The sequence below is a fragment of the Myotis yumanensis genome, unplaced genomic scaffold, assembly GCF_028538775.1.
Source record: "Myotis yumanensis isolate MYYU_CA2020_CCGP unplaced genomic scaffold, mMyoYum1.0.hap1 SCAF_12, whole genome shotgun sequence".
Classification (NCBI taxonomy): domain Eukaryota; kingdom Metazoa; phylum Chordata; class Mammalia; order Chiroptera; family Vespertilionidae; genus Myotis; species Myotis yumanensis.
In genome coordinates, this window is record NW_027223763.1 from 41370229 (window position 1) to 41506675 (window position 136447).

Here is a 136447-nt window from a genome sequence, read left to right on the forward strand (position 1 = left end):
AAAGATAAAAAACATTAAAAGCAGGTGATCTCACCTCTTAAGACTCTTCCTTAATCCCTCTCTTCCTTGCTGTTCCTTGAACATACTTGGCAAATCTTGCATTAGAGGCATTGTAGTGGCTGTTTCCTTGGCCGGAACACTATCCTCCAAAATGTCTCTCCAGACACCTTATTTAAAAACTAGAGGCTCAGTGCACAAATTCGTGTATGGGTGGGGTCCAGCCAGCCCATCCCAATGGGGGCCATCAGGCTGGGCTGGTGGGGGGAGGGGACGCGGGAGGTCAGCTGGCCCCACCCCCGATTAGGGGGAGGCAGCCAAGGGTGGGGCAAATGGGGCCCCAATAGGGCTGATTGTCTGCCTCAGTGTGCATCATAGCAACCGGTCATTCTGGTCGCTTGGCTTTTATATATATAGATTATAGCCTACTTCCCACCCACCTGTGCATCTTCCTCTCCACCCCATCCATGCCCTTAGACTTCCAATCACACCACCATGCCTTATTTTCCCTCATTGAACCTTTCACCTTCTAATATATAATTTGCTTATTATGTTTACTGCTTATTGTCTGTCTTTACCCACTGAAAGGTTATCTTTGAAAGGACAGTATCTTTGTTTTGTTGATTGTTGTACCCCAAGTATCTTTAACAATGTTTTGCACACATAGTTGCTCAAAGATTATTTGTTAACCATTATATTGTTACCATTAATCCACGCCTTCTTAGTAACCAAATAACTTGCTTGTGTCATGTCCTCCCTATAATATAGCTTTCTCTATTTACCTTTAGAAATGCTTTTGACATGTGACACAGTGGTACTATGGGGCAGTAGTTAAATAAAAAAACACAGACTCTGAAACCAGATTGTTATTAGTAGGAAAGGAGTAAACGGGAAGACTAGATATAGACAGGCCATTTATACAGTTTTGCAAAAAAAAAACTGCATTTAGCACTCTCCAAGTCTATTCTCTGCTGATCAGTAGGGGAAAGGATTGGACAAAGGCAGTTTAGATGAATGCCCAACAAGGCCTGAGTAACATGAGAAAACGCTTGCCTGTTAATCACACCTGGAAACAGGCAATTGGCCAGCATGGACATGGCCACTACATGTGCATGAAGTCTAAATATATATATTTCTAGACAAAGGCTCTAGGGCTCTGGCTCCTGGAACTCCTGCTGCAGGGGGCTGAGTCTCCTGCACCTGCATGGTGCATAGCCATGTTGGGCTCCATACATGGACGAATGAACTTTAATTAGCCTGAATACTGAACCACACCTGGCTGCAACATGGAACGGGAGCTCTGGACACTGGCCTTGTTTCTGACTTTGCTGGACTCCCAGCTACACCTTTTCCAGGACTGGCTTAAGGGGCAGGGGACTTTGGAACCCAAGAAATGTAACTCCATGCCAATAAAGCTTGTTTCCACATCCCATCCTTCTTTCAGGGGCACCCAAGAACCACGTCTGGCCCTTGAATTCCTCTGCCATCAACAGGATTCCATATGCATACATTCTGCATTCCATATACATATGTCTTCTTTCGTAGAATATAGGTAAACAACCAAATTGATGCTCATTACTAATTAATTTGTACACACACACTCATAGTAGCAATAATATCACTTGTGTAGTGGTTTTACAGGTTCTGAGTATTTTACATATTAATGCATTTAATCCTTCTAACAACCTCTTAGAAACCAAGGCACAGAAAAATTAATTTGTATCAAGTCCTATAGCTACTAAGTGACTGAGTAGCACACACACACACACACACACACACACACACACACACACACCTTTTTAGATTAGAAAGGCAATACCTAAATAAATAAAAATGAACCAAATAGCCCTGGCTGGTGTGGCTCAGTTGATTGGGTATCATCCCATGCACAGAAGGGTTGCCAGTTCAATTCCCAGTCAGGGCACAAGCTCAGGTTGTGGGGTCAATCCCTGGTAGAGGGCATTCAGGAGGCAGCCAGCCACTCTCGCATTGATGTTTATTCTCTCCCCCTTTCTTTCTCTCTAAAAATCAATAAAATTAAATTTTTAAATGATCTACATATAACAATTCAATTGAAGTCTGTTAAAAGAAAACAAAACTTTTGTTAGTACTAAAGAACAAAATGCAGATATTAGTAGATGTCACTAGGTGATGCTGTTTGTTAAATTTCCGTCCCGGTAATCTGAGGAATTATTATTTATTCAGATGGGAAAGAACTTATTCTAGGCCTAATAAAAATTTAGTTGTCTCTTTAGCCACAAAAGTTACACAGTCCAGAAAATAAATCTATATGCAAACAGGTAAGCCACACAAAGAAACTTTTAGTAAGACTGTAAGCTTAGAGTATTGAGACTTCCACATAATGAACATGGTATTTCTCTCTACTTATTTTATCTTTCTCTATTTTTGTCTCCATTTTCTTTAATGTCTTGATAAGATTTTGTCGGCAGAGTTCTTGAGTATTTTAAAAATTTATTTCTGGTTAACATGTCTTTGATGCCACTGTAATGTTATCTGTCTTTATCTTTTTATGTCAAAATTTTTTAAAACATTTTTTTTCCGATTGATTTTCAGAGAGGGAGACAGAGAAACATCGATTTGTTGTTCCACTTATTGATGCATTCATTGCTTACTTTTTGTATGTGCCCTGACCAGGGATAGAACTCACAATCTTGGTGTATCAGGACAACACTCTACCCAACTGAGCTACCCAGCCAGGGCCTATGTTGAAATATTTTAAATTGACATTACACTCTTAAAGAGGCAAAATGTATGCTGCACACATACCAAACTGACAGAAATTCAGCAATTTGATACCAAGTGTTGGAAACGAGGCAGAGCACTGGAACTCTGACACACTGCTGTGGGGAAGGGAGATGGCAGTCCTTCTGGAAAGACAGCTGGCACTGTAGTATGGTAATACTGATGCCCTCGACAACTGCTAGATTCATGTATACAAAAATGTGTACCAAGAAATAAGACGTGTACCAAAAACACATATAACAATGTTCAAAGCAGTATTCTTTGTAATAGGGAAAAATTGAGATAACTCAAATGGCTCTCATTAGAGAGTATAAAATAAATCATGGTACATAAATACAACAGAATAAAACAGAGACATCTAAATGAACTAGTAACAGCTTTTGCAACAACCTGAATCAATCTCACAAATTTCATATTAATAAAATAAAGAAGAGGTACAAAATAACGTGCATAAGTGTATTCAAAACTAATGCCTGCCACTTATTTTTAAATGGTTCAGCAAATAAAATATATATCCATATCCACCTATTCAGATATAAACAAAATGTGCAAACTGTTAACAAATATGAATCTAAGTAGGATTATACAAAGGTTCATTGCATTATTTTGCTACTTTTCTTTAGGTTTGAGATTTTTCATAATAATAATAAAAAAAAAAGGCCCTGGCCGGTTTGGCTCGGTGGATAGAGCGTCAGCCTGCGGACTGGAGGGTCCCAGGTTCGATTCCGGTCGGGGGCATGTGCCTTGGTTGCGGGCGCATCCCCAGTGGGGGGTGTGCAGGAGGCAGCTGATCTGCGTTTCTCTCTCGTGGATGTTTCTAGCTCTCTATCTCTCTCCCTTCCTCTCTGTAAAAAATCAGTGGAGTGTGTTTAAAAAAAAAAAAAGTTCGAAAATCAGATAAAGCTAATTTACATTGTTTAGGAGTAGTTCTTCATCTGTGTGATAGATGTATGAGTTTTCTTTATAAGTATTTGCTAAACTATACATACATATTTTATGCAGTTTTCTGTATGTATATTTTATAAAAGAAAAAAGGTTAAAATGTGATGATAAAAATACATTTTAAAAAGCTGCTACATACTTGTTAAACATTATTATTTAAAAAATTAACTTTCTGCTTTATAAAGCAACCAAACATTAAGTTAGGGGGCTTTTGTTTATGGGTCATTTACTTGAGATAAACTTATCAAAAGGAACATACCTGAGGACCAATTTTTGAGGCTAGCAATAATGTCATCTGATTTTTTCTATGAGATAGTTCTTACAAAACCATCAATTCTGAACCTTGTTACTTTGATATTCTTCTATATAATTCCCATGAACTGCATTATGATACCCCAAAGCTCACTGGGCAGATCTTCTAGCATATGCTACTTAGAAATTTATTGTAAGAAAAGTCTGCATAAGTTTTATAATTGTTCAAATATTATACACAATTTATATTGTCCATGTATAAATGTTATCATTTTCTATAGGTTATTCTAAATTCTTTATTAGGATTTCACAGTATTTTTCTGTAAAACCCTCAAAGTAGAAAGTTGTTCAGAATTTCATGTTTTCACACTGACTTTTAATATATTAATCTATTTGATTGTCATCTTCTTCTGAGTCATCTAAATCAATATTAAAATCTAAATCATCACTTTCTTCTTTATTTCTTCTGCAGCTTCTTCTACAATTGGAATGTGGATTATTTTCAACGTTTTCTGTCTTTTCTGGTTCTTTATTAAACCTAAAGATGGAAGGAAAAACCTCTTTATTTCCCAGGCTTTCACTACTTACTTGTATAGATTGAAAATAACATTACACTACATTTCCTGATTAACAGAAGCCTAATGAAATAAGTAAAAAGAAAAAAATCCTTGAAGACTAAGTTAAGACCCAACGCATTATATTATTATAATTCTTTAATGTCTTTTTCAATATATAGTTATTGACCTTTGTCAAGAAAGTAGACTCAAAAAAATTAATGCATGATGTCCAGTAAAGAAAAGTAGTTACATAATAAAGAACTTTTAAATAATGAGTAATGAATATGAACCTCATGGATAAATATTTTAATTTCCTAAAAATATAAAGTTTCACTTATAAAGTTTCACTTCAATCTGTAATGATAAATTACGACTTTTTTCTATTAGGTAGAAAAAGTCTACATTAGTGTGATACACTGAAACTTAAGACCTTCAAAGCTAATGAACATTTCCTTAAAGAAAATTCGCTTACTAATTCCTAAAACAGTACAACCCAAACATAAAAGAAATACTCACGGAGTAACAATGTCTTCTTTCTTTCCACATTTTGCACAAACTTCAAGTTCACAGGCACATGGTCTACATATAATGTGATAAGAATCTTTCACTGTCTTTTGTAAACATTTAACACTAAAAGTAGAAAATGAAATCAAACATTAATTTTTACTAATTACCTAAAATGTAGTTGACAAAATGAGGAAGTAAAGCTAAATGTCTAGATAAAAAGCCCCAAAATCAAAACTCCTAAATTCCAATCTCAGAAAAAGGAGAAATATGTAAAACTTTAGATAATTAAAAAAATAATTCCAATCTCATGTATTTATCTTACATAACTTTACATTAAATAAAGCATTTCTAGATAACAGGTTACAGATCAACTTGAGATTTATCTGCTTTCAAACTTCCTTAAAAAATGTCATCTGCAAACAGTGACAGTTTTACTTCCCCCTTTCCAACTTGGATGCCCTTTATTTCTTTTTCTTGCCTAATTACTCTGGCCAGAACTTACAATACTATCTACACCAATAAAAGAGAAACATGGTAATTAGCGTACGACCGCTACCCTTCCCATTGGCTAATCAGCGTATCCTTATGCAAATTAACTGTCAGCCAAGATGGCGGCCGGCAGCCAGGCAGCTGGAAGTGAACATGAGGCTTGCTTGCTCCAGTGACTGCAGACTCCAACATTCCCCGCCTGACTTGCCGGCCTCTGAGTTGCAACTCTAAGCAACTATGTACTATGTTGCAAATAAGAAGCTAAACAAAACCCCAGAAACCAGCTTTCAGCCTGCCGGGATCTCAGAGCTGAAGTTATACATTGTTTCGATTATAGAACGGCAAACAAACCAGATACGAAGCCTCAGAGCTAGAGCCAGAGTTAAAGCTGGCTCAGAATAAAATAAAAAAAGAGAAAAAAAAGGAGCGGTTGGGAGCTTCAGTCAACAACCGCCAGCCTGAGAGCAGCCCTCAGTCCCTCACCCAGACTGGCCAGGCACCCCAATGGGGACCCCCACCCTGAAGGGTGTGTGACCAGCTGCAAACAGCCATCATCCCCTCATCCAGGCTGGCCAGGCACCCCAGTGGGGACCCCCACCCTGATCCAGGACACCCTTCAGGGCAAACCAGCCAGCCCCCAGGCCTCTATCCTATATAGTAAAAGGGTAATATGCCTCCCAGCACCGGGATTAGCGTGACAGGGGGCAGCGCCCAAACCCCCTGATCGCCCTGCAGCTCTATGTGTGACAGGGGACGGGGCCACAACCTCCCTATCCGCCCTGCTCTGTTCGTGACAGGGGAAGGCGCCCCAACCCCGCCCCCCCACCCCCACGGGCCCTGCTCTGTGTGTGACGGCGTAGAGCCATAACCTCCCCATCGGCCCTGCCCTGAGTGTGACAGTGGCGGCGCCCCAAACCCCTGATCGGCCCTGCTCTGTGGGTGATAGAGGGCGGTGCCCCAAACCCCTGATCCACCCTGCTCTGTGTGTGACAGGGGGCGGTGCCCTAACTCCCCTATCGGCCCTACTCTGTGCGTGACCGGGGGGAGCTCCCCAACCCCCTGATCGGCCCTGCTCTGTGCATGACAGGGGGGGGGCTCCCCAACCCCTGATGGGCCTGCTCTGTGCGTGACAGGGGGCAGCGCCCCAACCCCCTGATTGGCCCTGCTCTGTGTGTGACAGGGGGTGGTGCCGCAACCTCCCCATCGACCCTGCCTTGAGTGTGACAGGGGGCGGTGCCCCAACCCCCCAATCAGCCCCACCCTGAGCGTGACTGAGGGTGGCATTGCAACCTCCCAATCCGCCCTGCTCTGTGCATGACAGGGGGCGGCGCCCCAACTCCCCAATCGGCCCTGCTCTGAGCCCAACCAGGGGCTGCACCTAGGGATTGGGCCTGCCCTCTGCCACCCAGGAGCAGGCCTAAGCCAGCAGGTCGTTATCTCCTGAGGGGTCACAGACTGCAAGAGGGCACAGGCCGGGCTGGGGGACCCCCTCCCCCAGCGAGTGCACAAATTTTTGTGCACTGGGCCTCTAGTCCTATATAATAAAGAGGTGATATGCAAATTGACCATCACATCCTCACACAAGATGGTCATCCCCATGTGGTCACAAGATGGCTGCCACAAGATGGCCGGCAGGGGAGGGCAGTTAGGGGCGACCAGGCCTGCAGGGGATGGCAGTTAGGGGCAACCAGGCTGGCAGGGGAGGGCAGTTAGGGGTGAGCAGGCTGGCAGAGGAGGGCAGTTAAGGATGACTGGGCTGGGAGGGGAGGGCAGTTGGAGAGGACCAGGCCTTCAGTGGAGGGCAGTTAGGGGCAACCAGGCTGGCAGGGGAGGGCAGTTGGGGGTGACCAGGCTGGCAGGGGAGGGCAGTTCGGGGCAACTGGGCCAGCAGGGGAGGGCAGTTGGGAGCAACCGGGCCAGCAGGGGAGGGCAGTTAGGGGTGACTGGGCTGGCGGGGGAGCAGTGAGGCATCGATCAGGCTGGCAGGGGAGTGGTTAGGGAGTGATCAGGCTGGCAGGCAGAGGCGGTTAGGGGCAATCAGGCAGGCAGGCAGGTGAGCGGTTGGGAGCCAGAAGTCCTGGATTGTGAGAGGGATGTCCAACTGCAGTTACAAGATGGCCACCACAAGATCGGGCCTAAACCAGCAGTTGGACATCCCCCAAGGGATCCCAGATTGGAGAGGGTGCAGGCTGAGCTGAGGTACACCCTTCCCCCCCAGTGCACGAATTTCATGCACCGGGCCTCTAGGTTGAATAAAAGTGGTAAGAGTGGGCATTTTGTCTTGTTCTGATTCTACAGGAAAAGCTTTCAGCTTTCCACTGTTGAATATGTCAGCTGTGTGCTGACATCTATTAAGATGATCATGATTTTCATCTTTCATTCTGTTATTGTGGTGTATCACATTGATTGATTTGTAGATGATAAACTATCCTTGCATTCCTGGAACAAATCCCACTTGATTACGGTATATGATCTTTTTAATGTACTGTTGAATTTGATTTGCTAATAATCGGTTGAGGATTTTTGCTTATAAGGTATATTAATCAGGAATATTGGCCTGTAATTTTCTTTTCTTGTGGTATCCTTGTCTAGTTTTATTTTTTATTTTTTTTTATTTTTTTAAAAAATATATTTTATTGATTTTTTACAGAGAGGAAGGGAGAGAGATAGAGAGTTAGAAACATCGATGAGAGAGAAACATCGATCAGCCGCCTCCTGCACATCTCCCACTGGAGATGTGCCCGCAACCCAGGCACACGCCCTTGACCGGAATCGAACCCGGGACCCTTCAGTCCGCAGGCCGATGCTCTATCCACTGAGCCAAACCGGTTTCGGCCCTTGTCTAGTTTTAGTATCAGTGATGCAGGCCTTATGAAATGGGTTTGGAAGTGTTCCCTCCTCTTCTATTTTTTGGAAGAGTTAAGAAGAGTTGGTATTAATTTTCTTAGAATGTTTGGTAGAAATCAACAGTGAAGCTGTCTGATCTTGCACTTTTGTTTGTTGGGAGTTTTTGATTATTGATTCAATCTCTTTACTAGTAATCTATTCAGATTTTCTCTTCCTTAATGATTCAGTCTTGGCGGGTTGTATGTCTAGGAATTTATCTGTTTCTTCTAGGTTGTCAAATTTGTTGGTGTACAATTGTTCATAGTCTGTTGTGAATCTTTGTATTTTTGTGGTATCAGTTATAACATCTCTTTCATTTTGGATTTTATTTATTTGAGAATCCTCTCTTTCTAGCTAAAGATTTGTCAATTTTGTTTATGTTTTTAACTAATCAACTCATTAATATTTTCTATTGTCTTTTTAGTTTCTATTTCATTTATTTCAGCTCTGATCTATGTTGCTTCCTTCTTTCTCATTGCTTTGTACTTTTTTCTTCTTTCTCTAGTTCCTTGAGGTGTAAAGTTAGATTTTGTTTCTTGATCTAAGCAGTTATTGCTGTGAACATCTCTCTTAGAACAGTTACCGTTACATCTCAATGTTTTGGTATGTTCTATTTCCATTTTCACTTATCTCAGGGTATTTTTTTTTTTTAATTTCTCTCAGATTTCTTCTTTGACCCACTGATTGTTTAATAGCATGTTGCTTATTCTCCACAAATTAGCAAATTTTCTGGTTTTCTTCTTGTAATTTGATTTCTAGTTTCATATCATTGTGGTTGCAAAAGATGCTTGACATAATTTTAATCTTAAATTTTTGCCACTTGTTTTGAGGACTAACATATGATTTATCCTCAAAAATATTCCATGTGCACTTGAGAATATGTATATTCCATTGCTTTAGGATAGAATGTTCTGCATATCTATAATAATAAAAGTATAATATGCTAATTAGACCAGACAGCCAAACGACCTTCCAGATGAAGCTGGGGCTTCGAGGGCCAAGGCAAGATGCCACAGCTGTGAGGGCTGAGCCCCTTGCACGAATTTTGTGCATCAGGCCTCTAGTATCTGTATAATATTGTTAAAATGCCCATACTACTTAAAGCAATATATAGATTCAATGCAATCCCTATCAAAATCTTGATGAGATTTTTCACGGAAATAAAACAAATAATTCTGAAATTTATATGCACAAAAGACCCCATATAGCCAAAGCAATATTGAGAAAAATGAACAAAGTTGGAGGCATCATGCTCCCTGATTTCAAACTATATTACAAACCTATAATGATCAAAACAGTATGATATTGACATAAAAGAGACATATAGATCAAAGAGAATAGAGAGCCCAGAAATAAACTCACTCAATTAGTTTGCAATAAAGAAGTCAAAAATATATTAACAAACTCTTCAATAATTGCTGGGAAAACTGGACAGCCTCATACATAGGAAAAGAAAATGGACCACAATTATACATCATATCCCAAAACTAACTAAAAATGAATTAAAGACTTAAATGTGAGAACTGAAACCATAAAAATTTTAAAAAAAACATACACACAAAAAACAGGCTGTAAACAATGATTCTTTAAATTTGACACCAAAATTAAATGGAACAAAAAAAACAAAAATAAGCAAGTGGGACTAAATCAAACTAAAAAGCTCTGTACAACAAAGGAAACTATCAACAAAATAAACAGGCAACCTACTGAATGGGGAAAATATAAGTAAAATATGTATCTGTAAGGGGTTAATATCCAAAATATATGAAGGTCTCACACAAATCAATAGCAAAAACAAACAATCTGATTAAAAATTGGGCAGAGAATCTGAATAGACATTTTCCCCAAAACAATTAACAGATGGTCAACATGTATATGAAAAGATGTTCAGCATCACTATTCTCAGGAAAATGCAAATCAAAACCACAATATCAAAAAGACTAGAAATAAGTGTTGGTGAGGATATAAAGAAAAGAGAACCCTTGTGCACTGTTGGTGGAAATGTAAATTGGTATAGCTAGTGCTATGGAAAAAGTATGGAGGTCCATCAAAAAATTAAAAAATAGAACTATCACATGACTCAGCAAACCACTTCTGGATATGTATCTGAAAAAAATGAAATCACTAACTGAAATCAATAAAAACCCATTTTAAAAAATCCACTTTAGCCGAAACCGGTTTGGCTCAGTGGATAGAGCGTCGGCCTGCGGACTGAAGGGTCCCAGGTTCGATTCCGGTCAAGGGCATGTACCTGGGTTGTGGGCACATCCCCAGTGGGAGATGTGCAGGAGGCAGCTGATCGATGTTTCTCTCTCATCGATGTTTCTAACTCTCTATCTCTCTCCCTTCCTCTCTGTAAAAAATCAATAAAATATATTTAAAAAAAAAAAAATCCACTTTAAACATGAATATACAGTTAAAAAGAAAGTATAGTGCCATGACAATGAAGGGATAAATTTTCCAAAAACACACAATATTCCTGAATGTTTATGAATCCAACAACAGGCTGTTAAAATAAATGAGCGAAAACTATGAAATAAAAAGAGGAATACACAAGTTCATAATTACAACTAGGGACTTCATCACCTCGCTCTGTAACTAACTGGACAAATAGACCAAAAAAAAATCAGTATGGATATAGAACACCTGGTTGACAGAAGACTATGAACCAAATTGACATTTATAGAACCCTCCACCCAACAAGGGCAATATGTTCTTTTCAAGTACACATGAAACATTCTCTAAGATAGATCATATCTGAGCCATAAAACCAACCTCAATAAATTAAAAAAAAACAAAAACCTGTAAACTTACACGAAATATGTTCTCTTACCACAGTGAAATTGACTGGAAATCAGTAACAGAAAAATATATGGAAAATGCCCAAATATCTATAAATTAGAACACTTCTAAAGAATCTACAGGTCAAAGAGGAAGTCACAGAAAAATTAGAAAATATTTTGACTGAAGGACAATGAAAACACATAATCAAAATTTGTAGAAAGAAGCTAAAGAAGTTCTTGGGAAATATATATAATTACATGTTTATATTAAAACAAGAAAAATGATCTAAACTTCTACCTTAAGAAAATAGAAAAAGATAAATAAATTAAACTAAAAGCAAACGAAAGGAAGAAATATTGATATAAACAGAAAACAATGAAATTGAAAACAGAAAAACAGAGAAAATTAGTAACACCAAAACCAGGCTCACTGAAAAGATTAATATAATTCATAAACACATAACCAGACTGATCAGGACAAAAAAAGGAGAAGAAACAAATCACCAATATCAGGAATTGAAGAAAGGACAGCATTATAGATGCAACAGATATTGAAAGAATAATAATAAAATTTTACTGACAACTCTATGCCCATAAATCCAACAACATCATTGAAATGCACAAATTTGGGAAAGAGACGTTATCAAAACTTGCTTAAGAAGAAATACTTAATCTAAAAATTCCTCTATCCATTAAAGAAAAATTTAATCATAGTTAAAAACTCTCCAACGAGTAAAACTCCAGGCCCAAATGGCTTCATTGATGAATTCTACCAAACATTTAAGAAATAATACTAATTTTTTCAAAAACCTTCCAAAAAACAAAATAGGAAGAAACAGTTCCCAACTTATTTGATGAGGCCCTAATAGCAAAACAAACAAAAATTACAGATTAGTATTTCTAACAAACACAGATGTAAAAATCTATGACAAAATGTGAGCAAATCAAATCTAGCAAAATATAAAAAGGATACATATAATGACTAAGTGGGGTTTACCCAAGGGCATGCAAGACCAATTCAATATTAATATCAATAAATGTAATTCACCAAATCAGTGTTCTAAGGAAGACAAACCGTATGATAATCTCAATAGATGCAGAAAAAGCATTTGACAAAATTTAATAACCATTCATAATAAAAAGCCTCAGTAAACTATGAATTGGAGGAAAATTTTTCAACCTCATAAAGAGCATTTACAAAGAATCTACAACTAATATCATACTTAATGATAAAAGACTGAATACCTTCCCTATAAAATCAGGAGCAAGGCAAGAGTATCTGCCCTCATCATTCCCAGACAGCACAAGGTCAAATGAAATAAAAGCCATACAGTTTGGAAAGCAAGAAGTAAAACTGTGTTCATATAGAAAATCCCAAAGAATCTATTTTTAAAAGTATTAGAAATAAAATGTGAGTTTATTAAAGTCACAATATATAGGGTCAGTAAAGAAAAATAAACTGTATTTCTACATTGTAGCAATGACCAATGATTTTCTGTAAAAATTGACAAGCTGATTCTAAAAGTTTTTTTTTTTAAAAAGCTAAGAAATTATAATAGTCAAAACCACTTTCAGAAAGAAAAAAAAGGCTGGAAGATTCTCCTGACTGGATTTCAAGACTTACTATAAAGCCCCAGTAATCAAGATAGTGTGGTTGGTGACAGACACACAGATCAATGAGATAGAATGAAATCCAAAAATAAACCCATACATATGTCAACTGATTTCCAACACAGGACAAAGGGAATTCAAGGAAGAAAGGGTAGCTTTTTCAACAAATGATGCTGGAATAATTGAAGAGCCATAAAATTAACAGGAAACGAGTTATAAACCCAAATATAAAAGCAGAAAATATTTGCAAAACACATATCTGATAAAAATATTTATACTCAGGATATAAAAAACTTTCAAAACTCAGTAATAATTAAACAAAACAACTCAGTAAAAACATTAGCTAATGAACAGAAAGAACTACCCCAAAGAAGAAATAGGGATGCCAAATGAGCACATGAAAAGGTGCTTAGCACCACTGGTCATCAGAGATATGCAAATTTTAATCACGACGAGATGCAGCTTATGACTAAAATATCTGGAACTCTCAAACTATTGATGGGAATGTAAATGGTACAGCCACTCTGGAAAAGTTAAACAGTTCAATATAAAAACACCCTTAACATACAATCCAGCAATTTCACTGCTACATATTTACGCCCCCAAAATGAAAACATATGTTGACACAAAACCTGTACATAAATGTTTATGGCAATGTAATTCATAACCACCAACCTAAATGTCGATCAACTGGTGAATGGATGAACAATTGGTGGTCCAATCAGTGGAAAAATAAGTTTGGAATAGGAAAATTTTCAGTGTTGTATTTTTTTTTTTTGCTTTAAATTTTTAAAGTTTTAAAATAATTTTAAAGAAAATCTATTTTGGCTAGGTTCATCTCAGGACTTAAGAAAATTACACGTTTTCATTTCTCTATCTATGTTGTTTCACACCAGGGACTTCACAGGTAAACCAATCTTTAAGTATCCAAATAACTAATTCAGGGATAAAACTATTTACAGAATTGTCAAAGTTAAAGTTTACATGTAAAATAGGCGTAAAAATGGGATCTCCTGTTTTGAAATCTGAAGTCAAAAGATCACAGATACATTCTCTAACCCAACTAATCCCCAAAACAGTGCCTCTAAACACTGGCTCAATCACCTGCAGAGCTTATTCAAATGCAGATTAATGGCTACACCCATTATTTACATAATCAGAATCTTGGGAATGGGTCCCAATCTGTCAGTTAAACTCTTTAAGACATTCTTATGCACACTGCCACTTCTAACCCCTGACTGGATCAAAGAAATACTTCCTTGATGTGGGGGCTTTCCAGTGTTCCCACTGCTGGCTGAGCCTGTAATGGCCAATTTGGAGAAGAGAAGAATTCTATTGCTGAAATAAATTATTCTATTTTCAAATTTAAATTAATTCTGAAAACCGGTTAGGTTATATTAAGCTAGTATTTCTATGACTATAAATATACCTGTTTATAAAGAGATACACACATATTTTTTAACTGACATGTTTCCTCATGTTTGTGAAAATGTAAATTATATACATTTTTAGATGTTTACCACCTTCCCAGTTTCTGTCACAGAAGTGGGGACCTTGGTGTGTCTTCTCTTTCAAAACTCTTAATCCATGCTTGACATCCTCACTGGAAGTATAGTGAGAGAAGGTCTGAAAGTAATTGAGTTTCTGGATTTTTTTTTTTTTTTTTTAACCACAATAGTATATTTGCCTTGCCATAGAATCTTGATCTTAATAATTAAATGGTTTAGATATTATTTTAATGATACATGATATAAATTCCAAATTGTCATAAAACTCATGAAACATACTGAAACATCTTCAAAATAACTGTAAATTATTTACTCCTGAGAGTGTGTTTTTCATATAAAATACATATTACAGAAAGACATTAAAATCACCTAATGTAAGTTTTACCTAATTTTCCTTAAAAAATAACTATATTTTGAAAATTTTGTGAGTACATTGCAAAGAGAACTTCAGATGTTAAAATAATGATGGTTTTGCCTTCTTTTCATTTCTCCATAGCATACAATTCCTAGGAATAATCAAACAATCTTGACCATTCATATACCACAAGTAATTATTTTAATGAAAACTGTGGTAAAATAAAAACACAGGTCATTCATATAAAACGTGTTTACTAACAAAGGAGACAGTAATATACTTTTTTAGAATGTTATTTTAAAAGTAAAAAGACATTTACCTTTTTACATGAGAAACACACAAAAAAGTAATTAAAAGTTAAAAAATGTTCATTATATATTTAAGGATGAAAATCAGAGACAAAATTTGAAGTTTTCACTTGTCTCACTAATATTTTTGTTTTAAAAGTTATTTTTCATAGAAAAGTTATTAATATTAATACTTTATGGGCATATGTTATTTATACTCATTATTTACTAAATAATTATTTTTAAATGTCTTATTCATATCTAATATAAATACCAATATACATAAAACCCATATAGGTATATAAACCAAGCTCTGGGGTCCTCAGTCATTTTTAAGAATATAAAATGGTCCTGAAACCAGTGATATCTATATATATAAAAGCCTAATATGCAAAGTGTCCCCTAGGGCAGGAGTTAGGCCAACTGGGCTCACTATGACATGCACTGACCACCAGGGGGCAGCGCGGAATGAAGGAAGGCCCCGGCCGGCCGGCAGCCAACAGCTGGGGAAGGTGAGGCCCCGGCCAGCAGCCACTAGGGACCCTACCTGTGCACAAACTTCGTGCACTGGGCCTTTAGTATACAATAAATACCGATGGGGAAAAGAACTGATCTTATATTTCTAGTACTTACTGGAAATAAAAGGCTTACTTTACTCTGTCACAACTTTTCTGGCACTGCTTCCAGTTCCTGGTTATATTATTACACTTTAACCTTTATCATAATTAAACTCCACTTATATACTCTCACATATTCGATGACTAAGTGCTTTTGTAAACAGTGAGCTGTGCTACTCCACCCTTAGTGTGCAAATAATAGAAACCTAATATTGACAGAGTTCCACAACATATTTCCTCCAAGGGCTCTAAGTAATCTGTGCTAACAGAGAAAGATTCTGAAACTATACTAAGGAATTACATCATATGCTACTTAGAAAATGTTTTTAAGAAAACAATATCCCCAAATTCCAATAACTTTGAGTAGAAGTTACAATTCACTTTCCTGTGTCCCTAACTGAGGTGTTTGAAAATAAGTAGAAAGATCAAACCAACATTCCTTCCTTTCTTTCTTTCTTTCTTTCTTTCTTTCTTTCTTTCTTTCTTTCTTTCTTTCTTTCTTTCTATCTATTTATTTTTAATTGATTTGAGAGAGAAAGGAAGAAGGAGGGAGAGGGAGACACAGAGAGAGAAATATCAATGTGAGAGGGAAACATCAATCAGTTGCCTCCTGTACACACCCGACTGGAGACCAAACCCACAACCTGGGCATGTGCCCTGACGGGGAATGGAAGCGGCGACCTTTCGGTGCACAGGCCACTCAACAACACTGGCCAGGGCCGGACCAACTTTTCTTGCTGCAGTAGTAGATTTGATTAGAGTAATTCTTAAGCGTACATAATAATTCACCTCTGACCAAGAGTAGTTTAGGAAAAAAGAGAAAATCAAAATCATTACACTTTAGATCAGGCAATTTTAAATTAAACCTTGCTGTATCAATCAATATTAATGTCAAAAAGTAGGCTTCAGCCCTGACTGGTTTGGCTCAGTGGATAGAGCATTGGCCTGCGGACTGAAGGGTCCCAGGTTTGATTCCAGTCAAGGGCATATACCTTGGTTGCAGGCAGAACCCCAGTGGGGGGTGTGCAGGAGGCAGCTGATCGATGTTTCTCTCCCATCGATGTTTCTAACTCTCTATCCCTCTTCCTTCCTCTCTGTAAAAAATCAATAAAATATATTCAAAAAGTAGGCTTCATACACAGGTGAGCGATTGATGACAATAATGAAAACAACACTTTTACCTTTAAATAATATATTCAAAACAGATAGAAAATCTTCTTTTTGACAGATAACACTGATTCATGTTCATGGATCAACATCCTATATAATAAAAGCCTAATATGCTAAGTGTCTGGTCATCTGGTCAACCGTTCAACCAATCAAAGTGTAATCTGTATATATAAAAGCCTAAGTGACCAGCCGATCATCTGACCGGTCGACTGGTAGCTATGATGTGCACTGACCACCAGGAAGCAGAAGCTCAACGCAGGAGTGCTGAGTTGCAATGACTTGGCAGCTGCAGTTCTCGGGTGAGGCACCCAGAACCAGAGAGGAGAGAGCTCAGTTCCGGAGTGCGTCACCCAAAACCACTCTCTCGCAATCCAGGATCCCTAGGGGGATGTCGGAAAGCCAGTTTCGGCCCGATCCCTGCAGGCCAGGCTGAGGGACCCCACCAGTACACAAATCTGTGCACCGGGCCTCTAGTATGCTAATAATATGCTAAGACCACTCAACCGCTTGCTATGATGTGCACTGACCACCAGGGGGCAGACAGTCAACTGGTCAACCAGTCACTATGACGTGCACTGACCACCAGGGCAAACGCTCCAATCAGTAGGGTCCAGCCGATCGAGACTGTGCGAGATAGACCAAACATAGTCCCTCCCTGGCTGGCCAACCTCCCATGTCACCCCCCCTTGGCCCCGATCATGCACCAGTGCAGTCTCTCAGCCTGGCCTGTGCCCTCTCTCAATCCAGGACCCCTCGGGGGATGTCAGAGAGCCAGTTTTGGCCCAACAGTGGAATGACTGGTTGCTATGATGCGCACTGACCACCAGGGGACAGACGCTCAATGCAGGAGCTGCCTCCTGGTGGTCAGTGCACTCCCACAGAGGGAGCGCTGCTCAGCAAGAAGCCCTGAGCTGGGCTCACGGTTGGCGAGCACAGCGGCAGTGGCAGGAGCCTCTCTTGCTTCTGCGACAGTGATAAGGATGTCTGACTGCCCGCGCGCCTACGCCGCCAGTTGGACATCCCCCAAGGGCTCCCAGACTGCAAGAGGGTGCACGCTGGGCTGAGGGACCTCCCACCCAAATGTACAAATTTCGTGCACCAGGCCTCAAGTTACATAATAAGAGGAAAGATAAATGAACAAATGACAATTTATGTGGAACCCCCATAGGGACAGCTTGAGATTAACTGCATTGTCTATTAAAGAAAACAGGGCTCTTGATTATTTTTCCCTCCATTCTCTGGTGCCTTCCTCAAACTGTTTTCTATAAACATTGTTTATAGTAAGTGCTCTTCTACTTTTAATTTATAACTTAAAAAATTGATTTTAGAAAGAGGAAGGGAGAGAGAAAGAGAGAGAAACACACAGAGAGAAACACTGATTTTTGTTGTCCCATTTATTTATGCATTTTTTGGTTGATTCTTGTATGTGCACTGACTGGGGATTGAACCCATAACCTTGGTGTATCCTGAGGCCACTCTAATCAACTCAGTTGCCCAGCCAGGGCCTAATTTATAACTTTTCTAAATCTCTCTCTCCTTTTTTCACTTCATCATTAGTCTGCAATCTTACCTTGTGCCCTATAAACAAGTAATTAATGCCAATTGATGGACAAATACTCCAGTGCCAAAGAATGAGTGTAAAGTACTGCTATGAATATAACCTCAAGCTGGTGAATTTATCTGGTGCTCTCTGTGTATTAATTTGCTTTCTTTGAAAAATGAGTGCAGTGGTCCTCTTTATTAAGCAGGATTTTAGGAGTATAAGCTTCTTTTCTTTAAAAATAAGGGGTTAACAAATGCTGGCAAGGGTGTGGAGAAATTGGAATCCTTGTGCACTGTGGGTGGGATTGTAAAATGGTGCAATCACTATGGAAAAAGTATGAAGAGTCCTCAAAAACTTAAAAATAGAACTACTGTATGATTCAGCCAGTCTTAAAGAGATATTTACACAATGTTCATAGCAATATTCACAATAGGCAACAGACGAATGATAAAGTGAAAACAAGAGAGATAGATTTTAAAAAGTTATAATTTAGGCCCTGTCCAGGCAGCTGAGTTGGTTAGAGTGTCCTCCCGAAAACAATTGTGAAAGCAACACAAATGTGCATCAAGGGGATGAATAAACAAACTGTGCTGCGCACACACACACACACACACACACACACAGAAATATTATTCATCCTTAAAAAGTAAGGGAATTCTATCACATGCTACAACCCAGACAAGCTTTTAAGACATTATGCTTAGTGAAATACACTGGTCACAGAAGGACAAATACTGTATAATTTCATTTATATGAGGTCTTTAAAGTAGTTAAATTCATAGCAATAGAAAGTAGAATGGTGGTTACCAGGAGATGGAAGGAGCAGACCAGGGAGTTGCTGTTTAATGTGAATAGTTTCAAATTTGCAAGATGAAGAAGTCCTGGAGATGTGTTGCACAGCAACGTGAATATTAACATTACTGAACTATCTACACTTAAAAAAGATGGTAAATTTTGTTGTATGTTTTTTACTATCACCACAAAAGTAGAAAAATAGTTAACTTTAAAAAGAACAGGGCTGATCTAAAAAAGATTATCTTGAAGGTCAGAGTTTGGCTAATTTGATTGAAAAACTTTTGTAGTAAAGAGGGAGCCAGCATATTGTTAGAGAGTTAAATCACGGAGTGGCATGACCTGTTAGCAATATCTCATCCCCCTCTAGCATCTCATTTTCTCCCAAATAGCATTATTTTTTGTTTTCCCAGGCTCAACTGCCCCATACACTGTAGTAGACATATAAAAGCAGGACTTCTCTGGGAACAAAGCTCCCATCCTGCTGCTAGAAACCCAACTCTTCCCCATATGAGGCCTTACATCAAACTCCAGACCAATGGAGGTATCTATAATGATAAAAGCGTAATATGCAAATCGACCAAATGGCCAAACAGCAGAACGACCGTCTGGGCGACCACGTTATGACATGCACTGGCGCCAGGCCAGCCAAGGCAGGTGCGATGTGATTGGTGGGGGGGGCCCCGCCATCACCTCACAATCGCCCTGCAGAGGGAGGCCCAGGCCACCGGGGCAATCAATCAGGGTGTGTGGGGGGGCTCTGCAATTGCCCAGTAGAGGGAAGCCCAGGCTACTCAGCCGCCAGCACTGTGGTGGGGCCTCCCTCTGCAGGGCGATCGATCGAGGGGCTTCTGGACTGTGAGAGGGTGTAGGCCGGGCTGAAGGACCCCCCCCACACCCCCAGTGCATGAATTTCATGCATGAATTTGTGCACCGGGCCTCTAGTTTGGGTATAACTGAGATAGAAGTAATTTATTTATTTAATGCAATGAAGTACGAAGAGATGAGGGCTGCCTCGGGCAGTCAATGGGAATAAAAACCAAAAGGCAATAAATTTAAAAACTACAGTAGGTCCTCGGGTTATGTCAGAGATCTATTCCTACAGCGCGATGTAACGCGATTTTCATAGTAAGTCAGAACCCACCTACATAAGCACCTACGTCACTCACATGGAGCACATACACAGCAGTAATGAAGTGAAAACAGTAAAACAAATTTAAAAGAAAGATAACAATTCCTGACCTTTACTGTGGTAAATAAATAATAAAAAACATAGAGCACATATCTACATACATCGAAATGACGGAACTTTTTCTTTTTTATAAACAATGGGAGATGGTGACGTACCCACGAAACGACGTACGTCGAGTCCGACGTAACCTGAGGACTGTCTGTATTAGTTAGAAAGGGCTAAACACCTGGATGTGAAGACCAGGTCCTCAGGAGGAGTGCCTTTGTTTGAGGAAAAGATGTAATGAAAAGCAGCGTGTTAGGCATAAAGCACCTACATTTGTGAAAATGGTAGGCTAGGCATCCCTTAGAGCAATGCTGGTTCCAAGGCATGTTCTTTCCTTCTTCACCTGACTTACTTTTAGGATGAAATCTACTTTCAACCACATTCTTCTTGTGGCATTTAAGCTCCCTTCTCCCCATTCTGGACAGTTCTGTTTTAGCCTGCTGTATTTAATGAACTCCCTGGCAAGCTTTTGTTTTATTCAAGAATTCTATAGCTGCAAAGTCTGAAAAAAACTGACCTAAGATATTGAAGGGACCAAAATTTTGCCACCCTGAAGCTGCCTTTTTGGCATTTTGATTATAAATTGTTTATTAAAAAGACAAAAGACTCAGAAAGAACCTCTGGCCCTCCCCCCTTTCCTGCCCAAGAGCTGCAGACAGAAGCCTGCTTTGGGAAGGGAGCCTTGGCTTAATGACTTTAGGAATCTCACCCTAGCATTAGTCAGGAAGACTCCAGCTTGTTAGCAAGAATATTCCTGCCACTCTTGTTCTGCACTCCCTCAACTACCTGTAAATTGCCCATTCTCACTCCTGAAATCTAAGACTCCATTCCCACCCCCAACCCCCACCCCCACCACACCTTTTCTCCTTTGTCCAAAAACATCTTATATACCCAGTGTTGCCTGTCTTTGGAATTTTCAGGACGATGTGAAATCCCCATGAACATGTATTAAAACCTTTATTTTCTCCTGTTAATTTTATTAGTCCAGCCTAGAAAAACTTAGAAGTTGAAGAGTATTAATATTCTTTTAGTCCCCACAGTATATATGACGCTTCAGTGGCTTGCCCCTGTGAGTATCCATTGATTTTGTACATAGCAGTTTCTCAACCAAGATTCTATTGACATGTTGGGTTGGATAGGTCTTTGTTGTGGGGGCTGTCCTGTGTATTGTAGGATGTTTGGCAGCATCCCCAGCCTCTACCTGCTATATGCCAGTAGCTTCCCTCCCAGATCCTATAGTCATGGCAATAAGAAATGTCTCCAGACATTCCCAAATGTCCCTGGGGTCAAAATCCCCTTTCCTGTTGAGAACCACTGATACAGAGGACTTACAGGTCCAATTCTAAACTCAGACCCCAATCTGTTTTGGGCCTGCTGCTGTGTTATTCCAGCTTCTCCTTTCTTTTCCACTACTATGGCCATGTTAAACATTAGCTAGCACTGTATTTTTCTTTTATGGGTAGGAAGAGAAAAGAAGCAGCTAGAGATTCTAACACAAGTTTGGGTATTTGCCTACCATACTTGTAAATTAATAAGGAGAAAAGGATTGCTTAATTACCTGAAATATAAGGCAGAAGACGTTTGTAGGTACCAGTATAGGCATTTCAGTACCTGAATGTAAAATTTGTTTCTCTAAATACATGTCCTGTGTATTGGTAGGATTTTTTAAAGGTAGAATTTAATAAGTATAAATCCTAACAAAAGAAAAATTTAATTTGTAAGTGATTATGCTTGACCAAAGCATTTAAAATGTCAAAACAAGTGATGCTTCAGTGGGGGTCTAAAATACATATAAATACTTTTCCTCCCACTTTCTAAATTCTTCTGGTTTGGCTAATAACCAAATTAAAAGATAGATAAAGTTTAATACATGCACATGGGGAATTCACGTAGACATGATAAATCCATAAAAATTCCAAAGACAGTGAGGCAACCTTGGGTATATAAGACATTTCTGGACAAGGAGAAAAGGGGTGGGGGTGGGGGTGAGAAAATAGATTTCAGAAGTGAGAATGGGCAATTTACAGGTAGTTGAGGATGACAAAACAGACTTGGCAGGAAAATCCCTGCTAAGTGACTCGGAAACAATGGGGCACAGGGGGTATCTAGCGAATAGGCACCTGCCTGAAGTTCTCTTGTTTACCCTACTTAATTCAAACTGGGCTAAGGGGGATTTCATAAGATCTCCTTCCAGAAGCTGGGTTCTTTGTCTGAAACTCTTGGGCAGGAAAGGGGGGAGGGTCAAAGGTTCTTTCTGGGTCTTTCGTTTCTTAGTAAACAGCTTAAAAATCAACATCCCAAAAGGCAGCTTCAGGGTAGCAGAATTTTGATCCCTTCACATCCCATCAAGCATCTTTCATCAATGGATTTAAATCCCTCACAATGTTGGTCAAGTCTTAATATGCAGAGAAAGCAAGGTGGATATAGATGAGTTATCCTTTCTATAAGACTCTCCATGCTAGATTAGCGTTTGAAACCCGGGCTTTCTAAAATGCCTAGTGTGTCACATGTTCAGTGTAATCTGAAATTCATAATGTTCTAGGCCAGACAGGTGACCTCTTAAGTAACACGTTTGGGCCATGTTTGGACTAGTAGTTTCTTAGTCTCTCATTAGCCATCATTTGTTTTGCAATACCTGAGGCTTCTTTATTTCCAGAGATCTTCCTTAATGTCATCTTATCTGTATTTTGGTATTTATACAATATATTTTATTTCCCTCATTTTACACTCGTCACCAGCTATTCTATGGCTAACCTCATCTGCCTCAGGGTGCTCATCTCCTGGACCTAACTGAGGTCTCTCAAAGGCCTCTGGGTTACACTACGCTGCCCAGGCAGTGGCAACATCACCATGAACTTCCCTGACTCCAAGTTATAGATTCACAAAATAGTTTTAACTATTGACATAGTTTTTCAATAAAAATAAACAGCAAAGGTTATATCATGTTTACTTTTTAGACTAACGTTCCAAACTTTAAGTAAAACTTCCTCCCATGAAGGAAGAGAAAATACATTTAAGCAAGTTGCCACTACTACTCAAAAACTAAAAGGAAAATAAAGCAACACTGCATAACTGTGTTCTAAATAGCTACTACATAGACTACCAAACTAAAACTCAGAATGTAAAAACACGCTCACATCATTAACGCTAACTTTTATATTTCAAATGATCATTTTTCTCTTTTAGGCAGAAATTACCCTCCAATGTGGCCCTTATTCAGCTGAGCTAAAGGATATAAGGGAACAACACTACTATGCACATAAGGCTGATAAAACAAAATCCAAGAATTAAAAAAAAAGGCTGAGGGACAGAGGAATGAGAAACGAAGTCCAGTATCTTTTCATTTAAACCCAACTATTCAAAGGAATGAAATGATCAGTTATCAATTTAGCAGTTTATTTATGATACTCCAGCTCAGCCATTTCAGTAATCTTCATAGGTTGCATTAAAAAGTCAGAGCTGTTTTAAGGCCCCCTTGGTAAAGATGATCCATAGTAAATACTGATACCTCATCAGTGAGAGGTAGACTTGCCAAACAAATATTCCCCTCTCTGCCCTAACCCACCTTTCATGCACAAGAGTCTATAAAAATGGTGCATTACTTATGGAAGAATGGGTCAGGGAATGATCAATCCAGTTTTTCAATCTATTTGCCTTCACAAAGCAGGATTCAGCATATAAGATAAAATTCTACATGGGAGAATGGATTTTTTTTTTCTATTTACCTTAATATTTATTTGAATACAATTTTGAAAATTGGGGAATGAAATAATAAACTATATGATACTGGCAAGGTAATTAATAAACTTAACTCACCATTTTTTAGGCTTTGACAATGGTTTGTATTTGCTGTATTTTACACGCCATTCAAGAACTTCTTTACAGCGCTGACATACTCCATCATGAAGTTTTGTATTAATTTTCTAAAAAAACAAAGAGAAAAGCAAATTGAGAATTTCATCTGTGCGCTAGCATTGCAAACCCCATGAAAAAGGCACACAAGAAATTTAAGTTTTTTTAAAACAGCAACCTAACAGTAATCTGTGTTGACGCCTTATATGTATTTTTATGTACATTCCTCAATTTGCTTCTTTACAAAAGCAATGATGCTTCACTGGTGTTCCTCAGAATCATCTAAGAAACTTTTTAACCTGCAGGAGTGTTTTGAAAGTCCTCACCATTGATTCTGATGTGCACATATGTTAAAACTCAAACTGTACAGTTAACGTATGTGCATTTTACTGTATGTAAGTTATATCTCAATAAAAACGTAATAATAAAGAAAACCTAATTCATATTTTAAGACTCTTTTGACAATTCACACTTTACCATTGAGAAATAAGAAATTAGATTTAGAAATGAGATAGCCCGAAATTGTCAGTCTATAGTGGAGACTATGAAACTTGAGAAAGGAGTGCCAGGGAGGAGCAGTTGCAAGCAAGAAGACATTTAATTACTCAGTTGAATCCTTTTGTATTCTCATGTAAAGAAAAATGTTTTAGAAAAGTTACCTTGCTAATCTTGTTTCTTCAAGACAGAAAATAAACACTCATGTGCAGTAAATATCAGTGGTGGGAAAAGGGCTTCACGAGGGGGAAAACCCCATTTTTATCTTATTATTATTATTTTTTAAAATATATTTTATTGATTTTTAACAGAAAAGAAGGGAGAGGGATAGAGAGTTAGAAACATCGATGGGAGAGAAACATCGATCAGCTACCTCCTGCACACCTCCTACTGGGGATGTGCCCCCAACCAAGGTACATGCCCTTGACCAGAATCGAACCTGGGACCCTTCAGTCCACAGGCCGATGCTCTATCCACTGAGCCAAACTGGTTAGGGCACCCCATTTTTATTATAATTTTCTTTTCAAAGTGTGTTGGGCATTAAGGAGTATGGACATTTTTTAAATGTGTTGTGTTCTCCATAATAGTTTTATATTTGATAATACGTTCATCTGATTCAGAACCTAGATTCTATATTTTCACTAAGTCCTCTGAGAATTCTCTAACTTACTTGTAGTGGAAGCCTGGTCTTTGCCTACTGTTGGAATAATGAGTGGAGAACATTTTACGTTTTCTTTGCTTTTATTTCCCTTTTGTGTTTCTCAAAAGGAAAAAGAAAAGCATCACAAAAAAAGCGGCTTCTTTGGACGGTTATTTTTATTTGATACTGAATTAAAAGTACAAGGTTTAATGATCATCTGAAACAAAACTTCCGAACAGGGCTTGCTATTCTTCAAAGTTCTAAACAAGAAGGCAAAATAATTTCACAAAACATTTATCCAAAGAGAAAGTATTTCATAGGATATTTTTGAACACCATAAACTGAGCTGTGAATATATTGTTTTAATTTAACCCTTAGCACTCCGCTGTCCCCTGTCAGAGGACATCGGAATTCTAGCATATCACTCGGATGTCCCCTCTCAGGGGACATTGCAGTTTATTAGTGATTACAGGTAATTGAGTTATTTCAACGCAACTTTTTGAGACATGCATGTTTCCCTGAAGTTTTATCTTGAAATGGCACAAGAAATTAAATCAAAATATCGTAAAATTACTAAGATATATACAAGAAATGTCAGCGGGTTTTGTGTCGGGTTAAACAATAAACTACATATTCCCGATGTGGGACAAAGAAAACGGGACTGCATTGTGTGTTCTAACAGGAAAACACCTGGTGGCAGGCGTCAAACCACTTATTACTGTCAAACATGCACTAATCAGCCTGCAATGCATATTGGGGAGTGTTACAAAACTTATCATACTGTACAAAATTATAAACAATAAAATATTGGTTTTTTTTTGCAAATATACATTCCTCGATGTCACCCAATTCATATAAGTCCAATATCATTATAATACGTTACTTGGTTCCAAAATTATACTAAATAATACGAGGGTCTGTAAATGCACGTTTCCGCCGCAAAGTAGCGTCGAGTAGCTGGTAGCCAATGTCCAGAATGGTTCGGAGTGCAAAGGGTTAACTCTGTAGTGAAAAACGTAATTCTGTTACTTAATGAATTGTGTGAGTATTCCTTTCTTCCTGACCTAGATGGAGAGTCCCTGAGAAATAAATTCTGCGTGCCATTATACTTCTTCTTACTGTAGTCTGCTAATTACTGCCCAAAAGAAGGAAATCTGTGCTTGATATCAAACTCCTCTTCTGAGCAACCTTGATACTTAGTTATCGCCTACAAGGCTTGCTAAGAAATTCCCAGAACCAAAGTTCACATTTCATCATTTGTTCTCCCTGCCTTCTGTTGCCTACAGTATCTCACTAAAAGCATTAGGTATATTTTCATAACTCTAGCACTGGGAACAAGATAATGACTTGACTATGATTACAATATGAATGTGGTATAAACTTTCTAATTAGAATATGCTTAGAATGCAAAGTGTTTCCTTACCTGAAATTTGATCATAATAACACTCTGCTTGTTAACTAGGAAGCATTACTTGGTTTCTTGTTTGTTTCTGTATCCAATTTCTGACCAGTTCATCTTGATTTACAAAGCTGCGCATAGTTTTGAAACTGGTTTCTTTAGGTGGATTGACAGTAGAACAAAACAGGTCTTTGTGGGAACTTGTCCTGTGAGCGATGTGTGAAGCAGTATAAATGCAGATGCTGCACAGAGCTCACATAACTAACAGGCACTACTACAAAATTAAACTTGATTTCCATGGGTTAAGAAATGAATGGAAGTAAGAATGAGAATAGTACTTTCACTTAAAAATAGCTGCAGAGAGAGAGAGAACTGAATACCTTGTTTCCTGAATTTTGGCAAACTAGAGAAAGTTAATTCCAGAGATGTGAGCAATGAAAGCTGTCTTAGCTTTAGGAATCATTCTGCCTGGGGCAAAGAACTCAGCAATCCTATGGTACTCACACCTGTGATGTTTACAGCTAACCCTGTTTGTGCGATTTATTTTAGCATATCCCTCATGGTAGAAGATTCACTGGAAAAGGATTTTCAACAGCAATTAGAATTGGAATTTTTCTTGAGAATTTCATTTTTAACTCTATATTTTTAATTAATGAAGGGAGGTATAATATGCCACTGTTTTACTTTTAGCATTCCTGAAAGAATTATGGTGTACAAAAAAAACCCAAAAAACTTAATGACCGATTCTATTAGTTACTCTTGAATGATATTCAAATTCTTTTCCCCTCACAATAGTATCATCTTTCTGTTAAAGGACACTTTATATTAAGGTTATTAAGGTTAAGATTTAAGCATATAACTATAAAATCGAAATATAAAATAAAAACTTAGTTTTCTAAGTGCAAAAGCCTTGAAAGATCATTTAATTCAACAAGGCTACTTTCAAGATCTTTAAAGAAAAGAAGATCTTCTGTGGGAGATTCCACTGAATTTAGGAATCTCAGTTAAAGAAGAAACCTTATTTATCAAGTGAATACTTTTTTTAAAAAGGTCAGAATAAAGTTAAGGTGTATCAAAAGACACTACTACTTAATATATACATAAAGTCTTAGCCATCACTAATTTATACAGCATATTTATAGTAAATGTTATCCCTGCTCTAAATATTCTGCTGTCAAGACAATGCACTTTGGTAATATAACACAGTAATCCCAAAAAGAAATTGGGTGAGGACTTCAGATCCCAAGAAGATAGCAAGAGTAAATTGTAAATATAACATCTGAATCAACATGCTGATGCTGAAAAATTTTACAAAATATAAAGTATCCTTTAACTGTTAAGGATGAAACTATTGTGTGTGGGGGGGGGGGGGTAGGAATTTGAATACCATTCAAGAATAATATAATCTTTCATTATGATTTTTTGTACATCATAATTCAGAAATGCTAAAAGTGAAACAATGGCATATTTCATGTCCTTTATTAATTAGGGAAAAATACGCTTTAAAAATGAAATTTTAAGGAAAATTTCAGTTCTAACTGCTGTTGAAAATCCATTTCCATGGAATCTCCTGCATTAAACCTCTCCACAAAATAAGACGTTTTATATCTTAATCATATTTAAGTATATATTATTTTTAAGTTTTCTGGTAACAGTCCCTTAGTCTAAATTTGATTACAGGATAAAAGATCTCTGGATTTGGGAGCAAGAACTTAACTAGTACTAGTATATGACTGTCTTTTAGGCTGTGGCTTTCATATCATAAGCTACATTTTAAATCCTTTTAATATGGCTAGCACATCGTGGGGTATCAAGTGTCTTATAAAAGAAATACAAGCAAAAAAAATAGATGAGGGAATCAGATTGGGGGGAAATGAGGGTAGGTAGGGAAAATTAGGAAGCAGTCAGGAGTGCTGCTGGGAAGTGCTCCTGCTAGAGATGAACTACAAGGGGGATTTGAACTTTCTAGCAGCCACTAAGACATAAGCTCTGCTCCTACCTACCTCAGTGTCTGTAACATGCCAAAATTCTCAGAAAAAGCACAACTGATCCTGTTATTCAAACCCAAAGTTTCATCTTTCCCAAAGAGAACACCCACCATACAATACAGTAAGCAATGGTCTCTAAAACATCCTTACAATACAAAGCATTTCACAGAGCTGCTTTCTACCCCAGTTCTCAAAGTGCACGTTTTATAATGCTAAGCACGGTATGGCAAAAAAAAGTTATTCTTGGGGGTGCAATGCAGGTACAGCTGCCTGATATTTTCGTAGGATCTATAGCAACGCACTGCATATCATAATGAAATCAGGAATAGTACTCAACTGAGTCTAAAAACATTCTTCTCTATTATGAAAATTTCCAAACATGCAGAAAAGTTAAAAAAGGAATACTTATACATAGCCATATATACACTGTATAGAGACAACTATTGGCATTTTATCTTTTTGCTTCTTATGTGTGTGTATTTAAAATAAGCTGCAGACATCAACACACTTCACCTATTAATTATATATATCCTAGAAAAATTTTCTCCTACTTAACCACAATACTGTTACCCATACTTCAGAAAAATGAAAAATAACTCCAATGTTATTGAATGTTGCCATCTACACTGACATTTCCTCAACTGCCCCGCCTTGTTTATCTCTCTTTTGATCTAGAAGGGTTTCCTCTATTACACTGTTTTTGAAAATACTAGGCAAGTTGTCTTCAAGAATATCCCACATTATGGATTTCTCTGATTGTTTTCTAATGGTGTAATTTAACTCATTGCTTTATCTCCTATATTTTTATAAAGTGGAAGTTCGGTTTAAAGTCTTGATTGGATCCAGGTTTAATACTGCTTATAATAGTTCATACAGGCTGCTGCTATGAACTTCATGTTACTCTAAGTCATGAAGCACAAAATGTCCTGTTCTTGCCTAGTCAGCAATGAAAAATCTGACGGATCACTTGGTTAAACTGGATAGCAATGACCTCTTCTAAGTATAAAGATTAGCAATAATCTATGGGGGTCATTTCAATATACTGGTCCACAATAGCATTTCACGTCATGATTTTAGCATCTATTCAATATCCTTTGCCTGAATAAATCATTTTAAATATTAACTTTATCATGCTTTCTAAATTAATTAATTTTTTAAAAGGTTCACAGCTAATGTCAGTTTTGAGGTATAATCTCTATACAGTAAAACTATGGTTCTATGAATCTGACAACCAAAATGTAGAACACTTCCATCACACTAAAAAGTTCCCTAATGCACCTCCATGGTCAATGCCCACTAACACTCCCCAGGCAACACTGATTTTTAAAAAAATATTTTTATTGATTTCAGAGAGGAAGGAAGAGGGAGAGATAGAAACCTCAATGATGAGAGAGAATCATGGATTGGCTGCCTCCTACATGCCCCCATTGGGGATCGAGCACACAACCTGGGCATGTGCCCCTGACCAGAATTGAACCCAGGACCCTTCAGTCTGCAGGCCAACACTCTATCCACTGAGTCAAACCAGCCAGGGCAACACTGATTTTTTAATATGTGCCTATAGTTTTTTTTTGCCTTTCTCAAATGTCATAAAAAATGGAATGATAAAGCATATTAACTATCTGAGGAGCTCATTCCATATATATAGATATATTAACTGATTACAGAGAGAAAGGGAGAGGGAGAGAGAGATAGAAACATCAGTGATGAGAGAGACTCATTGATCGGGAGCTCACTACTTTTTATTGGTGAATGGTATTCAACTGTATGGATGTGCTATAATGTTTATTCATTCACCATCTGAAGGACATTCTGAGCTGTTTCTAGTTTGAAATGCTAATAAATATTTGCATACAAGAACCGATATCCTAACAATATTATATGCAAAGATGTTTATTTCTCTTGAGCTAATATCTAAAAAAAAATGGTATTTTGGGTTATATGACTATATTATGCTTAATTTTATAAGAAACTAATAGATTTTCAACATGGCTGTACCATTTTGTTTTCCCACTAACAATGTATGAGGATCATTTTTCTGCATCCTTTCCAATGCTTGAAATTGTAAAAAAATTTATTTTAGTCATTCAAATATGTGTGTAGTTTTTTTTTTTAATATATTTTATTGATTTTTTACAGAGAGGAAGGGAGAGAGATAGAGAGTTAGAAACATCGATGAGAGAGAAACCTCGACCAGCTGCCTCCTGCACACCTCCTACTGGGGATGTGCCCGCAACCCAGGTACATGCCCTTGACCGGAATCGAACCTGGTACCTTTCAGTCCGCAGGCCGACGCTCTATCCACTGAGCCAAACCAGTTCCAGCATGTGTGTAGTTTTAATTTGAGTCTCCCTGATACTATATAATAAAGATGTAATATGCAAATTGACCGTCACATCCTCACACAAGATGGCCATCCCCATGTGGTCAAAAGATGGTTGCCACAAGATAGCAAATTTTCATCATATTATGTTTGCACATATAAAGTTCTGATCCTACTTCAACAAGATATTAAAAATAATAGGAATTTATCAGGGGCAAAGAATAATTGTCCCATTCTTTTTTAAAAATACATCTTTATTGATTTCAGAGAGAAAGGGAGAGGGATAGAAACATCAATGATGAGAAAGAATCATTAATTGGCTGCCTCCTGCACACCCTCTACTGGGGATTGAGCCCACAACCCAGGCATGTGCCCTTGACCAGAATCGAACCCAGGACCCTTCAGTCGGCAGGCCCACACTCTATCCACTGAGACAAACCAGCTAGGGCTAATTGTCCCATTCTTGAATAAATTATTTGGATATTGAAAAAGCACTTGTTTCCTAATATTGTTTATAAACATTTGCTTTGCTTTTTTTGTCCAGGCAGTTAAAATATTAAAAATAGAAGACATTGCCATTTCCCTTAAAAATGGAATTTAAAAAATTATTGCTATAATCAACTTAATATCACATTTACTACTGAAAGAATACCACTATTACATAATCCAGAATATCAATACTGAGATCTATTCATTTAAAATTTTCAAACCTACAAACTCTTTTTTTTTTTTTTGCTATGATAAAAAGTAATAGCTTGAATATCTACTAGTTACTCATATAAGAAATACCTTATTTGGATAAGTTATTGAGTCTTACTATTTTTATGTATTTTATTATTTCACAAAAAGAGCTAGTAATATAAATAGCTCAGAAATACTCCTGAAGTGAGTTCTAGCAGTAAAGTTGGTTTATTGTCATTTAAGGGAAAATACAAACCTAAAGTTAATATAGGCTTATTTCTTTTTAGGAAAGTATAAATGTTCAGTGTAGCTAATTAGAGATTATAAGATTTTTTTTTTTTTTTTTTTTTTTTACAAAAGATTTCAGTCCATTCTCCTTTAAGCAAAATATTATCCTAGTTTTCTAAAATGCTTGATATATATACATATACATATATCTAATACATACATTTTGAGTTATCAATATTTGATTTTTACTATGTAAAAGTTTAATTAAAAAATACCTAAGGCATTAAGAATGGGATATATTTCCACTATAAGCTAAAATCATTAACTTCTTTGAAGTCTAGTCTCTCTTGCTCCCATTCACTCTATATTTATAAGCCCATAAAACACCAATATCAAACTGAGAGAAGGGAAAAAATATACTAGAAATACTCAAAATGTTCTTGTTCAGTATACTTACAACGTAAGCTTTTTCTAGCCAAGAAATAATATTTGGTTCCCTCTCCCACTTTTTTTGTTATTGCTGGAATCTTTAACAAGCAACATCTGCAAAAATAAACAATTGCATTTTTATCTAAAGACTGAATATAAAATGAGTTCTGATCATCCCAAACAGAGGACTATTCTTTCAATAAGGGGGTAGTACTATTGTAGTTGCAATTATACAGAGAGGGTTTATGTAGAATCTACCCAAAGTACCTACTGATTTATTTCAGCAGCCAAGCAAACTACCCAGATTTTCACTGGCAAACAATGCAAAACGAACAATGCTGCAATATCTTCTTCTGGCAGTAGGGAAACCTATTAAGAAAGCAAATTTTTTTTCTAACATTCTATTTCACTCATTTATTTTTAAGGAAAAGTTAAAATAAGTCGGTGCTGGGTTAACAAGCAAATATTCTGTAGTATTCTAATAACTGAAACAATGCTTTGATAGACTAATCATAACTTTAAAAGGTATGGACAGCCCTGGACGGTGTGGTTCAATTGGTTGGAGCATCATCCACTGCACTAGAAGGTCGCAGGTTCGATTTCCAGTCAGGGCACATACTTCGGTTGCAGGTTCAACTAGGGCAGTGGTCAGCAAACTCATTAGTCAACAGAGCCAAATATCAACAGTACAAGGATTGAAATTTCTTTTGAGAGCCAAATTTTTTAAACTTAAACTATATAGTTAGGTACATTGTTATTAACTTAATTAGCGTACTCCTAAGGCTTAGGAAGAGCCACACTCAAGGGGTCAAAAAGCCACATGTGGCTCACGAGCCACAGTTTGCCGACCACGGGACTAGAGCATTCACACATTGATGTTTCTCTCTCAATGAATGAATGAACAAATGAATGAATCCTATATAATAAAACCCTAATGTGCAAATTGACCAAATAGCAGAACAACCATTGGAATGACTGGTCGCTATGACTCGCACTGACTGCCAGGGGGCAGACGCGCAACGCAGGAGCTGCCCCCTGGTGGTCAGTGTGCTCCCACAGGGGGAGCGCCACGCAGCAGCAGTGGCAGGAGCCTCTCCTGCCTCTGCTGCAGGCGGGAGGTAAGGAGCGAGGAATCCCAGACTGCTAGAGCCCAGGACTGCGAGAGGGATGTCCGCCAAGGGGTCCTGGACTACGAGAGGGCGCAGGCCAGGCTGAGGGACCCTCCCCTCCACCCCATAGTGCATGAATATTGTGCACCAGGCTTCTAGTACATACATAAAAACTGTGGACAGTTGAAACAAAGAGTACTCTGGTATAAAGGTTTTTAATTCTCCTTATTTTGTTCTACAAGGTACAATTCAAAAGCCATAATATGAATGTTAAAGAATATTTTTATGGAAGGACCCACAATGAAATGCTAAAAACATATTAAAAGCAGAAATTGAAATAATCTCCTGACAAGGGAAATTTTGCCTTTCAACAATTAAAATATGGTACTTAGTATTTTAAGATAATGTGCCTTCAATTACTTTAGAACCATCTTCATTATTAACTATAGGACATATTTATTTATTTATTTAAAAAATATTTTCATTGATTTTAGAGAGGAAGGGAGAGGGAGAGAAACACTAATTTGTTGCCTCCTGCATGCCCCCTGCTGGGGATCAAGCCCACAACCCAATCATGTGCCCATGACAGGGAATCCAACTGAAGACCTCTCTGTGCATGAAAGAATGCTCAAGCAACTTAGCCACACCAGCCAGGCACTATATTTTTAGTAAATGAATAACTCAAGAACAACTTCCCTAAATGGACATAAACAGCTTTATCATCAGAGCAGTTCTATGGGAAATAAGCCTTTTCTTCCCCAGAATTCTGCTGTAAATGACCAAAATGTTAATGGTTTTATTAAGGAATATTTTTTCTTTCCTCAAAAAAAGACTAACCTTACAAAGTAGGATTGTAACCCCAACTCCATTTGATCCTTCTCAAGAGCTTTTGCTAATACTTCTTCCTCTGTTTACCCCTTAAAGATATCCATTTCCCAATATTTTTATGTTTTGTAAATGATTTTGGAAGGTGAGGGGGCTGGGAAGAAGGAAGAAGGATAGAGATATAAAAACATTGATGAGAGAGAAATATCATCAATCAGCTGCCTCCAGCATATCCCCTACTGGGGATGGAGCCCGCAAACTGGGCATATGCCAACCAGGAATAGAACTGGTGACCTCCTGGTTCCTGGATCAGTGCTCAACCCCTGAGCCTCACCAGCTAGGCCATTTCCTAATATTTAATCATCAATTCACTTCAGTTTGTCTCAGTACTCCTTTCTATTTAGACTACTTTTACTCTTGGTCAACTGAACCTGTAACTATAGCCTCAGTAATGAGCTCAATGAGGATTACATCCAAAACTATGTCCCCAGTCCTAATGTCTCTCTGGAAAGCCTGTGGGATACCCATTTCCCCCCTAAAGAAAATCCTTGAAACATGCTCTAGGAACTTAGTGAGAACTTCAACAGCATAAAAAAAATGACACAGAAACCACAACAAATAACCAGTCAGAAGTGAAGAATGCAATAACTGAAATGAAGAATACACTAGAAGAAACCAACAGCAGATTACATGAAGCCGAGGATCAAATCAATGATTTGGAAAACATGGTAGCAGAAAATACCCAATCAGAGCAGCATAAAAAAAAAGAATTAAAAAAAATGAGGAAAGTTTAAGGAACTTTTGGGACAACATCAAGCATAACAGCATCGGCATCATAGGGGTACCAGAAGAAGACAGAGAGTAAGGGTTTGTACATCAACTGTAATTATAAAATAAAAATTAGTTTTAAAAAATATTTACGTAATAGGCAACTACGAAGATGTTTATAGAGTACCACATGGTGGTTAACAGTGAGAATTTGGGCACCAGTGTCAAGCCACACTTCAATGTTGGTTAACTTCTCTGTGCCTGTTGCCTCATACATAAAGTAAGAATATCTATCTTACAATGTATGTTTTCCTTAGCAAATTATATGTATCCAATAAATGTTGACTATTATTTTAAAAAATTTTGTATAGTATCTTCTGTTTAAAAATTAATATTCACAGTTAATTATCAGTTCCTCACAACTACCTGGGGAGATAATATTATTCCTTTTTCACAGATGAAAAAACAAATCCAGACAGGTTTAATAATCTCCCTATGATTACACACTTACAAAGAAATACAACCAAGGCTCAAGACCATGCCCTCTGACTCCAAATTCCACTATTCTGCTCCACTATTCCATATTGCCTCAATTTTAGAAGCGAATCTCAGTCTGATTTCTAGTTTCACCATTGAGAGCATCATTTCTTCAGGAAAATTAGAGAGCATCATTTCTTCAGGAAAATTAGACTATCTGCATGCTAATTTAAGCTTTTCCAAATTTTTATATCAAGAGACATCACTCCAAAATGTAACTTCCCTTAATTTCTTACTCTGTACTTCCAAAGTCCCTTAATGCAGACATGGTAGACACAGTATAGAAACCATCTGCTTTCTACTCTCACTTCCTCATGGTCAGTTTCTGGTCTTTATTCCTTTTCCTGGAATTTAAGCCAAATCTAAACACATGGGAAAGCTGAAAAGTTATTTCTTCGTTGCTCTTTCCTATGTTTTAAACCTGCCTTAGTTATAAGATCAAATGTCAGACCAAATCTCAATTACCTAGGCAACCTAAAATTAGAAACATGCTCAGAAATCTGGGTAGTTTCTACATCAGTAATTTCCAACCTTTGTTATTGCTTCCACTGTTCACATTCCCATGTTACTCTTATCAAATATAGAAAATAGTATATCTTAATTAACAGGAGAGTAATAAGTATTTTGGGGAAGGACAGGGAAGAGAGATCCTAATACATTCTCTCCCAACAGAGAATGCCTCTATCAAAACTAAGGGAGATAGAGGTAAATAATGTACTTCTATCTTCTCAAGAGATCTTCTACTATCCTTATCATTTAACTACCTGCTTGGTTGTTTATAGTTTCTGGTCAATGTTCTTTTGCTTACTCATGTCCTTGAGTGATTTCACATACATGGGACATGTCTGTACTTTGGCCAGGTGTCTAGACAAAAGCATGCAGAGGAAAGACTTGTTTAAATGGTTTATTAAAAAACAGGTCTTTTTGGTTTTAATTATAAAACTAAAACAAACCAAATAATTTTTACACAAAATACTACTATCATAAATCTATAAACCACATGGCTAATCCTTTATAAAAATTCTCTCTGCTGCTATTCTTAGAACATTCCTGTGGCTAGGGGCAGGCATAATTATCTTCATTTTCCAGATGAGAAACCTGGGGCTCAGAGAATTAAGAGATTTGCTTGAGGTCACACAATTAATCAGAAACAGCAGAGGCAGGACCCATAAAAAGATGCCTTTTAGTTTAGGGCATTCTATTAAAGTGACAAGTAGAAAGTGTTTCCCCACAGCTTTCAAGGTTTTCTAAATAGTAAAAGAAAACACAGCTCAAAATTTTGCAGAGTACACATTTCAATTTGTACTGTGTTTTTAACTTAAATTCTGACACTGGTATATTGTTTTGCACAGAGGGCCAACGCTGCTAGTTTGTTCCTAAGGAAACGTTGCAGTATTATCCATTATGTGTTTTAAAAGTATAAGACAAAATTCCAAAGTTAGAAAAATTCACTTAGCAAAGAAAAATTATGTTTGCTAAGCAATGTTCTAAAAGAGGAGGATTTACTTTTTTATCATGTTCCTCACAGATTTTTTAATACACAGAGACCTAAACAATAAAGGGTAACTAACTGGTAAGCAACCTATGCTAACTATGTACAAGTCAACTGGAATGCAAAAAGCTCAAGAAGCAACTGTGTAGTGTCATGAGGCAACACACATGTTTTTATTAGCACTCATTAAGTTAGTCACATTTTGAGATCTTGTCCAACCAGAATGGTATGCCCCAAGTTATTGATCTTAAAAGAGACAAAATACTGACTGGCCATTGTTTCACAATGTTAAACAAAAAAGAATAATATTCATTTCCTGCTAATAGCATATGTAGGAATTTATGGATTTAACTCTTTCAAGCAGAATAACTGGTAATTGGTAATGTCCACAAACCAAATGATTTTACCCTTTATTTTTTATTGAATTTATTGGGGTGATTTTACCTTTTAAAATAAATCTATATTGTAAGTCATTTGCTTGGGGCAGGCATACTGAAGCTAGTTAACTTCTTCAAAGATAGTTGCCTCGTCGGCGTTGGTGGTATAGTGGTGAGCATAGCTGCCTTCCAAAGATAGTTGCCTTGTTTTGGTCATATTAATATGTCATACGAATAGCCTATGTATGCTGACAACTGATTCAGGAGTCCAGTCACATCAGGAAAAAATTAGGCTGTGCCATGCATGATTCATTTAGTCTAGAGCTCAGTATTCACATGTGACTTCCTTAACTTCAGTTGACAGCATTTCCTCATTCTTAAAAGGAAAACAAAGATTTTTTGATGACAAGAATACAAAAAGCTAAGGGATAAAATTAAGGTATATTTTGAATGACAAATGCAAGTCACCTATAACAAAATATTACTACATTTTATTTTTACAGATTTTTAAAAAATATTTGATTTTGTCCTATAATGCTTCTCACTTTATTCTTACATCATCCCTGTGTGGAAGAAAGAAAGTGTTGTTATTTATTTTTATTCTAACTTGTAGAGTTGTTATAACTTACCCATGGTTATAGAGAGAGTGAGTCAGTAGCCACACCAGGAGTCTGAAGAGTCTACTCCTGATGCTGCCCTGACTCCAAGCTTAGGGCACCTTCCAACATGTCAAATTATACAATGTGTCATAGGTTAGACTTAAATACAGCACATATCATGGCTGTCTATAGGAACAATTTGAAAAAGTATGAGTTAGCATGTACTTAGCACTATCCTAGACATCTCAAGAATTCAAAAGATTTATGTGCTTTAGTTGGAGAGATGAAAGTAATGGTCATGAAGCAAAATTGGAGAGCAAGCAATATTTGCTGGAATTTAAATGATGTTTAAAATAAGAGATTAACTGGCTGGCTCTTTCAAACTGGGCTTTCAGAAGTATTTGGATTGAGAGGGAGTCACCAGAAATCCAGGGCTGATTGGCAGCCTTACAGATTTCAAAACTGTCTTTTCATTCAGCCCCAATCCAATGGGACAAAGTGAGGGAGTCACGTATCTCTACTACTTATGGCAAATTTGCAAAGGTGTCTCAGAATGGGAAAGGCATTTTATGTTTTCAAAGACCATTGCTAAATCTTAAGCAAGCAGGTCCTCAAAAGGTCAAAGCCTAAAGTGATACACAAGTTTAATTTAGAACATCAGCAACTCATCTTCCTTCATACATTCCTTGTACCTCTTCCGGTCACACATTGAAACTAGAAACAGGGTTCACCCACAAACAGAAGCAGGAGAGATTATGTTCGCTATTCACACAGGCCACTGTGTTTCAGCCCTTCTTGAAATGTCTACAACTTGATAATGAACAGAGAACAAGATGACTTAGATAACTATTTCTACAGAGAGGAGAAATTCCATGTTTTTAATGCTAGATTATATGAGTAGTATTGTATGTAGTTCAACTTTTAACTTTACTAACTGAACTAAAACTACATTTCAAAGCTTTCATTCAGCTATTTTAAATCAAAAGCCTTTTTATGTTATAAGGTCTTGATAAAATTACTAATTTGCTCACTGTTGCTGCTTGTACCCTGGCCTTATCTCCCCAGCTAGACTATCAACAGCATGGAGGCTAGAACAAGGCCTTATTTTCATCTCAGTATTGCCTACCACAGATACCGGGCAAACACTAGGCACTCAAAGACTTTAAAACTGACAAGGATACTGATTTTTCTTCTCTATGGCTTTTCCAGCACTCAAACAAGACAGGATCTTTAGCTTGCTTTTAGGTGTGTGTGTGTGTGTGTGTGTGTGTGTGTGTGTGTGTGTTTATGGCCCAGCTTCACTTTTATTGTCTCACCTGATAACAACAACAACAACAAAAGCTTGCTTTTAGTTTTAATTCCCAGGTTTGGCTGAAATCTGGAACTGTGGGTATAGATTTTATCTTCCCAAAAGTTTACCTCTTCTATTTTGCTAATTTGCATATAACAACAGCATTATCTTTTACCACCATATTATCAAAGTTTATTTAAAGTTAACTCAGATTAACTAGGTTCTTCGTTCACCACTGTTTCTTCTACCACTTATCTTCTTATATTCAGGAGCACATGCCTAAATACAGGGATGGGCAAAAATAGGTTTACAGTTGTGAGCATGTGAAAGAAAGTTAATAGTTATTGCAATAATCAAAACCTGCATGTCTTTTTCCCTATCTTTGATCACCCCTGTATTTTTTTAATTTACTTTTAGTAAGAATGATTCTTTTGCCCTGATATCCAAGCCATAGCTTAGCTCTATCGAGAACTCTAAATTAAAAGTACTTCCCTCACAGCACATTAAAGAACTTGCTCTATTTTTTACAAGTAGCAGATGAGAAGTCAGATGTCTACAGCATTATAGTTGCCTTATAGCTAACCTCTTTGTTCCCTTTCTCTGAAAGCTGGTAGGAATTTCTATCATTGGAGTTAAAAAATATCACCATATGTCTAATATCCTTCTATCTGAAGGCCTAAGATTTTCTTAAACTTTGTGAAATTGGGCTTTTTTCTTCTTTACTTTTCATCATTTCTTCTGAACTCTCCTAGCCTTCTGGAATTTCCCAGTTCAATCTTCCATATCTCAAATTTCACTTCATCATTTTTATCACTTTGGCCTTTTAGACTAGCTTTTAGGCTAATCTACTGGCTTGATCTTCCAAATTACTAATTCAGCCTATTCTTTTCCATCCTGCTATTCATTCTACCAACATGTTTACATTTCTACAACCACAGTTGCAGTTTTTAAGAAATGTCATAGCTTTCTTTTTTTTTTAAACCGCAGCCTATCCTTGTTTTATGGATATTGAAAGTTTCTTTGAATCACGGATGGATACCAATTATCTCTTTTAAAAGTTCTTTTCTTCTGCCAAAACCGGTTTGGCTCAGTGGATAGAGCGTCGGCCTGTGGACTAAAGGGTCCCAGGTTCGATTCCGGTCAAGGGCATGTACCTGGGTTGCGGGCACATTCCCAGTAGGGGATGTGCAGGAGGCGGCTGATCGATGTTTCTAACTCTCTATCTCTCTCCCTTCCTCTCTGTAAAAAGTCAATAAAATATATTTAAAAAAAAAAAAAAGTTCTTTTCTTCATCTTATATTACCTCTGATAAATGGGCGTAGGAGGTAGGGTTTCCAGTCAGTCACACATCTCAAGGTTTTGGTTTTTCTAAAAAGTGTAGTGCTTCTTAGTCTGCTAATATTTATAAATGAGAGCCTAGGTCTCATGGTAGCCACACGTGCTTATTTAAATTGAAATAAATTAAAATTCTGTTTTTTAGTTCCATAGGCACATTTCAAATACTCAGCTGGTACATGTGGCTAGTGGCTACCATACTGGATAGAAATGGTATGACATATTTCCAACATCATAGAAAATTCCTCTGGATAGTACTGGTATAGAATAAGCCATATTCAATATAGAATGAATTACTAAAGCAGAATTGAGAATCACTACTGCTTTGGAAGTGAATTCAGATACTAATTATATAATCCTTGTCTCTGGTTGAAAGGATAAAAAATAACAGTTTGATAGCTTTTGCTTTAGCAGGCATATGAAACATGTTGCTTCCATGTATAAAAGGTTCCTTGTTGAACTCTGAGACCAACAATGATCAGGAATATTGCTCTGCATTTGCCGTTCATGGCATGTCCCCACTTTAGAGAGCTGTTCTTCTGACTTTATCTTGAGGGCAACTGTTAGATAACCATTGGAGTGATACAGATCTCATTAATTCTAATATTGGCATTATTTTAGAGTTTTACTAAAAAAAATCTTAACTTCCAACAATCTATATAATAAAAGCCTAAGCAACTATTATGGCAGAACGACCAGAACGACCAGTCACTATAATGTGCACTGACTACCAGCGGGCAGATGCTCAACGCAGGAGTTGGCCACTGGCGGTCAGTGCGCTCCCTCGGGGAGCTCCGCTCAGCCAGAAGCTGGGCTCATGGCTGGCGAGCGCAGTGGCAGTGGTGGGAGACTCTCCCACCACCTCCGTGGCAGCACTAAGGAGCAGCGAGCAGGCAGGCAGTAAGGAGCAAGGGGTCCCGGACTGCGAGAGGGCACAGGCCGGGCTGAGCCCTCCTCCCCCACAAATTTCGTGCACCGAGCCTCTAGTATTGTATAACAGATTCTTAAGCTGTTTAGCTGCATCCTATTTTATATCTTAAATTTACTTAATGTTCTTTTCTGCTTTTTTTAGTTCTCTAATATTGCAGTTTTATTTTTTTTCTGTCATTTCATTGAAATTTGGGGAAAACTGAAAGGTAAGTACATGTTTTTAGTCAGCTGTTTTGAATTAGAAGCCTTAGTAACATTGGACTTATTTTTCTTACTAGGTAGCTCAAAGAAGGCCTTAATAAAGGTGTCCCTAGAGAAGCCTTAAGATCAGAGTTAATTGCCACTGTAAACCAGGGAGTTTTCAATTTAAATTTACTAGGGAATAGCTGACCTTGCAGTCATCATATGAGGGTCAAAGAACTGTCCATGGTTCAATAATAAAGAGTTTAAATTAAAGCAACAGTATCACATGTGTAAAAGCAACAATAATATTTTAATATAGATGATAATAACTTATCCCACATGACCATTTTAACTTTATTAAAAACTAGATCTAAACCCACCAATGTGGCTCAGTGGTTGAGCATCAACCCATGAACCAGAAGATCACAATTGGATACTGGTCAGAACACATGCCCGAATTTCGGGCTTGATCCCCAGTAGGAGGCAGTAGATTGATGACTGTCTCATTGATGTTTCTATTTCTCCCTTTCCCTTCTTCTCTGAAATCAATAAAAACATATATTTTTTAAAAAACTAGATCTAGCATCATGTCCTATAAGCTTTCAAGTTTACAGGAAACACAAGAATCAAACTACTACCAGTATAATGTCTTATGATAAAGGCTAATGATGTAATATAGAACATTCACATATACAAAGTATATACTATGATGTCAAATATATTACTCAAATTGATGACTTCAGTGACATGAGTAATTTCAAAACAAACAAGTCAGCCACCTGGTAATAGAACGCTGAGATTTAGTAACATATAAATCTTCACAGAACAAAAAAGCATTTAAAATAATCTCTAGCTTAGTTTGGCATTTCATATCCATGATGTAAATGTCCTACATCATCAAATGACCTTCAGAATTCTACTACTAACAGTATAAATTTACTGGAAATTATTATACATATATAGCTCCATCACCTACAAGAATACTTCCTTGTTAATGGTATATGTTTGGTTTTGAATCTGCCAAAGCAAAAACAAACTAAAAGGAAAACAAAACAAAAACCAAAATATATATATATTAGTTCCAAAAAAATACAACTTGAATAATTATATTAACTTTAGAATGTAAAGCCAACTATTCCAACTAGAAATAAACTTGATAAGATATCCAAGAAAATGTCTACCATAAAGTTCTAAAAAAATGTCACTCAACCTTATGAATAAGCAGATAAGGTGGAAAACAATTAAGACCGGGGTTGAAATAGTCAGCTCCAAAGCTATGGGGAAATTCAAATTTACTCTTGATACTTTTAGAAGCCAAAAATCCTACAGATACCAAGTTAATCACTGTTGGGGAATCAAAGCATAACCATTTCTTTCAGCCAAAGAAGTATTACATGAAGCATTAGGATGCTTATCTACAGCCACTAATACCATTTCTGACCAGAGAAACAACAGGTCACCCAGGTACCTGTACTTCTCTCGTCTTTGCCCTGGAAAGCTGTGACTTTAAGGTTATTTTGAAATACTTCATATTCATCAAGACGATGGTTACATATGAGGAGGAGAGCGGTAGTGACTAGGAGAGGCCAGTGACAGTCTCTTGATCTAGGTATTGGTTCCATGACTGTGTCCACTTTGTGAAAATTCACTGAACTCTTATTATGATTTTGGCACTTTCCTATATGTTTGTTACACCTCAACAAAAGTTTATTAAATGAAAACATTTCATATTTATCTCTTTTCCACTTTTTGAAGTAGTTATTAGTCTAAGATTCCTGAATAAAGGATTCATATCATTTCAGTGCTTGGGACCCAATAAAGACAGGAGAGTTAACACAGATCAGTAATCTATTGTACAATGGCAATAAGAACTATTTGATTTCCATTTCTTCATCCCACAGGACAGAACTGCTGCTTCAGGTGCATATTATACTCCATGAGTAGTTCAGAATTGCTTGAGTCCCTGTCCTCTAAGAGATAGATGATATTTGTGTATGTATATGTGAGAGAGAAAAAGCCAAAACGTATAGACTACTAACTAATACGAATGTGCCATACGTGCGGGGAGGGCAGTAAGTACCACAGGGAAGGAGGGACATTCCAAGAGGATTCATCAGGTAATCACTAACTGAGGGAGTAGCATGTGAGCATGATGAACATCTTAGGATGAAGGAATGGGCTAGCATTTACAGAATACTTAGTATCAGGTACCGTGTAAGCATTTTCATAAACCTTATTAAACTCTCACAATACAGCTAAACCCACTGAGACCCTGACAAGTTAAGAAACTTGTTGATGATCATAGAGCCAATACATAACAGAGAATCTGACCTAAATCTTTTGATTCCAAGATCAGTGTCTTTGTACCACGCCATGCCGCCACTGTCTTAAACAAGAGCTTGTTACCTTCAGCCAAAAATCCAAAAACATCTGAAATATGACAACTTACAAGGAATTTTCCTAACCAATGTATACACTTAAAAATATTTTTACTCTTCAAAGTAACCTGACCAAAACCAAAATAAAACACACTACATCTACTTAGAGAAAAGACTGATGTGAGAGAGAAACATCGATCAGTAGCCTGGTAACCTCCTGCATGCACCCCAACTAAGGATTGAACTTGCAACTTGGGTATGTGCCCTGCCTGGGAACTGAACCACCACCTTCTGGTGTACCGGATGACGCTCCAACCAAGTGAGCCACACTAGCCAGGGCTTTCAGTAACGGAATTTTAATTCACAGCTTAAGATCAATCCATTTGGCAAAAAGATCTTAGTCAACTATACTCTTCTAACCAGTACATAAGAGAGGCTTTCAGTCTATGCTTTTGTAATCATATAATGCAATATGTTCATTTTGGAAATAAGCATAAATACCTATTTATAATCCTGTTTTGGAAAAGAGCCTTCACTGACTCTTAGCCTTTTTGGCCTCCTTTTTTAATTTAAGGTGATCTTTATTCATTCTTTAAACATTATTGAGGAGACGTTAGTGTGTTACAATATCTTCCCTCAAAAATGAATAAACAAAAAGCCTTGTTTTCAAATGATTCCCCAGTGCAACAATTTTACCTGATCCTTTTCATTTTGTTTTGTTTTCAGATTAAACTCCTTTAACTTCCTGACCCACACCTACAAACTCACCAGCACTCATTCTTCTTTCTGCCTTATTCATCTGATTCCATTCAACTTCTCCTTGACCCTTTCATCCCCAAGATGTACTACCTCTTTAAGGATAATACTATATTAATTATTCCCTCTCTCCCTTTATTCCTGAATTATTGTAGTACTCCCCTGTACTACCTTCATCACAGCATTTAACACACTGTTATATAATTATTTATTTACTTTATTCAATCACCAACCCCTGACCTAGGTTTTGAGAATGTAAAGAAAATCTTCACAAAAGTCATATTCTACAGGTGGCCTATAAATAAGACAAACAATATGCCAAAAAGTAATGAGGTTATGAAAATAAAAATAAAGTAAAAACTCATAGTTTTGATAAATTGAAACAAGATGTGAGAAAAGGCCAAGAATCAAGGGCGATTCCTAAATTTTTGATTTGAGAAACTGAGTAAATGATGGAATTGTTTACAGAGTTGGAGAACAGTAGAGGAAGAAAGGTTTGAGAGAGAGAAAAATGAAGAGTTCTTTCTTTTCCATGTTAAGAAGCCTTTTTGATATTCAAGAATAGAGGTCAAGTAGGCAGTTCAACAACCCTGCAGTTCAGGACCAAGGTTAGCCTCAAAGGTATTTAAAACCATGAATGAAGAAATTATTTCAGGAGACTAAGAGGCAAATGCTACTGAGCAACTGAGTGAGATGAGGACTGAGCATTACTAACCAGGGATCTGGAAACAGATAAATAACCTTGACAAGAGTGAAATGGTGGGCACAAAACTATTTGAATAGGGACAAAAACAATGAGAAGTAAAGAAATAGAGAACCAGGAGCTTTTCTATAAAAAAAAAAAGGAAATAGGGTGGAGCTTCAAAAGAACATGGATTCCATCTGAAATAAGCCATTACTGATGGAAAGATTGATGATGCAAGAGAACATGGACAACAAAAAAGAAGCCTTAAGCCTTTAAGTCATTTAGGGAAACAGGGCAAGGTTCAAGTGGAAAAACAGGCCTTTCACCCTCTGTAATAGAAAGGCAACGCATATGGGTAGTTTGGTAGATGTGATGATGGAATAGCAGAAAGCCGGATCTAAGGTTAGGATTCTGTCAGGCAAGTACCACAGAGGGAAAGAAGATAAGGGAGCTGAGATGTATGCAAAAAAGCAATTGTATTCATGAAGCATGGACTCCAAGCTAGAAAATGAAGGTGGGAAAGGACATAAGTGAGTACAGTGAAAAGTGGAAGGATTAATAGAGAGAAGGAGCCAATGGAGTAAAAAAAAATTATTTTGAGGAATAAGGAAACCAGGTAAGTAGATAGTAGCCAGTATTTACCAAAAAAAAAGTAAGTGGAGCAATTATATGCATAAGAGAGTTTAAGGTTTGACCATGGGAGGAGATTCCCAACGTTGAGTGGGAGGGTGGGTCTAAAAGCTGAAGGATCAAATGTTGTATTATCCATGCGAATATCCTAAACATGATGACAGGAATTATGGGAAGCAGTGAGTCAGGTACAAATAAGGAGGTATAACTAGAAGGTAAGGACAGATTGGGAGGAGATAACAATCTGATGATACGTATTTCAGAAGACCTGGGGTTTTGAGCAAGGAAGAAATGGACTGAAGGAGCAAATGGGAGAATAGGGTCCTAACTGGGGGGTTGAACAAACATTACTGAAGGATTATAAGGAATAGTCAGGTAGGGCAAGAAAGTGAACGGCCCTAACCGGTTTGGCTCAGTGGATAGAGTGTCGGCCTGCGGACTCAAGGGTCCCAGGTTCGATTCCGGTCAAGGGCATATACCTTGGTTGCGGGCACATACCCAGTAGGTAGTGTGCAGGAGGCAGCTGATAGATGTTTCTCTCTCATTGATGTTTCTAACTCTCTATCGCTCTCCCGTCCTCTCTGTAAAAAATCAATAAAATATATTTTAAAAAAAAGAAAGTGAACGAAATTTTATTTTCAACACTCTGCTCTATTTGATGCTAATAAACTATCAACGCCAGAAGGCAAATTGGAAGGGTTAGAGCAGGTGGCATTGAAAGGTTGGAACATTGCATGAAGTTGGATATACACAAAGCCAAATGAGAATAAAATTTCCCAGTAGTAATGCCAACCTGGCAATTTTGAATACAAATAAGCAAACACCTTGCATAAGTTCATGAGATCAGCTCAGTATCTTTCCAATAATTTCCCTTTCTGCTTAAGTTAGCAACTAAGAAATTCTAATGATAATTACCTTCAGGTAGAAAACCTTGAATAACTAAATAAAAAGTGTACCTGAAGAGGAATAGGGCTGGGAAAGGGTACTTTCACTTTCATACTTTATTCATTTCTCTATTATTTCAAATAATCTTCAACAAGTATGCATTTCTTTTTTTATATATTTTTATTGATTTCAGAGAGGAAGGGAGAAGGAGAGAGAGATAGAAACATCAATGATGAGAGAGAATCACTGACTGGCTGCCTCCTGCATGCCCCCTACTGGGGAACAAGCCGGCAACCTGGGCATGTGGCCTTGATCAGAATCGAATCCAGGACCCTTCAGCCCACAGACCGACACTCTATCCATTGAGCCAAACCAACTAAGGCTCACAAGGCTGTCTTGGTGATATATATATACATATATATATATATATATATATATATATATATATATATTTCAGTACCAAATGACTAGAAGAGATTTAATCCTATTTCCACCTCCACCCCACCTCTTTAAGTCCCAAGACAGCACTACTGGCCAAGGGCGACAGAGACTTCTTTTAAATAATCCCAGTCAAGGGGAAATTTAAAAATCCTATGCATGCTCCTCACTATTAGACATCTCCCTTATATTAAGCTAAAACCTACCTCTGTTAGTTTGACCCGTTGGTCTAAGTTTGGCTACAAAGAATGCCACAGAACAAGCTTCTCTACTCTTCTAGAAAATATTCAAGTATATGAAGACAGCTATCCGTCTGTCCTTTGGGGAATGGGAGCTTTACCTATATAAATTTCCCAATAAAACATCTGTCATTATCCATCTTCTAATTTCAGTGAAGTCCTGACAAACTGCTTGGCAGAGAAGGAGAAGGGGAACTAATGCAGATCTCCTACAAAACAATGAGGTACAAGTAATCAATTGTAACTAAAATCCTTTAAGGAGAGTTACAGAAGATCATGCAGCTAGTACTCTTTCTTTGTTAGATGTCACTGAATCCAATAGCTTTCTGAAATAAAGCATACGAATGAAGACAGGGTCAGATGCTTCCGACAAAATTTTGGCTTTAGATAGCGGCATCTAACTGACTCAAGAATTTGCTATAAATGCAGCCAATTATTAGTCCTCCATTAGACAGATGAACAATCAACCTAATGATCTTGCCTCAGTAAAATATTTCTTGCTGTTTTTGCCAGTATCTCCAATAACAAAACACCTGGTGTTTCTACCAATGATGGACAAATGAGGCTTTCTCACAATTTTTAAAAAATATTTTTTAATAAATATTTTCATTGATTTTTAGAGAGGGAGTGAGAGGGAGAGAAACATCGACAGATTGCCTCCTGAACACCCCCTACTGGGATAGAGCCCGAAACCTGGGCATGTGCCCTAACCAGGAATCAAACCAGAAACCTTTTGGTGCACAGGTAGACGCCCAATAAACTGAGCCACACAAGCCAGGGCACTTTCTCACAATTTAAAAGAAGCAAAGGAATGAATAATAAAAGTGATAAACAAAATAAAACTTAGTGATTAAACTTGAGACTCATGAAAAGGTTTAGGACCATAATGCCACAGCTGTTAGGTAACACCAAGAAACAGACAATGAGAAGTATAAGAAGTCTACAATGAACTGATAGCATAAGAAGTACAAGTTCAAGAAGCCTTGTACTTATAAGCACAAGAAGCACAGTAGGGTACATAGTGGCTAAATACTTATTAAAACTGCCTTATCATTCGATGAAAAACAATCAGAATTGCTTATGCCAAAACTTACAGTAAGAATACAGGACCAGACAGTCATTTATTAGGAATAACACAGCCTTTTATTTAGATTTACCTAATGTTAACACACAAACTTGAGAAAATTTTCCCAAATGTTGCTTCAGCTTTTTTTTTTCTCCCCTGAATCTGAACCTAAGGAAAAGAAGGGGTCCTTTGAACACCTAATTGAAAATATCCCTCTTTATTCTTCTTTACTGAACTGTCTTCCCCCCTCATCAGAATGTATTATAATTCATAACTATACATCTTTGTGCTTGCTTATTGTCCAATGACCCAGTAAACTATAAGCAAAATCAACTATAAGCAAAATCAACTCTTTTTAACATTGTATGCACTGAAGCACAGGGCCTTGTACATGGAATGTACTCATTAAATTAAATATCTGTAGTTAGTGAAGACAGAAAGAGAAAAGGAAAAGGGGACCCCCAGTTTGCTTCCAACATTAATTTCAATGTTGAGAAACTAATCACTTGTTGGACACTTATTATGATCTAGACCTTTTATATACATCATTTAATTTAGCCTCACAACAATCCTGCCAGGTTTCTCATTTGAAACTAAAGTAAGGCTCAGGAAAACTAAATATTAAAATAATTTACTTAAGCTTCACATCTAGTAAATTTGAACTCCAGATTATGTGAATATCAGGTTCATCTGATGTGAAGGTGGCCCCCAAGATGCCCTTGTCTCCAATGATCTCTCCATACAGCTCTGGAGAAGTTGGAGGGGGAGACACCTACAGCAAATTAGGAGCTTTATAAAACCCAAGACTTGTGGCTATGGAGACAGTCTTAATTTTCTTTCAGGTTGCAGAAATCCCGCTAAAGAAGTAAATGAGTTATGAAAAGCAAAACAAGCATTTTTACACAACTCAATTCGATCCTCAAACTACCTTTACAAGAGACGTATCCCCATTATGTTAGTGAAAGCCCTGGGGCTGAGAACGTTTCCTTCCCATTCCCCCTACAAACATACGGCCGTGGGGTTTTCCAAAAACAAACAATTGCTGCATAGACATTTTAGGAGACGCTCGTGCCACAATCCTCATTTTCCTACTGTAAATATGTGATCCAGATGGGAGCTCAATTTACCCATTTGCATTTAAAGGTTTGATGAGGGACCCATTCACTCTTTGTGCAATCAGTGAAGTGCTGACTGCCAAACACATTCATGAGGAGACAACACATCCAGGTCAAAGAAAGGGTGTGGGAACATCATTTCAGAAAGGGCTGCACTGCAGCCAAAACTAACTCTGGGCTGCGGTCCACGCTCGCCCTCGCCAGCTCCTCTCACTTCCTCTTTCCCCTCCACTGAACCATTCCTTCCTGAAGTCGGATCTAATGCGACAGGCAGGGTCCTACCTTGGTCTGAACAGTCTTATCAAACTTGTCATTTTTGAAGCTAAACGTATTTTGATGTCTCTGAGGCCTGGAACGGGCCACGTTCCCTCTCTGGGAGCTCATCGCCGAAATCACAATCACCAAACGCTGGGAGTACGAAGATTCAAGAAACCACGAACTACCTCGTGGAGAAGACGCCTGTCACTGACCCGGAAGGAACTGATCTAGCTTTCTCGCCCCGCCCCCGTCAGTCCACGTGACGCCGCGCGGAGGTCAAAGGACATCCTCGGGCCCTCGGAAACTTGAAGGCTCTTCCTCGAGGCCAAGACTCGATCCCTCCGCTCACCCTCTCTCTCCAACTCCGCAGATAAATCCCGCTTTCTTCGAAGCGACAATTCCCCCATTGGTCCGAACGTGGATGTCCATCAAGGCGGAGGGGCGGGGAACTTTTGCTTCCATTGGCCCTTCTTTTCCGCAATCCCCGCCTCCTGCCGACTCAGCTCAGCCTCTCCTGGCGCCCGACTCCGCTGGGCGGCTTGTGATTGGTGAAAATCGGGTTAAACTGGACGGCGTCCCTCCCCCTGCCTGCTCGGAGGCTGGAGCCCGGGTCAGTTTTGGCATCTTCATCCCGTCAGTGACCAAGTCCTGGCTTAGCGAGTCTTTTGCTGGTGCCCCTCGGTTCCCTTCCCGCCTCCCTCCCGCCACGAGGGCGAGCCCAGCGGCTGGCAGGCTGAACAGGAGCAAGAAGGGAGGATTAAGGAGAAGAAACACCTGGCTGGGTCTGGGTGGCGTCTGCAGTGCCAGAAAGGGCGGCGGTGGTGGTGGCGGCGGCGGCGGCGGCGGCGGCGGCAGCTGCGACCACGGCCGCTCGGGACCTGAGGGCCGACCGAGAGCAACCGGCGGCGGCGGCAGCTCCAGCGCCTCGCCCCGGGGCCGTTAGTCAGCAGAACGCGAGCCCGCGTGGAGGAGCAGGGCCGGCGCGAGGAGACGAGGAGGGAGCGCGAGCGGGCCCTCTCGGGCGCTGCCGCCTTTCTCGGTCCCGTCGCCGGCACCGCAGCCCTCGTCCCTTCTGCTCGGCCGGTCCCGCCTGCAGGCCGGGAGAGTCCGGCGGCGGCGGCGGCATCGCGGAGCGCGCCCCGTGGAGGACAGCGCGTCGGCAGAGGTTCTCTCCCGGCCCTTTCAGCCCGACACCTTGACTGCGGCCCCTCCGGTGCAGGTGCGTGAGTCGGCGGGGGGGCTGGGCCGCTGCGGCCGGGCGTGGGGAGGGGGCGCTGGGCCCGGAGCCGCAGCGCGGGCGGGTCGAGGCGAGCCGTGGCCCGGCAGGGGGAGGAGAGCGAGATGCGTCTTTGTTGTTGGAGACCGGGATCCCACTCGGCGCGGGGAAAGGCGGGGGAGCCCCTCCCGATTTGGGGGAGGGTTCTCCAGGGGGCTCGGGGAAGGGAGAGGGAGAGGAGGGTCCGCGTGGAGGGCGAGGCGGCGGGAATCGGGGGGCCTGGGCGAGACCGACCCGGGGGTGGGAAAGGTCTGAGGTCCCCCTGGCCGAGGAGGTCTCCTTTCCCCGCCTTTGCGTTTCTAGCCGTGGACGGAGAGATGAGGCCAGGTTCGCGGTGAGATTCGCGGAGCCCGAAGGCTTTCTCCCGAGTGTCCTCGCGTGTCAGCCTCGGTGTGAGATCGAACCTGCCGGGGGGTTGCGAATTGCGGCCGGGCCGCGGGGTTCCTGTTCTCGAGGCGGGTGACCCGGAGTCTTGCCTGTTTGCGAACTTTGGGGTGGAGTGGGGAGGAATTTTGCATCGGAAAATTGGAGTTGATGTTTGGGTGTTGTGTTTTTTAATCCTGAAACGAAAGTTCTTTCAAGTTAGATTGTATTGTTGTGAGGGGCTTTTTTGTAAAGAGAATTGAACCCAGCTTCTTGTTTAAAACAAAAATGTTCTTGATGGTCTACTAGGGTGAAATTTCTGGCAATGCCAGAGCATAGTTTGTAGACGATGCTTTGTTGTAAGTCAGGCAAAGGGGTGAATAACGGGATACAGGGAGGATGGTCTTTATATTTTGGATGTGTATGAAAAGATGTTACTGTTTAATACTTGATCCACAAGATGAGTCATTGATTTTTAAGGCTCCGATTAATAAAATGAATTTTGGATATCTTCTGCCAGCATTTGAAGCCTACTGGATCTGAGTAAAAGTCAGGTACCTGTTGTAATAGTATTCATCTGTTTAACAGGAAGACTTAAAAGAAAATGAACTCTTCTCCATAAAGAGTTTGTCTCTTTATATATTTATAGCATAAATGGGTGATATGTCTAATATCTAATAATTACCAGTGTTTTGATAGTTATCATAATTGCAGTGTTCTAGTTGGGTGCTGCCAACTCTTTGCTTGTTGGTAAATTTCTATTTTTGGAGTAGGGGTAGTGGGTTACTTGAACAGTGGAGATAGCCACGTTTCCACTAATAAAAAATATAAAAGCCCTGTTGTGTAATAATTGCTATGTTTTTTTGAGATCCAGGAGGAAATGAATAGCACCCTCATCCATATGTTGACCTCTCTTTTCTCTTACTGTAGTATTAATAAGGTTAATTGGCAAGGATGGGATTAGATTTTTACCAGGCAAGGCAGTTCTAATTTTGTCCCTCACTGTATGGTACTGTAGGTAAGTGGCTTGTTTTCTTGAGTATTTTTGCCCATTTTGAAATGTGCATGAAATAACATCTGACAAAGAATTTTCTGTATCCCTGTGACAAAATGTTTTGGTTGCCTAATGGACACAGAAGAACTAGGCAATTAGTGTCTGTTCCAAGTTCTGTCGCTGAATTGGTCTACAGGCCAGCTATCCCACATCTCAGTCAGTTTCTTCATTTGTAATATAGGGCTAATAAAACATGCCACCTGCTCACTTTATAGTAAGGGCAATAAGAATCAACAGTTACTCTGGTATGTGACAGATTGTTTCATTTAAATAGTACTTTTTAGTGCAGTTCTCTTATTTTGTTTTGATGCTATGAATTTCAATTTCTTGGTGAAGAATTGGCATAAAGTAGTTATATTAGGGGGAATGCCTATCTATATGCATTTAGGAATTTATACTAGTAGACAAAGTTTCTTCCATGTTAAGATTGGTTATATCTTTAGAATCAGTGATGACAAGAAAAGAGAGTGACAAATTAACTTGGTTGGTTTATTTACTGATAGATTTTATTTGTAATATATCCAAAGATTTGCTCTTAATGCTCAAAAATTATGCCTGCCTTTCCTACCCTGTTAAAAATTTTTCACATACATTGCTCTATATGCCTTTCAACCAGCTTTGTGAGTTAGAGGGGAAAAGCGATGTCATATACAGGTGGAATAAAGCCCAGAATACTTAATTATTCAAATTGCCTAAAGCTACACAATTTGTAAGATGCAGAATTGAGACCTGAAGCTGAGTTTTCTGACATCTATTCCTAAATCCTTTCCTCGGGAGCAGTGTTTTTCAAACACTTGGCTGGCCCAACAGTTTTTGCCAATTCAGGTGAAATGACAAATAATATAGCAATATAAGTATTGGCAACACACAATATAATGAATATCCATGCATCCATTACCAATTTGAAGAAATAAAACTGCAAAACAAAATGAAGCTTTCTCATAGTACTTTATATACCTCCTACACCCTTTTCCTCATTCCTCATCACTGACCCAAATTGAAACACATCCATCCTATCCATGTTTATACTTTACTTCCTACCTTTACATCCGTGAACATTATATAGTTTTTCTTTGTTTTAAGACTATTTAAATATGATGATTGTATCTCTAGCTTTCTTCACTCAATTTGCTAAAATTTATTTGTGTTTATTCAGGTAGTTCTGGTTTCTTTATTTGTACTGCAATATGGTATGTGTTCCATTATGTGATTATATCAAGTTTTTGTTGGTTATTTTAGTTTTTGCATTTGTTTGCTTATTAAACAGTCTTGTGGGGAATATTCTTTTATATATTTACTTAGGGCAGTGGTTCTTGACCCTATATCTCATTTTTATAGACATGTTTTGTAACTTCCCCAATACCAGGTGTACGGGTAATAATTCGGATTTTGTAATCAAAGAAAACACGATAATTTTAAGAGAAACATCAAAAGTGCTTTATTCAAAGTAATGTCCATCACTAGCTACACATTTCCCCCATCTTTCAGGTAATTTGTGGAAACTGTCCCAATAGACTTTTCTTGTTTTTATGTAAACTATTCAGAGACCCAATTTTCCACTTCTTCGTACGTTTTGAAGTGCTCCTCAGAAAGTGCGTGTGCCATCTATCGGAACAAGTGGTAATCTGAAGGAGCAATATCTGGAGAATACAGCGGGTGGGTTAATACTTCCCAGGCAAGATCTTTTAATGTGTCTTTAACTGATTTTGAAGTGTGTGATGGTGCATTATCATGAAGCAAAATTACTTTGCCATGTCTTCTGGCCCATTCTGGTCGTTTCACGATCAAAGCGTGGTTCAAATTGATTATTTGTTGTCGGTAGCGATCAGTATTAACGGTTTCACCTGGTTTTAGAAGCTCATAATACACCACACCTTCCTGATCCCACCAAACGCAGAGCATTGTCTTCTTTCCCAAGTGATTTGGCCTTGCAGTCGATGTTGATGGTTGACCTGGATCAACCCATGATTTTGTGCATTTGGGGTTCTCAAAATAAATCCACTTTTCATCACCAGTCACAGTTCGATGCAAAAAAGACTTTCGTGACGTTGAAGCAACATGTTACTGATGACTTTACAATTTTCCATTTGTCTTTCGATCAGTTCATGTGGCACCCGTTTTCCTTCCTTTAAAATCTTTCCCATTGCTTGTAAACGATTAGAAATTGTTTGCTGAGCAATGTTTAATCTTTCTGCAAGTTGTTTTTGAGTGTGACTTGCATCTTCATTCAATAATGCTTGTAATTGTTGGTCTTCAAACTTTTTCAGTTGACCTGGACGTTTTTTGTCTTTCACATCGAAATCATCACTTTTAAAGCGTTTAAACCAGCGTTCACACGTATCTTGAGATGGAGCATGTTCACCATAAGCTTCCCAAAGTATACAATAACTTTCAGCAGCACTTTTCTTCAAAATAAAGTAACGAATTAAAACTTCCCGCAAATGCTCTTTTTTTTGGCACAAAATTCGACATTTTTAAGCATAAAAATATCTATGATGTTAACACCTTCAGAAAAATTGACACATGAAGTTTTGAAGCCTGTCAATACAACAAAATAGCATACATATCAAATCGCATATATATCAACATATGTGTAACTCCATAAAAAATCAGCATTAATAACCAGTACACCTGGTACTGTGCTAAAAAGAAATTCATAACAACAACCTTACTTCATATTTTAAGGAAAGTAATACCCTTACTAAAATTTAAAAAGTAATTTATGACAAAGTAATACATTTTGCTCTGTAAATGCTGGGGCTCAACCACACTCAATCTTTCTACCAAGTGTGATAGTAGACCAGTAACATCAGAATTCTGGGAGCTTGTTAGAAATCAGAAGTTCAGGCCCTACTCTACTAACTCAGATGCTGAATTTGAACATGATTCCCAGGTGATTTGTGTGCACATTAAAGTATAAGAAGCACTGCTAGAAGAAATGTAGTTGTCAGCTGCTTTGCACCAATGGGTAGTATCACCATGAATAAATAGGACAGCTACTAGTGCAGATTAAAACAGGTGTTGAATTAGCCACTGATGATGAAAAATAAGTTTCTGAAATAACAAACTATTTTCAGTAAAGTTTGAACAAAAATAGAAGTGCAGTCTTAGCTCTTTAAATAGTGGTTGCATTCTATAAAATCTACATCTGTATTAAAACAAAACTATATTTTGTGTTAAGTCCTGTTTATAAATATCTGACCTTAGTGTCCAGCAGAACATTCCAGAGATATGGGACATGAGGCAGCATTCTTTCTACACACCAAGAGTGCTTGGCATCTCGGCATCTGTTCAGTAGTGCCCACCATTCATTATAACAGCTAAAAGCCAACATTGAGTAAGATTGCCCTGGGATACAAATCTAGTAGTAGATTGCTAGAACAGTGTAGATTCTACTTTAAACTACCAGTTTTCTCTCCAGTGTTTGTTTCCATAATGGATGAGAAAGTCTATTTTCCCACCTTCCAAATACTTTAGACTTCTTAAGTTTCTGCACTCTGAGTATGAAATAGTACCTCATTGTAGTTTTCATTTGCATCTCCTCAATTAGATGACCTGTAATTGAGAACTCTTTTATTAGCCATTCGCATTCCTTTTTCTATACATTACTTACTTGTTTTTTTTATGGGATTGTTCATTTTATTGATTTGTAAATGCTTTTTATATACTCTGGTAAAAATACTTAGTAGGCTTTACAAATATCTGTCTAGTTTTTAGCATGCCTTTTCACTTTAAATATATTGTTAATTTTAATGTCAAATTTATTCTTTTATGATTGTGCTTTTTCTCTTTAAAGGTTTTCTTTATCCTGAGATTATGAGTTCTGTTATAGCTTATTTTAAAAGTTTTACTTTTTCACATTTAGATCTTAAATTTACATAGAACTATTTTTATGTAATAATGTATTTATGAATCTAAATTTGCTTAATAAAAATGACTAACCTTTAGCCCAGAAGGTGTGGCTCAGTGGTTGAACATTGACCTCTGAACAGGAGGTCATGATTAGATTCCCGGTCAGGGCACATGCCTCCTTTAGGGCTCGATTCCTGGTAAGGGATGTGCAGGAGGCAGCCAATTGATGATGTTTCTCTCTCATCGATGTTTCTATCTCTGTCATTGCAACTTTTCTTTTTAATTTGAAATCTGTAAGGTTTGAGAACCACTGCTTCAAAATACTCTGATTTCTGTGTTTCATCTGTGACTCACATTTAGTCTCTAAAACATCATAGAAAGTGAGCAGGCACTCTTAAGTACTGATCTATCATTTGTATCCTCCACATTCCACACTCCACAGTTGATTTTACATGTCTTTTCATCACTTTTTTATTCTGGCTAGAATTTTTAAAAATGATTCTTATGACCCTACTTTTTAAAATACAATTTCAGAGTAAATGTAAATAATATCTTAATGTTAATTTGGTTCAGATATAGGCCCTGATTTTTTCCCCAAGAATTAAAAGCAAGGATGGTTAACAAGTTCTTGCATACAGGTAAAGATGAAAAGTGGAAAGGAAATAATGGGCCAGTCTACTGTGGATTGATAACTATTCTAGGTTTGGGGAGATAGATATATAAACAAAGGAAGCAAAGGTCCCTAACTTTCTAGAGCTTACTACCTAGCAGAGGGCCATAGGCAATGTGCACAATAAATAAAATTACATATATATACACACACACACACACACACACACATATGAAAGTGATAAACACTTCTAAAGAAAAAGGAGAGAAGGGTACAGGGAATTATTAAATAGAATGATTAGGGTAGGTCTCATTGAGAAAGGGAGAATGAGCTGAGATGTGCATTGAGGCCATTAGCTATACATGAAGAAGACAGCTAAAACTTGGAAGAGTGGAGAGAGTGTAGTCTTTAAGTTAAACCTGTGTTCCTGGCTCTCCCACTTAAGTTGTGTGAACATAGACAAATTAATTGACTTAACAACCTAAAGCCTTGATTTCCTCATGTGTAAAAGGATGATAAGCTGAGAAAAGTATTATTAAGATAAAGGAGATGATAAGTGAAAGCATCTACCTCCCACCCCCACCTAGTTCTCATGTAGCACTCTATATTTTCATAGCATTTATTGGCCTGTATAATAACCTGTGTCTAGTTGTAATTTTATCCTACCCATTCACAAATATTAATGAGAAGAACCAGTCAGTGTGGTAATATATTTCATTAACACAGTAATTTATAAATTACCTTTACACCTGTTTTTATTTGAGAATCATCTCATGCAGATCTGTTGAGAAAAAGTTTTTTATTTATAGAGTCTTTATGCTAGAGCTCCATATTGTATGATTATAGGTATTAACTCATTAATCACCACACATCATTTTTGTGATGGAGACAGTGGATATGTATCATCTTGCACTTGAAGAAATTGAAGCTAAAAAGTAGTATAAAGGTGACACAGGAAGTCAGGTAGAATTTGGATCAAATCTGATTACATTTGGCTATATTTTTATTCTGTTCCCCTTTTTTTTCTTTCTGCAGTATTGCTAAAATTGACTAAATTATAAAAGCAAAACTATGTGGCTTATGTTATATTTTTAGATCATAGCCTTTGGAAAATCATTAAGACACAAAACATTATTTATGACTTTCTTTTCAGTTTTCCCTCATTAAGTTTCTCACATTGTCTAAGGAGGTGACATTAGGATTGGCAATAGTTAGAGGTCTTTACCCTTAAAAATACATATTGCTAAACAAATTCTTTTCATTATGACTGTCTTGGAGTATTTAAGATTTATTTTTAGGATGTAGTCACATAGGGTTAAGAAAATAAATATATGCTTAATGTAGGTCAGGATGAATAAGAAAGGGGTTGAAATAATCTCATTAGCTTGGTGTAGGCAATTCTCCATTCCAATCCCAACAAACCTGAAGTAAAGCCAGTGTCTCCAAGAATAAAAATAGAAGAGATCATCAGTTTATCAATTTCAGTAAACTTGCCCTAGCCGGTTTGGCTTAGTGGATAGAGCATCCACCTGCAGACTGAAGGGTCTCATTCTATTCCAGTCAAGGACACATGGCAGGGTTGTGAGCTCCATCCCAAGTGGGGAGCATGCAGGAGGCAGCTGATCAATGTTTCTCTCTTGTCATTGATGTTTCTATGTCTTTCTCCCTCTCCCTCTCTGAAATCAATAAAAATATATTTTAACAAATTTCAATAAACTTGTTTGATTTCTGAATTTAGAAGATTGATCTTAAATGCATTTTAAAAGTTAAAATCAATTGAAATAATTCCTATACTACTTTTCCCAGAAATGTCATCCATAGACCTGTGACCTAGATACTTTGTTTCTGATTAGTGTCCTGCTTGATGTACTGATAATTTTTTACTCTCTAGCTTGACCATTCCAACCCCCAAATGTAAAAATTATTCTCTGCACATCAATTATCAGCAGGAAAAGAATGCTGATCAGTAACTTGATTTGGCAAGCTAATATCTGAAACACAACAGTTACATTTTGTTCATTTTTTTTTAACAGACGTCATTGTTCCTTTTATTAATAAAGATTTAGGGCAGTAAAGTTAATAGGAGTGAGGACTTTTTAAAATTATACAAGGATAAATGGCTTTCAATTTTTTGGTTAGAATCCATAAGAAAACATTTTGGTTTATGAGCTAATACATGCATACGAAAACAGAAGAGATTATCTATATGGTCAGTGTAAGCATGGTTCAGGAGATTTTTTTGCCCCTGTAGAAATAAATAAAACTTAAACAGAATCTTTTATAAAAAAAAAACAACAACAACACAACACCAACAACAAAAAACAACAACAGCAGCAAAAGTTGTTTCATTTATTTGTAGAAAGGATTGTAAGTTGGGGAGAATTTTACATTGGAAGGATTTTACCTACAGAGATGGGAACAGTGTACAAAAGCGTAGAAGCAAGAAATAATTTTTCTTAATGAGGAACAGCATGTTTAGTAGAATGAATGAATGGGGAAGTGCCCAAAAAGCATAGAGTCCAGGAAGCAGAGAGGGTGAGGAAATCATGTATGGCAGGGGTCCTCAAACTTTTTAAACAGGGGGCCAGTTCACTGTCCCTCAGACCGTTGGAGGGCTGGACTATAGTTTAAAAAAAAATATGAACAAATTCCTATGCACACTGCACATATCTTATTTTGAAGTAAAAAAACAAAACGGGAACAAATACAATATTTAAAATGAAGAACAAGTAAAGTTAAATCAACAGACTTACCAGTATTTCAATGGGAACTATGGGCCTGCTTTTGGCTAATGAGATGGTCAGTGTCCGGTTCCCTATTTGTCACTGCTAGTCGTAACAAGTGATGCAAGTGTGCATCAGTTAGTCTAGATCTGGTTGGAGATTTCAGATGTTTCATTCTGGAAAAAGGCTCTCCTAACTACAAAAAAAAAGGCCCTACGAACTGCAAAATAAAAAAAAAATAGACCCTAACATGTTCTTACCTCGGTCCTCAGGCAGCAGCAGGCTCTGCACAGGCAAGCTCGTGACTGGAGACTGAGAGGAGGAGTAAAGAGACAGAGAGAAGGAGGGGAGTTGGAGAGTGCTGCGCATATTCCACACATGCGCACTGAGGGCAGGGACGAGTTGGCTGCTAAGCAACAGGTAGCGGAGGCAAAAAACACCCAGCGGGGATAAATGTTTTCGTCGGGCTGCAGTTTGAGGACCCCTGATTAGAGGGATATGAGATATTAGTGATTTTATAACAATGAATGAAAAGTGGCTGAGCTAATAAGATGTGACTGGGAGGAACTGACGGATACATAGGATTAAATAAGAGGGAGAAGGAGGGAAATGCTGAGATTTTCAGGGTCTATAACCTAAAGGTCTGTGCTAGAGATTTATGTTTTTAGATTTAGTCATCATTATTGCATAATGATAAGTAGTAGTTAAAGCCATAGGGGTGGTTGAGATAAAAAGATAGGAAAACAAAAGATGACCAAAGTAGTAGTTAAAGTCTTGAGCTAGACAAAAGATAAGAAGACAAAAGATGGCCAGTCTTTGTGTGTGTGTGTTTTAATTAATTAAATAAGCAAATAAAACCTTTGAAGGAGGTAACCAGAAAATAAAGGATTTCCTTCATTACAAAAAGGAAGGAAAGGCCCTAATCAGTTTGGCTCAGTGGATAGAGCACTGGTCTGTGGACTGAAAGGTCCCAGGTTCGATTCCTGTCAAGGGCATGTACCTTGGTTGCGGGCACATCCCCAGTAGAGGCAGCTGATCCATGTTGCTCTCTCATCAATGTTTCTAACTATCCCTCTCCTATCCTCTCTGTAAAAAATCAATAAAATATATTTTTAAAAAAGAAGGAAAGAAAGGATGAGTAGTGTTTAATACCACAAAACAATCTTGTAAATTGAGACTGAGAAATACCCAGTGCACTTTGAAATTATAAGAAGTCATTCATCAGTGATCCTAAATGGGTTAACAATTTGATGATAGATGTAAATCACAATTCATTTGGGGCCCATTGGGGAATAGTGGGAAGTTTGATTCTGGAGAACACTCAGAGATAGTGATTCGAGTATAAGTACACACACTTTTTATAAATTTTTAATTTTTGAGTCTTGAATAAACAGAAGCGATGAACCAGTAGAGCAGGAGAGGCTAAAAATGCATGAAACCTACAGAGAGACGGTAACTGATTAGGTATGGTCTTGGAAGATGCTAGATAGAGGCATTGGAAACCTCCAGAATATGTGTGAAGGGAGGGACACTTCTCAGGAAGTAATGGTAATCAAGATTTAATTAATACTAATTGATTTATAGGGTCCCCAAAGAGATTATCAAATGTATGTCTGACTGTTCCAAGTAAAAGAACAAACTAATATAATATCATACATCAACTGTAATTTATTACCCTACTCACACATTTTGAATTGTTCCTTCTGTTGTCTTATTCACATAACCCTTTTATTTGTAAAAGCTGGGAACTACTATAAAATGGTAGAAAAAGTAACCATAGTAAATCAAGAGAATTATATGTGTTCATTTACAATTAAAGATGACAGAAATTGAATGATTTCCCAATTGAAATCTTTTTTTTTTTTGTATTTAGACTTTAAGAAGTTGAGGTCAATGAAAACTATTTGATACTATTTTGACTTGTTCTTAGTAATGCTCCCACAGGTTTTACTTTTTTTCTTTAGAAATATCTCTTTTAGATTATTTTTTTAATAGAATATACAATAAGATTTCTCTTTCTGCAGAGGCAAGGAGAGAAAGAGAACCATTTCTAGTTGTTTAAATAAAGATAATGTATGAATAGAGGATATAAGAGGTCAAAAAAATCCAGGCAAATTAGAGAGGAGAGGGAGGATTTAGTATCTATAATAATAAAAGTGTAATATGCTAATTAGACTGGACAAAGCTGGGCTGCGAGGGAAGCCTGGGTCCCAGGTGCCTGCCGGTCCCGGGTGCCAGAGGGAAGCTGGTGCCGGCAGGAGGGGAAGGAAGGCCTACTCTTGCACGAATTTTGTGCATCGGGCTTCTAGTAATAAAATAATCTTGCTGGAGAAAGCTCTAGATGCTATAGTTCAGTCATCTCACATTATAATGGAGGCAGTTAAGGTCTTAAGAACACTTTAAATAAAATTATAACCAGAACTTGTTTCCTAGGCTGGTGTTGTTTCTACTACTCCTTTATTTCATTAAAATGAGATATGTATAATGTGAAATAGGGCTTCAAAAGTTGAAAATTGTATGCAATACCAAAAACATTTGATGAGTTTAATATTTCATGATATGTAGCATACTATTTAGTAGCCGAGTTGATGACATTTGGAAGGATGATCTTTAATGCTTGCTTTCTTCCTCATCCCAAACAAATATTTACCCCAGAGATACACTAGACATGTAGGCTACCAAAAACTAGCTGTTAACATTCTACTCAAATCAGGTATTAAGGATTTGCCTCAACCGTTTTTTGTTGTTTTTTTTTTGCAACCTCTGTTTGCCTTCCTTCCATCCTTCTCCCAGTGCATTACTTGGCAAATAGTATCAGTATATTATTCTGTCAGTTTCACCTAAAATACTTCCTTCTCAGACGTACTCTAGAAATTGTCTCTAAAAGAGAACAAAAGTCTACCAAAAAAATAAGAGTCTACAATATTTACTTTTTGCTACTTGTGACTTTAAACTATAAGACAACATTTTTATTAACTGAAATATCCAGTAAATCAATAATAACTTTATTTTGCATAGTAGAAAGTTAAACATGTTACCAAATTGAAGAAAATTACTTTTAAGTGTAGTTAAGTATTGATATTTAACTAAAGGATGTGGTTTACACATTTTGCAATATAAACCATCATTATTCATTTCTTAATTATTTCCTCTCCACCATGTACTCTTTGTTTTGTTTTTTTCTCACTGTCATACTTTTTTTTTTTTAAACTGTAATTTTGTTGCTTTCAGAGAGGAAGGGAGAGAGAGATAGAAACATCAATGATGAGAGAGAATCATTGATCAGCTGCCTCCTGCACACCCTCTAATGGGGTTCAAGCCTGCAACCCAGCATGTGACTGACTGGGAATCAAACCGTGTCCTCCTGGCTCATAGGCCGGTATAGCTCAAACCCTGAGCTCCACTGGCCAGACTACAAGTGATTTACCCCAAGTCTTAAAGAATTAAAACTGACTCAACTCTGTTAAATATGTTGTTTTTATTTTCTTAGGTACTTACACCTTCTTTGAAATAATTATTCTATTCTTATACACCATGCAAAAGGTAAAATTTCAGTGTTCTAAGAAACCTTGGCAAATGTTGGTTTGTTGAGTCCAGGAAAGGAATTAAGCACAACTTAGAATAACTAGTGTTTATTACACATTTTTTAAGAGTGCATAGTGGTATTTCTTCAAACCTTGACTTGCAGATGAGTATAAATAACTAAAGGGAGGCAACTGGCAACCAGAGGAAAAGGAAGTGGTAGAGATGGCAGTTTATGTAGATAGTTATACAGTTGATAGATAAACTAGTCATATTACAATCTGTGTAAAGAAAGGTAATGATCCTTGTTATACTGATGTTACATAAATGTCACAACTCCTTCTGTATCCCAACTAAAATGGTTTTATATATATGGAGAAGGGATTGATAGGTACGAGAAATATACTTATATGCTGCTTATCATGCAATTCTGTGGTTTTGTTGTCCCCGTGGTTGATAAAATTTCTCTTTCAAAATGATATCTAGGAGCAGTTGAAATTGTATTCTGGTCCATTCCGAAGACATTTGACTTTGTTTTTCTTGTATATTTAAACAGATTTATATCTGCTCTTCTCTGTACTGCTTTATTAATAAACTAGAGGCCCAGTGCACGAAATCGTGCACAGTTAGAATCCCTAGGCCTAGCCTGCGATCAGGGCTATCTTCCACCAGCTTGCCAGTCCCCAGTCCCACCCTGCTGCCACCCACCCTGGTTCCCTGTGGTTCCCGTTCATCATCCTTTGATTGGAGGCTATGGGCCATTCTGCCTGCTTGCCAGTCCCCAGTCCCGCCCCACCGCCACCAACCGTTTGCTCATTCACCATCCGGTGATCGGAGCCTGCAGGCCTGGGGGGGAGGGACCAAGAGGTGGTCAGTGCACCTCATAGTGACTGGTCGAGCGGTCATTCTGGTCGTTACGCCGTTTTGGTCACTGGGCTTTTATTATATAGGATAAGCTATAGGATAAAACTGGCTTAATTTAAATAACCTAAATTGTATTCCTTCACCATATAAACATGTTTAAGGGGTTACAGCTCAGAACTGGTCTAGTGGAAGATCCTATTGAGAATGTTTAATATTTGTATACAAATTTGGTCCACTTCCATTTATTTGTCTCTTCTATAATCTGGTGGAATGTCATCATAACAAAGAAGGCAGTTGGAATTTCTTTTCTTTCAAAAAGGAGTCTCTGGACAAAAGCCCAAAGTAGAAGGTAACATTTAAAGGAACCAAGGAAAATGGTAACTTGCAGAGAAAAGAAAGATTAGTGCCCGGATGCATTCAGTGAGAGTGAGACAGGTCAGTAAGCCAAGACAAGCGGAATAGGGAAACTTGAGACAGATAGTTAAACAGAAGTTTGCAGCCATCTAGTAAATCCTATCTTCCCTAAACCTGAGACACTTGAGAGTAAATGGTTTGTACCTCTCTCCAACCAGAGGGTAAATAGCTTACATCACCCTACTCAGAGAGACGGCAGAAATCTAATTAGTGCCATTTGCCAACCATACCCAAGGACAGATGAAGTTGAGAATAATCCTCATTTTAGTACATCATCATAAAGCGGAAAAATATTCTATTGAGATCTTCCCCTAAACGCCCAGCCTTTAAAACCCCTCAAAACGAAGGTCCAGTGTGCCCTCTCCCTCCCAGGAGCACACCTGAACCTTTCGCCCCACTTCTTTCCCCCTCAGGCATGCATCTCCTAAACTCTAAGGGACCCCACGGGGCTTGCAACCAGGGCAGCTGCAGTTCATCTGGAGCAAACCCCCTGAACCTGTCTCCAAGGCCCCCTTTTCTCTGACTTCTTAGCCAAAGCAGCAAGCCTAGGCTCATTTCCCAGCCCTTCCAGACCCTTTCAGGGCCAGGTCCCCTTTCTGATAACAAGAAAAGAAAGCCTAAGAATCCAAAGAACAGACACTCTTAGTTATTTGCTACTTTATACTTATATTCAAAATTAAGACGCCTATATGCTAGAGTGTAATTTAAGTGCTGTTGAACTCAAACCTTTACATAAGAAGTAAAGAAACAGGTTCAAGGAAGTAAGTAAAGTGACTTCCCTAATGCCTTAGAGCTAGTTAGTGTTAGAGTGGGGACTGGAATCCAGCCTTCCTGATTCATGGACTGGGATTCTTCATACTGTACTACAGGCTAGTTATTGAAAATTGGGGGAGGGGGTAGTAGGGAGGAACAGACCTTATACATTGCTAAATTTAGACAGTAGTTCTTCTGATTTTTAAAATAAATGATAGTTAACATTTCTTCCTCACTTGTGACAAGGGGCACCTGGTTTTCTCCAGCCCTTGATATTGTTACAGCCTTGGTTTTATAGCTTAGGAAATAATTTATTCCTTGCTGGGTGACTTCATATCTCATGTATAACAGGATTGTAAGAAGATAATAAAATAGAGTGGTTGAAGCCCCTCTAAACCAACTATTATTAATTTACTAGAGGCCCGTGCATGAAATTCGTTCATGGGTGCAGTCCGTAGGCCTGGCCAGCGATCGAAGCGTGAGCATCTGGTGTGGAAGGGCAGGTCCCAGCTGACCTCTGGGACCCTGCGCACCCCGCTCTGCCTGAGTCATGGCGCCTGAGTCCCCACGCAGTGAGCATGGCAGGACGCTGCAGGCCGGGGCGCAGCATGGGCCTCTGGACCTCCCAGCAGTGCTGCACGGGTGCCAGGTGGGCAGCGCGCTTGCTCCTGGCCGGCCTCACATACCGGCTCCTGCAGAAACCACAGGGAGCCCGACCGGCCCCTGCATTCCCAGCGGCTGCGGGGCAGGCTCCTCACAGGCACTGGTACCTGAGTGTGGGGTCTTCCCCAGTGCGTGAGCCCTGGCGTCCTGGGGGAGGGTAGCAGGGGGAGTGAGAGTGAACTCGGCAGACACCCCGCATTCTCACCACACCTCTGTCCCCGTCACTCCCCCCCCCCCCCCCCCCCCCCCCCCCCAGGTAGCCAGTGAGAGGTCTCAGCCCCCAGCCCAGGTGCCTCAGGAGGTTGGTCGCCGTCACCCACCCCCAGTTCCCCATCCCAGCCTGGGGCCCGGCCCTGTTCAGACAATCAGGGCCTGCTAGCTGCTGGTCACCATCTGCAGGGCGATCATTCAGGGCTGGGCCCCTTGCCCGCTCCCTCAGTGCCTGGGAGCCGGATGGAGGCCTCTCCCTCCGCCACCACCACTAGTTGCCATCTTCGGGGCAATCTATCTGGGCCAGGCCCCCCGCCACTGCCGCTGGTTGCCATCTGCAGGACGATTGGTGGGGCGATCAGGCCCCCACTCACACCTGCCTTGTCCGGGCATCACCCGCTCACCTGCTCCACCATCCTGCCGTGGTCTCACTTTCACTGGGGTCCATTGGGACCAGCAGCACCTCCACTGCCACCCACTGCTAGCACCGTGTCGCTGACACCATGTTCTACGCTTCCCCTTAGTGGTCAATGCATGTCATAGTGAGCTGTGGAACTCCTGGTCAAATGACCGCCTGAGTGGACAGTTTGCGTATCAGGCTTTTATTATATAGGACTAGAGGTCCAGTGCATGAATTCGTGCACAGGTGGGGTCCCTCGCCTTGGCTGGCAATCAGGGCCGATAGGCTGGGGGGAGGGACCGTGCGAGGTTGGTCCAGCAGCAAGCTAACCAATAGCTGATTCCGCGAGGAATCGGACTCCCTCCTCTCTCCTGTCTGGGTCCGAGGTGTGGGTGAACCAGATTCAGGGCTGTCAGGGCCCCAGCAGCAAGGTCTGGGTTAGTGCGCATCATAACTACCGGCCAGTTGTCTGGTCGTTCTGGTTGTTACAGTTCTTTGGTTGCTTAACCTTTTATATATATAGATATATCGATTAATACCTTTTTCTCAGGTCTTCTACTAGGAAAAGCTGGTAGACTTACCAAATATCCAGTATCTCATTATATTCACAGATGAAAATTCCCCAGTATCTGTAAGTCTTCCTTCAATAAAGACTTAAGGTATTTTTTTAAACTTATGATGTGTCTTGACTGAGTTCTCTGAAACCTCCACTGGGTAGGTAACAAAGCTAGGAATAATGCCCAATCAAGGTATATTCCCAGGCCAGGAATAAATCTGCTACCAGAATTGTAATCTGGATTGTGCCCACAGGAAAACAAATCAATTGAAAATTGGATAACAAAGTGGAAATTCCTGTCTAGAGTCTAGAACAGTGGTCGGCAAACTGCAGCTCGTGAGCCACATGCGGCTCTTTGGTCCCTTGAGTGTGGCTCTTCCACAAAATGCCACGTGCGGGCACGCATGTACAGTGTGACTGAAACTTCGTGGCCCTTGCGCGGAAGTCGGTATTTTGTGGAAGAGCCACACTCGAGGGGCCAAAGAGTCGCATGTGGCTCACTAGCTGCAGTTTGCCGACCACGGGTCTAGAATATTAATTATATAGAACTTAGGAACAGAATGAGAATTACAGAATCAGGTGTAGATAGGTTAAGATCCAGATTGATTTCCTTTTGTGACAAAAATGCTTCAGTGCAACATTGGAGACATTCATCTTAACCACAAATGAGGTACAAAATGGGAGCATTCTTTTATCTTTCCAAATACCTCTGAAGAAATTAAGATACTGCAGCTATTCTAGATTGTGTATGTGGTAAGATTTGAGAAACATAAAATGAATATGTAACAAATCTTAAATCATAACCTCTTTTTTATATATATAAGAGAGTTTTCAGGTCATTAATATTAACTGTTTTGGATCCTTTGCATTTGGTTTCAGGGTTCATAGAACACATCCTTTTAATAGTGCTGTTGCTGTCTAAATAAGGTAATTTCCAGGTTTGACCCTAAGCTGGTAGCACATTAACTGATTTTACATGGAATTTATTAAATAGTACCTACCTCAGAACCATCCAGATAAGGGTTTGTCTGCTGTCAAGTCTGAGAGCAATAATACTGCATTGTTATTCTGATACATTATTTTGGGGAGTAAAGGATGTGAGTAAGAAACAACTCATTAAGCATTAAGGATGTTAGTAAGAAATAACTCATAAGGCTGAAGGGCGTGATACATTCTTCATATTGCTTAGACTTTACAAAGGAAGGTGATGTGATGCAGCACTTCTCTACCTCACAGATCTTTATTGGTTTATGACCTTCACCCATCCCTATGTTTAGTCAAATTTAGTATAAGAGGGCAGAAGGAACAGCAAATTCCTAATTTGTCACTGATTAAGGTTAGTGGAGCTGATTCTATCCACACTGGTATGCTACAAAAGTAAGAAGAATCTTGAGAGAAGGATATAAAAACACTAGAGGCTCAATGCATGAAAATTCGTGCACTCGGGGGGCGGGGGGTCCCTCAGCCTGGCCTGCACCCTCTTGCAGTCCAGGAGCCCTCGAGGGATGTCCACCTTCTGGCTTAGGCCTGCTCCCCAAGGAATTGGGCCTAAGCTGGCAGTCAGACATCCCTCTGGCAGACTGAGAGCCCCCGAGAGCCCTGTGGGGAGCGGGCCTAAGCTGTTAGTCGGACATCCTTAGCACTGCCACAGAGGCGGGAGAGGTTCCCACCACCGCTGCTGCGCTGGTCACCCATGAGCTGGCTTCTGGCTGAGTGGCGCTCCCCCTGTGGAAGTGCACTGACCACTAAGGGGCAGCTCCTGCATTGGGCATCTGGCCCCTGGTGGTCAGTGTGTGTCATAGCAACCAGTCGTTCTTGGTCATTCTGCCATTAGGGTCAATTTGCATATTACCTTTTTATTATATAGGATCATTCGACCCTGAGAGATAGTATATATACCCATTTGGCCAGGATATAGGCCTTAGACATTAAGTATTTGGTCTAGTCAGTTCTTAAGGGGTTACTTCTTGGCTTCCAGATCTAAGAACATCTCATTGATGGAAACCCCTGAAACTAATAAATAAAAATGGTGGGGAGAAGGAGGAAAGAAATTCCAATCAATGGGATTGATTATTTCTCCTGAGCCCCAGCACTAAAAGATAGTAGAGAAGTAGCATGCTGCTCAAAGTACCTCTCAGACCTCTAGGGCAGATAGTTTATGTAACAACCTTATGCACTTATCTACTGACTACCCATCAGTAATAGTAGCTTGTTGGATAGTGGTAAGTTTTAGTCTCCATTACAAGCTCTACAGAGCTTCCCAGTGCTCAGCAATTTATCATGCCTCCTAATAATTCAAAGGGAAACTTTTTAGGGATGTGAAAAGCCTAGAATGAAACAGAAAAAGAGGGATCGTCTTAGAACCAGCCATCCTGGCTTATTTCCTGGTTAGAATTGTGAGAAATGGCTCACCTGTCCGAATATCAAATGATGGACTGGGAAACAGGAACATGGTGAAAATGAGGCTTTTAATAATACTCTCCAGAGCTGGTGTCCATTGTACAGCACACACCTGGGGCAGGGAACATTGCGTATTTATTTAGTCCCTCCTCCAGTTTCTCATTGGCTGAGTACTATTTGGTCACCTGTTTCTTAATACGTTGCCTAGGTCTTGCTGTCTCCCATTGGGCCATTTAAAATATTGGGCTGAGACCTTCTGAGCTGTCTCTACCTCCCTTTGTTTAGGGGAATCCTCCTGGAAAATGTGCTATCAGCCACATGCACAGCTCTCATACCCTCTCCCCATCCCCCACATCCTGTTTGCTCTGGGGAAATTCAGTAACTGCCTGGCCACATGCTGTTTCTTTTCTATGAAGATGAATCAGAGGCATGTTTCTTACAGAATTGAGGCATTTCAGATGGCCTGTCCTCGTTTAAATGGCCTGTCTCCTTGAAGCAGAATTATGATTTTTCTTACTTCCAGTAAGTCCAATACGCATATATTTATTTGACTTCAAATCTTTTCAATTATAGGCCACCTAGGGTCCCCAATGGACCTAGTGGCTCTCAGACTAGTAACAAATTTCCCCTCTGACAAGGTACACAGTAACCAGTTTGCCTGGCTCTATTCAGTGCCCTCTTTGTATCACTCTCTTTTTTTCCTCTATCCAAGTAGAAGCTTTAGTATAGGACAATGGTTCTCAACCTTGGCTGCACATTAGAATCACCTGGGAATCTTTTTAAAATCCTGATTTCTGGGCCTCATCCTTCAGAAATTCTGTTTCTTTGTTGCTAATGTTGTGGCCCCACCCCATAACAAAGAAACAGAATTTCCGGAGGATGAGGCCCAGAAATCAGGATTTTAAAAGATTCCCAGGTAATTCTAATGTGCAGCCAAGGTTGAGAACCACTGGTATAGGAGATCAGGTGGCTGATTAAGGTTGTGTATGTGGTAAGATTTGAGCAACATAAAGCACTGGGCTGAGGGTGATTTGAAAGTGAAATAAAACTTATTAACCCAAGCCCTCAAGATTGAAGGGAGAACCTCTGTATCAGGTGGATGGACAGAAACTAAAAATTCAGATAGAAAGTAACAGAACAAGACACAGAAAAATCAGGCTTGAATAAGAGGGTTCAAAAAGAAGGGTGAAATGTAAAATCCTGAGATGCGGCCACATTAGCCATAAGTTCCTTTATGTCCCCAGGTGGGGAAGGAGCTGTTCAAGGGCTCTAAGCTGCTCATATTCCAAGTGGTTTCTGTACCACCAACACCACTCCCATCCCCATGTCCATGCTAACAGGGAGCCTGCCAAGTTTTCACAGAAACTAATTCAAGGCCAGATTTAAAGCTTGGAGGTAGAATTCTGTTACTAATAATGGCACCTCTTACTCATTTTTGCAGCAAACAACCTCTCAGTTTGAATTTTAGATTTGTGTTAGGTCTTCTTATTTCACTAATTTTTTAAAGCTGCTCTGAGAGAAGGGTAGTAGTCCAATTATACTTTATTGCAGGGATAGGCCTCTTCATTTGCCCTCTAGTAGTTGACACTGAATGTTAAATCTATAAACTCTAAAAGTCTACTGTATATCAGGCATTGTTCAGTTAAGATTCATTAGATTGCCCTTGCCAGTTTGGCTCAGGGGATAGAGCGTCTGCCTGTGGACTGACGGATCCCGGGTTCAATTCCAGTGAAGGGCACATGAGGACTCGATCCCCAGCAGGGGGTGTACAGGAGGCAGCTAATCAATGATTCTCTCTCATCATTGGTGTTTCTTTCTCTCTCCCTCTCCCTTCCTCTCTGAAATCAATAAAAATGTATTTTTTTAAAAAGATTTATTTTATTAGTTTCTGTGCAATTGACACTGTTGTTTTGTGAGATACCATTTACTCACTGGAACAGCTCTTATTAGAGAAGTTTTTAAAAAGAGTTAATTTAACACTGAGGGAAAGAATAGCAAGAAACAACAGAAGAACACAAAATCATTAGGGAAAAATGTCATAGTAAACCAATTATTGGCTAAAGAAGATGTAACTAATTTTTCTTTAGCATAGAGAGAGAACACTCCTCAACTAAATTGTATTAGGTTAGCATAACCTTAATACAAAAACCTTAGACGTATGAAAGGGGACAATTAAAGACCACTCTCACTGATGAAGATAAAATATTCTGTGCAAAATATTAACAAAGTGAATCTACCAATGTATATGAAAGTATACATTATCATCAAATTAGGATTATTCCAAGAATGCCAAGTGGTTTTTGTGAAATTTATTCCATTAAAACTGCTAAAAAAAAGGAAACTTAAAAAAAATTTTTTTTATTAATTTCAGAGAGGGAGGGAAAAGGAAAGAGAGATGGATACATCAATGATGAGATAATCATTAATTGGCTGGCTGCCTCCTACATGCCTCCTACTAGGGATCAAGCCCCACAACCTGCACATGTGCCATGTCTGGGAATCAAACCATGACCTCCTGGTTCATAAGTCGACACTCAACCACTAAGCCACATCTTCCAGGCCAAGGAAACTTTCTTAATCTCTGAAGGATAGCCATAAAAATTCTACAGGAAACGTTATACTACCATCATTGTTTCACCATTGAAGACCAGGAGCTTACTCAACAGTGTACTGGTATCCCAGCCAGTGCAGTAAAGCAAGAAACAGTAATGAGACAATAAGAATTTGCAATCTTGTTGTATATTAAGTCAGCACACAAAAATGTCTTGCATTTCTGTACATCAGCAAACAATTAGAAAATGGGATATTTTAAAAGATGTAAAAAATAGAGATATATTGTCAGGAATACTAACACTCAAATTTTAGTTCTTCCCAAATTGATTTCTAGATTCAGTGCCACTCATCAACATCCCAACAGAGTATCACTTAAAAGTATTAAGGTGTCAGTTAATCCAAATGACAAATCCACCTGGGGTGGTTTTGTAGGTGTTACTGCAAACTGATGCTGCCTGCTCTCAAAGTTACATTTTATGAAATAGAATTTTTACAATATTGAAGCTTTTACATTCAAAGACTTCCTAGAATTCTTACACACATAAATACCACTGAAATATATCCGTTTCTAATATGTAACTAGTAAAATTTGCCTTTTTAAAGTAACTTCAGAATCTCAGAAGAAAACAACAAAGTTGTGAATTTATTAGTATAGATACCAGTCCAGGTTTTACTTTTTTTTTCTTTTGCCATCTGTTGGCTAAGACCATTTCCTTCCTCTTTCCCCAGATAGATATTTTCACATTCTGAACAACTACCTCACCTTTCTGTTTTTCATCAAATCTTTGATTTTTAAAAAAAATTTATTATTTTGTTGTTGTTGTTGCATTTGTTTTGGTATGGAATGGGAAGTTCTTTTGTCTTCATTTTTCTTTCTCTACTGGACTCATTACATTCTCTGTTGTTCAAACTGTAGCAAAACATGTTCGTTTTCATTGCCCCACACTAATCTAACTCAGTGAACCCAAACTGAAGCCTGGCTTCATTGTTTTCGTAGTAAATTTAAATTCTGTTTTCTTACCTGTAAATTGGATCTTAGAGTAGTGGGGGGGGTCGATGGGGAGTTAATGATATCTAATAGGGTTGTAATGAGGATTTAAAAAGGTTAATATTTATGGAGTTTTTACAGTAATATCTAGCTATATAAAAAGTATATTTTGATAAATAAACATTAGCCTGGTTTTCATAACCTAGGAAAATTTCAAACCTACAAATATAGATTCTTCAGTATCAAAAGTCAAGGACAGACTTTAGACAGAGTAGGAATATTCCTACCTGAACCCGTTTTCGGACATGGTCAGTTACAAGTTGCTTTCTCTTGAGTTCGAAGAGCGTGTGACGTTAAAGTTGTAAATACTTCATCACAAGGGAAATTAGCCAAGCACTCTGAACGTGTTTTTACTCTTAATGTGGTATACAGGGAGATATTAGAATAAGTTTAATCAATTTATCACTGTTTTTATCAATGCTGGTTTTATATCATGTTTATGTTGTTTTTATATCATGTCTTTGTTATGTTGTTATTGTTTATTCAATTTATATATTATTTTTATATATATTTTGATAATTTTCTTTTATCTCTGACACTTCTATATAGAGAAAGGGTGAATAGTGATATTAAAATATTTCTTCTAATTAATTGCCTTTCAATGTGCACAAATCTGTGCACTGGGCCACTAGTTAATATATATAAAATCTTAAAAATGCAGCTTGTTTAATAATTATTTGAATGTAGTAGTGTTATCATCATTTACATTTGTCTTTTGACTGACTCCAGTTTGTCATACAGCAATTTTATTGCCTGAGAACAAAAGCCCGCCCTGTGGTCCCGGGTGCCAGCGGCTGGGGTTGTGGCCCGGGAGAGGGACAAGCCGCACGCTGCATGCCCCATGGTCCCGGGCACCAGTGTCTGGGGCTGCAGCCTGGGAAAGGGACAAGCCACCTGCCCCGTGGTCTTCTGCACCTGCTGCTACGACCCGGGTGAAGCCACACGCCCACGGTCCCCTGCAGTTGTGGTCGGCCCAGGTGAAGCCGGCCTAGGTCCTGGGTGCCTGTGGCCAGCCAGAGGAGGGAATCCTGGGTCCAGGGTGCCAGGCAAGGCAGAGGCGGTTAGGGGCGATCACGTCAGCAGGGAAGCAGTTAGGGGCAATCAGGCAGGCAGGCAGGGGTGGTTAGGGGTGATCAAGCAGGCAGGCAAGCGGTTAGGAACCAACTGTCCCAGATTGCGAGAGGCAGTTGAACATTTCTCAAGGGATCCCAGATTGGAGAGGGTGCACGCTGGGCTGAGGGACGCACCCCCCCCCCCCCCCCCCCCCCGCATGACTTTCATGCACCGGGCCTCTAATTTTATATAAGAGACTTGAGTGTTGGCAGATTTTGGTATCCTTGGGGATCCTGGAACCAATGCCCCCTCAGATATGAAGAGATGACTATACGTGTTGTGGAATGTATTGAGTAAGTATTCACCTGAAAAGCTTCCCAGAAACAGATTCACTTATAAACTAGTGGTGCCAAACTGTAGCAAACTATTGTTCAAACTGTAGCAAAACATGTTCGTTTTCATTGCCCCACACTAATCATTGATAATTTTCATCAGTTTTTGGCACCTCTATGGTGCCAAAACATGTTCGTTTTCATTGCCCCACACTAATCTAACTCAGTGAACCCAAACTGAAGCCTGGCTTCATTGTTTTCGTAGTAAATTTAAATTCTGCAGGGAATTTAAATTAGTGTGGGGCAATGAAAACGAACATGTTTTGGCACCATAGAGGTGCCAAAAACTGATGAAAGAGGGTGGGATGTGTGACCCAGTGCACGGATTCGTGCACATTGAAAGAAAATTAGCCCTAACCAGTTTGACTCAGTGGATAGAGCATCATCCTGCGGACTGAATGGTCCCAGGTTTGATGCCAGTCAAAGGCATATACCTTGGTTGCAGGCATATCCCCAGTAGGGAGTATGCAGGAGGCAGCTGAATTGATGTTTCTCTCTCATCAATGTGTCTAACTCTCTATCCCTCTCCCTCTCCCTTCCTCTCTGTAAAATATTTTTAAAAAAGAAAAAGGAAATTAATTAGAAGGTGGCCAGAGGGGCGAGACTGGGCAAGACAGGCTGGGCACACCCTGGAGCCAACCTCTCGTGGTCCCTCCCCGGCCAGCCGCACCTGGGGTGGTGCTGCGGCTTGAAGGGCGTCTGCGGAGTGAGTGGGGTCCCTCTGGGGTCCCTCAGCCTAGCCTGCGGGGATCGAGCTGAAACCGGCTCTCTGACATCCCCTGAGGGGTCCCAGAGTGCGAGAGCTCCCTCCTCTCTGGTTCCAGGGTGCGTCACCCAAGAACTGCTCTGGCCAGTCAGGGCAGCTCGGCAGCTCCTGCCTTGAGCGTCTGCCCCTTGGTGGTCAGTGCGCATCATACCTACCAGATGGTAGTATAAATGAGGAGGGAATAATGTGTGTTTGTGGAATGTCTCTACCAATGTACTGTGATAGCTCTTCTGTGAACTTTGAGGATAAGCATGTGTTGGAAAGCCTTTCCATAGAGGTGCCAAAAACTGATGAAAGAGGGTGGGATGTGTGTCCATGGTTTAGCTATGCTTGGCATATGTAGAGGTGTGACATTGAATGATTAGCTAATTGCACTTTCCAGGCACCAAAAGCTTGACAGGAATCTGTGGTATTAGCATATGCAAAAATTGACAACTTGTCCTTCTGCTTAATCTGGAAGACTTGATTCACTTGTTAGAGCATTGGTTAAGTGGATCATCAGGATTGTTAAGTGTTTAGAATACTGTATGGGCTGTGTTCAGAAATTAGTTGGCTAATAGTCTCAAATGTTTTTATATTTTCTTATGGTTTACTTACAACTCTAGCTTACAAGGGACCTTTCAAAAATGTGAATCCTTTTGACTATGCATTAAAATGTGTGGATAGCCTAATTAATTTGAATTGCTATTTTTTTAAATGGCTTTTACAATAGAATTGGGTTAACTGTTGTAATAGTTTTGTCAAGGTAGCATTCTTCTAAAACAGTATAGTGTAGGTATCTCATTTCATTTTATGTGGTTTACAGAGTTCAATAGGATCTATAAAAATTGCCTACATGAAATTTGATGGGGAGATCAGTAAGGCTCCAACATTTCAAGGTAGTATGGATATGAAGCATGTAAGCTCTGGTCCTGGGTTGCCTCTGTTGTAGTGGTCTATTTCAACACTGCCTAATAGGACTTTCTGCAATGATGGAAATGTTCATTCTGCACTGTGCAATTTGGTATCCACTAGTCATACGTGGCAAGGGGACTGAGGAACTGAATATGTAATTTTCATTAAATTTAAATATCTATATATAGTTAGTGGTTCCTGTATTGGACAGTGCAGTGAGAATAAAGAAACTGAGGTAGGCCTTAGCTGGTTTGGCTCTGTGGTTAGACTGTCGGCCATGGACTGAAGGGTCACGGGTTCAATTCGGGTCAAGGGCATGTACCTCAGTTATAGGCTTCATCCCCAGCTCAGGTTGGGGCTCCTGCAGAATGATGTATCTCTCACATCAATGTTTCTCTCTCTGTCTCTCCCGCTCCCTTCCACTCTCTAAAAAAAATCGATGGAACAAATATCCTCTGGTGAGGATTAATAAAAAGAAAAAAAAAAAAGAAAACTGAGGGTGCCCAACTAGTGTGGCTCAGTTGGTTGAACGTCATCCCATGCACCAAGAGGTTGCCAATTCGATTCCCTGTCAGAGCACATGCCCAGGTTTGGGGCTATCACCAGTAGGGGGCGTGCAGGAGGCAGCTAATCAATGTTTCTCTCTCACAGATGTTTCTATCTTTCTCTCCCTCTCCCTTCCTCTATCTCTAAAACATCAATAAGAGCATATTTTAAAAAAAGAAACTGAGGGAAAACAGAAGTATAGAAATGGCTACATTGACCTATGTAGGACTTAAGTTTTTAAGTTGGTATTCTCATGTAGCACAGATAATGCCATCTGTCTTTAGAATTTTAATTCTAGCAAAGTCACTCAGTCATGTCCTGTGATCTCTCAGACAGTAAAGTGCCTCTGCTGCTGATTCCTATAATGGTCTAAAAAAGGAAAGAAATACAGCCTACCTCAAAGAGACCAAAGTGTTTTACAAGCTATCTATAATAATAAAAGCATAATATGCTAATTAGACCAGACAGCCGAACGACCTTCCGGACTACCTTCCGGACGAAGCTGGGGCTTCAAGGGCTGAGCCCCTTGCACAGATTTTATGCATCAGGCCTCTAATATTTCTATATAATGCATACACAGATAAGATAGAAAACGTGTTAAAACAACATTGTACTAAACACCTACTTTATAAATTACACTTGATCATTTTAAATCTTTTGGATGCTCCATCTTGACTGAAAAAGCATATTAAACTTATGAGGTGAATATTCAGCTTCTCTGTATACACTAAGCTCTAATGTATAAGGATCTCTAAAGACCATAACATTTATGGTTTCTACTTAATCACTGTACTTTGGTAAATGTTGCTACAGATTACATACTGGATCTTAGGGCAGCAGTGTCTAACTTGCTTGGAACTCTCAAAAAATACTGAAGTTAATTTTATTTGTTTTGGTGCTTGCTTTAAGCTAATGAGCTGTTATATAATTGACCACCTTTATATAATATATTATGGTGATTTCTTTGGGTCAGTTAGGCTCCTGGCCCCCTTGTGCAGAACTGACCTAAAATCTGATTTCTTTTTCATAGTTGAATATGTATCTTCTCTACTGTCACTTCTGACTTTAGTCCATTCTGATCTCTGCTATCTCTTGCTGTTAATAGTCAAACATCCACCTCATTTTTCTATTTCTGGTGTGAGGCTCTGCTATAAATCTATTTATTTATTTATTTATTTATTAATCCTCACCCGAGGACATATTTTTCATTGCTTCTAGAGAAAGAGGAAGGAAAGAAAGAAAGATCGATGTAAGAGAGAAACATGGTAGCAAATGGACCAGTCTTCACATTTTTATTCAGTCTTTCCATTTTCATTTATTTTTTTTGTGTTTAAATGCTCAGATTTGTTTATTTATAACTTTAAGAAGATAATATCCAGGAAATGTTGCTGAATCATTTGGGACCGCTGGAAGCCTGATTTCAAAATAAGTGGGCCTATAACTAGCTGGAAGTAGTTGCAGATTCTCTAGGTGACATGATAAACTCTGATATTCTACAGAATAGAATATATAAAATTATTTCTCCAGATTTATTCATGAGTGAAGTAAAATTCAAAATAATTCAATTGGACTTTAGAATATAGTTCTTAACATGAAATTTAGTATATCACAATTGAAATGGCTTATCATATACTATCTACACTCCAGATTGGATAGAGCATTAGTTGTTGAAATAGCATTAAAATGAAGAAAAGATATAAGCATTTTAAAATGTTTTCCTCTGAAACCTCTTTAAGAGTCTATCGAGTACTAGGTCATTAAACAAAACATCTTGAACCTTAAAAGAATCAGTTGTCCTTTGTAGATGTAGTAATTTGGGTCTACCTACATTACCAAGAAACTATTAAAAAGATTGAAGGGAGATTTTTTTTTTTTTTTTTTTTTCAGTAAATTGTTATTACCTTAGGAATTGACAGAAGTCATTTCAGTAATTTTTTCTATCAGAAGAGAGGAAGGAGATATAGTAGGTCATTCTATTTGGGGACTTTTTTTTTAACGCTAGTCTTCCTGTTTTGCTGAGAAAGAATTCAAATGTTTGTCTTTTTTTTTTTTTTTTTTTTTTTGTCATTGAACAGAAAAAGTTACCAGGAATTAAATTAATTCACAGTTTTAGGAAATTCTTCCTGCTGTAAGTGAAATAACTCTGAGTCCCCTGCCAAAAGAAAAACTTTAATTTTCACAATGGGCCATCTGTTTAACATTGAGTTGACCTTTCGTTTTGTGAACTGATTTTGAGGGAGGCAACATTTCCTTCTCCCTGGAAGACTATCCTGTTCTGAGCTTCATAACCCACTGAATGATTTTAGTGCCTACCAATTTTTTCACCACATACACCCACCTTCCAGTTCATAGTTTTTATTTGACTGCTTCTATTTTATCCCCATACAAGAAACGTAAGTAGTATCACAAAACATATTTGCTTTCTTTGTTAATGTGATTTAGTAAACTTTTTTCTTTTGTGGGGGCTTCTTAGATGCAGAGTGTTGAATTAATCTTATTCATTTACTAACTCATTCGCTCAAAAAATTTTAGAAACCCTATAATTTGTCAGGTACTCTGCTTGGCACTAGGTGTCCAGTGATATGCAAGCAGATATGATTTTGCCCCCTGGAACTTCTAGTGCAGTTTGTGGCACATTTTCATCATCAATGAACATGGGTCCTGCTCTTGTTTTACTTAATTTTTATTTTTTTCCCTTCAACCTCCTTTCTCCTTTCTCCCTCCATAAACATCCACTCAAGTATGCATGTCTTTAGATAATTTGTCCTTGAAAATATATAACATTTAAGTGTTTTTAATTTACATTAATGATAGCATAGATCTGCTCATTCCTTTTTTTCACCTAGTACTATATTTTTAATTTCTACCCATCAAAACAAAGTACTATATTTCTTATTCTGCATAATATTCCATAATCTGTATCCAACATTTTTATATTCATTTCCCCAGTAATGGAATCTATGTTGCTTCCTACACTTGATACAAGTAATGCTGCAGTGAGCACTTTTGTACATGTTACCTTAAGGCCTGTGTAAGTCTTTCTTTGGAGTACTTATCCTAAAAGTGGGTTTCTGGGTCATAGGCAAACAAAAATGGCTTACCAAGAAGTTCACAATGGTTCCTCTTTTTTCCCATTCTCGCCAGTACTTGATATTACTTAGTTTTTTAATTTTTATCTTTCTTATAGTGTCGAAATTTCTTACATTTTTTTGAAAGTTGGGTGAGAGTGACCTTTCTTCATATACTTGTTAGCCTTGTTTATCCCTATGTAAATATACCATTCATATATCTTGTTTATTTGTTCTCTTGAGTTACTTGTGGGTTTTTTTCCTAGTATTTGCAGAAGTTCCTTATCTATATATAAATAAAAGCCCAGCAACTATTACTGCAGAACGACCAGAATGACTGGTCGCTATAATGCGCACTGACCACGAGGGGGCAGATGCTCAAGGCAGGAGCTGCCCCCTGGTGGTCATTGCGCTCCCGCAGTGGGAACACCACTCAGCCAGAAGCCGGGCTCACAACTGGCGAGCTCAGTGGCGGTGGTAGGAGCCTCTCCCACCTCCGCGGCAGTGTGAAGGAGCAGCAAGCCAAGTGGTAAGGAGCGAGTAGGCGGGTGGTTAGGAGTGAGGGGTCCCAGATTGTGAGAGGGCTCAGGCCGGGCTAAGGGAACCCCTCCCCTATCCTTGCACAAATTTTGTGCATCGGGCCTCTACTAGTATTTTAATATTAACCCTCTGACAGTTTGAGATGAAGAAATCATCTTTCCCAAAGCATTTTTCACTGCATGAAAATCTGTTATTTAAATGGACCTGAATCAACCAATGTTTTATTGTTAGTGGAATTTTTTCTTAAGTTATATTAGTTTTTCCTTTTAGGTCTCTAATCTCTCTGTGGTTTATGTTCTACATACTGAGAGGTAGGGATCCAACTACTTTTGCCTATCTGGTAGATTTTCTCGGAACCATCTTCTCAAGGTTCCATCCTTTCCTACTGCTTTGAGAAACCAGCTGTGTCATAGAAGATTCTCATTTATGCACAGCTCTGTTTATAAGCTATGTCTTCTGTTACTGGTGTTATTGCAGAAAACCATGCCTAGTCTTCCCCCATTGCTAATGGGAGTGGGGTTCTTGGGGTACCGCTGGAAGAAGCATTTCTGGAGGCCCCCACAGGAGGATGAGATATGGTAGAAAGCTTTATTTCTGTGGAATTACATCTCTGGGTTTACAAGTCCCATTTCCCTTAGTCCAGTCATAGAAGTATAGCTGGGGTTTCAATAAAGCTAAAAGCAAAGCCAGCATCCAGAGTTTCCTTTCCATGTTGGAACTGGGTCAGTTACAGTCCATTAGTCCATTGTGTATGGGCTTCACATGGCCATGTGCCATGTGGGCAAATGCAGGGAAGCAGGAGCAAAAGAGCCCCACAAGCCCAGAGTAACTCAAGTCCCAAGAGAGTCAAGAGAATGAACTTTGTTTAGGGGGTTTTTGCATCCCAAATCTTCTATCTTCTCTTTGCTCTGGGCCCCTGGGCAGTGTAAAGTTGTAGCTTCCAGGTGAAGCTGCCCAGATGACATGCCTACAATATCTGGTCTTCCCTTTTCTCCTTTCCAATAATAACTAGTTAATACAATGCTATCATTAAGTCTATTTGTTTCTGTACCAGCACCAGTTTGTCTTTCTTACTTTATTTTTCTGTAGTCTGTCTTAATACATAAAAGGGAAAATTCCCAGCCACCCAACAAATGCATGGGTATTTTTGCTCTTTCTTTGCAAGTTACCTTAGCTTTCCAAACACCTTTCCTTTTTTTCTAACAACTGTATTAAGATATAATTCATATACTCTACAAACTACTCATTTAAAATGCTCAGTTGGTTGGTTTTTAATATACTATTAATAGAGTGGTACAACCACTACCCAAATTAATTTTAGAACGTTTTTCTTATCCCCAAAAGAAACCTCATACTCTTTGGCCGTTATTCCCCAACTCTCCTAGCTGCCATAGCCATGGAGCCACTAACCTATTTCTGTCTGTATGGATTTGCGTATTCTAGACATTGCATACAAATAAAATAATATAATAAATGATCTTTTGTGACTAGTTTCTTTCACTTAGCATAATTTTTTCAAGATTCATCCAGTTTGGAGCTTGCATCAGTACTTGTTCTATCACTATTTTCTCCTGTTTTCCTGGAACTTCTATAGTATTGATCATGGTATTTCTATTTCTATCCTCAAATTTTCTTTCATATTTTCTATTTCTTCATCCCTCTCCCCCTGAAAAATAGCATATTTGGGAATTCCTCAACCTAATCTTTCAACCTACTAATACGTTCAAGTGTTATCAATTCTCTTACCCAACCAATCTAATTTCAGATACTGATTTGTTTTGTTTTGTTATATCAGGGATTCCAGTTGGATGGAATTTTTTGGCACACTTTTTTTTTATTGCTTAAAGTATTACAAAGAGTATTATATATGTCTCCTTTTTTTCCCTCTTGACAATCCCCCAGCCTCTTCTACCCCCCAGTGTCTTGTGTCCATTGGTTATGCTTATATGCATGCATACAAGTTCTTCGGTTGATCTGGCACACTTTTTTACTTCATTCTTAAGCTGTTCTCTCTCTCTCTCCTCCCCACCTCTCTCTCTTTCTCTCTTTCTCTCTCTCTCTCTCACACACACACACAACTTTATGATAGCTTATTTTAAATCCTTGTTTGTCTGGCTCCCAAATTCTATAAGTCATTCAATTTGTTGTCTGTCCTTTATGGCTTTTTTTTTTTTTAATTCAACAAATATTTATTGAGCGTCTATTATGAGCTAGATACTGTTCCAGATACTTGGGACACAGCAGAGAACAAAATGAAGGTCCATAGAGCTTACAGTCTAGTGTAGGGGTCCTCAAACTACAGCCCGCGGGCCACATGCAAATACAAATATTATATTTGTTCCCGTTTTGTTTTTTTACTTCAAAATAAGATTTGTGCAGTGTGCATAGGAATCTGTTCATACTTTTTTTTTAAACTATAGTCCGGCCCTCCAACGGTCTGAGGGACAGTGAACTGGCCCCCTGTTTAAAAAGTTTGAGGACCCCTGGTCTAGTGTTTATGACCACTTTACCTGAATGCTGTCCATGACCCTGGGCAAATCTCTCCTCAGCTATCCAATGCAGGAAGAAGCAGGCCTGGCCCAGACATGGATAACAGGTCTGATGCACTGTAGGTGCCAAACAGATACTACTTCCAACCCACTACCTAGAGAATAGATCAAGCTGAAAGTTGACTTTTAATAATAAAATACAGCGGGGAGGGCAGAGGGAGTGCTGCAGGTGGTGGGGTGTGCTCCCGCACCAGGTTCTCCGCTGGCTACACAAACTGCTGCTGTTGCTTGGTGGCTGCCTTGCTGGCAAGGTCCCTTGGTCTTCTCTTTAGCTGCCAGTGCCGTCTCCTTTGCCTTCTCCTTGGCTTCCTTGGCTGTCTCAACAAGGGTTTTGGAAGGGGCCTCACCTTGCAGTTTGGCCAAGATGTATTCAGAACCCTTCACTGACTTGGTCACATTGCTTTTGAACTGGGCGAGACCAAATTCCTGGACAGCTCTGGAGACGCCAAACAAGCTAGAGAGACCCAAGCTTCCCGGTGGATTTCGGTCCAGCTGCTGTTATCAGAGTTCACACAGTAAACACATCGTTCCTCCACCACCATCACCCTGGCATGGTTGGTGCTCCAAGTGAAGGTGGTCATGGTCTGGTTCTGTGGGTCCACAATAGAACCCTCCAGGATGTACACCAAGTGAGCAACATTGGCAGGAAATAGTCGCTCGGCCCAGCGGGGCACCCTGTTGGTCTTAGTCAGGAGTCTCGAGGACAGGAGCTTCTGGTCAGGGGTCACCTCCCGGTGCACTGTGTCATCTGTGTGCTATAGGGATTCGGGTACCGCTGCCAGAAGACAGCGAACACTTGGTCCCGGGAACTCCGGAGCACGCTGTGGCCCAGGAAATACTTCACCATTGTCCCGGCCAGGCAGGTCAGCACCCGAGCAGCATCGGGTACAGAGCCCGGGGACACGTGGAGGCCAGGCCGGAGCTCGGCGCACACCTGCCAGGCACCAGCTCTGTCACCGCCCCACTGCACCCCACCAGCAGCTGCCGCCATGAGGAGTTGTCAGGCCGCCCCCCTTTATGGCTTTTGTGTACGCTGAGTTGTCTAATACTTTCCCCCTGTGATTATTCACTGCCATATCTCTTCAAGACTTTGTTGCCAAGAAATGACTAGTAAATGGCATTTTTATTCAAATGTGTTTTATTAAGAATAAAATGTTTTTCCTCAGTAACTACTCAACTCTGATTATTTGATTTATTTATACTTTTATTGTGAAATTCTTCACACAGAAAAGGAGAAAATAACTTTTAAGCAAATCCATGTTGCTGCTCTATACCAGGCTTATTATTATTAGGAAGGTGCTAATTTGCAAGTTTTTGTTACTAAGTGGACATCAGTTATCTGGATTTGAGGCAGTAGTGATGGGAATACTTTCTTCTGCCACCCTGAAGGTCAGGTTGTCTTTTCATTAAACCAGGCCCTAGCACTGCAGCTTTCCTGTGTGCTGCTCACCTTTGGTGTTCATCCCCAGAGGCATCTCTGAAGCATTGTATATGTTCAGCCAGCCATGTTTAATTCAAAATTTCTTTCTTTTTTTAAGTATATTTTGATTTTTTTTCTTTTTTTTTCTAATTATGTGGGCATCCTGGTATAGTTAATAACAGAGTTGGCAGGAACCAGGCCCAAATTGCCAGCCAGCTTCCGGCTGCTGTTCTCCCAGCAGTGTAACACTTACCTAGGCACGAGGCCACCTAGGCAGCTGCCTACTGCTGGGGTATTTTATTGATTTTTTACAGAGAGGAAGGGAGAGGGATAGAGAGTTAGAAACATCGATGAGAGAGAAACATCGACCAGCTGCCTCCTGCACACTCTCCACTGGGGATGTGCCCACAACCAAGGTACATGCCCTTGACCGGAATCGAACCTGGGACTCTTGAGTCCGCAGGCTGACGCTCTATCCACTGAGCCAAACCGGTCAGGGCCTTAGAGTATATAAAAGTATTCATGTTCAAGAGGTAAATTACAGGAACATAGTCTAGCTGTGTACATTTTACTTATTAATCAGGCTTTCAATAAGCTATTGTGGGTCAGCAGTTGATGGCATATAAGATAGTGGGGGCAAGAAATAACACAGTATTGCTATATTGTACCTTCCACCTCAACTTTTTTCCAGGTCATCATCCCTTTCTCTGGAACTGACCCTTTGAACTCCCCTCCCTTTCCTTCCATTTTCTTCACCAGGTCCTTTATCGTCCAGACCAGAATAATAAATTTGTAGCCAAATCCTGTCGTAAACATTGCTAATTTATCACACATTCTTTGCCTGCCAAGCCCTGGGTATGCCCTCAGAATCCTTTTTAGCACATAACACTTCAGGGAGTTTGCCACTAGAGACAATACCCAGTTGTCATTTTTGTTCTAGCTTTTGTTCCAATCAGACTAAGACATTAACATATTCAGGCTATATTTGCTTTGAAGGCTAAAGAGGAATAAAGGTAAAATAACAAGTAAAATTGTTTCCCCGTATCCAAGAGACAGACTTTCTTTTAAAGCCGTTTATATTGCTCCAACTTTTATTTCTATCTGTGCTGTTTCTGCTTCTTTCTACCTAATTAGTTCAAGTAAGAAATAAACACACTTGTATTGAGCAATACAAACTAGATTTTAATTCAATAGTAAGTGAAAAGGGCATTCTTTTCTTTCCAAATATTTTCACCTCTTTAGTCACTCCTGAGGTAATTTCTCATTTTTGGTATAATGTACATTTTTTCCTATCCTTGTATTTAGATTTTTTTGGTAAAAATTAGGTACCAGGAACTAAGCAAAGGTCTTTTATTGCTAAAAGAACATAGGAGTTTGAAAAAAGAAAACATAGAAGGAAATGCTGGTAGGGCAAACAAGTATTTATTTTTGTTCCTGAGTTAATATGAGGTGGATATTTTTAAAATATTAATAAAAAAGACATAGAAGAAAGTGGAACATGCCTAAGTGAGCCAACTATCTGGCCATTACTCTTTTGTGTGCCTAAACCATACTTGTTCTTCACAACCACTCTGTTCAGTATAGGTATTGGCCTCACTTATAAAAACAAGGAGAGTAAAAAAGGTAAATAATTTACCCAAAGACACACGGCTAGTAAGTGGTAGAGTTGGGATTCCACCCCCATCTCTGGCTACAAATATTTTTGTTCTTTCCCACCTAACCATTTTAGAAATTTTACAAGATTTTACCTTTTTCCGTAATGGACTTTATATTACAGCCTTTTAAATATGGGCATTGATTACATGCATGCATACATTTAATTTTTTATAAGTTATTTGGGCCTCTGGCACTGTGGCTAAAATGATAAGATTCTGGTATAATAGTGTTGAGAGCTCTTGACAGTGTAGCCCAGTGATATAGCATAGTGATTGAGCCAGTTGTCAAATCCTGACTCCACCACTGCCTCAAGTTGTGAGAGACCAACATAGAAGGTTGTTTCGAGGATTAAACATGGAAATATGCAAGGACACCTAGCACAATAGTAACAAATAGTAATAACTCTATTACATATTTACTATATTATGTTAATTCCCTAGCTTCTCCATGAAATTCTGAGAATTTTCACTGATTTTCGCAGAACTTACAAACTATACTAAAGATACTTATTTTATACTTACTGTGTTGATATTTGTAAGGAAATAAACATTACTTCTGCTCTTGTATTGTTCATATTTTGGTTATTTTAAAATATAATCATTACCATTTGAAACATATAGTCTCTCTCCTGATCAGGAACATTTGCCTCATCCAGGAATTACAGTATTTCTAGAAAGATTCCCAAAATCTGTTTTGGTTGAAGATAACTTGAAATAATAGTAGTAGACACTGACTACTGGTGTCTTTGTTTTAACTTTCTATTGTATGAGAATGCAGAATGCACAATTCAGTGATTAAAACATTTGCTATCTTCTTTTCTTTTTCAGAAGATGAATAATCTTTCATTTAGTGAGCTATGTTGCCTCTTCTGCTGTCCACCTTGTCCAGGGAAAATTGCTTCAAAATTAGCATTTTTGCCACCTGATCCAACTTACACACTAATGTGTGATGAAAGTGGAAGCCGCTGGACTTTACACCTATCAGAACGAGCTGACTGGCAGTATTCTTCTAGAGAAAAAGATGCTATGGAATGTTTCATGACTAGAACCAGTAAAGGCAACAGAATTGCCTGCATGTTTGTGCGTTGCTCACCCAATGCCAAATACACCTTACTCTTCTCACATGGAAATGCTGTTGATCTTGGCCAGATGAGCAGCTTTTACATAGGATTGGGATCACGGATTAACTGTAATATATTCTCATATGATTATTCTGGATATGGTGCAAGTTCTGGGAAACCATCGGAGAAGAACCTCTATGCAGACATAGAAGCTGCTTGGCTTGCTCTTAGGACAAGGTAAATGGTGATTGGGAATTATTTTCCACACTTAGGAAAATTGTCTTGTATTAGAATAGAATAAAAACTTTATAACACATTTTAAAGTGCTAAATAGAGACTATATTTACCATTATATACCTATGAAGAGTTAAAATTAGATTGTAATTGAATTTATTAAAGTGTGATATAAAAAATGTTTTTTCAAAATTGCAGCATTTCATGAGATTGAGAGAAAATGTGATTTAGCTAATTACTCATTGACTTTACCTGTCATTAACAGTGTAAGAGGAAGCATTGTTTTTGTCAAAATCCTAAGCCAGGGTTTGCATTATTCTATATAATTATCTCCTAGAAGATGTAGCTTAAAGATATCTTAATGGAACTATTTTTAAAGTTTTCATTCTATAAAACAGATTTTACTTTCATTCTGGACTCAAAATTTAGAGAGGCTCTCAAGTGAAGAAAAGTTAATGCTATGATAAATCATTTACATAATTTCTGTTACTATGTCAGTTATTCTTTGTTTATAACTACATTTTTTTGAAAGCTAGAGATTGTGTTAGTCTTACCTAGTCACCAGGATACTTACAAATCTTCTAAAAAAATAATGCAATTTTGTAAACTTCAGTGTATTATCTCATCATTTAGCATGCAGTAAGTAGATATCTTAGTATAAGTTATTCTTCCTATTAGACATTGATAAGCTGCCTGACTTCCACAGTATTTTAGATAGAAGCTAAGGACATAAAGAAAAGAAAAAGAACATATATACATAACCCATGGACACAGACCAACAGTATGGTGATGGCCAGAGGGAAGGAGTTGGTGGGGACTGGGTAGAGGTAGGCAAGGGCAGTGGGGAGGAGGAGGGTAATGGGGACATCTGTAATAGTATCAACAATCAAAATTAAATTTAAAAAAAAAGAACTAGAGAGATATGAAAATATAAAGAAAAAGAAAACAATGTGTCTAATTTAATGTTTAAATATGAATTATTTCAGTTAGTTAAGAACCACTTCAATTTTATTAGTAGGCATAGCCTTTTTTGGAAAATGTCTTTAGAACCATTTATCCCTCCAAGATATGTAATAAAACTCAACTCTCATAGCAAAGTTCTATATAAAGAGGATTCTTAAATCAATTGAAATGATATGAAAACGTATTTGATGAATAAGAAAAAAAATAGATGGTAAGTAATGTAAGTAGTAGGGAAGGAGTTCAGGGTTGGGTAGAAGAACAGAATGTTAAAAACCACCTTAAATGACAAAATTGGTTTTTAGAGAGAGTATAAGGGAGAAGAGAGAAACATCGATCAGCTGCCTCTGTATGTCCCCCACTAGGGATTGAGTGCCCTGACTGGGAGTTGTACCAATAATCTCTACTGCACAGGATGATGCCCAACCAACTGAGCCACACCAGCCAGGGCAGTAATATATTCTTTAATAACAGATTTATTGAGATATAATTTATATACCATAATTCACTATTTTAAAGGGTAATTCCAGTGGGCTAGTATGTTTCTTAAAGATGCTAAGTTAAAGCAGACAGCCTTTATTGTTAGTGCTTCTTAAGTAATCAGGAAGGGAAAAGTAAATAATGAGTTTAAGTGGTTATGACCTGAATGGTCTGGTCTTCTTTTTAGGATAATTGATAATAACCCTAAATTTCTGAACTTCTGATCTAGCGAGAGAAAATAAGGGACTAATATTCATTATGCAGCCTTCACCTACAAATTTTGAAATCATTATCTTTGTGTTGTAATAGAAAAAACACTGGACTGGGAGTCAGGATTCCTGGGTTCAAATTATAGGTCTGTCACTAACTTACTCTGACTTTGAATATCTGCTCAGTAAGCAGCTGAACCAGAGTAGATGGTCTCTAAAGTCTTTTCTAACTTGTGTTCTGAAATTCTGTTTTTGCTTGGAGTCCTCTGATGTGACATTGGCAGCTGCCTCTGCTGCTCTGGAACCTTGCCCATCACTAACTTTAGCCTAAAACCTATAGTTGCCACCAACAATGCTGCTACTCAGCTAACAGCAACTGTGCACCCTTAAGAGTTATGCTGATGCTGCAAATGTTCATTTTCCCAATTTTCATTCCTATAAAGTATGCACAGCCAGGTCTGTTGTAAAGAAAACTTTCCTGAGTTTACTTACATTTAGAGTCATTACATTTGGGTTCCATCTGGAGTAGATGGAACCCAAACTCTGGAAATATCCAAATGCTTGAACGTAGGACTGATTGAAAGAAACTATAGGAGGGGATGTCAGCTGGATAGTTCAAATAGGCGTGTGCCCCTGGAAAGGGCCATAGGGAGCACACAGGGCTTGTCTTGTTCTTTCCTGGTGAATGCTCAGATAATTTGGAAAGCTCTATTACCTTTTCAAAAGATTAAAAGCTGTTGATCAAATGGCCCTTAGCAGCCAGAAGTTATTACTGAAGTGGAAAGGCATATTTGATGTCACTTAACCCTTAACCCCACATTCATTAGCTCCTGTAGCATCTCACTTGCACTTGCAGTGGTTTCTGGTTGGGACAATTATACTGTAGACAGGTAATAGTGCCTGGAACATAGTATGTACCCAATATTACTGAGTTCAGTGAGTTTAGGTATTTAAATCCGAACCCTTTTTTAAAGGGAAGAAAGCAGTACTCTTGAGATTTTAGCATGAAGTCTATTCATAATTAACTGAATTGTATGTCATTGGAATTTTCATTCATCTGTCTATCTTTTCAATCACTAATCCATTTCTATGGTAAGTAAAGGCAGATTTCAAGAAATATAGTAATTTGCTATTGGCTAAAATAATGTGTACATTCATTCTATACTGTAACTATATGTTACATTTTCACCAATATGACCAACTTCAGAAAAGGAAACGATCTACTTTTGATGTCTAGAGAAGTAATGTTTCTTACATTTAATGGAAGATAAATACTATATTAAATATCAATCATTAAAATATTAGTGATAATATGTTCCAAATTTAGTCAATAATATGCTGTATTGAATTATATAAATGGTTTAATACAAAATTTTTAAGATTGAAACTTAAAAAGACCTCAGCAATTTTTCCAAAAGATTAAATTGAAAAATGAAATAAGCTAAGACAATAGATTTTACTATAGCATTAAATATAATAGTGATGACTAAGAAACTTAAAGTTTAAATATAAATTTGTTGACGTTGTCTAAGTCATTCGGTTATAAAGTTAAGTTGTTAGGGATGATTGAACATTTCCATGCCAGTCCAACTCTTTTTTTTTTTTTTCCAATTTCTGAACTTTGTAGATATGGCATTCGCCCTGAAAATGTGATTATATATGGCCAAAGTATAGGGACAGTACCATCTGTGGATCTCGCTGCTCGATACGAGAGTGCTGCTGTTATTCTTCATTCTCCTTTGACCTCAGGAATGCGAGTTGCTTTTCCTGATACCAAGAAAACCTACTGTTTTGATGCATTCCCAAAGTAAGTACCAATATTCAAAATACTTGAATTCAAAGAAACTTTTGAGGGGAATTTTATCCCATCACTTAAGGTATTCATGATACAAATCACTCATCCATGAGCTAATATTTTTCATATCTTACAGAAATTGTGAAAAATTAACTTAAGCAGGTGGTAATAGACACCAGTCAGGAAACTGAAATGTTTGAGCAGTAGTGATTCAGGTGCAAAGTACTGAGGACCTTTTAACCAAACAATGGCGTTAGTATTAGAGACAAAATGATTTTGAGAAACAAGACTGATAGAACTAAATGTCAGGCTGGATATAGGATGCTAACTAAGTAAAAGAACTTGAACATAATTCCCTGGGTGGTGATACCATTCATTGAGACACAATACTGAAAGAAAGGAACAAGTAGAGGGAAAATGAGACACGTGTGAATATAAAAATGAGTGATATGTATTGGTATCTGATTGACAAAAGTAGTGAATTGCAAAAAAAGTTGAGTCTTAAATGAACTAGGGTAAGTATTGCCGCCATAAAGTCTACAAACATAAGATGTTAGACAAATTTGAAAGAAGGGATACTTCTGCTTCTTAAGACAAGATGGTAGTTCCCACCAATTCAAGAAGTGAGAATCTGGCAAATTTAAGTTTTCTTTTCTTTGCCTAATTGGCAACATTAAAGAGGATATTTTTTTGTGAATGATAGGTGGACCAAAGGCCAAGTCATCACTTGGTTCTTTTTTTTTAATTTTTTAAAAATTGATTTCAGAGAGGGAGGGAGGGAGGGAGGAAGGGAGAGAGAGAGAGAGAGAGAGAGAGAGAGAGAGAGAAAGAAACATAAGTGATAATCATTGATTGGCTGCCCTCCTGCATGGCCCCTACTGGGGATTAAGCCTGCAATCCGAGCATGTGCCCTTGACCAGAATCAAACCTGGAACCCTTCAGTCCACAGGCCGACACTCTATCCACTGAGCCAAACCAGCTAGGGCATCACTTGATTCTTTATAAGAACATCAAGGGTCATTTTAAAAACTTCTTTTTTTTTTTCATCATTAGCAAGTCAGAAGTCACTTTTGAAGGGATGCTTATAGTACATGTGATTTTATCACCAGAACAGGCTATTGGAGGGAAATTTGATTTTTATTTTCAGTTTGTTTTTGTTTTAGATAATGGTAGGTTGGAAGGTATGTCCATTACATTGCTTCTGTTTAGCTGAATCATAGAGATGATAGGAAGGTATTTGAGGTAATACTATTGCCGTAAAATTTATATCTCTTGCCTGTCTCCCTCTTTCATTATTGCATCAGCAGAGAGGACAGCACTAACAGTTTACTGTTAGAAAAAGACCTTTAGTATTGAATTATCTGACAGCAAATAATATACCCAAACATTCTTTCCCTAACCAAAAACAGCCTTGAATAATTTCATGGATAATGTTTTTACTTTTTATGATTCTATCCTCATTTTATGATTATAGTGCCCCCATGCCTCCCTCCCTATCCCTCTCTCTCTGGATTTTTTAAGTTTTTTTGTTTGTTTTGTTTTGTTTTATGTGTAATCTCTGTAATTTATGTCTCCTTTGCGTTGCCTTTTAAATTCTGATTGTTTTGATCTCTGTCTTACGTTAGTGTAATCCTCTGATGTCTGGTAATTCTTGGTTGTCTGCTCATAGTAAGGCAGAGGAACTAAAGTGCTGATCTGAAGTGGGTGATTAAGACTTGTTGACTGTGAGCTTCACTGTAGAGTGATCTGGCCAAGCCAATTAATTGGGGATCCCCACCCGAACCCCCATACCAATATTTATATATTTTTCCTTTTAAAGTGGGTATAGTCTCCAAAGAAGACTTTCTAAAACTCCCCCTTGGTGGATGAAGTCCTGGATGCCAGTTCTGGAAGCCCAGTAGGGAGAAAGGGTTCACAGCAGCCAGTATGTATATGCTCATTTGGCCTCTGATACCTCTGCCCTAAACTGTGTCTGGCAATCCCTTAGTCTACAAACCCCACAGTTTTGGGTGGAGTGCAGTTACCCTGCTGCAAAAAGTAGGGAAAGATGCTGACAGAGAGGGACCTAAATTATTTCTTTGAACAAATTGTAAATACTTCAATCACCTACCTTCATCCCCCTGTCATTTCCTAGTTTTCTCCTGTATTCCATGGTATAAATTGGGTTAGTTCTTCACTTTACCTTCTATCCTCTTAAAAATTGTTTTCTCTTATCTATTCAACTCCAAAATTTTTTATGTTTTATTACATTTGCTCTATTTTTATGAGTTAATACCGTAAGACAAACAAACAAAAATCCTGCCATATATGAGTGCAGAAAGGTATGAAGTTAGCACATACTTGAAATGGTCCTTAGTTTCCTCGCAACCTCAGTTTTTCTGTGCAAGACATGAACATTGTATGTAAAGGTGCTGTAGAGTTTGAATCATATTTTAAATTCCTTCTGGATAGATTCTGGTTTTTGAATTATCTCTCTGATATAGCACAAGAAAGTTTGTTTTACATTCCTTTTCATAGTTAATTCATTGACTTTCCCCCCTCCTTTTTCTCTACAGTATTGACAAAATCTCTAAAATAACCTCTCCAGTATTAATAATTCATGGGACTGAAGATGAAGTCATTGACTTTTCACATGGCCTTGCATTGTTTGAGCGTTGCCAAAGACCTGTGGAGCCTCTGTGGGTTGAAGGGGCAGGTCACAATGATGTGGAACTTTATGGACAGTACCTTGAAAGGTTGAAACAGTTTGTGTCACAGGAATTGGTAAATTTGTAAAATCTGTAAATTTGCATACCGGGTTTTCTTTTGCTGAACTGCACTCTTTGGTAAAGAACATAAAACCTGAAGGTTTTGTTTGCAAATCATGTCAGTTGCCTTCATAAATGTACAGGTAATGATTTGTTTACAGACTTAATGAAGGTTTTAATTACCAGAACTATAACTGGAAATAACAGTATCATGCAGTCAGGCTGTGTAATTTATATTTTTTTCTGTGAATTTTTTTTAACATCAAGATATAAGTACTGTATGAAATTTTAATTCTATGAAATCAAATGCTGTAAAAGTATTGCCAAATGCTTTTGCATATGAGAAACAAATTTATAAATATTTTTAAAACATCTCAGTGTACCAGATCTTATCCTGGTATACAAATGTAATATTCTTTCAATAAAAAGCTGTATATCTGAAACAATTCAAGTACTAAGAAAACACACAAATTCACTAGAGATGACCTAAACCCTGTTGTACAGGAATAGAGGTGTAAACAGTTATTCTATTGTAAAGTACATTGGATTTTCTGTATTCCCTGGTTATCATACATTTTTCTCCTCTAAAAAATAAAAAAAAAATGATTTAAGTCTTAATTTTTATGCCATCTGTTAATTTACCAACTAGTTACCTTGTAAATGAGAAGTCACGATAGCACTGAATTTTAACTAGTTTTGATTTATAAGTTTGGTACTGTGAGGCAACTACTTAAAATTTTTATTTTAGTTATTTAAAAGGCATTTAGAGCTTCAAGAATGACTTTTGTATGCAACGTTGTTTTAAATTTTGCAGTACTCTTCATTATAAGACAACCTGAAAGTCCATTGGATGCTCTTCAAGACCACAGACTGGCTTTAGTCCCTTTTCACTTTGGCTATTTTTAACAATAGGACCTATTGGTTTGGATTATTATCTAAGAATTTCATGGATTCACTCCTGATGTAGGAGATCAGAAAACATTTAATTCATAACTTTTATATTAACCAATGTAGTAAAAAATAAAACAAACAAAAACTAAGTTGCCTTTCCTTGAATGAATCATTCCTGAATTTAAAAAATGAAAGAAAAAGAAAAAATAAATTAATGGTATGTAGTCTAACTTGTAAATGAATGATATTGAAATAATACACACTGTGGATATTTTTAAGGCCTTACGTAGTTTTAATTGTTCTGCTTGTTCTGCGGTTATGTCTAAGACTATAGTATATGATTCTCTTCAAAGTATATCAAGTATTGTGAATGCTTTGGATCAGATGTGTCAAATTAACAGTAAAACAAATATACCACTCAGCTGTGCTTGTTTGCCTTCTTCCATGTTCCCTACCTCCTATAAAGGGTGAAGAAAAGTTACTGTTCATCTTAATAGTTCTATAGTTTTCTAAATTTTATTACTACTTTCCTTTGGAGGGGTTTTTCTTTCTCAAGATTGTCTTGGAGCCTATACAATTCCTTCTTTGTACAACATACACCCCAGAGTTTAGCTGAGTGTTTTCTTTGATTAATTCCATATTCATACAATGAATATTTGTTGCATGTTTAAAGCTTGCAAAACCTTAGGCCTGATAAAGATAGATATTGGCCATGTCCTCATAGACTTCACAGTATAAGGTAGAGTCCCATGAAGTAGTTTTTCAACTGAGCTTTAAAAACCACTAAACCTATGTGGCCCAGGTGAAACATTACTGGCTGAGGGGAATAGTATGTGGAAGCCTAGAAGAAGAATGGAGTATTTGAAATTAAGATTGGCCAGAGGTCAAATGGAAAGGATGGCATGAGGTTGGCAATTCTGTTTGACAGAGTAGAACAAAGTGAAAATGGCAGATTAGAGCTCAGTATAAAAAATAACTATGGGCCTGGCCAGTGTGGCTCAGTGGTTGAGAGTCGACCTGTGAATCAAGAGGTCATTCCAGGTCAGGGCACATGCCCAAGTTGCAGGCTCAATCCCCAGTGTGGGACATGCAGGAGACTGCCAATTAATGATTCTCAACATTGATGTTTCTATCTCTTTCTCTCCCTTTCTCTCTGAAATAAAATATATATTTTTTTTAAAAAGAGAAAAGCAATCCTATAAAAAAAAAGTAAAGCATAGTTTTTGAATGTCAATGAGCTAAAAGCTGTTAAACTGGTTTTTTCATTAGAGCCAGATAAGACTTGAAATGATTTTATACCCTCTATTTCCTCCTGTAGGCCATGTACTGAACTTGCAAAATACAATTATATAACATCTATTAAAAAGTTTTAATAGTATGCTTTAAGAAATGAGATTCTTACATTAGAAAAATGGAAGAAATGCTGTTTTAAATCTGATATTTTGCATCTAGTGATAAAATGTACATTTCAGCTATTGTACTAAATGAATCTAGAGTTGTTATTTCTAAAATTATTGCTTAAGGCAGCTAATTAAAAAGGTAAGAAGGGTAGCTGGTAGTTCAAAAATTTTAAATGTAGCTGCCAACTTGGTGGATTCATAGACTTTAAATCAAAACTTCTAATTAGCCTTTTATATTATAAACCTTTTCAGGTGATCATTATAAATGTTTGTATTTAAACACTTAATTTCAAATTATCTAAATACAAGTTTAAAACTTTGGTCAAGTCAGACCATTTATATTCACCAAAGCTCAAGATTTTGGTGTGTGGTGTTCTTTTCTGGTATATTCTGGTTTGTCTTTGAGTCTGGAAGTCTAGGCCCCAAGCCTCCTACTTCCACCACTACCAAATAGAATGGGCAGGTGGGATGGACACAAGAAAATACTTAGATATCCCTGAATATATGTAATGCTGTCAAGAATGATAATGAAATTTGCTAATATCCAATGTAATACCAAGTACAAAAATATAGGTAAGTGGTTACACCTCCATAAAATAAAATATGAATGCCTATGGAATAAAACCAGAAGGGAATAAATACAGTGAAGTTTTTTGTCAGAGTAATAGTGGGGAAGGGCATGTGGTAAGGATGGAGCCACAGTTGTTTAATAATTATTCACCTTACTAGCTATAGATAAGTTTTCTTACCCTGGGAAACTGGAGGATGAAACAGTTTAAAAAGATAAGATGCCTTGATAGGTCCATTGCTCAGAAAAATATATATATTTTGACAACAGACCAAGGACAGGACACGCTTTGATTTGGTTGCTGTGCCCGGACCCTGACCCCCTCCAGGAGTTTGCCTCCAGAACACTGACAATTAATTCTCCGGTCCCAGGAACAGGCTGAATTGTTTGTAACATTATAGAAGGTTAGCCACCTTGTTATCGGACTTTGAGCTCTGAAGGCCAGACTGCAGACCCTGCCCTCCCCTTTCCATGTTACACTTGCAGCTCACAGCTGCACGCAGCTATCTTCTCCCTCGTGTGTATATAATCAGCCAACTGGCGGGGGATGGGGCGGGGTGGGGGGGGGCTGGAGGGGGGTCCAGTTTTAAAAGTTATCCTTTATGTTGCTATGGTATTTTTTTATGATTATAAAAGAAGGGGAAGAAACTTTTTTAAAAGTTTAGGCCTCTGAAACCAGGACCCTAGTATAAACCAAGGAGAAGTAGCTCTCAGACATATTTTTATTCTGGCTGTCAGAGCAGCAAATACAAGTAGCCAAAATAAGAAATTCCTTATATTTGGGTGGTTTTGAGGTTTGTTTGTTTTTAGTGTTTTTGTTTTGGCAAGGAATATAATGAATTGTACCATATAATATCTAAACTTCCTCTCACGTAGTACTACATGTAATGAAAGTATTTTCTAGGCAATGCCTACATATTACAACTATTCATGTTACAAATCCAACAATGCATTGTTGTAACTGTTAGTTTACTATCTGCAGTCATTTCGTCAGGCTAATATAGTTTTGCTCACATTCATCTCATTTGTCCTGTTGGTGATTATATTACACATATATTACATTTCTATATGTATAAGCCCAACAATCAGGTACATACATATTATTTTTTTAAAATGCTTTTTAAATCTGACCCCCTGCTCAGTCAAAAATTCCCACATACTTTTTTTTTGTTGTTAATCCTCACCCTAGGAATTTTTTTTCCATTGATTTTTTTTTTTCAGAGAGTGGAAAAGAGGGAGGGAGGGAAGAAGGGGGGAGAGAGAGAGTGAAACATGGATGTGAGAGAGATACATCAATTAGTTGCCTCCCACACGCACCCCAACCAGGGCCATCAAACCTGCAACCCAGGTAGGTGCCCTTGACTGGGAATTGAACCTGAGACCCTTTCATGCACAGGCTAATGCTGTACCCAACTTAACTCCCCAGAATTTAACTATACAATCCACAGACAGATACAACCAGGGTTTGGAATCTACAGTTGGGAATGTGAAGATACTGTTTTCTATCCACGGTTGGTTGAATCTGCAGGTAGGAAATCCGGGATAGGAAGGGCTGGCTGTGTTTATTTTAAAAAAAACAACCCGGATTTCAGAGGACCCAGACAGTTCAAATCTCTGTTTTTCAAGGGTCGACTGTGTATGTATCCTTCCCTTAATAACTGAAAGCTTCCTGGCAACTGAATTCATACTGTGTGAGAAGGAAATGTTCGAGAGAGGTAAGATTTCATTTTTGTTCATTTCAGAGTTTTAAGTCAATAAGATAGCTTCGTAATTTGCAGCTGTAACTTTATATTTTCCTTTTGTATTTTTAAATTATGTTAGAGAAGAAAATAGCAAAAATAACAGTACAAGGGGGATGGAAGGCAGGTCATGTTTGGAAGCTTAGCCATACTAATTGATCTCTTGGAGCCACAGTATTATTACCAATTAAAGGGGATACTGATAATATCCATTTTGTCGACCTTGGAGGTATACTATGAAAATTAAATGATAATCCTAAATGGGAATTCTTTCAGTGCTCTCAAAGAATATAAAAATATAAGGGGTGGTTTATATTCTAAAGAGTGATCTATGTTTAGAAATTAAGAGGATCAGGTCATGAATTGTAGATAATTTGGAGGGAGTTTTTATTCTTGATAATGTGCCAACTTACAAATTTGCAGAGAACACTCTTAAGTCAATGATGAAAGCTGGCCCATTTCTTACTTTAGCCATATTCATGTGACTGGTAGAATCTAAAGCAACCAAAAGTTCCTGTGTGTCAAGCCTTAAAAATGATGGTCCTTCCGGGGAAAGTGGCAACAGCTGAATGAGCCACAGCAAATGTGCCTTTTGTCCTGTCCAATCCTGTTCTCCTGACAGTTTGGCTCCAAATATGTACTATATTCCCCAAACATACTGTCTTTGTGTTCTGAGTTTGAAGAGTGAAACTAGAAATGCTGGAGGCAAGACAAATGATTTGGGGTCAGCTGACATGAAGTTCCCATGGCTTCAGAAAAGATTTCATCTGTACTGGCAAATCCTGAGCGCGTATTTCCAGAGGCAGGGATAGTGGGGTGGGAGGGAGTCCTGAATACATTTTTTTCAATTACAGTTTTCCACTATTATAAGAACTATTCAAATTTAGTTTATTAGAGGTTTGATGTTTAACTTTTAAATATTAATTACCAGCAGATACTAACAAGATTTAATCTCTTATGGAGGATTTTAAAATGTAAACCCTTTTGTTTCTTAATGTAATTCCCTTTATAATGAAACAAACAGAAATGATCCACAACAAACTCTATATCTTGATCAAGTTTTTATTATAATGTATTTTACCTTATTTTCTTTTAAAAAATATGACCTACAAGAATATATACCTTGGTCAAATTCTTATAATCTGTCTTTTATTTTATTACAATGTGTTGATCACAGGGTCACTACTTTGCTTTATCCAAGAACCAAAGGATTAAGATGGAGTAATTTTTTAAAGCAGCAGTTCAACCCAGAGGGACAATCCCATTAAAAAGATTGTCCAGGTAGAGTTACCATTCATTTAGCTGCCCTAAACACAAGCTAATAAATACAGAATCTACTTCCAACTGTCCTGGAGTTCTCACAGTACTTCTCAGTACTCACTTCAATCCCCTGTCAGGGCACAGACAAGAATCAACCAATGAATACATTAATAAGTGGAACAACAAACTGATGTGTTTTTCTCTCTCTCCCCCTCTCTCTAAAATCAATAAAAATAATTAAATAAACTCATTTTGCCAGAACTTGGAGAGAGGGGAAGGAGGCACACTTTGATTGAAACTACTCTATGAAGAAAATATTTTTCTGCTCCCTAATGTGACAAAATGCATAAGTTAACAAATTTTATTTGATTTCAACTTCATCTGTACATGGTTTGTATTTTCCGATTCCATCAACTGATTTACCTGTTTGTTTTTAATGAGGTTCTAAAATACTGTCTTAGTTTGTTATACTTCTGAGAAAGAAGTTTTTAGGTTGGAATCCAAAAATGTTCTCCATCACCCACACTTCCTAAATTTTCCTACTTCCATGCCTGCCCCATCATAAAAGCTCTGCAAATTCCCAAAATAAGAAAAACTGGAAGTTGGAATAATAAACTCAGTATAAGGAAAGAAGTATATTTAAATGTACGAGAAATCTTCATGGAGGAGATAAAATTTGTTCGTCCTTAAGTGTTCAATACAATATAATTGACCAAGTTACTTGTTATAGTTGGCTTTCCATCTGCACAAGATGCTGACATCAAAGGATATTTGATAATCCTATGAGATGGTATATGTGAAAGAGCACTTAAAATTGCAATGCTATATTTAATTCTAATGAGTGTTGTTATTATACAAAAGTGAGCATGATAACTGTGTATAAAATATTCCATTCATGCTTCTAATAAGATGCTGTTGTTACCTTACTTATATTCCTCACTCTTGCTACTTGAGTGCACACAGGCCCAATTCTTAAAATTCTAAAAACCAAACAATTGTCTTACTAGCTGTGTGACTTTATGCAATCCTATCTAAACCTCAGTGTCCTCATCTGTAAGTGGCTGCAGCATGACACCTGTTCAGCCTACTTTACTGGGTCTTCTAAAAAAATATATATATATATATATATTTTTAATAATAATAAAAGTGTAATATGCTAATTAGACCGGACAGCCGAACAACCTTCTGGACAAAGCCACAGTGGCAGGGGCCAAGGCAGAGGTGGTGAGGGGCAATCAGGCAGGCAGGCAGAGTGGTTAGGGGCGCAAGGAGGCAGGCAGCGTGGTTAAGGGCGATGAGGCAGGCAGGCAGGCAAGTGATTAGGAGCCAGCGGTCCTGGATTGCAAGAGAGTGCAGGCCAGGCTGAGGGATTCCCCCCCTCCCTGGTGCACGAATTTCGTGCACTGGGCCTCTAGTATATATATAAAACCCTAATATGCATAGACCAAACGATCGGTTGCTATGATGTGTGCTGACCACCAGGGGCATGCACAGAACATGGTGGTCCTCAGCAGCAGGCAGCAAAGCACAGAACAGGGTGGGCATTGACCATGGCAGGATGGTGGAGCAGGTGAGCGGGGGCGCCAGACCAAGGCGGGTCGCCGGTTGCTATCATCAGGGTAAGCCTCTGGTGGTTACTGAAAATTCTTTGCTCCCACAAGCCGTGGTCCCGCCCAGAACTCGCACCTGCTGCCAGTGCCAGCTCCACTCACACCTACTGCCAGCGCCCGGTGACTGCCCTGATCGCCCCTCAGGGCTTCTCCAGCTCCCCCTGCTCATGAGGGGCAATTGGAGCAGCAGCCGCCTCTCACACCCCCTGACGGCGCCGGCCCCAATTGCTCCATGCTGTCAGCAGGTACAAGCGAAGCCAGCACTGTTAGCACATGGGAGTGGTGGTAGCCCAAGTGGGGCTGTCAGCAGACAGGGGACTGGGGGCTGCAGTGAAGGGGGCCCAGCAGGGGCATGGAGGATGGCCCGAGACCTGCCCCTGTGCCCACCGCAGCCTCGTGGTCCACAGTTCCTTTCAAGGTGCACTGGGTCCCTAGTCTATATAATAAAAGCCTAAGCAGCCGTTACGACAGAATGACCAGAATGACCGGTCGCTATGATGCGCACTGACCACCAGGGGGCAGACACTCAATGCAGGAGCTTCCCCCTTGTGGTCAGTGCGCTCCCACCGTGGGAGTGGCACTCAGCTGGAAGCCGGGCTCATGGCTGGCGAGCACAGTGGCCGTGGCAGGAGCCTCTCTGCAAGAGGGCACAGGCTGGGCTGAGGGGACCCTCCCCTCCCCGCCCCCCCGTGCAGGAATTTCGTGCACTGGGCCTCTAGTCTAATATAAGCCTTGTGAAAGGGATAGATAGATAGATAGATAGATAGATAGATAGATAGATGATAGAAAGCTCTATAGAAAGAAAAAGCATACAGAAATTGTAATTATTAATGGAGAAAAGCTTCAAGACACTAGTTGAAATTGGAGTAAATGAAGAAAGATAGCACTCCATGTCTGAGGTAGGTGATTGGTTATAGGAGCAGTGCTAATATACCAATTAGACTGGAAACAAAGAAATTGCCGGAAAAAAAATAGTGAATAGAACTTTAGAGATTATACAATTTATTCCCTACCCAGGCTGAAGAGGAGGTTTCTATGTAATAGTCCATAGAAACCATGATGTGCTGTAGAAAAGGCACACAGAAGGAGAAAAGAGAAATTAACAAAATTACACTGGAAGACAGAGGGCCCAGGGAGGTAGAGAAATCTTGGCAAGCAATATAATTTCCTGGTTTCTCTTCTAAATTCTTACCACCATTTCACATCTCCACACACTGCTGTGGGTTGGCAGTGGCTATAAGCATGAAGGCCTTGCAGGTGCTGGCAATCTTTATGGACCCCAGCAGAGCTTGATAAGACCGATCCAATGCTCTCCTTGACAACCTGTGGAATTTCCAATGCTCTCCCCAAGGTTTCTGTGAATTCCTGGGGGATTAGGCTCTCTAGTGACTGTCCTGGCTCTGAACTCCTCTATTTCTACAGGATTAATTAAGGATTTTCTTTCTTTTCCATGTACAAAGTTCCTATATTGTGTCTGGTTGACTCAAAATAGAACTTGCCTTTTTTTCCCCGATTTACATCCCTTCTTTACCCAACACACACAACACACACACACACACACACACACACACTCCCATGAGGTGTTTACACATATGTCAGATTTTATTGAAGGTTTGGAAAGCCAGAGGGGATTTGTAATTTTTTTAAGATATATTTTTATTTCAGAGAGGAAGAGAGAGGGAGAGAGAGGTAGAAACATCAATGATGAGAGAGAATCATTGATCAACTGCCTCCTGCATGCCCCCTACTGGGGCTGGAGTCTGAAACCCCGGCATGTGCCCTTGACCAGAATCAAATCGAGACCCTTCAGTCCACAGGTTGATGCTCTATCCACTGAGCCAAACTGGCTAGGGCAGGATTTGTCATTTTAACTCTCTTAGATATCCCTATGTCTGTAAGAATTCCCTTAGCCATTTCCTGTTGTTCAGCCTGCCTCTCCTTTGTTCTTTTAATTTTTTTTTTTTATTTTTCAATGACAGTTTGCATTCGATACTATTTTGTTATTGGTTTCAGGCATACAGCACTCTTTTATTGAATCATGTCCACAAATTTCTCAGGTCTCAGGATCTCATTTTCAACCCCCAAGCAACATCTCAGAGTATATTCCTAAAAACGTAACTTTTAAAAACATGGTGGGCATGGGAGTGCACCCTTCTCATCTCCCTCAGGAGAACTTGCTATAGGGCCATAGGAACTAACAGCCTCCAGCTGACCAACCTTTGTCTCCGCTGTCCCCGCCAATGACGGACACAGTGAGGCTCCGAGAGAGCGGGGCAGCATTCTCGCCTGACGTGGAACTTTGCTCAGGAACTCCCTCCCCACGGACCTGGCCAGACTTCCTCAGACCTATGCTAACGGTCGGAGGTTCAGTCTACAAATTCTTTCTTCTGGTCTCCTTTCACCATCCGGAGGCTTTCCATGCTTACTCTGTCCTCTCCACCCCTCTCTATCCTTTACATCTTTCTCCCCAGTAAATCTATTGCACCTATAATTCCATCTGCTTCTTGGAAGACCTGAGCTGAAATACTCCCTAGGAAGTATGATGATGCCAGCATTGAAGATCATTTCCCCCGACTCTGCTATACAGATAGAACCATGGAATCTCTTTGTGGATGACCTTTGCATATTATAAATTATAGGTGTTTGTAGGTAACAGATATATATCTCCCCATGATAACCAGATTAAGCTCTGTCTCAGATCTCATCACCAAATTTAAACGGCCAAACTTCAGAACTCTTCTTTCCTAAACTAAATACAGAGATCCTGGTTCTGCCTGTGGCTTCAGAAATTACTTCTCAGTCCATGCAAAGACTAGTGTTGTGCTAGAAGCGCTATTGGTACCTCATTATTAGTAACTTTGCTGGAGCCTTAAGGCAGGACACTTAGTGCCTGGTCAGTATAGGCAAACCCACAGCCTTTCCCACAACTAACCCATAAACAGCCGAAACCTTACAAACTCACAATTTCTCTCCAGTCTTTAGGATTATATCCATCTTTGAAAATGGGTTATTCACCTCTTCTGTCTTTGAAGCACTCTTTCTTCATTTTTAATCTCCTTGCGGAATCCTTTGAAAGCAAAGATCTACATAGTTGTCTTTAAGGATGAACCCATCAATGATACAAGGATTTGGTTATTCTTTTGGGACTAGAGGATGCTAGTGGGTAACTAATCTAACAGGTTAAATTTTGCCCTGCCAAATTTTAACCTGCGACGCACATTTCCTTTATTACATATCCTTAATGGTGGATATTTTTTAAAAATATATTTTATTGATTTTTTTACAGAGAGAAAGGGAGAGAGATAGAGAGCTAGAAACATCAATGAGAGAGAAACAACAATCAGCTGCCCCCTGCACATCTCCCACTGGGGATGTGCCCGCAACCCAGGTACACGCCCCTGACTGGAATCAAACCCGGGACCTTTCAGTCCGCAGGCTGACGCTCCATCCACTGAGCCAAACCGGCTTCGGTGATGGTGGATATTTGAGCAAAGAAAATCTGGTAGTATCAGCTTTAAGTACCGAGAAGCCCATAGTGGTACAAATCCATTGTTCCAACAGCCACTCGCTAGGGGCTTGTTATTAGTGCTTCTGCCATGGTAGGACAGAGGTAAAATTAGTGAACAACAGAGATAATTACACCCAAAAGAGACCTTGAATATTAAGCGATTCAGATCTCCCAACTTTACAGATGAAAAAATGGTGATTCACAGTGGTAAATTGTTATTAATCCAAGGTTACAGTCAGTCAGTGTTAAGGCACCAACTCTGTTTACATTTCCTGGCTCAAAGGTGTAGCAATAGAAGTAGAAAGAACATAGAGTTACAGAATTGGTTTTTTGTTTCTGTGCTTTGGAAAAATCTGGACATGTTACTTATGCAATATGAGTCTGTTTTCCACCTTTAAACTTCACCTTCTAACAAATATCTTACAGCGAGTTTTTTGGAGGATAACATAACATAATGGGAAAAAGTGATTGCGGTGATGGGCTAGTAAATGGTTAACAATCAGCTCTTGGAGCTGATGGAAGAGCCATGATTTGTAGCATTTGATTATTTTCACGGTATAACTATTTCTTCTGCTGTCAATTTCAAGTTCCCAACTGTTTAAAAAATGGCTGGCAAAATTCCTGAAAATTTAACAATTGCCTCTCACAAGCCCATATGAGCTGGCACAGGGTGGCTCTAGCATGCCACAGAATGGACATACTTGGCATATAGTAAATACTCAATAAATATTAGTTGCCCTCTAATCCTCACAAGGCTCAGGTTCTTTCTACCATGCCATGAACTATTGTTTGATGAACACAATCTCTCTGAACTCCCCAAGTGTTGAGAGAGTCAGGCCTTGGGCCTCTTATTGAAGTGGCTAGTGGAAAGGATATCAGATTTGTGTCATTTGCGTCACTAGTCAGTAGTAGGGAGGGATCCAGCACCAACCTTAATCTTCTGAATCCCTTTGTTCTTCCTGTTGGCTTGCTGTGAAGACTAATGGAAATAATGTTTGAATACAGACTTTTATTAACCAACTAGAGGCCCAGTGCACAAATTCGTGCACCTTAAAAGGAACTGTGGGCCAAGAGACTGTGGTGGGCATGGGGGCGGGTCTCGGCCCATCCTCTGTACCCCCACCAGGCCACTCCCCCACAGCTCCCAGTCCCCTGTCTGCCAGCAGCCCCACTCCTGTACTGCTCCCATGTGTTGACAGTGCCAGCCCCACTCACACCTGCTGATGCCACAGAGCGATTGGGGCCAACCCCAGCAGTGGGTGTGAGAGGCGACTGCTGGCCCTGTTGCCCCTCAGGAGCAGGGGGAGGTGGAGAAGCCCTAAGGGGTGATTGGGCAGGCACCAGCAACGGGTGCAAGTGGGACTGGTTCAGGCAGCAGGTGCAAGCACTGGGCAGGACCGCAGTGCATGGAAGCAAAGAATTTTCAGTAACTACTGGAGGCTAACCCCAATGAGAGTGACTGGCACCCCACTCACCTGCTCCACCATCCTGCCATGGCTGATGCCCACCATGTTCTGTGCTCTGCCACCTGCTGCTGACACCCGCAATCTTCCGCATGTGCCCCCTGGTGGTCAGCGCACGTCATAGCGACCAGTTGTTCGGTTGTTCAGTTGTTCTGCGGTTCAGTCTATTTGCCTATTAGGGCTTTATACATATAGATAAGCACTTTCCAGGTCATTTGTATGAAAATATTAGCTATACTCTGTAATATACATTGAAAAATAAATATTCAAACAACTTGTCAGAAGGATTTTATCCTTTTGGGTCATTTGACTGTAGAAGCTGGCAAAGAGAATGCACTTACTTCCAGATGGAATGAATAATACATGTGGTTATTGTGTTTAGTTAAAAAACAAGCAAACAAGCCTAACCGGTTTGGCTCATTGGACAGAGCGTTGGCCTGCAGACTGAAGGGTCCTGGGCTCGATTCCGGTCAAGGGCATGTACCTTGGTTGCGGGCACGTCCCCAGTAGGGGGTGTGCAGGAGGCAGCTGATCAATGTTTCATTCTTGTCGATGTTTCTGACTCTCTATTCCTCTCCCTTCCTCTCTGTAAAAAAATCAATAAAATATATATTTTTTAAAAACCCACACCATTCTGAATGGTATTTTCACTCGAATATCAAATTTAAACAATTTTAAATATTAAATACATTAAATAAATAACAATTAATTTATTTTTAAATGTTCACATCCTGATTTTACTCTCAGTCTGACTAAGAAGATAGAAAATAAATAAATATGAAAGTTGTAAAGAGAGTCATACTAGTGGCTTATGCAAACCAGTCTCTCCTCAAAAATCATTCCCAAACCACTTCAGTGTTTCACCAGTTGAATGAATTGCATTACTCTATGTTTGCTTAGCAGATGCACTCTTCTCTAAACTAAGCCACTGATCCTTAAGTTTTTATTTTTAACTAGAGACCCGATGCACAAAAATTCATGCAAGAGTAGGCCTTCCTTCCCCCGGCTGCCGGCACCGGCTTCCCTCTGGCACCTGGGACCCAGGCTGCTTCCCTCCGGCTGCCGCTGCCAGGCACCTGGGACCTGGGCCGTTTTGCTCTGGCCCCAGCTTCATCCTGAAGGACATCCGGAATGATGCCGAGAAAAATGTTTGGTTTAATGGTCTAATTAGTATATTACCCTTTTATTATTATAGATGTACTGTGCCTAATGCTATGACCATATTGCTATAAAGCAATGTTCTCAACCTTTCTGTTTTTTTAAGTTTTTTTTTATATGTTTTTATTGATTTCAGAGAAAGGAAGGGAAAGGGAGAGAGAAAAACATTGATGAGAGAGAGAGGAACATGGATCAAATGCCTCCTGTATGCTCCCTACTGGGGATCAAGTCCACGACCCTGGCATGTGCCCTGACCTGGAATCAAACCAGAGACCTGGTGCACTGGACGACGCTCAACCAACTGAACCACACCGGCCAAGCTGGTCCTTCCTTCCTTCCTTCCTTCCTTCCTTCCTTCCTTCCTTCCTTCCTTCCTTCCTTCCTTCCTTCTTTCCTTCCTTCCCTCTTTCCTCCCTCCCTTCCTTCCTTCCTTCCTTCCTTCCTTCCTTCCTTCCTTCTTTCCTTCCTTCCCTCTTTCCTCCCTCCCTCCCTTCCTTCCTTCCTTCCTTCCTTCCCTCTTTCCTCCCTTCCTTCCTTCTTTCCTTCCTTCCCTCTTTCCTCCCTCCCTTCCTCCCTTCCTTCCTTCCTTCCTTCCTTCCTTCCTTCCTTCCTTCCTTCCCTCTTTCCTCCCTCCCTCCCTTCCTTCCTTCCTTCCTTCCTTCCTTCCTTCCCTCTTTCCTCCCTCCCTCCCTCCCTTCCTTCCTTCCTTCCTTCCTTCCTTCCTTCCTTCCTTCTTTCCTTCCTTCTTTCCTTCCTTCCCTCTTTCCTCCCTCCCTTCCTTCCTTCCTTCCTTCCTTCCTTCCTTCCTTCCTTCCTTCTTTCCTTCCTTCCCTCTTTCCTCCCTCCCTCCCTTCCTTCCTTCCTTCCTTCCTTCCCTCTTTCCTCCCTTCCTTCCTTCTTTCCTTCCTTCCCTCTTTCCTCCCTCCCTTCCTTCCTTCCTTCCTTCCTTCCTTCCTTCCTTCCTTCCTTCCTTCCTTCTTTCCTTCCTTCTTTCCTTCCTTCCCTCTTTCCTCCCTCCCTTCCTTCCTTCCTCCCTCCCTCCCTCCCTCCTTCCCTCTTTCCTCCCTCCCTTCCTTCCTTCCTTCCTTCCTTCCTTCCTCCCTCCCTCCCTCCCTCCCTCCCTCCCTCCCTCCCTTCCTTCCTTCCTTCCTTCCTTTCTTTTTCTTTTTTTCTTTCTTTCTAATGTGACCCACCTGACTGTGTAGTTGACTTCTGTTTTAGGGCTCCTTCCAAAGACAAGGCTTGGCACTAGATTCTCCTTTTGGGGATTTGCTCAGTTTCTTAAATCTGTAAGTTTGTCCCTTTTTTTGCCAAATTTATTTCTTTGAATACTTTTTTCACCCCTGCACTTTCTCCTCTCCTCTGGGACTCTGAAGATACAAATATGTTATCTTTTGTTATAGTCCCACAGGTCCCTGAGTCTCTGTTCATTTTTTTCTTTTTTTCCACTCTGTCTTCTTTCTGTTGTTCAGATTGGGTAATTTCTGTTGTTCTCTCTTCAAGTTCATTGATCCATTCCTCTGGTCTCTCCATTCTACTAATCCAGTTCAGTTTTTTTCTTATTTATTGCATTTTTCAGTTCTAAGGTTCTTCTTTGCTTCTTTATATTTTCTATTTCTTTAATGAAGTTTTCAGTTTTGCATTTGTTTCAAGTGTGGCTGGAATTCCTTGCTGAAGCATTTTGGTTTTTATGATAGCTGCTTTAAAATCCTTGTTAGAGAATTCCAGCATCTACATAATCTTGGTATTAGTACCTATTCATTGTCTCTTCTCACTTAAGTTGAGATTTTCCTGTTCCTGATATGAGTGATTTTTCAGTTGCATCTTGGACATTTTTGCCATTCTGTTATGAGATTCTGGATCACATTTAAATCTCTTTTAGCACCATACCGGGGGAGGAAGGGTAGTGATGTCTGGTTATATTACTGTCACATGTGGACACCCAGAATTCTCACTTGGCCTCCACTGAGTCCTGGGAAGCAGAAGAACATCTCGTTCGTGCTGGGTGGGCGTGGGAGTTTGGACTCCCCACTCTAGGCCTCTGCTGACACTACAGGGGCTGGGAAGCATAGTTACTGCTGGAACGTGGTAAAAGTCCCAGCCTCCCACTCAGTCCCCTCCTATACCACCTGGGCAGGGAGGAGTGCCTCTTTGCCATTGGCTGGGGGCTGAAGTGTTGGCTCCCAATAAGGTCGTTACTGACAACCTGGGACAAAGGATGGGGTGCTCTCATCACTGCCAGGTGAGAATAAGAGTTCCAAACTCAGGATTCTACCTCCCTGCCTTACAACCGCACCACCCCTCCCAAGTTCCAGTCCATCTTGGTGGATATAAAGGGTTTTAGCTTCACCCTGGCCAGTTTGGCTCAGTGGATAGAGCATTGGCCTACCAACTCAAAGGTCTTGGGTTCGATTCTAGCCAAGGGCACTTGCCTGGGTTGCGGGCTCGGTCCCCAGTAGGGGGTATGCAGAAAGCAGCCAGTCAATGATTCCCTCTTATCATTAATGTCTCTATCTCTCTCTTCCTTTCCCTTCCTCTCTGAAATCAATAAAAATACTTTCAAAAAAACATTTGCAAAAAAAAAAAAAAGGGGGGGTTTTAGCTTCACACCCAACACAACAGTTTCCCCCTTCCTGGGACATTGCAGCAGGTGGCAAAAAAGATAGTTCTGGTGCTAGAAATCCAAATGTTCCAGGTGTTGGGCTGTTTGCTTCTGCTTTGGCAAGTATGGCCCCACCAGCTGAGCTTCTTCAGGAAACATACCTGCCAGATAAGATCTCTGTTCTCTACCATGCAGGCTCCATCTGCTTTTAGGGCATGTTAGAGCTTCACTATCTCTTAAGGATAACCTCTGAGTTGAGGAAAGAGAAGGAACTGTCACGTTTATGTCTTTCAAACATACTCTCGCACTCTCTACCAACCCACCCAGCCACTCCAGGCCTTGAAATCCTTTCTGCTTGGCACACATTACAAACAGCAACTGGGGCTGCCACTTCAGGAGGTGCCATTTGTGCATTACACCAAGGCACCAAGCCAATGGGACAGAAGGGAGCTAAGCTGCAGGCCAGGCTCTGCTTGCCAAACCATGTACCCACAGGGCTGCATCGCCCAGAGGGAGTGCCTCTCTCCCATTTGCACAAAGGCTCCCTGTAAGCAATCAGCTGGGCTCTGAACCTAACAATAGCAGTATTGCAGCATCTCAAAAGAAATGTTCTCTTGTATTCCATAAGCCCATTATGCTTGAATGTTCAATTGATACTCATACATAATTTATATCACCACTTCAAAATAATTTCTTTTCAGAGACCCAGGCCTATTACCAGGAGCTCCAAATCATCTGAGGTAGGACCCATTGCAAATCGTGGCCGGGGTCTCAAATTGGCTTTTTAAAGGGATTTTTTTCATTATCTCCCTGGGACTGCACCTTTCCATTAGTGCAAGATATTAATTATCAGGTGAGCAGATAAGGTAGGTTTCCTGATGTGCACAATCCCCTGTCCCTTGGCTGTGAACAAACCCCTCCTCACTCCCCCACAGATCTGTGACACCAGGATGTCCGTCCATGGCCGTTGAAAATCCCTGCTGTCTTGGAATGGCTGCATCCCTGGTTAAATCTGAGTCCTGAAGTCGAAACAGGTAACTAAAGAATTGGGAGAAGAGGACCAGTACTTGTCTGCTTAGCCAGCTAGTGCTCACTTAGTGAATATATCTCTTCTCAGAATAAGAGTTTAACTCGTATGGATCAGGCCCTGGATGGGTAGCTCAGTTGTCTAGAGTATGATCCCCATAAGCCAAGGTTTTGGGTTTGATTCCCAGCAGAGGCACATATAGGAATCAGCCAATGAATGTATGAGTGGATGGAGCAGCAGATCAATCTCTCTGTCTCTCAGATCAATCAACAAATTTTTAAGAAATGATTAGGTACTGCACACACACATACACACATTTAAAAATAAATAAATTATTTCAATCAAGTAAGTGTTATAGTAAAATATACCATTGGGCTTAGTCTTACTGTAAACCAAACGGTGATCTTGGTGTAAACTGTGGACTTATATCAAGACAAATAACAGGGAGAACCAAAACTATGCTGGTTTCTTTTTATTTTTTTTATATGTTTTACTAGAGGCCCGGTGCATGAAAATTCACCGGCCTGCCCCCTCTCACAGTCCAGGAGCCCTCAGGGGTGGGAGGCGATCCGGGGATCAGGGGAAGGCGATGCCCCCATCACACCTCTGCTGCTGCCACTGCCATCAGCACAAGCCTCAGCCGGCCCTGGTTACCTGAGCCTCGGGCAGCCCTGGGCGGCTGGGGAGCTGAGGGGACTGGGGGACTCCAGATGCAGGCATGTGGAGCGACTGGGCCCACCTCGGGGTGGGCCCGGCCTAGCCACATGCCTGCCACCCCAGCAAGGCTGAGGGGACTGGGTGCTGCCATCTTGTTACTGTGGGCATCACCATCTTTGAAGGCGTGACAGTCAATTAGCATATTCCCTCTTTATTGGCTGCAGGCGCTGCCATCTTTACAATGGCTTGAGGGTCAATTAGCATATTCCCTCTGTATTATATAGGATGCTTATTATTATTGAGAGAGAGGGAGAGGGATAGGGAGATAGAAACATTGATGAGAGAAGAACATCAATCAGCTACCCCCTGCATCCCCCAAAGGCATGTGCCCCAACTGGGAATCGAATCAATGACCTCTTGGTTCATGGGTCGACACTCAACCACTAAGCCACACCAGTCGAGCATTCTATGCTGGTTTCTTTTCTTTTTAAAAATATTTTTATTGATTTTAGAGAGGAAGGGAGAGGGAGAAAGAGATAGAAACATCAATGATGAGAGAGAATCATTGATTGGTTGCCTCCTGCATGCCCCTTTTGGAGACTGAGCCCGCAACCTAGGCATGTGCCCTTGACTGAAATCAAACCCGGGACCCTTCAGTCTGCAGGTCAACGCTCTATGCACTGAGTCAAACTGGCTAGGGCCTATGCTGGTTTCTTAATCCACAACACTGACCCATTATTCTTTAACATTCTTAAAATGTTAACTAATGTTTTGGAAAATATTAATATTTTCAAAAGGGAAAATGATGATGAGCTGGTCACAGTGCCACAGCACTGGCTTCGCTAATGTCATTCACTCAGTTCAGCAAATCTCAGCACCACTGCATCCAGGACTGTGTACCAGAGGAGGAGTTTCAGCTACGCAGCTCTAGCCCACTCCTCACCAAGCATGGCTCGAGTGAGTAATGTCCTTTGAGTTGCATTTTTTTTTTCTTTTAAACACTTACTATAATCTTCTTAATGCATTTCAAATCTTTACCTCCTTTATTTGGAAACTGATTTCCCCGCTACTAAACTCTCCTTTTCCAAGTGTACTCGTTTTTACCAGCAAAGACAAGAAATCTATAAATAGTCACAGCCCTTTTGCAAAACACTATAATGCCACAAGGAAAGCTCTTTTTGAAAAATCCCCAGTAAGGAAAAATAAAAATCAATGTGGGACACTTGCTTTATGCCTTCTTTTAATAGTTAAGGGTGAGCAGACTAAATTCTTTATTATCTTCCCATATTTTGAGTTCCACTGTATAAGTGTAATGTGGAACATTGTACAAAAAAATAGTATTTTAAAAAGTAGATTAAATCACAGAACTTGGCTAATATGGTTCTCTAAAGTGCTTGTCATAAGACTGCATCTTGCCACATGACTGGTCTTCCGCTACTGAAGTGTTTTTTAAAGTGTGTGGTTTGGAAATATTCATCCAATGTGAAAGATTTAAACAAAACAAAGCGCATTAAAAGACCAGGATTCTGTTCCTCTTTCTGCCATGTGCTATGAGATCACAGATAAGACACTTTCCCTGCATATATGTTTCCATATCTAAAAAGTGAAGAAGCTAAACTAGATGCTTATTGATGGCTTACAGTCCTCAAACTCTGTCAAGCAGTTCTGAACTATTCCTCAGAAGTCTCAGATTGTTAGAAGAACTAATAATCCCTAGTTTACAGATGAAGATGCTGGGATTCACATAAGCTAAGTAACTTACCTGTTCAGAGTCACAAAGCTAAACTATCTGACTCCAAAGCTCACAAGGTTAGCTCTACCTCCAAAGCAATCTCCCCTTTCAGGAGGAAACTGTGGATTCCATAACTTTAGCATAAACCTGTGTCCTGTAGAAGAGCCACCTTGGAGAGAGTCCTGGACTGCCTGCGGGTTGGTCTCTCTACCTTGTCCTTCAATGAACTAAGACAGGGGTTTTCATACTGTGGTCCCTGGGCCAGAAGCATCAGTAACACCTAACAACTTGCCAGAAATGCATATTCTCAGGCCACATCCCATACATACTGAATCAGAAACCCTGAGCATAGGGGCCAGCAAGCTGTCATCGGTGACTCCATCACACACGGCAGTTTGAGAAGCCCCGCACTAAGATCATGACCTCCAGCTTCCGGCTCTGAAATCCTTCGGTCCTTCTCTGAGCAGACATCTGAATTATTAATGGAAGGATAGATCAGATTCATATCTCTAATTTTGAGAACTGATACCCAGTAAAGTGAAGAAGGAGGAGGCGGACGAGGACGGGGAGGACAGCCTTTCATCAAGCCCCCAATTAGTCCAAGCAGCAATTTTGTTTGTGATGATTTATGGCAGCGATGGCGGTGACATCCCAAATTAGAGCGTGTTTGCTGGAGTCACTCTGAATGCAACCAGCTCTTTGGGAACTTAAAAATTTATTAGGCTACTTGAAGCTCTGCTCAAGGAAAGACAGAATCAATTAAAAATATGCATTCTGTTTCCTTAGCCCTGCTTTAAGTCATTCAGGAGATGGTTTCTGGGAATGGAGTCTAATAGGTCTTTTTTGCAAACTGGAACAAAATAATAGCTCACTTCCAGGAGTTAAAACCTCTCTCCCCGCCCCCACCCCCCAGGAGATGACATACATTTCAGGATCCATTTCAACCAGAGATGACATAACCAGCCTTCCAGGTAGCTTCAGGAACTCATGTTTCCCCGGCTTCGCAATGACTCAGCCGGTGGCAGGGAGTATGAATGGCCTTAAGTACCACACTGGCGCCAAGGGTCATATTTTCATTATTTATTAAACATTTCACTTGCCCGCAGCCGAAGTCTCTGTAACTCCATCTTTGTGTTATGCACGGCTTGGGTTAGAAATCTCTTCATTAGGTCTACCCCTGAGGTTAGAAAGGATGCCATTTTTCACTTGGAAGGTTGAAACTACAGATCTATCATCAGAATGTCTGGTGTGCAGTAACCATTGAACACATGGCTGTTGAGTGAAACAATGAGTTGACTACAGTAATGCCCAGGCTTAAACTTAGCTTGTAAATAGAATAATAGTTGTACACCATTTTGAACACACACACTCTTACCTATTTTATGCTGGGAAAGGAACTGAACACTTACTGTGCACCTAGTACTTTGTGCATCTTTGTCTCATTTAATCTGCACAGCAACCCTGTGAGGCTGGAGTGGTTAGTCCCATTTTGTAGGCAAGAACATTGAGGCTGAGATTCCAAAAATCATACAGCTGATAAATGGCAGAGCCAGAATAAGAACAGACTTCTTATTCTTCTGTTTTCCCTGCTGTCTGATACCAGATTTAGTTTGTAGGCAACATGGCTCCTCAGAATTGAGCTGAGACTGTGGCCTTGAAACAGGTTGATGTTCAAGAAATCTAGGATCTACCTTGAAATAACAGAGACAACTGATTATGGCAAATAAAGGGGGAAATAAGTACCCTGTACTTTTTGTTTGTTTTATCCAATATTTTGTACATATAAAATCATTGATAGATATGTCATTTATATCTATACTAGAGGCCCAGTGCATGGGTTCATGCACCGGTGGGGTCCCTCGGCCTGGCCTGCGGGGATCAGTGGACCTCCCCGCCACCGCCACAGCCTGGTTTTCCCCGCCAGCTCGTCAGGCTCTAGCTCGCTGTCAGCCTCAATCCCGCTCATTCCAGCCCCACTGCGCCTGCCTCCGCCACTGCTTGGGCCCACAGTGGGAGTGTCCACGGGAGAGGCTCGCAGCTGCCAGCCATGAGCCCTGCATCTGGTGCCCATCTGTCAGCCCAGTGGCACTCCCACTGTGGGAGCACACTGACCACCAGGGGACAGCTCCTACATTGAGCATCTGCCCCCTGGTGGTTAGTGCGCATCATAGCTACTGGCTAGTTGTCCGGTCATCTGGTCGTCTGGTTGTTTAGGCTTTTCTATCCTATATAATAAAAGGGAAATATGCAAATTGACCAAACAGCAGAACGACCAGAACGCCTGCAGCCCCTTGCCCCGGCCGGCCCACCCCCGATGGGCCTCATCAGGTGGGCTGGCTGGACCCCACCAGTGCACGAATTCATGTACCTGGCATCTAGTATATAGACAATATAGATAGAATTTAGATAAATTTGAAGAACATAATAAACACATATGCTTATCACCCAGCTATATGTATTATTTCTTCATTGTATCTCTCTTTTTTCTTAAAAAAATGTTTTTATTGATTTGAGAGAGAGGAAGGGGGAGAGGGAGAGAGAAGCACGGTTTCCTCCTACATGCCCCTTACTGGGGATTGAGGCCACCCTCTACTGGGGATTGAGGCCACCCCCTACTGGGGATTCAGCCCACAACTTGGGCATGTGCCCTTACCAGGAATTGAACCTGGGACCTTATGGTTCATGGGACAATGCCCAACCAACTGAGCCACACCATCCAAGGCCTTCACTGAATCTTTGACCCAGAAGTAACCACTAGGCATGGCCAGTGCTGCTCTGTGGTTGAGCTTCGACCCATGAACCAAAGGTCCTGGCTTAATTCCCAGTCAGGGCACAGGCCCAGTTTGTGGGCTCAATCCCCAGTATGGGACAATTAGGAGGCAGCAGATTGCTGTTTCTATCTCTCTCTCCCTCTCCCTTCCTCTCAAGTCAATAAAAACATATATATAGAAGTAACCATTAACCTGAGTTTTGGTTATCCTTCCTTTTCTTTATGGCTTTATTTCATGTTTGTATATGTATATAGAAAATATATTATTAATTTTGTTTTAAAACTTTATACGTAAGGTATTACACTGCAAGTAGTCTACAATTCAACTTGCTTAGATTGTGAGGTTTATCCATTTTGTTGCATAGAGCTATGGTTCATTCAGTTTCACTGCTATACAGTGTCCCGTTGTAAGAACATATCATGCTCTATTGACCATTGTGTCAGTATGTTTCTTGGGGTAAATGCTACCTAGAAGTAAATTGCTGAGTGGTGGGGGATGCATATGTTCACCTCGATAAAGTAATGACAGATTGTTTTCTAAAGCGTTTGGGCCAGTTTACACTGCTTCTACGTGGTAGAAAATGAGAAGATGGGACCGTGTCCCACCCCCTTCCTCCATAAGTGTCCTGCACACATTGAGCTCTCGCATGCGGAGGGGCACCATTTAATTTTAAATCAAGTGTGGTGTTTTGAAATTTTGAACTGATAATTGCTGGACACTGGAAGTGACCATATTATTTTCAATTACTTGATAGGGAACCAAGAAGTTATTAAAACTGTTGGCATTTTCATCCAAGTATGAAAGAAGAGACAGTCACATGAAAGGTTAAAGGGGCAGTGGGAGACAGACGTTCCTGATGACGTTCTATAAGTACTGAGTTTTCTTAAAAAAAATGTTTTAAAGGTTTACAAAATCTTTATTGTTGAAAGTATCACATATGTCCCCTATTTCCCCCCATTGACCCCTTCCAGCCTGCCCCTGCTCCCCGCCCCAGGCAGAGAGGCAAGAGAAGATGTTACCAGAAAGGGGACCTGGCCCTGAGGGGGTCTGCAGAGGCCGGTAGTGTGGGTTCTTGACTTTGTGCTGGAAAAATTTTACAACAGGAGTCCAGGTGAATTTTTGAGGACGTTTATTAAAGCCGGGGACAGTGAAACAAGGAAGGGCTGGGGAAACCAGCCTAGGCTGGCTGCTTTGGCTCATCGAAAGGTGAGAGAAAAGGGGGCCTGGGGACAGACTCAGGGGGTTTGCCCTGAATGGACTGCAGCTGCCCATTGCTGCCGGGTTGCAAGCCACATGGGGCCCTTAGAGGTTAGGATGCCTGTGAGGAAAGAAAAGAGGGAAGGTGAGGGGGAAAGGGAGGGTGTGCTTCCAGGGTGGGGAGAGCTCGGGGTTCTTCTAAGGGTGGAAATCTTAGAGGAGGTCTCAGGGGAGGGTCTCAATAGAATATTCATCAGCTTTCTGGCAGGGTCCTTTCAAGGTCATGGTCTCCACTGATGGGTCAGCGCCAGGGCAGGATTCATTAATCAGTGCAGCTGTCCTGACCACAACTGAGGCCTAGATGCTATCTCTAGGGAGGTGACCTTCTCTCTCTGGCTGTAAATTGCTCAGCCAGTTTGTTCAGCTCTCTGTCTCAGTTTCCCTATGCCACTTGCCAAGGAATTTTCCTAGCTCCTTACTCGCCTGCCCCAATGAGGTCGCAGAGGAGGTGGCAAGGGCCAGATCTGAAGGCAGAATGAGTCATGTATTTGAAACTTTCCCCTAATGGCCCTTGACAGTCATTGAAGAGTTCTAGGTAGGGGAATTTTGGGATTGAAATTGTGCCTTTAAAAAATATATATGTTTTTATTGATTTAAAAGAGAGAAACATCAATCAGCTGCCTCCCGAATGCCTCCCATTCCCCCGCGCCCCCCCCCCCACCCCCCCCCGCAACACACACCGGGGATCGAGCCCATAAACCAGGAATTGAACCTGAGTCCTGGGATAAGGCTCAATCAACTGAGCCAGGGCTCAAAATGTGCCTTTAAACAAAACACCCTCTTGTTTCAGGGGATATGATGATTCAAAGGGTAAGAGAGCCAGGGGGTCACTGGTTAAGGCGGTTTGGTCCAGACTTGTGGCAGTGAGGATGAAAGAAAGGGAAGGTTCTGAGATAAGCCTGGAAGTAAATGGTGGTGAGAAAGGTCTAGGGTGGCTCCTACAATTCTGTTTGGCTCCACTAAGTGACCCATCAGCAGTGCTATTTCCAGAGACTGGAAATAGCCATTTTTTTGCTTCTTTACTCATCTGGGGAGACAGAGCAGACAGTAGTGTCTTCATATTACTGATACAGTGATAAAGCAAACCAAGTAATTTGCAGCAGCCCACATATTTCATTACAGGCAGAGCTGTCGGCATCTTACGTTTTCTACTTCGAAGGACAATGCTTGAAATAGTTCTCTTTGATCGCATTTAGAAACCAATGCCCACCACAGGTGAAGTTAGGAATGCGGTGTGAAGGAAGAGAGAAAGAAACTGGGTTCTGAGTTAGTCTTCAAGCTTAAAATATTTATATATTCAACAATGTTAGCAAAACATAATTAAGCTTCTTGTAACCATGGAAACTTTCCATAAAACCCTAGCTTGCAGTGCAGTGGAGAAAAGTCTGAGCTGGCCTCAGTAACCTTTTGTTTCTCTCACAGCCACAGGATTCTGCAATTTTTTTTTTTTTGTCTCCCTGCCTATTCCCCCCCCCCCGATTTATTTTATTATTTATTTTATTTTATTTATTTTTTGCTGACAGTGCTCAATAGCAGAAAATAGTGGTGTGTGAGAAAGACGCTGGGTAGTATATGAGAGCAGCTGCCTCTGCTGACTCTGTGCTCAGTTCTGCCTTCTCTCCACTCCACTTCCCCCCACCCTCCCACCCCCTGCCCCCCAAAACCAGCTCTGGTGCAATTTATTTTTTAGAGCAATAGTTCTCACACCTTAATGTGCATATGAATCACTTGGGGATCTTGTTAAAATGTCAGTTCTGCTTCAGGAGGTTTGGGGTGTGACCGAAGGTTCTGCATTTTAGCCCAGGGAATGTCCAGGCTGCTAGTCTGACGTTTGAAAAAAGCCAGGTTTTAGACAAGCCCAGAACTTTTCAAAGTGGTTATGGGCACTGAGAGAGATCAGAGCGAACAGACCCAGAAATGGAATTATGTTGGGGATGAACAGAACCAAACCTTGCAACATGGTGAGGCAAACAAACTTTGTCAAGCCCACCCCCCCTTCCTGCCCCCCCCCCCCCCCCCCCCCCCCGAAATTCCCTTCCTCATTCAGTGCTTTGCCTCTGCAGATTAACTAACCAGTCCTTCCCTAAGGGCAGACTGGAAGGTGGTTTTTCTTGTCCCTCTTCCTTCCCGGGAAGCTGCATTTTTCAGCTGCACCTTCAAATTTCAAGACCCAAAGAAGGAAAACTTCAATGTGGATTGATAGGCGGTATTAGTGGGGAGGGTCCCTGCTTAGCACACCTTCAGTATCAGACATAGACAAAACCTGGTGACGTGCAGAGACTGCCCGTTCAAGTGGCTTGTTCTGTAGGGAATATCTCATCCTGCTCAATTCCTGGTGCTTTTTAAAAATCAATCTTTAAGATATGCCAAATGTTAAAAAGGGGAGTTCTCTCTCTCCAAAGAATATCTGTTGGCAACTCTTGTGCTCTCCTTAGAAGTGATGTGGTGGAGCTTAGGGACACTGTAGGACTCTCGGTGAGCTGAGGGATAAACCTGTGGAGATGGATTGCATTAGACAAAATTATTCCAATTAATCACGCTGAATCCAGAGCTGGGAGATGCTAGGTTTTGCCATTTACACTCTCTGTGACCCTGAGCAAGCTATTTCACATCTTTGGTTTCGGCCTTTTCACGGTGTTTGTTTTACAATTAAACAACGGGACAAAATCATCTTTAAATTTCCTCCTGGTTCTAAAAGTTTTGTTTCGGAAGTTGTTTCAGGGGAACAACAACAAAAAAGAAAATGTACGTTGTCGGTATTTACAATGGCTGTCACCAGAATCATTTTGGAGAGCTTTTTAAAAACACAGACCTCCTCCTACCCTGTTCTAATCATTTGCAGACGCAGCCTTGGAAAGTTCTCCAGGTAAATTATGTCCATCAGATAAAACTGGGAATCAATAAACTGTGCCACAAGGGGGCGCCGAGGAGATGCTGATTAAACCCATTTTGAATATTAAAAATAAAATTGATTTGCTGTTTCTGGACCTAATTTTACTTTATATAACTTGAAGTGAATTTTTGGTTGGAAGCACCTCTTCCTCTTTGATATTTTGGGTTTAATTTTCTTTTCGGCGAGCTAAAACTATATTAATGTGATATTGACATCATTGCAATTAACTAGTTATTAATAATAGGAAGGAGCAAAGGGAAGGCCAGACATTATAGGCATGTCATTTGGGCAGCTTCACCAGGAAGCTGAGACTTTGCACTCCCCAGGGAACCACCAGCCAATTCCCCGTAGAACACTGGGAGAAGGGATCCAACAAAGGTGACATAGATGCGTGCCCAGTAAAGTTGGGGGTGACGCTGGGGAGGTGCTTGTCTGTCAGCCACTCCAGAAAGGGCATGGCCACTGCAAGCGCACAGCAATTTGGGACTACATAATCTCCTAAACAAAGTAATGCTCTCTCTTAGGGCTCTTGGTTCCTCTTGGCTCGTGGGGCTCTCTTAGTCCTACTTCCCTGCATTCGCCCACATGGCCCACAGCCATGCAGACCCCATATGCAATAGACAAATGGACTGAAGCTGGGAACACAAGCTAAGCTAGCCCGATGCTGGACTGGCGTGTGCAAACATGGAATGGAAATTCTGAACACTGGCTCTGATTTTAGCCCTACTATAGGCAAAATGGGACTTCTTCCCTGGTAGGACTAGGGAAACGAAACTTTGGAAACTCAGGAGTATAATTCCACAGAAATAAAGCTTTCTACACTATCTCATCCTCCCGTGTAAGTCTCAGAAAACTCCTTTTCTTGAGATATCGCAAGAATTGCACCCCCACCCCCCACTTCCTCCAGTAGCAAAATGTATGTCATTTCTGGCGTTACACACATATAAAATTAATGTAATTTTCAGCATTCAAGATAAGGTTGGAGGTTTGGAGAGTGGCAAGCCATTTCCTTAAGTGAATGAAGGATAAATGTTCCAAATTTTCTAAGACAATCCCTTGACCCCTGGCCCTGACATCTCTCTTGCCTTTTTCTTGGACACTTCTAGAAAGAATGCTTTCTTTGCATTACGTTACTACTGAGAAACTGACTCCATCGTCTTTTCTTTCAAGGTATTTTTTTTTCCTCATCTGTAAAATGAAGTTAATAAGGACTAACCTTATAGGGTTGTTGTGAAGGTTTAGTAAGTTAATACATCTAGCATTTGGGACGGTGCCTAGCATATAATGAGCATATAAAATATGTAAATTATTCATATTGCTGTTGTGCTGTTATCATTACTTTGTCTTGGCAGGGCCTTTACCTCTCAGTAACCTGTCCCCAAACCTCGATTCCCCTTTTCTTCCTTGTTCTTCAGAGAGAGATAAAATGATAAAGTAAAGGGGACAAAATGTTAACAGATGAGTATGGGTCAATGACAGGCAGGGGTTCTTTGTACTCCTTTTTTTAAAAAAATATATTTATTTATTGATCTCAGAGAGGAAAGGAGAGGGAGAGAGAGATAGAAACACCAATGATGAGAGAGAATCATTGATCAGTTGACTCCTGCACACCCCCTACTGGGGATCAAGCCCGCAACCCAGGCATGTGCCCTTGACTGGAATCGAACCTGGGACCCTTCAGTCCACAGGCTGATGCTCTATCCACTGAGTCAAGCCGGCTAGGGCCTTTGTACTCCTTTTATTGTTGCAACTTTTCTGAAAGTTTGAAATGACTGTAAAAAGTGAAGTTAAACAAATAAACAACATTACTGGACTAACAGGGCTCATTTGCCTGTGTGTTTTAAAGCCCAATCAAACTTAACCAGGAGTTTGCAGCCAAGAAAGTAAGGGTTTATTTATTTGAGGAAATGGTGCCAAGTTCAGAGTCACAGGTAAGCTCATGCTTACAGACGTGGCTCCCAATGCTTCCAGGGAATGAGTGATATAGGGGGAAAGTAATTAGTGGTGGCTAAAGGAGTTGGGTCATGGGCTCTACTGATTGGTTGGGGCCAGGCTAGGGAGCAGTTGATTATTGTATCAGGTCCTATGTCAACCAAGGGATTGTTCTGCCTGGTTTCCTGAGGGTATGGTTCGAAGGGTCAGGTTGTTCATGGGCCTGGGGCTGAGACACAACTGAAGTTAAGATGTTATCTTTTGCTCTTTTTCTTTTTTTTTAAGAGAGGAAGAGAGAGGGAGAGAGAGGTAGAAACATTAATGAGAGAATCATTGATCTGCTGACTCCTGCATGCCCCCTACTGGGGATCAAGCCCTCAATTTGGGCACATGCCCTTGACCAGAATCGAACCTGGGACCTTTCAGTCCACAGGCTGACACTCTATCCACTGAGCCAAACCCACTAAGGCCACTTCATTGACTCCCTTCCCCCCTCCCCCTGCCCACATTGACTTTGAGAGAGAGAGAGAGAGAGAGAGAGAGAGAGAGAAAGAGAAAGAGAGAGAAAGAGAGAGATATGAATATTGATTGAACCAGCAATCTAGGTATATGCCCCCAGCATGAATTGAATGAATCCTTGACCCTTTGGTGCACAGACGTTCCAACCAACTGCGCCACCTGGTGGGGGCTGAGGCTTTGTTCTTAAGACAGTTTGATACTGACCAGAATCTGATGTCCTAAGGGTTTAGTGATTAAAAAAGGAAGTGGACAGACAGAAAGGAGAAAGGGTCATGTTAAAGACATGGAGTTTCTGCATAGTTACAAAAACACTTCACTGACTCCCTCAGTGTAATGTCCAAAACCCTTGCCTACTTCTTCAGACACATCTCCTGCTGTTTTTCCCCCTTGGTGTTTAAGCTTCAGCCGTAATATGTGATCTTAATTCAGTATGTTTGCACACGCTGCTCTCTAAGTTGGAATGCTATGGTCTCCACCCACTGGTCGACCTGGAAAACTCTTATTTATACTTCAACTAGAGGCCTGGTGCACGAAATTTGTGCACAGGTAGGGTCCCTAGGCCTGGCCAGCGATCAGGGCCAATCTGTGGGCCGACTGGCGGGGTGATCGAGGGGGCCCTCTACTGGCACCCACCTTTGGCTGGCCTGGTGCCTGTAGGCTGGGGGCAGCTCCTGCACTGAGCATCTGCCCCCTGGTGGTCAGTGTGCATCACAGCAGACCAGTCTTTCCGCTGATTGGTTGATTTGCATATTAGGCTTTTATTATATAGGGTAACAAGGCTATAATCCCTCCTGTGCAATGCCTGTGCTATTTGACAGAATTAATCACCAGACTCCCCTGGGCTGACTGTGTTTCTCATTTTGACTCCTGTGCCCTTTTCTCATGTAGTATAATTAGTCTGTTTTTTTCTAATAAACTCAGAGTTCTTGGAGAACAGTCCCCCATTTCTTATTCATTATTGCAGCCCAGAGCCTGAGATCCCGATTCCTGTCCTCTTGTGCCATAGACATCTTTATTTGCCAGGCCATGCCAGTTTGTCACCTTTTGCCATTTGAAGTGGCCACAATGACTCTTTATTTGCTGCAGCTTCCTGTTGCTCCCAGCTGAAGCTTGGCTCCTGGCCACTCTTCCTAATTTGTTTTTAAAAGCTATTTCCCCATGAGGACGAAGTGAGCCTTTCCTAATGGGGGGAGGGCCTGGAATCTGGTGGTCATCATTGTTACTTATCGAGTTCCCTCCAACCCAGTGACCTCCTTTCTTTACTCTAAGTCTGTGTTTGAAAGCCAGTCACTTACCCTCTCGGAAGTCTCCATTTCCTCGCCTGTAAAAAGGGTACACTTTAGTCCAACATCCCTTGTAAGATAGTTAAGTAGAGGAGGAAAAATAATTTTCCCTCTGCTCTTCTATGCTTTTGGCTGAGACTCCTGGAGCAGAATTTGCCACCCCAAAATACACCTTTGGAATAAGGATTATCTTGAGCTGCTTATTTTTAAGAAACAGCAGACACAGGAAAAACTCTGAAAAGAGAAGTTACTATTTTGTAAGAGGCATTTACATCTATAAGGAAAATCTTCATTTAAAAAAAATTTAAATTCTTTATTGTTTAAAAGTATTACATAAGTCTCCTTCCCGCCCCCCCCATTGACCTCTCCCTGACCGCCCACCCCCCAGCACATGCCCTCACCTCTCCCCCATCCATCCCCTTACTCCCCCCCACCACCCCCAACCCCATCTGTGTCCATTAGTTATGCTCATATGCATGCATACAAGTCCTTTGGTTGATCCCTTACCCCCTCCCCCCTGACCTTCCCTCATAGGTTGGACAGTGTTGGATGCTTATATGCCTCTGGTTCTATTTTTGTTCATCAGTTCATGTTGTTCATTATATTCCACAGATGAGTGAGATCATGTGATATTCATCTTTCTCTGACTGGCTTATTTCCCTTAGCATAATGCTCTCCATTTCCATCCATGCTGTTGCAAATGGTAAGAATTCCTTCTTTTTTACAGCAGTGTAGTATCCCATTGTGTAGATGTACCGAAATTTCCATTTTTAAGGGTGTCTCTCTAGCAGGAAGAGAAGGATGAGACTAAATCTACTGAAATTCTATCATTGGAGAAGGTCTGATTTAAGTCAGAATGGCCACCTCACCCTTGTTTGCCATGCTTTTCCTGGTAACCTTCCATAACTGCCCCCACCTCATCTTTTTGTGTTTTTTTTGTCATTAGCTTAAAGATGGTATTTAAGATGAGGGTTTCAGCTAAGAACCTAGAATGGAAAAAGTAAAATTACTTTTCTTCCCCTACACCCACCTGTAATAAAAAACAGATTAACAAGAAAAAAGAACAACAACCCAGAAGTTGAATAGCATGTGTACCTCCTATACACATGGCATAGACACACAGGAAAACCGAGAACTCCCTGACATGGCCCAGCTACCACCTTAAATACCATCTTTAGCTAATGAGAGAGAGAGAGCGAGAGAGAGAGAGAGAGAGAGAGAGAGAGAAGAAAGAAAACATATTGGGGGTGGATGCAGTTATGGGTTGTGATGCAGATTTAGTCTGACCTCCAAAGTGATGGTTTCTGGAGGAGAACCTGCTAGAGAGAGGGAGACACCTTTGCATATGGAGATTTCCCATAAACTATGTAAATGTAAACTCCCTCAAAAAGGAGCGTTTACTCTGTTTTCAGACTTCTGTGTCTGCAACTTCTGAAACAGAATCAGACCGAGATAATCCTTGTGCCAAAGAGGCCTGTTTGGGGAGGGCAAATTCCGTTCCCCTTGAGGTACATTTTATTTTCTGTTCCATTTGCTTAGGTTTGCTGTTAAGACTGTTCATTTCAGCCAAAACCGGTTTGGCTCAGTGGATAGAACCTCGGCCTGAGGACTGAAGGGTCCCGGGTTCGATTCCGGTCAAGGGCATGTACCTTGGTTGCAGGCACATCCCCAGTAGGGGGTGTGCAGGAGGCAGCTGGTCGATGTTTCTCTCTCATCGATGTTTCTAACTCTCTATCCCTCTCCCTTCCTCTCTGTAAAAAATCAATAAAAATATTTTTTAAAAAACTGTTCATTTCATTTAATTCTTCATGTTTATTTGTCAAAATTCATCAAATGTTAATAGAAACAAGTTATTTTTTGAGAGGCATGTAAGTCAAAGACCAGTGTGCCCCACTAGTGAATGTGTGTCCCCTCTGAGTTCTTATGTTTTCATTCTATGCGGATTTTTAGGGTAGGGCAAGCTTAGCACAGTTGAGAGCAATAAATGATCCTTCTAAAAGCTCCAAGTTTTCATTGCCTTTTAAAAAAAATATGTTTTTATTGATTTCAGAGAGGAAGGGATAGGGAGAGAGAGACAGAAACAATGATGAGAGAGAATTATTGATTGGCTGCCTCCTCCACGCCCTCTATTAGGGATTGAGCCTGCCACCGGGCATGTGCCCTTGACCGGAATTGAACCTGGGACCCTTCAGTCTGCAGGCCGACGCTCTGTCCACTAAGTCAAACCAGCTAGGGCTCATTGCTTGTTTTTACTACCATTCAAAACAATACATTTTGTGGCTAAAATAAAAAAGGGATCCCTTGGAAGAGAAAAATCTTGGCGTTGGCAGTGATATACATTTGCTTTGAAATACCATTTGCGAGGGCTGAGTATTTTCTTCACTGACGAAATAGATCGCATGTTTAAAATTATGCCTGTTGGGGACACTCTGGAATGAACGCTTCAGATGAGCAGGGATCTTGTCTTTCTTATTCAATATCGATTCCAGTGCCTGTTCCTCGTAGAAGCTCAGCAAATATTTGGTGAATAATTAAGTGAATGAGGTCCACAGCCCTTTTTTGGGGGGGGGTGGAGCTTGTGTCTAAATATATTGAAGCAAGTGAGAAAGCGGACCCTAAAGAGACAGGCTCCTTGATGCCCTGGATTTGCCATCAGGAGACTACTTGGTGCCTCTGCTAGATCTGTAGTGATGTCGCTGCACCTTGCCCAGGCCTTTCCATGGTGGATAGCCTCCAGATGTTTCTGGAATTGAAGGTGGTAGCAGTATTTTTTGGTTCCTTTGAGTTCCTGCTGTTTGTTGCATGATACAGGTTGTTGAGCCTGGGGTTTTCTGGAATAGTGATGCCGTAAGAAAGGACTGAGTTACTGACCGCCCTTCCCTTGCTCATCTGCTCTTCATCAGCACAGTACAGTTTCCTGTATTTATCAGTGATGGGAAAATGATTCAGCTGACATTAGAACAGTGACTAACCCAGAGTTACATTGTACTAATCTTCCAGGTCATATCAGCGGTTCTCAACCTGTGGGTCTCGACCCCTTTGGCAGTCGAACGACCCTTTCACGGGGGCCACCTAAGACCATCCTGCCTATCAGATATTTACATTACGATTCATAACAGTAGCAACATTACAGTTATGAAGTAGCAACGAAAATAATTTTATGGTTGGGTCACAACATGAGGAACTAACTGTATTGAAAGGGCCAGAAGTTGAGAACCACTGCTTCACGTTTTACATGACTTGCAGCTATTTTCTTAAAGAACCATTTTATTTTCTCGTTGTGTTCCTGTGGATCTGCTTGCTTCAGATTTTCTGAAGACTTTGCTCTTTCTCCTGCTCCTCCAGTCAGGTGAATTGACAAATGACAAAGTTTGGGCAGTAGGCGAGAGAGAGGCCTTCAGATGTACGCTATACGTCGTCAAAATGTGATGCACTCTACCTCCGTGGCATGAACTGAAAATGAAAAAGAAGTACTGCAAATAGAATGGATTCCTCTGGGCTTAACTTGGACTGGCAGCAGCACAGATTCTGCTGAGGGTTGAAGTCATTTTCCACTTTGGCATTACTCAGTCCAGGAGGAGTGGAGGAGTCATGATTTAGCAACAACATTTTGGGAGCAGGCCAGCATCTACATCTGTGCTAAACTGTAAGTGGACTGGAAAAACGCTTTGAAAAAAAGCCAGAGGAGGGAGGTGAAGAACAAGAACCTTCAAAAAGGCCACAAAAATGACTGGATCAATTATAAGGAGATTGGCTTTAGGTAAAAGTTTTTTTATAATAAAATGTATGTTGGGGCGATTAAGGCCTTAAGATGTACTCTATAAATCATCAAAATATGAATTTTCTTTGTCTTAATCCATTAAGTTTCTCTCCCTTTTCTTATGATACAAGAATCATAATACACAAAACAGGGAAATCTTGTTAGGATGGACTGCGGTATCACGTACTGTATTTGGGATGAGTCTTCATGATTGAAATGCAATACCTTGATAGCAACTTCTAGGCACCCAACACACTTCCAATGAATTGCATAATGGATTTCTTTTCCCAAAACATGTGACAATGATGGCATTGTAATACACTGGTTATTACTTAACAGGAAAAGAGGAAAGGGAAGGCTAGATAATATAGGTTTGCCATTTATACAGCTTTGTCCAAAACCTGCACTTATTCTGATCACTGGGGGAAGGGACTGGACAAAGGCAGTTTAGACAGATGCCCAGTAAGGTCTGGGTGACCTGGGAAGGTGCTTACCTGTCAGTCACACTTGGGAGCAAGTCAGCAGCCAGAGAAGGCATGGCCACTGCAAGCAGCAAAGCCTGAATATTTAAACTTCCAGACAAAGAAGCGTGCTCTCTTGGCTCCAAAGCATCAGGGTCCTGGGACTCCTGTTGCAGGGGGCTGGGCTTTCCTGCGTCCACAAGGCTGAGGGCCACATGGGACCCCACAGTGGACTAATGGCCTTTAATTAGTTTGGATGCTGAGCCCCACCCAGCTCCAACATGGAACGGAAGCTCTGGACACTGGCCTTGCTTTTGGCTCTGCTGGAACCCCCTTTCCAGGCCTGGCTTAAAGGGCAGGGGCTTTGCATCCCGAGAATTGTAACTTTACACAAATAAACCTTTTTCCACATTGCATTCTCCTGTGTGAACCTTAGAAAATTCATTTTCCAGGATATCACAAGAACCTTGCTCTGATGAGCGATGGTGAAGTTTGATTCTCTGGTAAACAACTACACCATCTTGTAGAAATCATTTATTTTTACTTTATTTATTTATTTATTTGTTTGTTTATTTATTTTTGCCTGAGGAGGTATGCTATCAATTGAATGTCATGAAGACCATGGCTGAGAGAGAACATGGATGATTTACAGTTTGGAAACATACTGATCTGGATTCAAATTCCAACTCCATCATTTCCTGGCTGTGTGACTTCAGGCAAGTTGCTCCTGACCCTCAGCTTTTTCACCTATAATGGGGACAGTAATATTTAATTTATAGGGTTGTTGTGAGACTTAAGTGAGTCCCTGGGCACGTGGAAAGCACAGGATAAATGTGAGTTTGCTTGGTTAGTGTTTTTAAAAAATGTTTATGTTTCTATTGATTTTAGAGAGGGAGAGGGGGAGAGAGAGAAACATCCATCGGTTGCCTCACACATGCACCCTGACCAGGGATCGGACCAGCGACCTTTCTGTGCATGGGACAGTGCTCAACCAAGTGAGCCACACAGACCAGGGTTGCTTGGTTACTCTTTATCCTCTATGAGTTCCCTTTCTTTTGATCTTATTGCTCTGAAGACACTGTTGCATATCCAGGGAAGGTATTTTGTCTGATAGGAGTCAATGAAACACACTTGGCTTGCCTCAACTTGAAATTATTTTTTCTAACTCGCCAGAGTGGCTAGAAAAACTAAGAGAGAAAGCAGGCTGCATGGCATATACTAATACACACAGTGAAGGTGATTTGAAGTCTACTTGGAGCAGTCATCATGGATTTTGTGAAGGAGCTGGGCAAGATCAAGAGGCTTATTTTGCCAAATGTCAGATTCTTTTTGAAAAGAATTTCTGAAGTAACAAATTTCAGAAAGCAGCAAATAGAAGATTTCAAATAACAGAAACCATAGAAATAATTTCTACATGAATTAGGAAGGTTATATTTTAGTTTCTCAGGAATGTACATTATATTTTCTAATTAATTTCTAGGATGCATAAAGAGAATAAAATAGCCCTTAGGCAGTACTAGGGCCTTGGTCAGCCTTTTTGAGTCAGAGTTTCCTTATGTTAAATGAGAGGATGGAAACAAAGTTATCTGTAAGGTCCCCTTTAATCTAAAATTCTAAGATTTTGAGCTTTGTTTAAACTGATATTAAAACTATTTTAATGTTTTCTATAGTAAAAACAAATAACAATGAGTTACTGAGAACTTACTTGGCATGTTTCGGTCATTTATTCCTTGTAATTGCCCCAGGAAGTAGGGGCAATTATTTTGAGTCCCATTTTATAGATGAGGAAACTGAAGCTGAGAGAATTTAAGTACTTTTTTCTGAGGTCATCCAGTTGGCAACAGAAGAAAACTCAATCTTGGTGAGAAACATTCTCTTAAATAAATGGAATAATGAATAAAATCCTATATAATAAAAGGCTAAAATGCAAATTGACCAGACGGCAGAATGACTGGTCGCTATGATGTGCACCGGCCACCAGAGGGCAGACGCTCAATGCAGGAGCTGCCCCCTGGAGGTCAGTGCACTCCCACAGGGGAAGCACCGCTCAGCCAGAAGCCAGGCTCATGGCTGGTGAGCGCAGCGGTGGTGGCAGCAGCGCTAAGGACTCCTCGGGGGATGTCCACCTGCTGGCTTAGGCCCACTCCCCAGGCCTAAGCCAGCAGGTGGACATCCCCCGAGGGGTCCCAACTGCGAAAGGGCACAGGCTGGGCTGAGGGGCCCCCACAGTGCATAAATGTCATGCACCGGGCCTCTAGTAATTATATATACATCAGAACTGGGAAATCTGCTAATGCTTTGGACTGTGAATCCTATGGGTGGGCAAGTGGTGTTTTGTTTGTTTGTTTTTACCTTGGCTCCTGTTTGCCAGGTACAATAGGAATTGAATAAATTTTTTTAATGAAATGTATATTGTATGACTTCATTATACATCATCATAAAGGTTTTGGAGGCTAGAAGCAACTTTATAGCTCATTGAATCTACCTACCTCCCACCCACTATTTTACAGAAGAAGGAACTGAAATTCAAAGATGGGAGAGACATAACTAGCACTCAAGGCTGCTAACTCTCTTTCCACTTTGCTGTCACATGGAATTCTTTGCTTCCAGACACCGTATGCACAGGGCTCAAAGCCCATCTCTAGGTCTCCAGTTTACAGTCTCTTCTCTTTTGGCCATTATCTGCCCTTGAGACAGGCGGAGGGCATTGCAGGAAATGCCAGCTGGCAGGGCACAACACTCCCGTGAAAGAGGACTCATTTTGCCTGACTTTGCAGAACTCGCTTGCCTTTTTTCAGTTGTGTCTGTACCAATATGGTTTGATTTACAAGAGCCAAGAGGATGTTTCACCATCTGCCTGTCAGTGAGGAATTGCCCTTTCTGCTCCTCTAACAGGGTTTTAGACAGCGGGGTGGCTCCGGGCCAGCCCACTGAGGAGCTCCTCCTTGGATTGCAAGCTGCTGAAGGAAAGGAGACTCTACTGAGCCCCAGAGCCAAGCATGACAAATGGCTGGCTCACATCTGCAGCAGCAAGTGTGATCTGAGCACAAGTGCAATACTGTTGCAATTTTTCTCCTAAAATAATTTCATTATGCAGCAAACTTTCTCCTAAATACTTGTCATTATCACATTTGGACAGTGACCTGAGAAATGCCTGGCTTCAAAAAAAAAAAAAAGAAAGAAATTTTTTTCAATTTACAAAAGTACTACATGTTTATTTTAGAAAATTTAGAAAGTGCAGAAAAATACAGAGAAGAAAATAAATGCCATTCAATTAGACTACCATTCTGGGGAAATCATCAAGAAGTTTTTTTTATATAGTCTTTACAGATTTTTTTTTAAAGAGAGAAGGGAAAGGAAGAGAGAGAAACATTGATGAGAGAGAACATCGATTGGCTGCCTCCTGCATGCCCCTCACCGGGGATGGAGTCTGCAACCCAAGCATGTGCTCTTACTGGGAACTGAACCCGTGACCCCTTGGTGCTTGGGTTGACGGTCTAACCACTGATCCACACCGGTGGGGCTCTTTACAGCGTTTTAAAACATATGCATATGAATTCTACTGCATTTTTCTTAAAATACATCATAAACATTTTTATATATTGTTAAATCTTAACATTATTTTAAGCAGCTGCATAGTATTCCATTCTATTCTTACACCACACTCTTGTTTATAGCCCTCTTGTTGAATATTTACATGCTCTTCAGCATTTTTTTTATTTTCAGTAATGGGATGAGAAACCTCCATTTTGCCTAACTCTGATTATTTTCATAATCAGGTTCTTCAAAGCAAATTGTTGTGTCCAAGTCATGACTAGTCTCTAGTTTTGAAGCTCTGATATCCACTGCTAAATTGCCTTCCAGCAAGTTGAGGCCAATTGACATTCCCACCAGTGACGTATTAGCACATTTCAGTGTCCTTAAGGAACTACCCAAGGTAAGAATATGAGGAGCAGGAGAAATGAGAAGGAAGGCTGGAATGATGAATGCTTTAAGGAAATGACTCTAGAGGAGCAGCTGACTGGAGAAAAGGAAAGGAAAGGTGGATGTTCACTGTGGAAGATGCTTATGAAGGTTTGCGCTGTCATGTGGTGCAATTCCTTTTTTGCTGCCTCCTCAGTAGATTCAGAGTTAAGAGCCTTGTAACTCTTTGCTGCTTTTTGGAGCAGGATTTGTCTTCTTTAGAGACATGACAATGTAATGAACCTGGACATGAGATGGCCCTGTTGCTTTCAGCTTAGGCTTAGGAGCTAGAGAGAGCTACTTCAACTGCAGCCATCATTTATAAGATAATGTTATTAAAAATGGGCCATTTAGTATGTATCTGCCCATTCACATATATTTTCTCTGGTATTTTGAAAAATTCAGCAATGTAGATTTCTCTGCACCCCCCATATAAAATTCTGCCTCTGGTAAGGTTGGCATTTTTAACGTGAGACATTATAGACCTGCTTTAAAAAAATACCTGAAAGAAATTTTAAATCAAATGTGCAAAATTTTGCAAATTTCTACAATAAGCTTAGCTATTGCTGTAATTTGCTAGATTAAAATTGGATACATCTGAATTATGTTAACATTACATTGTTAAATACTAATGACTTAAATCTTTACACATAGTATGTGTAAAAAGTATAAATGTAGCTCAGCTGTGTGGCTCAGTGGTTGAGGGTTGACCTATGAACAAAGAGTTAATGGTTCAATTCCTGGTCAGGGTACATTCCTGGGTTGCAGGCTAGATCCCCAGTGGGGAGCGTGCAGGAGGCAGCCGATCAATAATTCTCTCTTATCATTGATGTTTCTATCTATCTCTCCCTCTCTGAAATTAATAAAAATATATTTAAAGATAAATAAATAAAAAGTATGAATGTATTCTTCCAACCAAATACTTAATGAATATTAAATGATAAAGTATAATTTTTCATAATTATACAGCAAAGTGAAAGAAATAGGAATCATTCTTAAATTGAACATGCATAACAAAAGCCAAAGCAAAGCTTGGAAATGTATATGGAACTTGGTTCCCCCTCTTAGTTTGTACGAGGTTACTCAGGAATTGGTATAGCTGAGAACAGAACCAGGTGAAGGGAACCGATGTGTGGCCAGCCTGCAGCTGCTCTTTAGCATATTGATTTTAAGCTGTTTATAAAATACAAAAGACTCAGAAAGGACCTTTGACCCTCCTGCCTTTCCTGCCCAACAGGTTCAGAGAGAGAAACCGCTTCAGAAAGATTTTAGGATTGTTGGCTTAGCCAAATTTAAATTAAGTTTGGTAAACAGAGGGCTTCAGGCAAGACTCCAAGCCTGTTAGTTAGATAGCCCCTGTCCCATTGTTCCTGAGTTGCCTAGCAAGAATTTTCTGCCTCATACATTCCCCTCCCCCTCAGTTATTTGTTAATCTCCCATTCTCACTTCTGAAATCCAAGCCCCCAGCCCCTCTCCCCCTTACTCCTTTGTCCAAAAATGTCTTATATACCCGCTGTTGATTCACTGTCTTTGGAATTTTCATGCCTATGAGAATTCCCCATACGCATGTATTAAAACTTTGATTTATCTGTTCATCTGTCTCTGTTGATTTGACGATTAGCCCAGCCTAGAAGAGCTCAGAAGGTGGGAGGAAAGGTATGAATACTTTTTTAGCTCTCGCTATTGTCTCCGGACCCCCAGACTTGGTCTGACTTTTGTTACATCGACTGCCTCAAACACAAAAGACTCTCTTCAACTTTCACTCTGTCCATTTTGCCTCTAAAAACAATCCTTCGTTCGCAATACACTCTGTGTTCCCAACTGGGCTGAGGCTGAACTCAGGCTCTTCTGGGCGCTGACATAAGGGACATCACAAAAAAGCTTGACGTTTCACAGAAGTACTGTGGCAGCTAACCTCCAGCTTTGCTCTCCACTCACTCCCACTGGCTGAGAGAGAAACCTAGGGTAAGAGGCAGGCTACTTAACAATAAACCTTTGGCTCTCTCTGCCCAGTGTGCACATGGTGCCCTCTACTGGCAGAGTGGAGCAATTCCAGAAAGGGCTGGGGAATGGTTTCTGATTGCTTTGGAAATTCAACTAAATCATTCCCTAACACACACCTGATTGATACTGGAAGGCTCCGAGTAGCATGCCACTGGAGTCAGGTCTTGAATGGTACTTGATGTGCAGAATCTCCACTCTTAATGATTTTTTAAAATTTCTACGCAGGCAGATTTCATTTCTGCGCTGTGTATTGTTTTTTAAGTTAGACTTAGCTTTATTTTATTGATTTATTTATTATTAAACATTTTTTATTGTTGACATTATTGCAAGTGCCCCCATCTCTCCCCCCTCCTTTGCCCATCTCCACCTATTCCCACCTTCCCCTCATTTCTGTGCTGTTTTATAGGCTGGCTATGGGTAGAAGTCTATTTATACATAAGATGTTTATTTATAATAACCAGGTGATCAGTTGTGAGAGCCAGTGACTACTAAACCCTAGAGTAAAATAGACACATTCTAAATAAGGAATGTTTCACCTGTAGATATTGGTCCTTTAAAAAAATGGCACCCGTAAAAACTCCCCTTGTGTCATCATACTGCGTGCCTAAAATTCATCTACTTCTTATGAAAAGTTTCTGTTCACTCAAGCAAAATTTTGCTCCAATCTCCTTCCATTTCTTTCCATCATCCTGTACAGTGGAGCCACAAGTTTATGGTGTGTATGCACGAAATCTTTAAGTAGTTCACAGTTTTAATTCTTAGTCCTAAAGTACCAGTAACATCTTCATTATGTACAAAAATAGTTCCGGCTGCTGCTGGGAAGGTGAAGCAGTGCCTAGCGGGCGACTCCTTTGAGGGGAGGAGGGGAAGGAAATGGTGCTGGTGAGCATCCCTGGGGGAGAGGCGTGCTGGGCCCTTAACCCTGAGTGTACTTATTTCTCTCTTGTAGGTGGAAATCTTAGGGGAAGTCGCCGGAAGGGTCTCAATAGAATATGCACCAGCTTTCCAGGTGCATATTCAGGGTCTGGGCCCCCCTGATTGGTGCCAGGGCAGGAGGTCATCCATCAATGCAGCTTGTCCTGAGGCAGCCACAGCGTCACTTGTCTGATTTTCTGATTTTCTCGGCCGGGAGCTGAAATACAACTGAAGCCCAGATGCTGTCTTTAGGGAGGAAAAGATCAGGGGGTCTAAAAAATCAATAGAAAACATTTTTTTTAAAGGACAAAGCTGTGTAATTACACATGGTGAGTTTTTATCTTGCCTAATATGTTGGGAAGCTTCACCCCATCGGGGCAGGGTTCCAAATAGTTCATTTTATTCGAGGTCATTCAGGTTTTCATGTGGTGTATTTCCCTTTCCCGGTGCTGCTGACTCTAAAGAGCTGTCAGCCAGTTTCTCTTCCCTCTTGCCTGTTCTTCACTCATTTGGTGGCAAAGTTCATAGGCGTTGAGGACTTGGAAGATGCATTGGGAACATTGTCACAGAGGCTCTGCTGAAAGTATTCACAGGAAGAATGGTCAGTGGGAAGAAAAGACCCTCAGGTGAATACACTGGTCTTCAATAGCAGGCTTAGAGAACTTCTGAAGTGGGTTGGAGGTTAACCTGGTGGACGCCATGTTTTGATTTATTTGTTAAAGTTTATGTGGCGATGGTGTGGCTTTCCAGAATGAGTTCTCTCCTGCTGGAAATTTGGGGTGGGGGTGGGGAACTAGGGACACAGCATGTGTCATTTCTTAGACTACTATAGGCATTGCCGTCTCGTTTCCTGGAAGAGATGAATAAAGGTGGGCAGATGTTCTTGGTATCAGCCTCTGTTCATGAGGATATGGGATGTGCAGGGGAAATGAGCCGACATCAGGATGCCCAGGCTGGGCTGGCTGCATTCTCACTTCCTGCCACTTTTCCCTTGCCGAGTTTGTGCAAAAAGCTATTGAAGATAACGGGATTGTTTCATGACTTCCTGCTGCTGAGAATAATAAATGTCTTGTCCCAGATGTGACGACAGCTACTTTTAGGCGCCATGGATTGATGTCGGTGTGGTCAGCTCAGGACGAAACCACCCACCTTCAATTTATATAACAGTATTGCTACACTCATTACTGTTCAAGTGTTCTATGTTAAAAGTTGTGTTT

The 136447-nt window shown here is 40.0% G+C and overlaps 2 protein-coding genes and 1 pseudogene across 4 annotated transcripts; 1 reads left to right on the forward strand and 2 right to left on the reverse strand.

Annotated features, from left to right (window-relative positions):
* Nucleotides 1-1757: 1757 nt before the first annotated feature.
* On the reverse strand, nucleotides 1758-50832 carry CUNH9orf85 (chromosome unknown C9orf85 homolog). 3 transcript variants are annotated; one of them, XM_070431500.1, is made up of 5 exons: nucleotides 50252-50830; nucleotides 24113-24219; nucleotides 14292-14390; nucleotides 5028-5141; nucleotides 1758-4492 (listed from the first exon to the last, which is right to left on the reverse strand). In XM_070431500.1, the coding sequence occupies exons 1-5, from the start codon at nucleotides 50351-50353 to the stop codon at nucleotides 4339-4341; spliced, it is 576 nt and encodes a 191-aa protein (XP_070287601.1). In that variant the 5' UTR covers nucleotides 50354-50830; the 3' UTR covers nucleotides 1758-4338. The 3 variants fall into 3 exon arrangements, 2 of the variants coding, with proteins under 2 accessions (XP_070287601.1, XP_070287602.1); XM_070431501.1 differs by lacking the exon at nucleotides 14292-14390 and having other exon boundaries at nucleotides 2986-4492; nucleotides 50252-50814; XR_011473408.1 differs by lacking the exon at nucleotides 14292-14390 and having other exon boundaries at nucleotides 4475-4492; nucleotides 5028-5090; nucleotides 50252-50832.
* On the forward strand, nucleotides 50816-95169 carry ABHD17B (abhydrolase domain containing 17B, depalmitoylase). Its single transcript, XM_070431499.1, has 4 exons — nucleotides 50816-51446; nucleotides 87200-87669; nucleotides 90943-91122; nucleotides 93666-95169. Exons 2-4 carry the CDS (start codon nucleotides 87203-87205, stop codon nucleotides 93883-93885), a joined length of 867 nt encoding a protein of 288 aa, XP_070287600.1. The 5' UTR covers nucleotides 50816-51446; nucleotides 87200-87202; the 3' UTR covers nucleotides 93886-95169.
* On the reverse strand, nucleotides 83503-84143 carry LOC139020519 (PRELI domain-containing protein 1, mitochondrial-like; annotated as a pseudogene).
* Nucleotides 95170-136447: the final 41278 nt, after the last annotated feature.

Coding starts and splice junctions, on each gene's coding strand:
- CUNH9orf85 (XM_070431500.1), bottom strand. CDS start 50,353: ATGAGCTCCCAGAGAGGGAACGTGGCCCGTTCCAGGCCTCAGAGACAT. Junction 14,391..24,112: donor TTGTCAAAGCCTAAAAAATG/GTGAGTTAAGTT, acceptor CTATACTTCCAG/TGAGGATGTCAAGCATGGAT. Junction 4,493..5,027: donor AAAGAAGACATTGTTACTCC/GTGAGTATTTCT, acceptor TTCCATCTTTAG/GTTTAATAAAGAACCAGAAA.
- ABHD17B (XM_070431499.1), top strand. CDS start 87,203: ATGAATAATCTTTCATTTAGTGAGCTATGTTGCCTCTTCTGCTGTCCA. Junction 87,670..90,942: donor TGGCTTGCTCTTAGGACAAG/GTAAATGGTGAT, acceptor TGAACTTTGTAG/ATATGGCATTCGCCCTGAAA. Junction 91,123..93,665: donor TGTTTTGATGCATTCCCAAA/GTAAGTACCAAT, acceptor TTTTCTCTACAG/TATTGACAAAATCTCTAAAA.